General features: G+C 30.9%; 3 protein-coding genes and 3 long non-coding RNA genes across 14 annotated transcripts; 4 read left to right on the top strand and 2 right to left on the bottom strand.

Annotated features, from left to right (window-relative positions):
* Positions 1-3,910: 3,910 nt before the first annotated feature.
* On the bottom strand, positions 3,911-15,546 carry Sam-s (S-adenosylmethionine Synthetase). 5 transcript variants are annotated; one of them, XR_012992667.1, is made up of 11 exons: positions 15,355-15,546; positions 14,337-14,897; positions 13,363-13,440; positions 10,566-10,688; positions 9,933-10,045; positions 7,879-8,022; positions 7,426-7,644; positions 7,163-7,345; positions 6,874-7,007; positions 6,311-6,634; positions 3,911-6,216 (listed from the first exon to the last, which is right to left on the bottom strand). XR_012992667.1 is itself a non-coding variant. In XM_076316024.1 (11 exons), the coding sequence occupies exons 3-11, from the start codon at positions 14,449-14,451 to the stop codon at positions 6,529-6,531; spliced, it is 1,215 nt and encodes a 404-aa protein (XP_076172139.1). In that variant the 5' UTR covers positions 14,452-14,523; positions 14,613-14,897; positions 15,355-15,546; the 3' UTR covers positions 3,911-6,528. The 5 variants fall into 5 exon arrangements, 4 of the variants coding, with proteins under 4 accessions (XP_076172139.1, XP_076172138.1, XP_076172140.1 ...); XM_076316024.1 differs by having other exon boundaries at positions 3,911-6,634; positions 14,337-14,523; positions 14,613-14,897; XM_076316023.1 differs by having other exon boundaries at positions 3,911-6,634; positions 14,337-14,561; positions 14,645-14,897.
* A 10,594-nt stretch (positions 15,547-26,140) lies between these two features.
* Positions 26,141-29,111, top strand: LOC143149246 (uncharacterized). Its single transcript, XR_012992730.1, has 2 exons — positions 26,141-28,222; positions 28,684-29,111. It is a non-coding gene; the product is annotated as an uncharacterized LOC143149246 (long non-coding RNA).
* LOC143149245 (uncharacterized) lies at positions 28,454-32,948 on the bottom strand. Of its 2 annotated transcripts, XR_012992728.1 has the most exons (4): positions 32,531-32,948; positions 30,024-30,128; positions 29,764-29,941; positions 28,454-28,786 (listed from the first exon to the last, which is right to left on the bottom strand). It is a non-coding gene; the product is annotated as an uncharacterized LOC143149245 (long non-coding RNA). The 2 variants fall into 2 exon arrangements; XR_012992729.1 differs by lacking the exon at positions 29,764-29,941.
* Positions 32,949-43,411: 10,463 nt separating this feature from the next.
* Positions 43,412-61,885, top strand: LOC143149308 (phospholipase B1, membrane-associated). 3 transcript variants are annotated; one of them, XM_076316546.1, is made up of 8 exons: positions 43,412-43,651; positions 54,863-54,961; positions 57,713-57,924; positions 59,119-59,295; positions 60,035-60,333; positions 60,516-60,694; positions 60,783-60,899; positions 61,546-61,885. In XM_076316546.1, exons 1-8 carry the CDS (start codon positions 43,612-43,614, stop codon positions 61,590-61,592), a joined length of 1,170 nt encoding a protein of 389 aa, XP_076172661.1. In that variant the 5' UTR covers positions 43,412-43,611; the 3' UTR covers positions 61,593-61,885. The 3 variants fall into 3 exon arrangements, with proteins under 3 accessions (XP_076172661.1, XP_076172662.1, XP_076172660.1); XM_076316547.1 differs by lacking the exon at positions 43,412-43,651 and adding an exon at positions 44,957-45,787; XM_076316545.1 differs by lacking the exon at positions 43,412-43,651 and adding an exon at positions 47,636-48,114.
* Positions 61,886-68,760: 6,875 nt separating this feature from the next.
* On the top strand, positions 68,761-84,391 carry LOC143149244 (phospholipase B1, membrane-associated). Its single transcript, XM_076316448.1, has 8 exons — positions 68,761-68,945; positions 75,257-75,366; positions 76,678-76,882; positions 78,147-78,323; positions 78,421-78,580; positions 79,198-79,357; positions 79,728-79,879; positions 82,949-84,391. The coding sequence occupies exons 1-8, from the start codon at positions 68,844-68,846 to the stop codon at positions 83,125-83,127; spliced, it is 1,245 nt and encodes a 414-aa protein (XP_076172563.1). The 5' UTR covers positions 68,761-68,843; the 3' UTR covers positions 83,128-84,391.
* A 141-nt stretch (positions 84,392-84,532) lies between these two features.
* LOC143149423 (uncharacterized) lies at positions 84,533-91,053 on the top strand. Of its 2 annotated transcripts, none has more exons than XR_012992772.1 (3): positions 84,533-84,726; positions 86,176-86,314; positions 90,124-91,053. It is a non-coding gene; the product is annotated as an uncharacterized LOC143149423 (long non-coding RNA). The 2 variants fall into 2 exon arrangements; XR_012992773.1 differs by lacking the exon at positions 84,533-84,726 and adding an exon at positions 86,030-86,103.
* Positions 91,054-107,056: the final 16,003 nt, after the last annotated feature.

The following is a 107,056-nucleotide window of genomic DNA, read 5'->3' as shown; positions in this document are numbered from 1 at the left end:
AATTGGTGAAACTTTTAACGTTTAAAATTTTTCCTTCTAAGTATCATTCATTACAAAACAAAAGCCGAGAAGTAATAACGTGACATTTTATATTACATACATATGTATCCATGTAGGTGGTCGCTTAAACCTTGAAAGGATTAAGATAAATTTATTGGAAAAGTTTTTCCATCATTTGGCAATACTTTCATAAAAATATAATGAAAAATGAAAAAATTTTAATTTTTATTAGTGTATGAAATTCGGTCGCACGTGCAATAAGAATCGATCATCTTTAGTGGTAGGTTCATGAAAGCCTTTTGTTAAGTTCTGCTCGATTAAGGATGAGAAAGTACGGTGATTCGAATTAATATTCAGACACTACGATTTCCGAACATTATTGCTCTATATATTTCTTTATAATAAACTTATTAAACAGATTGTGTTTGAATATATTAAAACACTTTTGTAGTTAACAGAAACATACATTTTATTTATTGAATATAATTAGTTTTCTGCGTTAACAAGCGATAAGCTAAATAATGTCATAATTTAAGCACGAAAAAATATTTGGACATTCAGATAAATTATGTAAAATATATATATTTTTCACAATATTATAGTATGAATGTCTAGTTGGTTGTTCCTTCTGTCCCTTTTTTTTTTTTGACGTGGTGGAATCTTCCCGGAAATACCGGATGCGTGACCTACCAACTAAACCTACACATGGCTATCCTTAGACGTTCTTGAGGGGGCATCAGAACTCACATTAGTGCCCCCCCCCCCCCCACCGCCGGAAGCGCGATCGCCACGCCCTCTCACATTTTCGTTGGAAGAGGGGAGATAAGAGGCTACCTTCTCACTTTCCTCAGCGCCTGTATGTTCGGTCCTGACGGCGAAGCATAGCCTCACTGTTTCGACGCCACTTTCCGTAGGGGGTCACTACTGCCAAACGTCGGTTTGGCCAGCCGCTGCTGCCACCGCAGCAGCACAGTTTCTCGGACCTGGCGACTGAGGACTTTCATTTCCCGTCCCACGAGACCGCTTCTCTTCGCGAGCAAATTCAACGAGGGTAATCTCGACAGGACAATCGCCGTCTTATAGTACATGATCCTATACTCGCGAGCAACCCGTAAAAAATGAATACAATTTAATATCTGTGATAATCATTAATATTTTGAAAATTATTTATAGCGAAAAGAACTAAATTGTATTTACTAAAAATAATATAAATCCGCTTATACTTATTTCTATCAAGATAAACTCTATATAATTACAATTTACACAAAAACAAGTCATATCAGTATTAAAACCAACATAACTTTTATGATTTATAATATAAGAAAATGTAAATGTTATGCTTGTTTTAATTTTAGTATAACTTGTTTTTGTGTAACTTATAATTATATAGAATTTATCTAGATAGAAATGAGTCTAAGCGGATTTATATTATTTTTAATAAATACAAATTTGTTCTTTTCGCTGTAAATAATTTTCAAAATATTAGTGATTATTACGCATGTTAAATATTCATTTTTTTATTACGAGCAATTTATCGAATTAGTGATAGTATGTAAATAGGAACGAAATCATTCTATTTCTTAATAGCTAACATTTAATTAGAAGGCCACGCTAATGATGCAGTATTATCTCTCACTTGGTCTCACTACGATCGTCGTTGATCTTCGTCGTCGTCTTTGGCCAATGCTGATTTTTGCTTAGGATAGCAGGAGCGACAACGGACTACCGGAAGAGCGAACAAAATGCGTTATCTTCTTCTTGTGGATGGATAATACGTCTCTTCACAATATTTCCTTCTTATTTACGTGGGGGAAATGTTCGGAAGACTTCCCCAGGGGAAGTGTAGGATTCTCCACAAGTGGAACGACCGAATGAGAGACTTACCCACTAAAACCCACAACGGTGACCATCCTAAGGTTATCAGGGGGCCTACCGGGAATCGAATCGCATCAACGCTTCCGGTAATTCTCCGTGCATCGCGACCGCCATACCCAACCTTATTTTCGTTAAAGGGGGAGCGATAGGGCCCTCCTACTTTCCACAGTGGCCGCATGAAAGGCGGCTGTGAGCCCTAATCTCATGACCGCCCGCAGCCCCCGTAGTCGCACCCAACAGCACGGAACGCAAAACGCCACTGGGCCGTTGGTGCGGAATTTATCTTGTGTCCGCTCTCACTCATTTAAGAGCAATCCTCTTCCCGGGTGTTCACAATATCCGCTACCCTACTTTTACTTATTTTCAACAATTCAGCTATTTTCGATATGATTTTCCGAATTCGTAATGATAAATGACAAGTTGTCGAATTTCAAAAATCGTACTTTTGCCTTTTCGTTCCATTGTTACGTCTTCTATTAATGACAGTCAGTAGGCATATTGAATTTCAGATGTTCGAATATTTTTTCGAGCTCAAATTTCAACATTATTTAATTTATTGCTTGTTACGCAAAAAAAAACTTTTTATATTTAGTAAATAAAATATGTTTTTGTTAATTACAATACGTGTTTTAATGTATTCAGAAATAATTTATTCGATAAATTTATTATAAACAAATATATAGAGCAGTAATGTTCGAAAATCGTAGTGTTCGAATATTAATCCGAGTAACTAAATGTAGGTATGATAGGTACATAGGTTTAATTGACAATAAGAAGACGACGGACATTGGACCACACTCTTATAAAACAAAACGCATCGCTCATGTAAAAAGAAAGTCGTGTTCCACAAAACAATGTACCATTTGAAATTTTGCAACATAACGATTAATAAGAAAAAATATATAAAGATATAACAAAAATAATAAAAGAAAATATATGTATAAAAAAACATGAAATAACAATGTACAAATCAAATGTTTTTAAAAAAGTAACATAAATAATTAATCAAATAAATCTGATGAAAAATTTTTCATTTTCATTATTTAGTATTTGTGAAGTCAGGTATTTATTGAAGCCACTGCTTGTGTGACTAATGATTACCTATACATTGGATTCACAATATACACCTGCTGATCAGGAGTGCTGTGAACCAATAAAATTCTTTTACAGTCAGATGGTATTGTTTATGTGAAGTTCAGCCAACTAATATAATATAACATATTCTATATTTAGTGTATTATCGTTAAGAGTAGGAGATGAAGTTTGTACAATAACAGTGTATCATTTTATTTTCTATATTAAATTATTTTGTTAGAATAATTTTTTCTGCTCTTTATGCAGTATATTACAATGTTATATAGTAGCCAATAGTCAGCATTTTGCTCAAGACTAATCAGTATCTAAAGATTATTTTCATCAAAGTTTCAAATAGCATCATTTAATAAATTGTCAGAAGTAAATATAATACATATAGTAGAAAGATAGCATATTACTTCATCAAAATTATTATACGCACATAAAATTTTGTTACACCTATACCATACTACTTTATTTTGTACCAATTCAATTTGCTTAATAGTGTAAACCTGTAATACTGTAATAGTACTTATAATATGTAATAATGTACAAATTACATGTATAAGACTAGTAAAACTGCTACGTAAAATGTTTAACTCTGCAATCTAGAAAAAGAATAAATTGTTATAATAATGTGTATAAAGATTACATATATATATATTGTTTCATTACAATTCACAGTTTATTGTGCAACAGAGCTCTATTAATTTTAAGTTTTAACTAAATATAATATTTTTATATTATATGAAACACAAAAATTGATCAAACACCACACTAAGGAACATTAAGGATTTGTCAATTGAAAAATAGCTTGGAATAAAATGAATAAAATGAATAACAATTTATTAAAAAATCCTTTTTATTATGACTTGCATATGATGATCTTATTCGTTTTTACATTGCCAATACCATTACACAATAAATCATTATATTAATCTACAAAAAGGAAATTACTAAATTTCATTTACAATTTTATTGGATGTTTAAAACATGATAGTCACAAATTTTTATACTACACATTGAAAAAGTCATATAATTTTCGAGCTCCGCCACACGATCTTTACTAGACCTCTATAAAATAAAGGTCATATATTTTCGATGTTGCATTATTTACTATACATTGCAAGATCGACAATGTCTATTACAATTAATTACCTATTCAAATGGAGCAAAAAGGGAAGTGTTATGTGTGTGTGTGCGCGCGCGCGCGCGCGTATATATACAGGGTGTTTCATTTAAATTTACACAAACAAATATCTCGTAGACAACTAATTAAAAAAAAAAAAAGTGGAACATGCCTTTTTATGATTTTGAAATTGGATTTAAATGCCATTAATAATATTTTATTCCATGGAGGTTTTCAAGATTATTTTGAGGCCAATTTTTTTTTACTATAAATCTATATTTTTTATTTTGGAATGATATTCTACGTAAAAATATACATAACTTTTGTCCAAAATATATCTGTAAAACCTCTAATTTTTGAGATCTTTGGAGAAGTATCTACAAAATGATTAACAAAAAGCTGCAGATCAAAATAGAATTGGCAAAATGTTATATCGTTAGCCACATTTATACTGTTATTATTTTATTGCGAATTAAATATCAAATATTTAACAGTTGTAAAAATTTTTTTAATGATTTTTATTCATCGTGAATTAAGGTGAAATATTAATGAGGTTAATTTATATCCTTTACAGTATTTTAGATGTCTATCATGTTATTCATTTTATAGTATTGTTAAAGTTTTCTTAAAATTATAGTGTAAAAACAAAAAAATGCACACGACGAAAATAGTGAAATTCCTGTTAGTGCAGTTGTTTACAATTCGAGTAAATATTCGTCTAATGTCTCAGTTCTAAAACATCTCAAACGTGTGTTCAGCGAATTTTAGTGTCATAAGTTCCACTTATAGAAAGTGCCTTTACATCAAAAACTTAACAAAAATGATTCTCAAAGTTGAATAATATTTTGTGAATGGACTTGAAATTAAATACAAACAATAAGATTTTTTATCTTTAGTTTTCCAACCAGTGAAATCATCCGATCTAATATCGTCAGATTATTTCTTATGTGATTATCTTAAAGAAAAGGTATATTACTATCCACCTACCATTTTAGAAAATATAAAAGAATAAATTATAACTATCTGTTGAAGTATTAGGAGAGAAACTTTATTACCTGTGTACCAATCATTTATTAAACACATTAGTAAAGTAAGTGTTTGGAAGTTGCAGATCACCATTTTGAGTATTTACTAAATCAACCTTGTACCAAAAAGTTATACTGCATTGTTATTAGTTTAATAATGTATTGATGTAATAAATGTAAAAAACTAATATAATACTGTACCAATTTTGTAAAGGTTTTTCTAAATGTCTTAAAAAATAGAGGTTTTGTGATAAAAGAATGTTTCAGATAAAAGTTAAAAAAATTAATGTCATTTAAATTCCTTCCCAAAATCATGAAAGACATGTTCCACTTTCTTTTTTTAAATTATTTGTCTATGAAATATTTTGTTGTATCAACTTAAATGGGATATCCTGTATATAAAAATGTATGAGAATTAGTAGTATCGCTGTTACTTAAATTCAAATATAATTAAGAATTCTTATAGTAATTTTAATTAAGAACCAAATTTAAATAAATGCGATATTATTAACTCCTGGCCAATATTATATTGCATTGTCCATACAGATTTTAAACAATACGAAAAGTCTATTCGTAATTGGTCATTTTAATTGATTCGCTTTCCCATTTTGCTAAAATTAATGTACATAATCATTATTAGTTTACATTTGCACTCGAACGATTAATAATTCTAACGAGAAAACATACATGAAAGCTCGATTATTATTGACTGAAATTGCTGGTAAAAGTAAACACAGACTATTAAAATGTTACATTTATACTTTGAAAGCAAAATGGACGAATGTCGAAATTTCATGTACGTTCACAAAATACTAATACCGCTAAAAATCTGAGAGAACATTTTCATCTCAAAGTTTTGTTTAAAGGCACGGGCCGATATTACCAATTTATACATTTTTCAAATGCTGAACGCCTTTCATTCTATGTATTATTGTTCTTTTATTATATGTATTTCCAACACACATCACTCACAAGCCATAAAAATGAGTCATTGGTAAATAATTTACCATTGGTAAATAAAGTACCTTCCGCGATTATAACGAATGCACGAGTTGGCAATAGACTCATAATAGACTTAATTCATCTTTCCCTTTGTCGATACTTGCATGACACCTAATGATGGATAAACTTCGATTTATTTTTCGAAGAATAAAGGAAAAATGACTGTCCTCCCTTGCATGCTGGATCAAAAAAATTTGTACTATACCACATAATACCAAGTATCTCATGGTGTGGAAAAAACTAATGTGTCATTCTTCCTGCTAGTACTAAATTGGCAAAAGGAATTGATGGATTCTTGATGAATGTAGCGCAGAGGTCGAAAAATCTCGGAAAATGTTTACGAGATATACACACATATTTAGAGCGATTTGATAGACGTTCTAAGATAAGAAACGTCAAATTGATTTAAAATCTATGTTCTCATCAATCGAGAATTAATGTTTTTGGCTGCTCCCAAGTAAATCCTTCTCGTCCAAAGTGTCCATACGTACTGGTTTGTTGATAAATAGGACTGCGGAGATTCAACTCTCTGGAACAATGACATAATTTCTACTTTTAAAAACACTTCTTAGTATAAATTATATTATAGAATAATTGATACTATTATTCTCAGTGAATTTTTGTTTTACATCATGGCATTCAAGAGTAGCAAATACTACATAACATCATTGAATAATCCTGTATTAATATTGAATATTTTCCTTTAAACTATGAATTTTAATCATAGTTAGCATAATATTTGAGATATGACATAAACATTATACTTACTTAACAATTTTTCCAGGTCGTAAATCGAAGTTTTTATTAACTATATCTAAAAGTTCATTTTGAGACAATTTAGATGTACCATAGTCAAAAACTGTGATTGAGAGAGGTTCTGCTACTCCAATAGCATATGAAACCTAAATTGAGTAAAAAATATATTTTTTTTAAATAATTAGGTATGATATAATCTATTTATCTGTCATGGAATATATTTTACAGTAAACCAATTAGTAATTGAGTATTATTACTTTTTCTAATTAATAATATTTGTTGCAACATTAATGATCGGTACCTGTACAAGACAACGTCTGCATAAACCTGCTTTTACCAAAGATTTAGCAACCCATCTCGCTGCATAAGCAGCAGATCTATCAACTTTTGTGAAATCTTTGCCAGAAAATGCACCACCTCCATGAGCTCCCCAACCACCATAAGTATCTACTATTATTTTACGACCAGTAAGGCCAGCATCACTCTGTAGGGAAAACGAGATGTATTATTACATATTTTAAACCAAACTTCACTTAAATTTAATATAAAAAATTTTGATTTTACCTGTGGTCCACCAATAATGAACAATCCGCAAGGATTAACATGGAAGATTGTTCTGTCATCTAGGTACCTCGCTGGAATTACTTCTTTAATGACATTTTCCATAACTGCTTTGCGTAATTCCTCTAAACCAATTTTTTCACTGTGTTGCAATGATACTACTACTGTGTGAACTCTTATAGGTACACAAGCACCATGATCCATAAGATACTCGCAAGTAACCTATTTTAAAAATTTTCATTGCATTAAAGAGAGTTATTGTTATACTATAAAATACCTAATAGTGTTACAGTTAGATATTCTCAGTGAACTTTTTTACATCATAGCACTCAAGAGTAGCAAATACTTAAATTAACATCATTAAATAATTCCATATTAATTTAGATACAGAATATTTAAATGAGTACATTATAATTTTTTTTAGTTACTATTAAACATCATAAAGTTTTAATAAACCTGTGTTTTTGAATCTGGTCTTGCCCACCACAATTCACCGCTTCGCCTTAATTCTCCAATCTTCTGATTTAATTTATGTGCCAACACAACAGTTAATGGCATACATTCGTCAGTTTCATCTGTTGCATATCCAAACATCAGACCCTGATAGAAGAATTTGAGTTATTCCAGCTAAAATTTACGAGATATAAACTTGAAGCAAGAGACAGATTTAATCAATGTCTTTAATTAATTTGCAATATTATACAAGTTTATATATAGAAGACTAAGCAATAAAGAACATAAAACAATGCATACAACATACATAGCTTCATGGAAAGTGTTAAGTCATTTTTAAAATTTGTAGTAACTAACTATAATATATTGACTATTACCAAAAAATATTATGTAAATTTACTTTATAATGAACAAAAAAGGTGCCACACAGAGCAGAATTATAATAAGCAATATTGGGGTAATTACATTTAGTAACTTTGAAATTAATTATTTTCAACGCACACTCCAATGATTCTGTGAATTAAAAGAGAAAATATTTCCAGAGTTAGTTGATTGGAAACAAACCATTGATAACACATATATCAGTTTTTTGAATACTTTTACGTTTTTGAAATGTAATGAATTTCATGATGTTTATGTACTATACTTTCAGTACAAAAACAAATTTGATAAAAAATAATGTCATAAAGAAACAAATATGAATGAAAATGAATAATACCTACATCTGATAAAATCGTGCTATGAATAAGTTTGAGTTATTATACACAATTTGGCAAAATGTTTTGCTAACATTTTCGACACAGAAATGATTTTTAAAAACCAATTACTTTCATAAATAATATCACAAATATAAAATTCTGAAAATTCAAAATATGAGTTTGCTTTGAGCATAATCACTACGAGGATGAAATATGCAAAGATAGTATAAGGAATACAAATTTTAGAAATAAGAGAATAAAAATTAAACATGGAATAAGTTCTATTAGGATATGCATGCCTGTACCATAACCAAATTAAGGCAACAATGAGAAACTACCATTTTATATAGCAAAGCCCTTGACAATATAGAAAAAATAACAGAAAAGACTGCAGGACGATAGTGCTGTAACTAACATCTACAATAATCAGAATGCAAAAGCATTATACTTAAGATATTGAACATTCATTAAAAAGTAGGAAGAGTATAATTAAAGGTATATATGTTACTTAGAAAGCTAAGAAAGGATAATAACTAATAGCATTAGATATAACAAAAAGAAGAACAAAAAGTTCAAATGAACGATCAGAATGCTAATTGACCTGGTCTCCTGCGCCAACTTCTTCATCACTACGGTTTTCATGAACTCCTGCTGCAATATTTGGCGACTGAGCATCAAGCGCCAATAGAACACTGCAAAGCTTGTAGTCAAAACCTGTAGAAATTATATGAATAAAATAAAATATCCGCTATCATGAATACCAACACTGCTTTGTTGAACTGACACTTCAAACAGTGTATGTCCCAGCTTATTGTGCTTTCCTTAGTAAGACTAATTTTATGTATTAAAACTTACAATTTTGATAAAATAATAATTTATTGTTTGAAAAAATATTGAGATGGATTTTTACCTATTCAACATTGGTGATGACAACATTGAAAATGTATTTCCACAATTTATATAGTATAAAATATCAAGAGCCTACTTAAAAAATGCATTTGTATTAGATAACTTTTTTGTTATCTAAGTGATAAATAAATATGATTGTGATGAGTATTTAATGATTTTTCTGGAAATTGATAAAAATCCTGCATTATGGTTGAAACCATTTATCTATTAAATTTTTCTGATAAACCAAAGTTTCTTATATTATAATATATATAGTAGATATTTGTGCAACCACATTTAACATTCACTTACATACAAATTCACACATTCATACTTAACAGAAGGGAAGTATGTTATAAAAACTCTATAAAATATATTGTAAGAAGAAAGGGAGATGGTAAAGCAAAAAAGAAAGAATGTTATTGAAATATATGGCTGCTCTGCGGCACGGGCTGAGAATGGGTTATGTACCTGATCACCTGCACCCACGTCCTTCTCTTCCCTGTCCACATGAACACCATCAGCGATATTTGGAGATTGTTGTTCGATCGCCACCAAAAGGTTCAACGTACGCCAATCGAATCCTGCCACGATCACGATATGCTTACGTTACATATTCATACGTATTCTTTTGCTTATTGTTTCCAAAAGATAATGAACAGAATATTAGTTATCCAATCGATCGAGTCATGGAATTTTCTCAAGTCCAACATTTTACTAACGTGTATGTAGCGTAAAGCACATCCTTTCAATGCAAAAATAGTTTTCATCATTTAATAGACAAGTATATGGGCAGCATTGTAAAATTCATATATAGTGCTGGAAGCTTTCGTGCCATGATTCGACCGTGTATTTGTAAAATCTGATTCTGGAGAACCAAATGAGGCGAATTTTATGAGGGATGAGATAATAAAATTTTCATCCGGCCACAGGGCATGTGTATGTCATACAAAAGGTGGAAACTTTTTATGTTAGCAAGGAAAATTTTAAATGTTTTAGATGTATAAGATGAAATAAATTTAACAAAATTTTAAGGATGTCAAAGGATTTAACAAACATACATCACTGAAAAGAAGTACAAGATACAAATGAAAATATTTTTACCTTTTGAGGAATCATCATATCCAATGTGTTTAACAGTGTCCCGAACAATTTTTTGATAATCTACCACAGCTTTTGATGTAATTTCGCCACATAACAGTACCATTCCTGTTTTTGTCACAGTCTCTAAATGATTAAAAAGTAGAATATTTAAAAATTAAGTTTAAAAATTAACATAAACATTTCATACGAAATAATAGTTTACTATACACACTGGCGTTTGTATTTATGTTAACGTTATCACATTCTAGGAATTTCTGATTTTGTTGAGTTATAATCATGTTTGAATGCAACCTTTTTGACATTGATACCGTTTACAATACAATGATTATCATCGAATTTACAACAGTAATAAGTGGTACAGCGTTTTTTAATTGGAATGTTGATCTACTGCACGAGTGCCCTTTTTTCTTTGTTCAAGAAATCAAAATATAATATTGAAATAAAAATATCTCGAAAATGAAGGCCTATAGGGCCCCTTTGTGAGTATGCTTTTGTATAATTTGATTACTACAAGGTTGGTTTATTCACAATTAATTAATCACAAATACTTCTATTTTGACTATTATGTTCATTTTTCTGTTTGTAGTTTATATATTTTTGTGCCATACTTATTGGCTTTATTTTTATTATAATGTAAAAATGATAATCATGGATAAGATTCATTTCAAAATCACTTTTTCTTTTAAATACGCTTTTTACTTCACTTGTTTGTGACATATAATAAAATTTGTAAACTGAAACAGTCAATATACTACTAAAGAACACAAATATCATACATGATTTTTCTGAGAAATTTCTTAAAACTAAATAACATAACTGTATTGTAGAGTCAATGCGTTATAGTTAAAAAACAATATAGTATGTTTTTTGTTATGAGAATCTTATTATCACTCTGGATGTGCAAGTGGATCTATTGCTTAAAGGGTCAGACAGTGAATGTGTTAAACATGCTTCAATTTATCGTAAATTGTTGGGTTGATAATATCAAGTATATTGCCGTACCTTTGGTTTCTGAGCACTGTTGTGCACTTTTATCCATCGAAAAGTAAAGTGACGCATATAAATATTTATTCTATAATTTAGAATTTTTTGTTATAATTAGATATTAATGAATTTTAAAATATTTGAAAGTTAACAAAATGTTCAATTGTATATTGATAAGAGAAAGCACTTGTTAATCCTAGAATATCAAAAATAAGAGAATTGTGTGAAATGCAACAAGTACAAATATATAAAAGAAGAATGGAAAGCTAATTATTACAATAAATACCCTTTGACCTTAAAGAAGATTTCAGGAAAATGCACATGAGAAAAAGCTTCATAAAGAAGCTTGAGAAAGTAGTTCAAACTATGAAGAAGATGAAAATAATTATTTATCAAAACAGCAAAATAGTAATAGAAATTGAATAAAATTTGTTCTTCAATACAAAACATGTAAAAGAAAATTAGAGTTTTTGTTCTCAGTCATCCAGAGAAAATCGTACATTTGCAAAGTCAATTTATATGGTCATACTCTGTCAAAATAAATATTATATTGACAATATAACTATTTAAAAATATTTAGAATTTATAAAAATATATTATAAAATGCAAAGTCTTTTTTTGAACTCGATAGTTTGGAGTGTCTAGTTGAAAATTGAAATAAAATAAAATAAAAATAGAAAGTATGCAATTAATAAAGTTAAAGATTTTAAACACAATTTTGTAATACTTACTATTAAACATGGCACTGTGTTTATAATATAAAATTGTCTTTGTATTAAACAAGTTCAGAATCTTGCTATTATTGAAAGGAAATTAACAAGTGCAAAATAAATAGACCTATTAAGAGAAAATCTGTTTCTTTCTATCCAAAAGTATGGAGAAGAAAGGAGATACATGTTCTAAAAAGACAACAATACCAAATATAGTTTAAAGACAGCAAAAACATTTTGAAAGAAAACAATATTGTACACTAATAATACATTTGTTTTTTCAGGTGTCTTAAACTTTGGAGTTTAAATGTAATGAAGAATTTGTGAGAGGAATTAGATTAATAAATACTTTCAAAATGATAACATTTGAAGTTAACCTAAAGTTGCAATCAAACAATAGTGATAAAATTTTTACAAATACATTCAGAAGATAATCATATACTGCATTAGATTGTCTATTACAACAAATAAAAGCAACAAGTTATCAAACTTCTTATTAGTTTTATATTCATATTGTGGGATTTGTAGGTATTAATAAGCGTCAACTCAATTTCCAATATAAACAAATAAAAACATTTACTAAATCTTGAATGGCAAACTCTAAGTCTATTATGACTGAACCTGAATTTTATTTACATTTGAATATGTATGTTTTAATTAAAGTTTTACATGATTAGATTTATAAATTTTTTATTTGTTTATTTTGATGACTATAAAGCAGATAAAGGACTCTTATTGTTTCATGGCTGTGATAAACAATCCATGAGTCAAAATATACCCAGAGTCTGCCAATAGGGTCAATTTTGTTACTATCAAAAAGGATAATTTAATTATGTATATTACTATTATTGCAAAGGACTAGTGAAAGCATTTGACAAATATATCACAATAATTTTTATTAGAACCACACTCTTATTTAGAAAAATTTAAAGCATCAACTTAAATATAGACACGATTGTAGACATTGTATTAAGCAGTAGATCCCTTTATAGTTCTGTGTTTCAAAATTAACTCAAGGTCGAACTAACTAGTTTATAAATAGAGGTTATAACATGAACAGATTGGAATCATTGAAAAATTAAGATTATCCTAAGAAAACTTACCACAAGCCACTTTTGCATCAGGGTCTTGCTTTAAATGTGCATCTAAAATAGCATCACTTATTTGATCGCACATTTTATCTAAAAAAAAATTTGAATAAGTTATTATGATTGTATTAAAAGTATAAAACTTTTTAATTTTTAAATAACTAACTGCATTTTGCATTTTTATATATACACATATAAACATATTTGAAAATATACGTTATATTATTATAATTAATGTAAAGTAAGTTTATACGTTTAAATTTTTGTCAGTGTGAATGAATTGACAATAAATTTAAAAAACGAACATATGAAATTACTTTAATACAAAAGTTATAGTTTTTATTTTAGGTTATATCAATGAATGAATAGGTGTAGATGAATAACATAAATTAGGTGAAAAATTCGACTAAAGAAAAGTTCGACCAACTTTAAAATTTACCATCTACCTTGTAAGACGATCGTTAAATAATGTAAAAATCGTATCCAATTAGGTGTATGTACATGATATGTGAACACGTAAAAAATTATTTAGCTGACACGTATATCAAAAAGTAATTTGAAAAGCATGACATCAAAGAAAAATTAGAATTACAGAAAATCATAGACTGTAGGTTACAAGATCAAGGAAGAGCACATGGCGACGCCGGAGGTGTTCGGTTTCTTCGAAATTAGTTCGTAAGAACGTGTCTGTCACGATTAGATACGTTGATGTTCATCCTTTCGAATGTATCAAGAGAACGATTAGGCTATTAAACAGGTTGCAACGTAACACCATCCCCGCATTTCGGAGCTTTTAAGGAAAGTAAGGAAGCATGTAGGAAGGGTAGATTTGCGGCGTGCGCACGCGGTATATATGTGTGACCGTGTTCATCGAGTTTCATGGCGGCACACGCGACTCACCGCGCATGGAAACTTGGAACGGAGTCACACGAGATCAGCTGAAATACGAGCCAGTCATGAGGCGAACGCATACTTTTTGAGGTACCTACCTGGATGGCCTTCGCCAACGGACTCCGAAGTGAACAAAAAACTGGTGTCCTGTTGCAGCTCGGGTGGCGTGTGCCCGTTCGCGTATCCGTTCATGTGGTGAGCGGTCTCCGGCATTTTCCACCTTTTCGTGGTCGTCACTAAGGGCTTTGTTCTCTTCTACTTGTTCTCGAATGCTCTAGCCACGTGCTGCAATTTCGTTGACACGTTCAACTCGTCTGACGTTGCTAACAATTAGTGGAAACAGTCAAGATATGAGTCTGAGTTCTACACCCTACTTTGGTTTCGCATAAGCAAATCCAACACCAACACAGCACAGAACGCAATAGTCAAAAGAGCGCAGAGTACACTATGGTACAGTGTTGAAAGTAAAAGAGACTCCCCGCTCCCTGGTGGCCGCTATTTATAACCAGAACCTTCGTTGCTTCGTTCGGCTAATCTCGAGTCACGTGATGTTCAGTTACCTAGGAGTTGACGATCGGCGCGGAATTCGATTGGATTCACGTGGGTCTGAGTTGTTTTTTCCTTTTCGCTTCGATGGCTCGTCCACGTGCTTGATGTAACTGTACAAAAATTTCGTGTAAAAACGTTTCTGTTAGAATAGTTTATAAAAAATCAAATTAATAGAAATATCAGTTGTACGTTGCATTAAAAAATAACAGTAACGAACAAATCTCTATATCTTTTTACTGTTCATAATAGATCTATATATTATCATTATATCGATATTTGAAAATCAATTCTACGCATTCTGTTTAAAAATTGTTTGATGTAAATTATACATTATAAAATTTATTATATTATCATCATTGTATCGTGTTTTGTATTCTATCTCTTAGAAATATATTTTTGTTGCAAAGATAAGTAATTTGGAAACACTTATATAAAATGTGAGCATTATAACGCAACATTCAAAACTTTTCTAATCGCGCAGTATTTCCATTGATAATGCGGTATACGAATACTTAATCTTCCATACGAAGTATTATCTTAATTGAATTGAATCTATTTAGTTGTTACCTCTAATTCAATGTTTTAATTCCTCGCGAAATCGGCAGGTTTCGATCGGCCCGAATACAAAAATTTCGCAGTTTACAAATAGTTGTGTGATAAACTTTGAGCTCCGTTCGGACTGTCTTGAATTATTATCAAGTTGCAGTAAACAGGCTTTGTGCGTTACCCTCGAAAGAACAGAATTTACACTGAGCAGATGTTGCGTATCAGTCACACTTTTATATGTCGTGAGACCTCCCCCCATGATTGGAAAACACTCGGGTGGGGTTGTAAGAAATATTCGTGTGGCAATGCATATTACGGTATACATACAACTGTATAGGCAGTTGAAGAAAGCGGAGAGAACCGCGAGATAAAATATTGGACCGATAAAGAATTTTTCAATGCAAATTTCACTGCTATGCATTTCAATGAAAAGAGAACTTTGACGTTCGTATGGTTTGGGGGAGTAACAAAATTTGCGAATGAATGAAAAATAGCTGTTTGTGTAACATCACAAACCTCTCCCGGTAAATTCATCTCGTTAACAATGCATCAATGCGAGATAAAAACCAGTGCAGTTTGTGTGTTTCGCAGTTCTCTTTCCCGAAAATTTTTGGAAGTGAACTTCATGATATATTTTTGATAATGAATCAACAATTAATAAATATTATCGATAGTATAATATTTATGTAAAAACATTTTACACAATTAGATAATTAAACTGCAAACTTTACTATACTTTATTTGATAAAATCATAGGTATGCTAAACGAAGAATATATGTAAAATGAAATATTAATATTATTATATTAATCTATGAAATACATTTTGCATGCATTTGCGATTTTGCATATTTTTCATATTAGCATACACCATAATTGAATAAAATTCGCAGTATACAGATAATTATATTTCTTAGTATGCTTTAATACAAATTGCAGTATACAATAACACTTTTATATCTTCTTTTATGATATTGCTGCAGAGATTGTGTAATCGCAATTGAAACTAATAAACAAAGGTTTTTGCAGCTGTTTTTAACATACAACGATAACTTTTTCTTAAATCTAGTTTAGTGTCGCTATTATACATATTATAGCAAAATGTACAATTTATATAAGCGTAACGTATATGTTCCTTGTAGTGAAAATTTATAATAAGCTTTTTTATGAAAAGGATAACCGCACCGAGACGTCAAATTTTCTTATAGAATCAATTAGATGTATTTATACATATTTTATTTTTATTTTAAGCAGTGAGATGATATTTTTCATAAAATTTGCAACAACGGCATTAGAATTACAGAATAAAATAATGTCATGGGATTCGAAACCGGGATAAAATATTAGCATTAGTATAGGTGAATCTATAAACCTAAAAAATATTGTTAAAATCGGTGAGGATCAAGTCTGACATTCTCCTTGTTAGAGTGGGTGTAAATTTTTATTTATATATGGAAGCAGAATTTAGAGCATCCTTCGCTTTGTAGAGAAATGAAACTTTTTCTACATGGGCACTTATTTTATTGAAAACGTTACTCTTGCATATCAAAAGAATATTACTTAGGTACGATTGAAGATCAAAATTATAATCATATTGTAAATATTGTAACTGCATGACATGCGTTATTTCGGTTACGATGTGACATTATCTGATATATAAATTAGTGAACAAGGAACAAAGTATTATATCTTTTTGAAATCTCGAGAGCAACTGTCAAGCAGTCCGTTGTTTTGGCAACAACTAACAGCTACTCATCTCCATTTATTGACATACTCAGTGGAACAATATTCTTTAGAATAGCGTTTCCTAAGCTGCGTCTCGTGCGATGTAAACAAGCGTTTCATGAAAAATCATAATTAATGTTTAAAAATATAAAATAAAATAAATAAATTTTGCATAATTAATCATACATCACTTCGAATTATTATAATGTAATTTATTTTTTCTGCTTAAAAATCATAATTTGTTTTATTTTGGTACCTATGTATATAATTTGTTTTATTTATAGATGGAGTACAATGTATGGTATGTGTTGTCATATAATTGTATGTAGTATCTATTGTATATGAGCATACAACTCGATGGATCGGAGTTCTTGCACGCTCGTGTTCAGGTAGTTCCATGTACATAAATTCTTTCCTGCAAGTTGCAAACAACTTATAAACGAAAGACCCAATCTGTCTTCCTCTGATTTCAAAATGCTTTTGCAGAATAGTAGAGTATAGGCCTCTGTTGGAGGATGTAAAATATTGAATGTAAATACTCGGCAATTTTAGAGATATAAGTAATTCAAGTTCAACATACTTTGGGTTATATATTGTGTGTATTAACTATCATCGAGAATTTTTATCATACCAGGGGAAAAAATCCACGGAATCTTAAGTTAAAAGTAAAATATAACATACTCTTATACAATATTACATAATCGCATCTTGGAAGCTACCGATAAAAGTAGTCTTTTGTTTGCCAGAGAAAAATGGTACATTTGCGAATGAAAGAGACAAATTACATAACTGTGAGCTTTTATATCATTTGTGCCACGGTAACTTTGACGAAACAAACCGATATTTATGATATGCAGTGCAAGTTTCATTGTACATAACTTTAATTTTTCACAATTGTTCAGTATCACACTTACTATTTTGTACATTGCAATAGGGACCTTTTATCATCCCGAAAAAGTACGTTAAAATTGGAAGAGGACAAGTTAGATTTTTATCTTATGATATTGCAATTGCTCGTACGAACTGGTCTAAAAAAAGTGCGTATTGGCATTAGTTCGAAATAAAAAATGCTACTTACACCGGTATAGTTAGTATGATAAGTGTAGTATATTTACTGTAGTAAATGTATAGTATAGTGCCAGTACTCAAAATGACGTACTCAGTGCATCGTATATCTTTACCGGCTCAGTATGTTAGATCGTTCGGTCACTGCAACACTGTGTCATTTTACGTGCATTTAATTGTGGTTAAATAATTCAGTTGACATGCAATCGACTATTATATTATTATATGCATTTAGTTTGAAGTCTATCAGGCGAAGTAATTGGCGACACATTTCATTCTATGTTAGAAAAACTGAAACCATAAAGATGGTGTGATATGAGTTTGGAACATAAGGGATAAACATAAAACTAACTAGAAATGTAAAAAGTGTCTAATTGTTCTACAAATACCATATTGCTTCAAAATTTATCAAATTGTACAAGATTATTAAATTCTAACATTATGTGATTTTCCTAGTGAAATATATTCAATGGTTTAGTCGCAGAACGACGTTAAATAATTTACAATCCAAGTGGTTAAGTGGGAACGCCTAAACATTTTCGTTGTTTCTCTAAGGTAATGTTTCTTTTTTCAAGATTTTAAGGTCATTGATGTTTTTTTAATCGTAATTTTTTAATTTTCTTAGTAAAATACGTTTGGTATACTTTTTTATTGTATGAAATATAGTAGTATTTTCATATCACCATGAAAATTTTGACGGAAAAATTATTTTACACCAAACGTATTTTACTAAGAAAATAAAAAGTTCACATTGTATATTAATAACAAAGACGGAGTGCGTTATAAAATATTTTATAATATTTATTAAATATTTTGTATCTATTACACACGAATTTAATTATCGGAATAAAACATTAAATTTGTTATATCACTACTTGTGTCCTTGTCCTAAATATAATTTGATATATTAGAAAATAAAACATTAGTTACCTCGTTGTTCAGTTCTGCCACTTTTACTTGAGAAATGAATCAACTATTAATTAAAATTGCATCATTTTAGTTTAGATTTAAAATTCTGAGCTTTAGAAACATGTATGCGCAAAATATCGTACGAGATAATGTAATACTTTGAAATCATGACTCAGTATTTAATTCCACGTTTGTAGTTTATTATGAAACAGTATTAAGAAGCTACAGTGATGAATAGATAAGAAATGATGCAGATAAAAATATTGCAGAACTATAGAACAAATAAAAATAATTTTACATCATTTCAATTCTACAATTTCTTGTAATTATGAATCTGCAAGGAAAAATTATTTATTTACTCATAATACCTTATAAATATTTATTTTATCCTTGATTTCCTAATTAGTTCCTAATATTGAACATTTGTTCTATTTCTTTTGTTCGTTCAAAATAATTCTTGTAAACAAATTCGCGCATTGTTATCTGTGTTAAGTTTAGTACAACTATTATTTCAACTAAATGTAAGTAATTGTAAAAACAGATGCTTGAATCAATTTGTACTCCAAAGTATTAAATATAACTTTTGTATATCGTTTTATATATGTATCTACTCTTTGCTTTTTTTTTATATTCAAGCACTATATTTTTATAAAATGTTAAATAAATTATTCCGTTCACGCATCAGCTGGACCAAGTTAACGCAAATAAGGAAATAGAAACTACAACACACTGGTTTACCTTCGTTAACTGGGAGGATTACTGGTTTATCAATGTTAACTTAGTTAACTAAGCGCGGAACACGTGGCGTAAAGATTTCAAGGTCGTTTGCTCCCTATCACAATCGGCCATTCGTTTTTATTTCAATTTTCATTAGACAATGGCTATGAAAAGTGGACCTTATATTTTATGAATAATATCAACGAGACATTATCTTTGCTGTATATTTGTTTAGTATAATAGTATCGGTCATTTGCGTTACGCGGTAGATTGTACGGTTCACTGAGTATCTATTGAACATGTAGTTCTTCTCAGACGCAATTTTTTTATCACATGAAAGATCGTTTGCGTGGCTACTAATCATTACCATAATAAATAATTTAAGCAATTTTATCAGGTAATGAATTGTATTTACAAATTTCTATGTTAAAATATTTGTTGTGACTGACAATGGTATTAAATTAATATTGGATAGAGCATTTTTGAATTCATAAAATTGTTTAATAGGAGCGAAGATTGATTGAACAGATACCGTAACTTGTGTTGTACTGTTTATTTAACACAAGTACAAAAAGGAGGACAATGTCGATCTTTTTGTAGAACTTTCACTTGTGAGAGAAACAAGAACGTTTGTTTATCTAAGGAAATGATCTCTAGTCTCATCTAAGGAAATTGTAATAGAAATGATGCAAGGGGATGACTTGTAATCAACCAAATTGTCGATAATGAAATTATCGATAAAATTAGGCAAATAACATCTCTATTCATTCAGACGATATCAAATCGTGAATATATTAGCAATATGGAATATTTACAATGTAATTATGTATGCATATGTATAAATAAGAAAGCAAACAGTAGGTATAATTATCCTCGATCATTTTAATAATGACGCAAATCAAGTTACGTGTGTATATAGTATTACTCATTGTAAAATGCGCGTGTGTAATACAGTATATTGTACGCCGTGTTATACATTGACATTTTTATCTATATCTTCATAACATTGTAATATACACCTTTAAAAATAAATATGCAAATAAATTAATTTAATTAATGATCAAATTATACGAATTTTGAAGAGTAAAGCAAGTTTTAATGTTATCTGTACACGATGTGGTTAACAATTTATAATATAAACAATTGTTAAGAGTGTATGAATTATGAAATTTGTGTGTCGTTAAAGCAATGCTTGGAGTAAAAGAAAACTGAAATCAAAGTCACGGTCATTTTCGTAAGCACTGATTTGGCGTCCATTTACAGAAGAATATATATACGTATCTATGTATAATTTTTTAAACAATTCTATCTTGACCGGACATTTGTCTTCTAGTAAATATCAATAGCTTGCCATTAGTCGTGTGTGTGTGTACGTGTGTATAACATCACGTTTAAGCGCCACTTATATCAGCCAAACGCAGTCGATATTGTTTCGAAGTTTAACGAACTGACAGATTTTTGGAATAAATGTTAAAATAGTCTTTATCATGTGACTTCTCGTATATGTTTACATATTGCATACACGATGCACCAATAATAATTGCTATCTGAAATAACTTGTTATTTATTGATTTTAGCACGAACTGTTTTATATGAAGTACTATATAGTATGCTCATACTACTATATATGCAAGAAAAGCATTTCATTTCTATCATAGATTATATTTCTCACAATATCAAGTTGACTTTGAATTTTTTAATTGTTACTGCGTATGTTTCTTCGTATTGTGCTGTAGTCGATAAAAAGTAACTTTAATAAGTTATAAAAAATATACTACGAGCATTTTGAAGTTAAAAGAAGTAACATATAGTCTGAAGATTAAGGCCACTTTAAGATGACTTCGTTACAGGTCATTGAATTCTTTTTTTACTAGCTACAACATATTACTGAAAAGTATACGTAGTGTATTCTATTAAATATGCTCGTCGAAAGCAATTCGAGGTCACCTTGATACCTTGATATCTCAAAAAATACAAGAGATAAGAGAAATCGAATACTTTTATTTGGTAAGCCTCTTAGAATACAACATATTTCGTATAAAACAGCTTTTCCTAAAAACAATAAAGTAACAAGTTAATTTAGATGGAACTTATGATTGGCTCACTCTGTGTATAAGACGCGTATTCGATAAGGGAATTTTTTAAGTTCAATCGTCAGTGATTATTACAAAAAAAAATATTATTCAAAGTAATTATTAGGGGATTGCGTTCTTTAAGAAATTTTAAAGAACCAAGCCAAATATCAGTGATGAAAGACACGATGTATGTTTCATAATATTCATTATGTTTTAATGAATACTTAGTTTATATATGTACATTGCACGAACAATTTATAAAGTGCACTGAACAGAGTCGAATCTGGTATAAAACTAACGAAGCTTTAACTTTAGGCCTTTACGTAGAAATTTATATTTTGTTTGTAATAGCAAGCAAACTCTGTTTGTTTGTCGATTAGACCGAAAAAAGTGACTCTGTATGAAGATATAAAAATCAGAAATATGTTAACTCTTTGCTATCCATCATTACTCACGAGATGATATTGCGATTCCAAGTCATGTTTACGATGATAAACATATGTGTAGTGTCATTGATGTACGTTCTAGCAAGATATAATACACAGATATATTGCATCAGAAGTATAAATCCTCTTCAGTGCTTTCGCAAAAGTATTGGGTTGTTCGGAAAGTCATTTCGTTTTCCAAAATGGATTTCCAAATGGATAATTTTCACCAAAAAAATAGAGGAGCGAGTAATGTTGTAATTGAAGGTGAAGTTGACGATGAATTAATTTTAATGTAACATTGGAGTATATAACACTGATTTTAAATGATAGTGATGTATGTTCTGTAAGAGTGCATTGATAACGAAAAGTTACGATTATCTAGTACACGAAAACCGTCAATATTCGAATTGATAAGAAAATTTTCAGATAAAAGAACACTCAGAATTTATGTACATTATTTTACATTTCGAAAGCTTATGCCTCAAAGCTTACAATAGTGGTAGTTCGAAATGTTGACCCAACATCCAATTTTACCTTACGTTCTGCCTATACGTACATATATGCGATTGAATGTACACATACAACCAACGTAACGCAGTAGTTGGAGCTGCTTCGCTCTCTGCACGACGATCTATTTATGCCAACGTTACGCCTATTGATCACTGGATCAGTTTTCATTTCTAAGAAACACCGCACACATTTTGGCGACAAACATTGCGATAATAGATTTCCATTGAAAATATACCTACTTTTATTAATATACAAATAAATAAATAGTACTAAATTCATGTACTTTAGATGTGTTATATGAACTACGTGCTTAACATTCACCCATAGATCACCCAGTGATAATCATTCACACAACATTTAGGGGTAACTAAGTACTCAACATTGACCCACAAACTACTCAGTGGTAACTACGCCCTCAATATCCCATACGTACAGACAGAACGGAAGGTAGTATGTATTGCTAATATATTTTGATTAATATCCTAGTTACACTCGTTTTTGTCTTTCAGTCACTCTTATGATAAACTGAGCTCATTTTCGAGTTTTCTCTACGTTGAGGTATTTCATGTGCATATTCAAGAGAATTGCAATTAAATCGTACAATAACTAGTATTTCTGAATGGATGAGGAGGTTTACGATAAGATTTGAATCGAAGGTGTCTATTTCGAATAATTTCAACGAAGATAGTCGAACCACAAATATAATACAAAAACCGTTATATTTCGGAAACAAGGTCATATCAAACATATGTTTACGTAAACTTTTTGCTTACTTCAATGTGCTGAATTTGTCTCTAAAGTTACGTCTATATACTTTGAAACGCCATGAATGTAATAGGTTGTTCAATAAGTTTTCTCTTTCGATAAAATCCTCTTCAAGTGCCTCGTTTATGTTTCATTAATACCAATCAAAATTTTTCTACCCATGCTTCGCTTATTTTGAATATTAAGCGAGGTAATATTGTAATAAGAAAATAAAACAGCGTTCATCCGCTGTCACAGTATTGTTAACAAGTTATGATAGAGACAAAAATGGGAAAAAAAATTCTATTTCAATATGCAAAGTATTTGAAAAATACTGTTCATATTACCCCGAATACCGTTGAAAGGAGGTATTCGTCGAATGTTTTGCTTGTTTATTTGCTTTTTATGGCAAAGAAAATGTAATATAGTGGAAAAAACGTATACTATCTGGATAAAAGAGATTCTAAGGTATCATGATAATCTGTCATACGAAAAGCGAAGATGTAGATATGCATATGCGTTACTTATATTTGCTGAGTGAAGAAAGAATTCATACTTTATAGCAGATTTATATGCTGCGTTTGCGTAGTCTTCACGAAGATATCGTATGTACATAGAAAAAAATGTTTGATAAAAGTCACGAATTATGATATTGTTGTCATGTTACTACAAACTCATTTATTGATTTATTTATTTACTTAATGACTTTATTGTACAGGCAACTTAATACAAATATTTGAAAATACAATTGAAAAGGCAGAAAATGTTATTGAACTTAATATTGATTACTATTATGCAATTTTAGAAAAATTGTATTCATATATTCGGTGAATTTTAAGTCCTAGTTATTTCAAAAGCAATTTAATTCCACAAATCGTGTAACCTAAGATACAAGTTACATGAGTTTCGAAAATATTATAAATTACTTAATTCTTAATAAACCCCCAACTCTTTATTCCTATTGGACTCAATAAATGGTTGATTTTCGATTTTTAAATAGTCTAAACTCGTGTTTACTTTAAATTTCTTCGAATATTACACATGTAATAAGTTTATAATACTTTTTAAAAACTCGTGTTCAGATAATTAGAATGCTTTCTGTGATATAGCATTCTGCAACATCTTTCTAAAAATATCCAGTTGAATAGCCAAGAATGCAATTCATGTGTAAATATTCGGGTGTCCGAGAATTTCTACTGAATTTCCATTACGTTACTCTCAAAATATCATGAATTTTTCGAAGTTCCGAATATAATTGTTAGTCAAATATCTTCCCAATATATTATACATTCCCTTCTGAATTTAGTGGAAACGATATGAAAAAGACCATTTTTTTCATTCATCGACAAAATACGTCCGCGTGTGTTGACAGAAGATAGGCGTATCTTACTTTAAAATTTAAACGGCACGGCGCCAAACGCTTTGTTAAAGACTTACTGACTTCTCAATTTGAATGACAGGTATACAACATTGTGAAAGGTTTTCTATTATTGTTCGTGCATATAGAAACGAGATAACGTTTTATTGTTGAATATACAATAGCGTTCAAAAGTCTGGGAGTTAATCCATATTTCTTGACTTCCATAACACAATATTAAATGGATCATTTGGTCTGTTGTTTATTTGAATGCATTTAGCGGAATATTTTACAGACTGCAATTTTATGCTTTACAAAATAAAATAGTAATTATTGAACGTTCGATGAAAATATTATTACATTAAATGGATAATATTTCTTTTATTCTTAATAATTGGTGCATGTTCTTAAATTATTCAGAAACGTGATCTCTATCAACTAGTAGATACTTGGCAATATGTAATACAGTTTTTTGGGGTTTTCTTGTACGAAGAAATTTCTTCATTTGTTCTATAATATTTGTGTTATAGTTTAAGTTTTATAGTTAATGCTAGAAAAGTTTTATTGAAATCCATTCAATCGTTAAAACCTAAGGTCTTAAAATATGTTTTTTTGTCAAAATAATTTTTCAATATTTTTCCTGACTACAATACTTTTCTTATTTACTCTTTTTAATATATATATGTGTAGTCAGGAAAAATATTGAAAAATTATTTAATTTTTTATTATATATTAAAATTGTAACAAAAAGTTAAAAAAAAATTAAAACAATATATAGAGAATCTGATGTTATCATTTCAAAGGACCTTCTGATCCATGTCAATCATGATAAATTAAGTTTGATCGTTCTACTAACAACAAAAATAATAGAGATGGACAAGTTATGTGATTCACCTGGTATATAAATAGGAAATTATACATATCGTGTGTTAAGATCTTAATCCAATATTTGCATTTCGCACGGTACACGGTGAAGTATTTATTCATAATATTTGAACATTTCAATGAGTGTAGTGGAGCAACTAAAGTACAACAAATTTACGGACAATTAAACGGATTAAAAACACAAACATTGATATCGTACAGTATTTGAAAATTTAGACGACTTTAGCACTAAATAGCCGTTTGTGATATACAATATATATGAGGACTGTATGATGAGTACTCATTTTTAAAGGCTGAAGGCTGCACTGGCTCGAAATTCGTATGTCATCGTTTAACCCTATCTGCCGAACGAAGTCTGTTAAAATTTCAGATAGATTTATCGAGTAGTTTTGTTGTGGCACCTGTTTAAACTAGACAAGTTTGTGTTTGTTTCCAACCATGGAAAAAGAGTAATATCGGTCAGTGATTCGATTCCTCTTTTTGGTTGCGAAGACGTGCAAGGAAATCAAAGTGAAGTTACATACTGTTTACAAGAATATTACATATTGGTTCAATGAATTCAAACGACCGAATATCCGTTCTTGTTAAAGAGTGTCCAGGTCGTCCGATTGAGGTGACTGCAGAGGTTATAGCCAAGAAAATCCATAATGTCGTGTTAGCAGATCGCCAGGTGAAGATCAGAAAGGTTGTTACGAATGTAAACATATCAATTGAACGCGTACAAAATATTTTACGTGAAAAATTGGGCATGGGAGAGCTATCAACTATCACATGTTTGTAATCGTCACAGTAAAACTCTATTCTTCAGATTTAACTGCCTGCGATTTCTGTTTGTTTCCACACCTGAGAAAATGGTTTGGCGGAAAGAGATTCGTGTCAAACGAAGAGGTCATCGTCGAAACGGAGACCTATTTTGCAGAATTTGACAAAATCTACTTTTAAGATGGCTTTAAAAAGTTGGGATTACAATGGCCCACGTACACTATATATGTATTATACATATGTACGTACAACTTAACCTACTATTTACAGTCTTACAACTTCCAATGGTTTGTCACCCCTGCCGATCTCATTCGCTTTGGATCATTTTTCGCGTTACTAATATTGTTTGCAAACTCGTGGGGAGGTGTCTCAACCACAGTGCCTTCAAACAATCATCCGACACCATATCACTCGCAAGACGCTGCACTTGGCGTAGAAAAGTTGATGGTTCTCAGTCGTTAGTTTCCTCATTTTCCAAGAGTTTCCGTATCTTCTGCTTCTTGATGTCCGAAAGGTGACGGATCAACTCTGTCATCAACATCTCGTAATATCTCTTGCGTTGCTGGGTTGTTCATAATATCGCTCACCGAGCGTCGGTGTATTGACTTTTTAAGTGCGCGCTCGTATAGTGATACTTGATGGAATCCTGCGTGATTTCAGCTATCACGAATTGGGATTCCAATCGTGGAAACTACGTGTCGGGTTCTTCTTCCAGAACTAGGGGACGCGAACAGACAAGCGAGCTATCTCCGCAGAGGGAAGTGTGACGTTCGCGTTGATGAAGAACTCGTCATTCCTGGTGATTCGATGTTCCTCACTCTACAACATGCACTAGCGAAAACTTTTTTACGTGGTCGTTAATAAAAAAATATATTTGACATTGTGTGACGGATCACATCGGGGTCATCAGTTTTGTGGGTAACGGGAGGAATAAACAACTCCATGGTTACGATTAAAAAACGTTCTTTATTCTCGGTGTCTCGATTCCCCTAGTTCGTTGGATGGTTCGATTCTTCTCAGAACGAATCTTTAAGTGTTTCGTTTTTTAAGAACTGCCATCGATATCGACACGCAACGATGTTGGTATCGATGAGTGACACGTCCGCTGTAAGTTTTTTGAAATGCCTCGATACTCGAGGATTTGTATACAATATGGTGTCATGCGTGTTGCAGGGGTCGCCACACATATACATATATGTAAGTATTTTTCTTTCGGTTTGGTTCAAGGGACGAGAAAAATTTGCATTTAAAACATCATATTGATTTCAAGTCGATTTTATACCGATACTAATATTCTAATTCTCTCTGTAGGACATTTCTGAAGTATTGGGTATGTAGACGAGGGACAGAAGATGCAGGGCTCGTGCAAGCAAAAACGTTTGCAAACGAGTATTTTGTTTAGAAGGAATGTATCGTGTTTCGTAAATCTAAATTAATTAAAATAAATGCGAGATTTGAAGAGTGTATAATTTATAAACACAATAAAGGTGCAGAATTTACAAAATATGAGGAAAGATCATAGAGAAAACTTAGAACGGTCGCATGTGGCCTTCAGACAACAGATTACCCATCCCTACCTACATAACTAATTTACTGTGCACATATTGTCTCATTGCCAGTGTTCTCTGCATCAGCGTACTGTACGTATCAAAAAGTAAAGAGATAGTAGGATCCACTTGATCTTAGCGGAGTTTTGTGACTTATTTCGATTAAAGCAAGTATAGTTACTGCAATTTATATAAGTAGTTACATTCTACCTCATCATTCAAATACAATTCATATTTATTAGTTACATTTTTTAAAATTTGTTATAAAATATTCTTACATGTTTACGGTTATCAGTAAATAGTATATAGCTTATATAAACTAAATCTGCAAAATATTGTTGTATAAATGCTGGGATCTCAAAAAACAAATATATTTTCTTCTTTTATTTTTACTTTCGGTTTCTAAAAGCATTTTAAACGTTTAATTTTAAATTTAAAAATATTTATTGTTAAAACATAAATCCTTGGAATAGTATAGATGTAAAACAAATGGTCTTTAAAATTAATTAAAAACTCTCTCTTCGTAGACACTATCCAATAGTAATTCATAATATAAGATAATAGTAATTTATCTAGTGTTTCAACAAGAGGCGTGGAAGACTCCTTAACTCTTTTGATTCTTTGACAGCGGACATGTGACGAAAATTCTGTTATGCTGGCAAGAAACCCGAGTGACTAAACTGTTATACAAGGTGTTTCCAAATTAAACGATCAAATTGTGACCGTGTTTTCTGCAAATAAAATTAGATGGAAGTGTTGTGTAAACATAAATCTGAAACAGTTTCATTTAGTTGTTGTTACAGAATGTCGAAAATGAAGAAACCAAGAAGAAGTTTATTATTCATTTGCATTACGATACGAGAACAGGTAGGCAATGTTAATCCAATTTTCATTCGAATCATGTTTACTACTTGAACTCTTGGAGAGTCATCAACGTAACATATCTTAGTATCAAGAACTGTCGCTATATTGTACAATCTTAAATTAAAGTGTCACCATACTCGATTGACTGTAATAGGACATCAGCAATGATGCCCTAATAAATGTATACCACATTATCTCGTGTTTATTAAACTCCATTCTTATTTACGTATGATATATTTATTTCACCGTTTCTCCAAAAGGTAGCAAGAGCATGACGTTCTATTTCAACAATGTGATTTATTTAATAATGCTTCTTCAAGAAGTTTTCGAAAAGCTTTGTGTCAATTATAAATATCTCAATCTATTGGCTCGAGAACGTTAAGAGCTGATAACCGATGTCAAAATCATTATAGGTACCTCGGTGTAGAAACGTTTCTCAGTTGACTCTGCTAAACGATTTAAATTTTATGAATAGTATGTACACGCGATGATTTTCTTTTATAAAGGGATGAGAAATTATGTACATAAAATGATTTTCTTCTATAAAGAATTGATGACTTGAATATAGATTAGATAAAAATAACCGGCGCGTTTTCGAATTGTAATGCAAATAGCAAGTTAATTACTGATTTCTTTATTTTTTAAATTTTGTCGTAATTTTTAGATAAAAGTGTTTTGAATTAATGCTTATACAATATTTTCATGTTATTTCAATTCGTAGAATGTACAGTCTGTATAGCACTATATTCAAAAAATTTAATTTTCAGTTTAATTATCATATGCTATACAAATATTACGTGACCTTATTTAATATTTACAATTATTTACATTTACATACTCTTACCTCAGAAATTAACGCTTCTATTTTTTGTTAGTCATAGATGGTTACATTTTCAATGTAATGAAATACGCAGTTCGTGTTATTATGTTACTCTTTATATTGCCGCAAGGACAGTATAACAAGCTAGTTGTACGAGTTCGTATCTTTTACTGATGCTGACGACATATGAAAAATCCAAGGCCTGTACGAGATGTGAAGTTTAGCGTTATGGAATTAACGGTGTTACATAAAAGCAACAGCTGCTAATTTATCATTGGCCTTACCCTTCGATCACTTGGAATAGCACTTGGTATAAAACCCTTACCAATGCAACCCGGCATGCGTCCTCAGTCGGTTACCGCATCGCTATTGTCAAGATTTATAGTTTTCTAAGAGAAACAAAAATAGTCGGTGCAACACCAACAAATTGTACACGTGAGATCACAGATTTGAAACATCTGCATTAATATTTAGAATATACATATTTCCGATTAGCACGAATAACTACGTACTCCCTTAACGTAAATCATGCTTCTTTCTTAAAAAGGAGGACAGTCCTTTAAAATAAATGGAAAGCCTTTCAGACGCAGGAAGTCTTTTATACTTCAATTCTTGTCAGCGAGATTTACCTTGACTATGCATCATTTTATTTCTAAAACAATACTAAGGCTCCAAAAGCGTAAAAGATATAGCGCGTTATGGATCGTATAGTTGGATGCGAAAGACAAGTGTTTGAGACTAAGAAGAAGGGATCGAGTGGGTGCTTGAACTGACCCTTCGAGTCTGGATTTCACAGCCCTATACCGGAGTTATTGCTAATTCACACCGATATTTCCTAATGCAGATATATTTGCTCTTGCTCGAAAGTCGAACTCCTTAAGAATATTACACCAATACGTACTGAGGTCGAAACATTCATCGTTGTATAGTTCATCCAACGAGACGAGGACTCAATGATTACGTAGAACATTTTTTCTAAACTTCATTTGTATTTTTTTATAATTTAAATTATTTGATTTACAATTAATATTACTTGTATAATCAACGGCACATATGATAAAGCAACTATTTTTTCGAACAATCACTTTTTAAAAAAATATAATAAATATAGGATAATAATGGGATTAATGAAATAAGTTAGAAAAAGTAATTTTTTTTATTGAAGTTTATTCTGAATGGCTGTTTAACTACTATTACTATTATTACTACTACTGTTACAACCACCACCATCATCAACTGAATAATGTTGGGTTTCTTTAAAAAAGATCGAACCGTTCGAATGAATCGAATCATTTGAGGGAAATTAAACGGTTCAAATTGAATCAAGTACGCAAAAGAAGTCATGTAGTGTAAATTTCAAACGTTCTTTCAAACCGTTCAAAGATCCCATTATAATTGATAAATAAAAGTCGTTCCTGGAGTCGAAGAAAATAGACCAATAGCTGCTGACCATATAACAGATCACGCAGACATTAATGTAAACATTGGTATCTCGTTTCTTTGGATGAACTATAGGTACGCAGACAATTATTGTCGTTGCAATAGCAAGATTTAGTGGTGTGTGTGAGTCTCAAGGAAAGTAACGAATCAAAAGTGACTCTGGTATAGTACTCGAGGATTAAAAAAATTGGTTGTAAGCCAGCAATCTTCAGGATTTGCGCGGGATTTATGTGTGAAAATCATAGAGTTTAAAGATGAGCGAGTTAGACCTAGTTGCATGTATATTAATTTAATTTACTTAAAAACATTGATATGTATTATTATTAAAGAATTCTTTACTCATTCCGTATACCAACCTAATATTTACTCACAGTATAAATAACTATAAATATATCGTATAATTAAGAGGGAAGAAACTCATTTTTTAATATAATTCCATGATTTAGGTGACTGGGACAATATGAGTAGGGGTTCTCGCTTGTGGAACTTTCCCTATCTCACATATGGATTCTTTTTTCGGTCCGAGTGTAGACCTGTTGCAGTTTTAGGGTATTGGTCGCATCAGCGAACTAAAAATATTTAAAAGCTACGTACGAAAAATATCGAAATCAGCATTTTATTGTAAAACTAAAAATAAAATGTATGTAAATAAACAAGCGTTTATCATTTTCAAAAATAAAATAACTGTTTGTTAAAATATTTCGTTAAATTCTTTAATCTCTTTAAAGATACCAGTACATACTTACACATTGTTAGATTATTTTAAATACTGAAATAATCACTAAACTTATGGACACACATTCACAATTAAATTGTTTAATGACATAACACGGCAATAACGTCAAGAGATTGATATATGACGTTAGTAAACATCGGTTTTAAGTCTTTATTTAAAATATAGAAATAATTTGTTCCCGAGGAAGTTAATTTTCAAGTTCGTTCGTCCGTTTAAATGAAACATTTCCTTTCGATAACAAAGTTAATGCTGCTCACTATCTGACGTTTAGATGATCAAAATAAAAAATAATTTAAAACGACAGACATTGTTTAGTAGTACTTGGCATTTACGAACGGGCAATAATTCACAGAACGTCGCAGTTCTCACAGCGGAATTTCCCATAAGCATTCAAGGAAAATGGATACAATATCGTCATAGATATTGTTCGTCATTGGTAGGAAAATTTAAATATTCGCGCGGAAAGGCACGTGAGGTGGTCCGAATCAGAAGTTTACTGACCCTTGACACTGACTCGCGTACATGACACTGAGAACGGAGCATGGATCCAACGAGATAAAGAATGACAGAGAAAGGGAAGAGTGGCTTGCCTTAACCTTGACTTCTACAACTTACCAGCCCCGTCACTCCTCACCACCCTCGCGGAAGATACGTATTCACCGTCTCTTTCGTTTCTCTGGTTCGCTGGCTCGATGTCGTTTTCTCTTTTGGTCCTTTTCTCTTCTCGCTGTTCCACCAGTAGCACCAAACCGTTACTCTCCATGTAGATATACATTTCTGTGTCTTTCGTACAGAATAAACCGACTGCGCGATCGATGCCCGACGAGAGGCCAGCGGCTTGAAATAGACGAGAAGAACCTCCTAGATATTAAAGGAGCTTTCGTTTCAGGTAAGAGGCAACTGACTGTCACAGCATCGGACGTATACGTTCAATCTACGCATTAGATGCTTGTACATTGATGCAATCCGACGATGTCCTCTGTTTTTCTATAAACGTTTTTTAATGTACGCGATTGCGTCAAAGAGAAGCAGGTCGTAGAGATGCCTGTCAATAAACCCAAACGCACTTCGATCTGTCGCATCGACGATTCATGGCACACGATTCATGATATACATGTACAGATAATACACGTGACTGTGAAGATCCTCACTGAAAACACAACTGTTATTCACACGTGTATTTGGTATCTTAAAATTTGCAGAGTAAAAAAATTTGACCTTTACTACGTCGACTTTAATGAGTTCCTCCATTCTATCGTACACTCAAGGTCAAAAATGTGCCGAATGTATGAAACTCGTACTTTAACTGTATAATAGGGGCATTCAGTTGCATTTATTATAATAGTTTCAATTAGAGAAAAATAATATATTACGATTGCGATTAATCAAAAAAGATCCGTGAAACGTACTAGGAACAAATATCATAAAGGTTGTATTCTTTTTTGTTTTAATTAAAACAATGGGCAATGATAGACAACATCGTAAAATTAGAAATAAACATGAGAGTATAAATCAGAACGTATTTACGAAAAAAAACAATTAACTAGAATTCTAAATGTAAGAATCAATATACAAAATTGTATGAAAATTGCGTCACTTTTTAATGAAGTGAAATACACTAGAAATTAAGTTGCTGATTATGAAGAGAATAAAGAAAGATTGATCATCAAACAGAGAAATTAAAGTTATAGTGATAAATTTTAAAAATAAACAGTATTGTACATTGTGTTAGGAAAACATAATATTGTTCCAGGACAATAACAATGACAAATGAACTAATTGTAGCACGAAACTCTTCCACATCTATACTATTCACTGAATCTATCACTAACTGATTACCATTTGTTCAAACCTTTAAGAGGAAAATATTTAAAAATGAAACTAGAATAAAAAATAGCTTCAAGGAATTCATAGTGACCAGAAAGCTTCATTTTTATAATATCTAATACTTGCAGTTGCATCTTGTTGATAAAAGGGCGTCGAATCTGTTGATGCTTAGTTCCACTAAAAAAGTAGTTTTCATTCGTGACAAAATTATAAGTGTTTAAAATTTGTATATAAAACACTCGTTTCATATGCAACAAACTAATATGTTTAAGGGGACGACTACTTTTTGTTTAGTTTCAAATCTTTGAAGATTAACTAATGGGTCTGACTCTATATGATTTGCAATTGTTTCTAGAGATCAACTTGTTCAGTAGGAATATATCGGAGATGAAAACACAACTACTGGCGACATCAGCCTAATTGTTTTTGGGCAGAAAGGTAAAAATTATACACACAATTTATACAATGAGAGTAGTATTAAAGTTTATTTTATTTCATTTTATCGTATATAATGTTTTACATGATTTCTTATATAATTAAAATTATAACACATATTTATTTTATTTTGTATGCATACTTTTATTATTGTCACCGATAGAAGACTACCATTATATTTAAAAGATGGAAAAATTCAAGTAGTTTATTTGAATAGTATTTTTCGAAAAAGTATTCAAGCAATCTTTATACCATGTACAACATACAAACAGTGATTTGTCGCAAACGTTGCAATATGTAATTTCTTTTTGCTCCTTAAAAAAGCAATATTCGTCCTGGATTGTTTTTATCAGACCGTAACGATACTGTGCACGCATTATTTCAATGCCTCGATAACATCAAATGGCTCAGTTACGTGGCAACAATAAAGTTTACTCCTATAAATCAACGTGAAATGGAACTACACGATACGATTAAAGAATTGATAAAAAAACGAAGCAGAGTATGAATTTATACTAAAATATGATTGGAAATTTGTTTATTTTACCAAGTAAAATATATAAGAATTATAGATTTATCGCAAACATAATATTTATAAATTACAAATATAAGATTCAATTATTTTTACAAATGAATAATGATTTTGATTCAATTAAGTATTATAACATTGGATGTTACAAACCATATACACTTTGATAATGAAAACAATGCTAATAATGCAATATATACAGCGAATGTACATCAGCAATTGTAAATTTGGATTATAAAAAGAATTTAACTTGCTGCAATTCTTATAACTGAGACCGTATTGCGAACTATAGTTAAAAGAATATTCGTGGTTTTATCTGCCTGTTTCTGTTCATAAAGTATTTGTTCATGGGCCTGCCGGTATATAGCAGACTCATATCAGTCAGAAAAAAGAACTAAAAAATTTTCGTTGAAATTTCATTCGGAAAACTTCGAAAGCAGTTACTAAGGAAAATTTGTTACACATGCTTCTTTTCTGTCAGACCCTATCGTAAGTAGTTCACGTCAACCTCCGTATAGTACGAAACATAACTTTTCCTCGGAGGTCACGTTGTTCCCGAGAGCCAAAGGTCTCTTTTAACCAGTCTGAAGAAATCACTGTCGAAGGAAAATAAATCAATTCTATTACTGCAGAAGTAAACACAGTGGAAATGGAACTAACGATGATAGTGTGATTATTTAGATGTAAGTGGTACGGACACTCCTTTTACGTTATTTGATACGCGTAATGGAAGTACGATTTCTTAGTAATTAATTATGTTCGTGTTCAGAACATTGATAGATTAATTACTTGAATTTTGTTCACGTTGATGAACAGAGTATTCTAATCATCCAACGTGCGATATAATTCGGTCAAAGTTATTCGTTCGCATTGTTCTATATTTACGTATGTATATATACGATAACTGTCACGTGTACGTCCAGCACACGCGTTTGACGTTCATAGAAAATTTCGCCTCAACCAAAGGCCGAAGGACCGACTATTCTGACCGCTATCGATTTTAGCTTTGTCCCTTCGTTGCCCTCTCTCTTGTTTTCGTCCACCGCGTTAGTTGACGTAAACGTAAACATTTGGAAGAACGTTGCCAAGTGTCCCCCCTTTGTCCAGTTTTTCCTTACACCCGGAATTGCGTGAGATCAAATTCAAAACAATAAGGATTTTTTCCTCCAGTTTTCTGACTAACGAGGTCACCTGATTCAACATTAACAGATTATTTCTTACGGGGTTACATTAAAGAAAAATATATCACGATCCATCTACCGCTCCAGAAAATATAAAAAAGTGAATCACAAATGTTTGAAAGTTACAGTTTTGAACATTTGTGAAGCCGTTCTTGTACCAAAAAAAATTACACTGGATTGGTAATAAACGTAAGAAATTAATGTAATATTATAATAATTTTGTAAATATTTCTCTGAATATTTTAGATAATGGTGATTTTACAAATAAATATTTCAGATAAAAGTTATGCATATTTTTACGTAGAATAGAATTTAGAAATAAGAGATATCAATTTATAATAAAAAAAGTTAACTTCTAAATGACCATAAAAATACCCTTAAATTAAAAAATTAATATCATTCGAAGTTTCTTTCACAATCACGAAGGATGTGTTTTATCTTCTTTTTTTAATTAATTGTTTACAAGGTATTTTGTTATGTAAACTTAAATAGGATACTCTGTATATGTAAGATAGTCCAGTAAAAATGTCCACTCTTTAAATATCTCTGAAACTATGTGAGAAAGGTATTAACAAATCTTTATCTAGGCGTGGAGTTGCTTACAAGATATGAAAATTATCATTGTTTCTTTTTTTTTTTTTTTGGTGAATTATACACTTTTTTACTTATCTGCTCGTAGCAACTCTTTAGGTGAATAGAACGATGGAGGCGATAACATTACGGTCATTCAAGGTCGATAAAGGTTACCGATGATAAAAATTGGTACTCAGAGACAGTTTTTCGTAGTGTCCACTACCCGCAGCGATATAATGCTGTTGTTTGCTACAAAACACAGTGATGTTTATTTGCTTTTAAATACCTTAGTGCAAATATTCTGATGAGTAATAAATACTCCACAAAAAATACCCACCTTGGATTCCTTAGTGAAAAAAATGATTTTCACTTCAAAAAATGAAGTACGTGTCAGGTTTGGGAACCACTCGGTTAGAAGCGGTGAACCAATACTGTAGCTGGTTTGTTCGCTATACCTAACGCCATTGTCCAAAAACATTCTCCATTTTAACATGAGCGGATATTGTGTACAAGGGAGTACCAACTAAGTCACCACAAGATACTATATGTGACATTCGATCACTGCAGCTCGCACCTCAGTTAATTCTGATATTATCAGATGTGCGATCGAGTTAACAGTTATAAGGTTATACAGCACACAATCGACATTACAAACACCATTTTTGAATAATACTATTATCGTCACTAGCTTTTATCGACCTTGAATAACCTTAATGTTATACCTCATTGTATTCGTCTTTAGTTGAAGTTACAAGAATATATTACTTCCTCGTTTTGTCTTGTAATATTTGTCCCAAAGGCACACTTTCGATTTAATTCCGTAATTAATTTAATCGGTGGAAGTTGTATCTCATGATTCCGTTAAATGAAAATTTCGTTTACAATTCTAAGGCGCTTAAAAACTAGATGTTTTTGTTTTAGATAAATTCGAAACGGACATCAACGACAAAAGAAATGTATTAATATTTTACTTTTGAACAGTTGATTACTTGGCAGGGAAATTGTAGTTCTTTGAGCAGTCAGTTTGTAATTATTCCGAGTAGTGTATTTTCTAACATTGTTAGGGTTAGAAAAGAAAAGCTTTTAAGATATAACACAACCCATATTTTGCTTAGTAAATACGTATGTATATTATCGGCGTAGCAGTATAAAATATTACGTAAGAAATAAGAATACATGGGATATCTATGTTTTACATATGTATTCGTCATTCTTTGAACGAAGATTAATGTTTCACTTTTCTTTTGAATTCGCTGAATATATGTACGTATAATGTGATTTTATTTGTTGCAACATACACCGACAGAATATCAATGAATCTTTATTATATGTTATCGCATTTATTTACATCAAATTTCAAATATCGAGCGTGTTACGAAATGCATGTGACAAATTCTTCGCAAATTACGTTTTCTAGAATCGTTGCTTATCGTACGATAAACAGCACGCTAAGCAGTTCAATATTTTCCAATAGCATACGATTTTACGACTGCGTCAAATTGTGTACATAAAATTGCTTTTCGTTGTGTAATAAATCCGCCATGCTGTGTTTTATGGATTTGCAATATTCGAACGTACCTATAGTTCTCAACTTCTATACTTCTCCATAAGCGTTGAAGAAACGCTTTTGATGTAACATCTAGTAGTTTAGGTCTTCTAATGGGCGAACGAATTCACGGATATATCGATACTTCCTTTCTCTGAGAACTACGAGCAGTAGTCGAATTCTTGCAAGCTTTCCAATAGTATGAGAATTATTTCATACAACGGAATCTTCCCGCCCTCAAAATAATCCTGTAAATTTAAAGCAGGCTCTGTCAGATAAGATTTGTTATTGAATTTAATTAACAGACGAGTCGTCAACATCTCTATCTTCCTCTCTTAATATTAAACTGACTTGGAACTATCGCTATCTTACGGCTGAATTGATCAACCGCTTAAACAATTTGTAACACCGATGGTAAGTAGAAAACTGTTGGAACTAACCCAGACGAGATTCCATCTGTGTAGAATAGACGTTACAGGCAATGTAATTTTGTGCTATATGAATCGGGGTTCACGAACACACAAGATATCGAATAAATATGTTCATTTTACGGTAGTTAAATTCATGGACGAGATACAAGATAGACATTACGAGTAATGCTTTATTGTGTCACATAGATCGGGGGTCTTCGAATCCCGATACCATTTTAATGTTATAACCACCGATATTGATTCAAAATAAAGTAAGATTATATATCAATGCTATACGGTACAAATCAAAATTGGATGGCAACAGGTACTTATTCGAAAAATGATTGAAATTTGGATCGGTCTAATCTGCTAGGTGTGCTAGATTTGTATTAGATTTTGTGCAGGACCCAAGTATTTATTTACAAAGTAGAATATTTTCTTCGGTTACGACGAACACAATACTTTTTAAGGCCACTGTGTTCATACTTCTGGATAAATTAATAAAGATCGAATTATTATTAAAACAAAAATACAAAAATAATAATATTTTCGCAATACGACATTTGTAGGTTATTCATTCATTGTGAACGGCGAGTGAACGATTTTTATCTTTGTACGATGAGTATTCGGGGAAGAATCTTTTTTATCTTATAATTCCGGTTATTTAAGAGTGTTCTTGTTCTAATCATAAGAAATATCGCGTAGGGGAGAGATAAGGCGTTGGAAAAAACTACGATTCCCATGTTTTCCTTTCGAAGGAAAATCCCGTTATCTACGTAGCTGCCACATTTCTAAAGTTGATAGGATGAATAAAACATAGTCTACCCTATATACCCAACAATCAAGTTACACTTATGGTAAACTATACGAGGAAAATCGCTGTCAATTTGCTGATATTATTTGTAATGTAATTAATGATTGACACAATTCGTAATTACATACTAAATAATATCGATATATATATAATTCGTCTTAATCGCATCCCAGCCACCTTCCTTCTATACAGAATTTTTAATTATCTACATTTTTCAAACATACGATAGCTTAGATTGCTGTTTGAAGAACCAACTAAGAAGGTGGTTATGTTTTCAATATGAAGTAGTTTAATTCAATATAGAGTACCACGCTTCCTAGAAATAAAACATAAATTTAAATACTAATTATTCCTACTTAAATGAGTGCTTGTATCTGATACATAGTAGTAGCCTTTTTACATAAAGTCTAATATACATTATCAACACATTCATTATAAAAAAGCTTATCCAGCTACAAATTTTATTTTATTTGCAATTTTACTTATAGATATCTGGAAAATACAGAAAAATAACGTATATATTACCTTTTTGTTTTAATTATTAATGCCATGGAAATTGCTACATAAGATTATGAGAATGTATTTAACTTATTGGTACAATATTTTCTAAAAGTGATAGACCCTATAGAACAATAAACGTTGTACAGAGGCGAGTGTTCTACGATTAATTCCTTTACCGACTTCGGTGGTTCGGTTGAATATAGTTCCCAGAATCACCGTTTTTATATGAAGAGGTCGCTGCAGAACTATTAATATTTTACAAAGACGGTATTATTTACACTCTGTGTGACACCAATTCTCGTAAGATGAAATGTTTACTGTAAATTTTCGTTGCACAATCACACAGGTGTAATTCGTTGTATGGTCATTGCTATCCCTTACAACGACCGGGGGGGGGGGGGGGGGGGGACCATCAGAACCAACGAAGCGTGAAATATAACGCACAATGAAATTTGTGACATGAGTTAACCCTTATTCTGTAAGAAGTCACCGATTGGCATTTAAAGACCATGAACTTCATAAACAATGAAATTGAAAGATTTTTAGTTTTATTCTTATAAAAATATTTGTAAGTTAAAGCTTCAAAATGGTATCTAAGGCCCAAGGCATACGCACCTACGCATTCATGTGATAATCGGTAAATAGTATACTCTATTTTATATCTCATCTGTGATATGAATATGCAATGGAGTAGAATATTTCTTATACTTTACAACTTCAAATCAAAAGCTATTTTATTCCATGTTGTAATTTCGTTTTCCTTCTTGCATGATAAACAACAGCAATATTTAATCGTTATAATCGTTTACAACATTATTCGTAAGTAAAAAACTAAAAGGGTGTAGTTATTTAATAAATCTCTTCGGAAGTGGAACAGTTTCGTAAACGTTCTAAAATTAAATCTTCTTTTACTGTTTGTAAAAACTTGATCTTTAGCATGCTATCGTGTAACACGGTTGACTACTATCTATACATTAAATCGTGCAAGTTGTTTTCCTGCTGATTTGGAATTTATTGATGTAACTTAGTTGCAACATATGTAACGTTAGACACATTGATTAAACATAAAAACTTGGCCCATACTTTTAAACCTCTTTAGAAGTCCACATTGTAAAGTATATTGAAATTAATACACATTACTTAATTATATATAATGGAATAAAATATAGAAGATAAAGTATCACACGGATTATTACAAGAATGTATACTGACAATACTTAATGTATAATAAAATCACACAATTGTAGCAATAAGACGGTAACCATTATTTAAAAGCGAAATTCTTTGCTCAATTTCTGGAGTTAATAGTAACAATTTACGTTATGACGAAGATGGAATTTGCGTCGTTTCATTCTTATTATAATAACAGGTTTTCTGTTATTTTCGTTATTTCGCATTTGCATTTTGAGTGACTGCAACTTGAGAATAAATTTGTTTTTTGTGTATTACAAAAGCATCTAAAATTGGTCGGTGCCTGGTAATGGTATCCTTTACATAAAAATTCGTACGAGTAAGTGGATTATAAAGTATTATGTAATGAAGTCATGGACGAATATTTTTATAAGCGATAAAAAAAAGGAGTTCAACGTACTTTGTATTGTAAGTCGTTGAACTTTCCATACACAATATCTTAAACATCGTCTTTATTTCGTATTTGTCTTGTATTTTTTTTTGGAACTCTTCTTATATAATTTTGTAAATGTATTTATTTGTCAAAATGTAATTTTGTAAATACATTTATTTGTCGAAATTGTGCAGTCCTTAGACCCATTTGTAAAAATCGGATAGTTTCTCCATTTGTTTGTAAAAATTATGCAGTTTTTCGTCTATACATTTCGAGTATATTTACTATTCGCATTAAAATTAATTTCTTATACAAATGCTCTGTCTATAACTGCCACGTGCATAGAGAGTGCGGATAGTAGTCACATCATTTAACTTGCATTGAAAATGAGAAGGTAGTTTCTGTAATATACATATTTTACTCTATCGGTAAACTTACGCATAAAAGTAGAGTTGGTCGCAGAGTCGTTCCAGAAATCGATGCTTTTCTATTTCGAGCTGATAATAAAATACAGCCACGTGCGAACTATTCGATGAAGGGAATGAATCAGATATATCAAGAGTGAACGTAACATCGATGCTGCACACGTATCTCTAGGACAACACTAATACAAACTAACTATTTGTATATTTTTCATTGTATCTTCATGAGAGAACTATCAATGGATTTATGTAAGTACAACTCTATTCGGATTATTTTTATTTATACGTTTTGTAAATCATTTTTTTAAATCATTTATATCATTAAAAATAGTTTGAATAGAGTCATGTTCGGCTTTATTTTCGACGAGAAAATCTCAGCAATTCATTCAGAACTTTATATACAAATTTTTATTTTGATCAGTGAATGATATTGGATCCTAACCGCATATCTTATCGTTCTTTTTTTAACCCTCAGCTGCTCAAATTAAAGAGTCGTTCAAACTGAAGAAACATAGACAGTGATTGCGATGATTCTCTTGCACATGTATATATGTATATTCAAGCAAAGTCTTTGTATATAATTGAGCAATGCTGTATGAAAAAAGAATCATTAAAAGATAGTATACATATTACTATACATATTCGTAAAGGCTTGGAAATTTTTTCTTTCTTTATATTTTCCAGTAGAATTTTTTCATCTGTACCATTTTTACTACTTTTACACCACACTTAACGTAGGTATAATCGTATTCTAAAAAATTAATATTCTACCGTTTCTGTTTTTGTAGTGTTCACACATGTATCCAAAACTTATGCAAGTTTTTGCAATAGACACGGAACCTATGTTCCGTTTTCTATATTTATTTTATACTTTGAGAAAAATCTATTTACATCACTTTTTCACCGAGCCCTTCGATAAAACGTCAATAAGATTTTATTCCAACATCGACGTTCTTTGAAATTAGCCATCACGGGAAACAAGAAACTTTATACCAATACACAACAACGGAACCAGGTAAAACCAACCGAACCTGGGTTTATGATACGGTCGCTATGGTAGTATGAAAAACAGTTGCCGGAATTATTGTCGTTCCGATCGCCTAATTGCGCGAAATATTAAGACTCTAAAAAGTTGCTTTATTGCCAGGATATTTTTGTGCTTCTGAAGATAGGAACTTGCAACGTCTTACTACTTTATTTACAATAGTGATCGACATGTCGTAAATCCACAATAGTGATTGACATGTTGTAAATCTACGATACTCGTAGGTAATGACTTTACCAAATGTCGTCTTTACAACCCAGGGTTGTAGGTACAACCCAGGGTCCAATTTCTTGCGCCCTTTCAAACAGCGGTTCGACCACGACCACACGAAAAATTTTGGCACCGATTTGTCAATTATGGCACTACCCATTTCAGACGATTTTATATTTAAAAATCGCCTAGACAGAACCTTTTCACAATACACAGACTTTAAATATAAGCACGCAGAGTACACAAATGTTGAATATACCAAACTTTGAATTATATCGAAACTTCGAAGGATATTGAACCCTGTATTATTCTCTTTTACATTTGTTTTTTTTTCACTGTCTAATAAATATTCGTGCGTTCACGGATAAGAATATTATTATGTTAAATAATCGGCTTCATGAATTCTACGGAAGTTTAACAAAGATAGTGGCTCAGTCCCGATAAGCAGACAACGTCACGAGCGATGCACGTCTTGCATTCTCGAAAGACAATGCTGTCGGAATTGTGGGACTGTGAAGGTCCGAGTTAGATCATCCACGTCGAGATGCATCCAAGAAATCAAATCATGGTGGCTCAGCTTTATTTGGAGCAACTGCGACGTCTGGCTGATTCGATTCAACAAAAACGACCAAACCATCGATGTTATATCATTTTGCAATACAATCTCGTCCGGAGACACATGGAATTATCTTTAACAACGACAAAGAAATCCAAGATAACTTAAACCCATTTCGTTGCTACCAAATCAGCTTGTTTCTACTGCAGTGGAATTGAAAACCTACTGGAATGTTGGAAAGAAGTTGTAAATAGTAAAGAACATATTATGTACAGATTGATGGGTTTAAGTTTTCCTTGCAAAGAAGTCATTTTAAAAAGTTTAAATAATTTTATAAGTTGCAACTGCATCTTCTTTTAGATGAAGAAAAAAAATATATTTTATTACGCTCATTGGCTCCATCTTAATTCTTGCTAAAAGATAGACGAACGAAAACTATGAGATAAAAAATTTTTAAATGATTTTGAATACTCCCTAAAAGAGACATCATAAACGATGTACTGTGATAACAGTTATTATAAGGTGATATCAAGTATTATAAGGCAATATTTTAATGGACATTTCTTCGAAGAATGTTGATCTTGATAACGATATTTTGATCGGTTTGTTAACAATGAAAGTAATAAGGGTAGACGATTCACATGATTCACTATGTATAAATGGTTGCTATGAAAGATAATGACGTTTCAAAATAAAAGGTGACATTCAAGATATTACATTTAAAAAAATACTTTCTTCTTTACCACTGAGAAGAAATTTTCAAGTCATGTAAATACTATTATTATATTTTGTCGACCCTACAAAATAAATTCCATTTGGTTTTTCCACAAGAAACAATAGTAAATTTTGATGTTTTTTTAAATCATTAATGATATTCATATAATTTATCGTACGTAAATGATGTTAAAAGTAAAATTAATTTGAAAATATGGTAACTGTAAAATTTTGCTCCTCAACGATTATGTTCAAGAGTTTCTTTTACTTTAACTTTAAAAAAGAATCTCTGCTCTTTAAAATGCTACAAGTCACCAGTTCTTCTTTGTTTGACCGCTTAGACTGATATATGCGCGGTGCGTACTTAATTATTCAGTAATATTTGCATTTGTCAGGTAGTATCCAGCATCATCAATTTGAGGAATTACGCGCGAGAGTCGTGCGGGCCATTTTAATTTCGAACACAAAAGATACAATTTCTGCTTTATTGTCTAAGCAAACGATGACTCGCGATATTAGCAAAAATACCAGTGAAAATTTTAAATATTTATTTTCTTAATTATCACTGTGCTAAAAGAAGTTGTTCAATATTAAACGAATTATTTATGGATTAGCTGGGCTTCTTTCAAAGTTACTTGTGCAAATGTGCAAAACTTATTATACAGTGCAAAAAGGGAATTTGTTGATCTTAAAGATAATATAGTACATACTAAATTGAATGAAAAGGTTGGTAACATAAGTCGAAAAATCAATGTTATCAGAATTAAAAGCAACTTTTAATCTAGATTACTTCAGTGATTTATTTTCTGTACTAAGAATAATATTATAACATTATAAAATATAGTTATAATAAATGTAATTTTTAGCTGTATTTAGTTATTATTGTAATTGTAATTTTATAATATAATAAAATGCGATACTTTCTTGCATTGACAAATAAAATGTGCGTATATAATGATTCGCAGAAAATCCATTCCATGCATTAAAAAAAGGTTAGAGTAAGATAATCTTTTGTTTAGAAATCGCATATGACAATCGGAAGTAACAGAACCATCTTAATTACCAATTATGTTATGAAAATAATTTTGGCAGCATTGATTTTTTAACCTGTGTCAACCTGTGACAATTTTATTATTGTCTGACCTCAAAGTCTGTTGACTTTTTTCCAACACATTGTACAGGTTGCATATGTAGATCTCATGTTTAATATGACCGAGAGGTGAATGGATTAATAAAATATGCATGTACTCTTGTTCCAGGAAGAATGTAAATGTTGGTAAAGGAATGCGTCAATTCGGTGAGATGTATAAATAAAAGCAAAGCAATTTCAAAACCGTGAGTTTCCTTATGGTGTGTTCTACCGTTTGAGAATCATCAGCCTCTTTATCACGTACAACGGTTTTGTCGACCACACGTTGAATAAAAAGAACCGATCAACGAGAGACATCAGTTACAAATGTTTTGCGATACCATTTTGAGACGATACTAACTAGGATACGTTACGGCACATGGGATACACACCATGTGAAATATCCGAGCTCAAACGTAAAGAACTTTAATTGTTGAACTATTTCAATCACTTATGAAAATTCTGGTAAAAAGTTCTACCGGTGTAGAACAATGAGTTTTATCTCTACATATATATTTATGGAAAATTTTTATTAAAAATTGTTATTTTCATTCGAAAATTGTTTACGATAAAATATTAATAACACAAGCATACGTATGTCTACATAAGAATGAGAATATACAACACAATAATTAATTACCGAGAACATAGAATAAACTGGAATTCAACATTTCGATCCTGTTTACGAGTTTTTATCAAAATAACTAAGATTCTAAAATGAAAGTCGGTTCGGCAATTAATGAATAAAACGAACAATGTAAAATAGTCATTTTGGACAGTATATGATCAGAAAAAGTACACGTGTAATAGAAATGGCTTGTTTATTAAAACATGTAGGTATGTTAAAATGTGACTTGGTAGAAGGAATATATTATCATAAGTTTAATGTATTCTTTTTATACTTTAGTTCAGATAAACTTACAAGTTGAGTACAACCTTTGTGAGTCAATTGAATGGCTCATTTTTTATGGATAGAATTCTAATAGAGTAATTAATTCTGATTATAAAAGTATTAAGTTATACCTATCCTGAAGATAATACATTCAGAGATATGCAGCTACTAGGTTGCTCAATAAATTTTGTCACTTTTTCCATTGTAAAAAAATACTATGACAACTTTGAACTACTGCAAATATACGAATGAGTCGACAGATCTACATGAAACTTCACACATGTTCATCAAACAGTAGTACCATCTTTAGAAAAATAAAATTACGAATCTGATAGCTCCGTTTCTTATCGAACGACAAAACTTATCGAGCAACCTATTATTAAGGCATTACAATTTAATTTTTATCCGACATTAAAAAACCTTGAATTATAGGACATTAAACTTCTGCAACGATGTCAAAGCACTGTCTACGGTTTTTTAACCTCTTAACCGTGAAAAATGTGTTAATTCATCATTTGTATTTGTCTACATCCTCGTATTTCTTCGATACTTGAATCATTCATTTGCAGCGGATGCTTATCTTTAAATATATCACGATATTCATGTTAGGTTAATCATGTTATATTTGTTCGTGGTGTGGAGTAATATTTATCAAATGGTTCTTATTCATTCTTAACAATGCATACGTGGATGATTATAATCAAAGAAAGTAGTCGGACTATAAATTAACAATCGCGGCGATGTCACATGCACAGGATATAGCAGTTCAATGATTAGAATTTCAGTAGTTCGGTAATTGAATATCTCGAAGACTTTTAAGATAAATACATCTCGATACTATTCATTACTCAATCGAATTATGACATAAAAGCAGTTAACTTTGAAAATTTCGAAAGAAGTTGACCTACAAAACAAAAGTGTACCATATTCAGCTTAGAGGACCCTCTGAATCAAAGCATAAAAACAGAAAATAATTAATTAATAAATAAGTAACTAACTAAATAATTGTAACTCGTTATAGAAATTATTTACGTCTCATAAGGTGTTCTTCAAAGTCCGATTTTCTCTGACTTTTTCGAACTTTTAAGCTTGTGCGCGTACTCTAAAAATATGTTACTAAGTTTTCGCAAGAATCTCGGAAGAAGAAAACAAACACACGAACATTATTACTTTCGAACCACTCTTTTGCATACTCATAAATTTGTGACTTTTTTCTTAGTCCGAAAACACTCGGAACAGTTATTAGAAAATCAAGAAAATCCAGAGGTATCCTTTTTCGTCGAGTATGCGTGCGCGCGCACGTGGACACGCGTGATCACGTCCATTAGATGTAATTTATCTTTCAGAGATTTTTAGTCGTCCGTCGCTTCTGCGAGCAACTGTTTTCCATACGTAACAGCTTCTACAAATACCGATTTTTTTAGCAAGTCGTTGCTTTTTCTCAATTACAGCAATGCTAACGAGTGTCCTTCGTAGCGATCATTGAAACTCAGAACCGGCTACGGTACAATCAAGGTCGTAGATGATACGTGCACGCAGCAGCCAGCGCGGCAGTTTTGTATTGTCCCGCGTGTAGTTCGATCTCAGAGCACGGCAAACCGCTGAAAGGCAACGCGACCATTTGGGACTTGTTCAGTGTCGTCGGTAGAGTGATCAGAGAACTCGTGTTACTGCAAATCATCTGACTCACGACGGAGCAATTCTACGTTATGAGGACCACAATGAAGAAACTGCACCTTTGCCTTGTCTTGTCAGTTTGTGTGTCGGTCGCGTCCCAAAAATCGGCTTTAGATACACCGGAGATTCTGCGTGTCTATCACGCAGTTCGTGATTTAATTTTCCATGTTTTTGGTATGTGCCCCATCCACATAATTGTCTTGCATATCGTATCCTGTCAAACGGAATAGTCGCGAGTTTAAAGTGTCGGTCCATTTTTTACAAACACATCAATCTTGAAAGATGATTTGTTCTTTTGGGGTGATGTTTCATAGTACCTCCAAGTGTCCAATTGCGAGTTTATCATACGCAAATGGCGCCACCGAATTATACTTTACAGAAACATTATTAAGATTTGAAATTGTAAAATTGTTACATTTTAGATGCACTTCATAGTTCGAGGAAAAACTTGGTGAAATCTATTGAAAAATTGAAGTGGTGTGATTCAATGTGAATGTGTAATTATCTGATACTAGTCACTATTCTTATTTCATTGGAAATGATAGTTCGTACACGTTGAAAGGAAAATATAATTGCTTGTATACAAGGTGGAGTGTCATTTATGGTACAATAAGAAGGAAGCCGATGGTTGTAAAAATAAATCGGAAAAAACAACTGAATTTAAAGATTCATCAAGCAAGCATGAACTAACAAACAGCATCCACATAGTGTCATAATATCACAAGTATTCATAGATTAATTTTATTACGGTTAATAACGAACCAAGTTGTGACATTTGAAATAATATTATGATTATGGATTGATCCGTGACAGAAAATTCTGGAGATCAAAACACATTTTCTTTCGTATACTTTACGAATATATGTAAATTGTATTTGCCTGGGATTTTTAATACATAATCACACAACAAGCTGGATAAAAACAATTTAGAGATTCAATAGTACACGATAAACAGTTACAACCAAATGGTTAATACATAATAACTGTACATATTCCTTCGTTAATATCATATACCGAATGAGATATTTATTCTATATATTTTATTTATTTAACGTATTTATTGCACAAACTCGTAAGTAGAGAAAACATCTATTGCAAGAGTTGAGACATATTACTTAAAACATTTGAAACAGGCTTTCTGAATTATTATATTTTGCTACGCTTAGAAACAGAAAATCATGTTTGGTTTCAAGATGGGCGTAATCTGATGGTATTAGTTATTTGTAAATGGAAGTGTACGAAGGAGATACAAAGATCAAGTTCGATTTTTCAACTGGAACGATATGTTTTTTAATCGACCTTTTAATAGAGTATTCGAAGTCGTATATATTAACCTATGTTTAACAATTTTTTAAAATTATTGAAGGTCTTTGAGGAATTGATAGAATGTTTCGGTAATTTCTTTATTTATAAGGGTGATCGCAGGAATACTACAGCTTTTTTCCCGGAAACAGTAAGTGTATTGAAATAATGAAAGAGAAAAAAGTTTTATTGCTTTTTATTGTCAATACATTAGTGTGTACCAATTTTTGTCTATTTATAATAAGTTTCAAGAAGCAGAGGTGACCATTAATTTTTTAAATAGAATACTACATATATTTTTTTCCATCATTTGCAAGCTTATATCAACACGAGTTCGACCATGACTCGCACTATGTCCTTCAGGGTCACACAAGGTGAGAAATGAAAGAAATATTCGAAATATTTTCCATCATTTTATGTACCGGTATTTCTGCCTAACGAGACCGTATTACATGTTCAATATGACTTCCTTGCGCTTTAATACACTTTTCAGCTCAATAAGCTACATTTTTGGTGACTTTTACTAATATTTACTGGGATATGGATCATCTCATAAAAAAAATCTGTCTAATGGAGATAAATCGGGCAAGCTTGACGGTCATTTTACGGGTTCGTATGTTTCAATTAATTTATTTTCAAGCTTGTTATTTAACAAATTTTTAATTGCTTTGCAAGTATGAAACGGAGCCTTATCCCGCTCAAAATGCATGTCCTCGATAATAAAAAGGGCAATTCTTTCCAATAATTTTCGAATTGGGTATTCAAAAATTCTAAATATTTATCTCAGTTTGATGTTCCGTTGTAAAAATATGGTACCAACAAAAATATGGTACATTGTCTACTATTGCACACCACACATTCCTCCAGAATTGTACTTAAAAGTTTGTTTCTTCTTAATTTTGAATTTTCAATGTTCTATGCGTCATATTGTTATTAAAGCTAGGCTCGTTGCTCCCAGAAAATATTTTTTTATAAAAATTGCAATCGTTACTATTATTAGTATCCAGTTGCAAAACTCAGTACGTAGAGGTAAATCACTTTCTTGCAGTCCTTGTACTGTGTGATATTGGTAAGGTTTGTAACCTGATCATTTTTTAATTTGATCAGTCGGTACAATTGGAATGTTACACGTAGAAACTACTTTTCGTATTTGTACAAGGATACAAGCTACTTTTCGTGTTTGTTTTCAGAAATAGAGTTACGACGATTATGTTTCCGTTTATTGTACAAGGATCTCGCTTCTTTCAAACGTTTTGTTAGTAGAATAAACAGATTTTCATTTGGTTCCACTCTTTTTGGATATTTATTTTGATACATTACTTTACTTTGTCCTTTATTTTAATTGCACTCATAATAAATGCATAAGACATTAGTTGTTTCTTCTATCGAGTAATGATACATTGCTATCACCCAACGGTTTACAAGATAAGATTGAATTCGTCTAGTGTCATTAGTACTAACAGAAGTGAATAATCTGGTACTCAATAACAATACAAATATCAATCACATTGAACTTGTAACGTATTCTTTCGGTTGGAAATATCAGCAAATAAAATGATGGGAAATATTCCGAGTATTTCTTTCATTTCTCACCTTGAGTGACCCTGAGGGCCATAGTATGAGTCATGGTCGAATTCGTGTTGATACAAGCTTGCAAATGATGTAAAAAAATATATGTAGTATTCTATTTAAAAAATTCATGGTCACCTCTGTTTCTTGAAAATTATTGTAAATATAAAAAATTGATACAAACTAATGTATTAGCTATAAAAATTAATAAAGTTTTTTCTTTCTTTTTTTTTGATACGCTTATCATTTTTAAGAAAAAAGCTTGCTAGTATTTCCACGAACACACTACATATCTACATCGATATTGTAAAACCACACTTTGGTTTATAACATGCTATAAACTAATAAAAATATTTATATATACAGATAAAAATGAAATATGAAACATAATTAAATATTTATTGACATTCTCTGATCAGTGTAGTGATTACAGAAACGATATATCAACAACCGAAGTTTATTATTTTCCATCGTGGTTGATCTTCAACGACTTTGAACGATCTTTAATCATATTATTGTACGCACTTTAAAATATTCTACTGGAAGGTAAGTAAATATATATATAATTCCGTTAAAAAAAAACAAAGCTAATCTTTACATCTCCTCTATATCTCCATCTACAAAAGGAAAAAAAAATTGACATCAGGTAAAACAGAAAAGAGGTCGTGATCTGTTTCATTGTGTTATGTCTTCCTTGAAACCAAGCAAGTTGATCATCAAAAGTAGGTAAGCTTATCAGATGATCTATTTTAAATGTTCACACGGTATACTAATATACATAAAATTACATTAGCATTGCGAATAAGATGGAAAGCGATCATTGAATCTCATTAATGGTTACTCATTGCTTTAATGCATGTATATTCCAGCCATCTTAAATAGTTTTTTTGTCTTGTATAATTTGTTCGACATGTGTCATGTTAGTAATAAAATTATCAATTTACACACGAATGAATATAGGAAAATCTTGAAAAATAATTGTCACGAAAGTAATTTTTTCGAATTGCATTCCAAATTTTTTATTTAAAGTTAGTACCGAAAAATTAAATTTTTAGATGATAGTTTTAAAGCTGAATCTATTTATTGAACTTGAATCTGTACACCTAACCAAATATTTATCATTTAGTCTTTAATATATTGTTTATTTTATAAATCTCCAAATTTTAATTAAATACCACCTTCACGATTGTTTCTTTTAAGTTTTATTTAACATGTTTTTTTATATCCTGTTATTCTACTCTATTTTATAATGAATTTATAACTGAAAATCTCGAATTTAAGACACCAATATTTGACGGATAACAAAAAATTAACAAATTCGAATCCAACGCGCAAGCTATGCATAACATTTCGAAGTAAGGGAAAGTAGAATAAAGTAGAATGGATGGGTCAAGTGGAACACTAATATTTTAGATAAATAAGAGCTAGAAATCGAATCTGTATTATATAACAGATTAAACGACATTTTGGACATTTTTTCGCGAGTATTAACGTGCGAAATATTTGTACCATAAAAGTTTTGATATAGTGTTAGTGTGATAATTATTTTGTCCAATATGTTTATTAAGGAACCATTACGGTAAGTAAAGTATTGCATTCCCTAGTTATTACACTGTGATTTCGCAATGAGTTATTCACTGATTTCACATCACACGAGGACTGGATACAATGTATTAATTGCAAGAGGTGCCCACGAAGGTTGCACTAATGCAAAAGAAAAAAATGGTGAATTGCATATTTGCGACTATAATTAAAAAGTCGTCTACTTAGCTCCAGATTTCATTTGAATTTAATATTTTTCTTAGTAAACTTTTTATTATACGTATTATTTACATTACCACTATTTCCTTCAAATTGTCATTATTTTTTTATTTTTCCGTATTATTATTATTATATATCAATTTGAGTTTCCACTGAAAAAAAATAAAGATTTTACATTATTTTTATAATATAAATATACGTGTTCCACTTTAGCCTACCATTTTTTCAATGAGTATTTCTAGAAAATCTTAGTTTTTTCATGTATTAAATATATTTTTTAACGTTAAATCTTATTTTCTTACGATTAAAGGTCCATTTAAAAGTTCTGCTAAGGAAAGTTATTAGTTTTCTCTTCCGTTTCATTGTCAACATAATTTCAAAGAAAAGCTTTCCACTATATTCCACTTTCCCCTATATTAAATGGCATATGCAACTTGTCCACCTCTTTTATTTTTCTTGTTACTGCATCGATCTAAATTTATTTCAATGTAGTTGAGAAGGTCATGCAGAGTAATAATATTAAATTTTATACGCGTTTTTTTTTTAAGTTTTCAAGGTTAGTTTAAACTATTTTCTGTACAACTCTATAATTTGTTTTGCCAATCATTTAGCAACCATTTAGAGGTTTTCAACAAGTTGTAACACTTCTTTCGAATGACTAACTCGTCGTCTATGCATATGTTATCCATTGTCTATTGAAGTTGATGGGTGGCATTTTAAACACATATTGCGAAATAAATAATTTTCTAAATATCTTTTGCTTACAAGGGACATCACTTAAGTATAAATCACCGATTTCAATGAAACTGACACGTGATATAGTTCTTTGAAAAATATTTGACACGTATTTTCTTTTATCTGCTATTATCCATTTCTAGGGATGAAATCTTCCTCAATATTTCGAAAATGATGAGGCTTAGAAGAAAGTTGTTTAAACAAAAATTGCGTACTTTTGAATAATGAATTTAAGCTCTCAAACCGTTTTGCAAAATATTAATTTATTTAAACAATATATTAAAAAATGTTCATTTTTTATACTTTTTTTACACAATTTATTATTTCGCATTTTTATAAATTTGCCAATATAAACTATAGACCAATATGGAAAATGAGTATATTTGAAAATTTTTGGTTGATCCTTTCAATAAAAGTTAGCGTTGGTAAAATAAAATCAGCTTCAGTATGAAACGTGAATGTTGGAGCGTATGTAAACAGTTGTAAAAATATAGCTGTCTATTAGTCCTTTAATTAGTCCTTGGCTTAATTAGTCCTTAGCTGTCAAACCTTGTTGTTGCAGGTAGAAACGTCCGCGGTATTGCTTCTGATTGAAAAGGTAGGGAAGACTTTTAGAATCGCGTGACCGAAACTAGACTTGCAAATACTACTACCTGAAAACTTTCTGTACCTAATGTTAAATATTTCTTGTATTTGTTTTATTTCTACAAATGTGTTAATTTAGAAAAATGCTAACTTTATTGGGTGCGGTATTAGGTCTGAACAATATCATTTATAATGAAAAAATTTTCATCTTTTTGCTAATAACAAAAATAATAGGGCTGGTCATATTTCATGGTTCACTATACATACAGTCATATATCTACTTCTGTAAAGTAAGATTGAAAATGTTAGAAATAGTTCATTTTTAGATCTAGGTCCATTAATATTATTTAAACGAGTTCTATCAGTCTTTATAATTTCTATCAGTAATTCTGTATTGTCTTGTAAATAAACCATACAAATTTTCATTATTTGAAACTATGAATGTGTAAGTATATGTTTACAAATACAGACACAACCAGAAATAATGAGTTGTACAGAAACACGTTAGGATTTACTTTGTTAGTGTGATTGAACTTGAGTGAATGTGGATATTTAAATTCAATTTTCTGCTTACCTTTGTAAGAGGTAACCAACTTAACTTTCTGATAGTAAAACGAGGAGATATTAACAAGAAATAATAAATCAATACATTGAAACATTTAATACAATTATTATGAATTGCAATACCTCGTGCAATGATTTTATTGTTGCACCAATTCATGATAAGTCACACGTATCGTTCAAGAAGATGTTTATGATATGTTGCAAGTAACTCATGAAAATTCTAGATTTGCAAAATAAGCAAAATAGTTATATTTTAAGTACTTACTAATGCATTACATTTGACAATATCGTACTACTGTTCGTTTTTAATACTTATTATTCATAATGCACGATTACTCCGATTACGTAAATATTTTACCAAAGATAATACAAGTGACTAAAATTCAATTAATAATTTATTTTACAGGTGACGTAAAAGGCGAACAGCGAAGTCTGATAGCAAAACGTGGACGTATACTTCAGGATGAAGTTTCTTCAAATGTTCCTTTTCCTTGCAATGTGACAGGTAATACCAGATCTAAAACTTTATTAGATTTCGTGCATTAGAACTTTAAACTATGAAATTTATATGCACCATCTCATCATACGATATATGTACAAAATGTTACTTAGTATATATTTATTTCAAGATATAACTTTTACATGGAAATTCAATTTCTTTCACCATTTACTTTTGAGTAACACGTTGAATACAAAATTTGAATAACCTGGAAATTTGGGAATGTAGACAGAAGAAAACTGTTCCAAACTGCATACAGTCAAACTCCTTATTTAAATTAAGGGAAACTTAAGCTTAACATAAACAAATTTTCAGGTAATAAAACAACTTTTTTCGAATTGAACTTTCTAAATAAAAGTGAATAAAATCAATACTTATGTTAAAGTTGGTGTTTCTATGTGACTGCTGTCGATAAAATACATTCATATAAAGACGATCTAATCGCTCGCATTGCGTCACCTATATGTTAGTCTCTACCCGTTTCCAAGTGGCGATCATACAATAAACATTTACTGTATTGCCTGTATTTTTTAACTGTTCTTTATATAGAGTGACTTTCTCGCCAATAGATCCAAAAGCAGTGCCACCGTTTAAATTTGCGATGATAATCTCATGTTTGTATACATTGATTTATCTTTAAAGAGATTGATATCGCTGTTGCGTAATCGGTTAATCGACAACAACATCAGTGTAGGGTACTAAATCTGAGTTCATAAATATACATACACAGCCGTTTCCGTTTATATAAACATACATATAATAGATTGTTCGATAATCGAACGATAAAACTTATTGAGCAACCAAATACTATACTGTTCAATAAGTTTTATCGAACGACAAACTTATTGAACAACCTAGTGTATATATAATACAGGATTTCTCAAAATTTAACAACTAATCTGTGTAAGTATGTTTCATGAGTAGAAGTAAGAAAAAAATCCTATAAACATAGTTGAATAAACGCTTTTCTCTTAGTACTGTACACCATACATTAGAATATGCATATCATATTTGTGCAACGTGTTTATGTATTGTACGTACATTGTACTTACTACTTCACTTCACTAAAGATGATACTTGTTGATCAAGACTGACATCGTTGAAAAACAGAATTTATTATTGTACAAATTTCGTGTCGATTTTATTTCATATTAGATAATTCAACATTAATTCTTTGTGTTAATTGATAACGTGAAATAATATTGCTTCGATAAACTAAATCTTTCGAAGTTCCGTATAGATAAAAGTTCTTTGAAAATAATATTCATCCAGACAATGTTAATTGTACAATTAACTGATAATTACCGATACTAATAGAAGCAATACGAATTATCTTCCGCGATTTCAAACAATAAACGCAAGTCATACAAACACATTATAGAAACATTATCGATTCAATCACAGGCTATAGTGTATTAATTATAAGAGGAAGCGAATAAAACGTTAATACGATTATGTTTATAAGATTCTTTCTTTTATTTTTACTTATGGAACGTACATTGTTTGGCGCAAAAATAACCGAAGAATAAGGTATAAGAATAAAAAAAACTGGTAGCGACAGTTATACGAAAATTATGTAATCGAGAAATGCATTCTTCGTTGTTATTGTGTTAAAGTTTTATGACAGTTGAATCGTTAGATGCCACGTTATAACATGTAGAGCGAGAGTCGTTTTCGTATACTGATCGAAAAATCAGTTTCGAGCAAACCGCCAATATCAAATTTTGTTTTAAACTCGAAAAAATGATTCACCGAAACTTATCGATTGTTACAGAAAGTGCATAGTGATAATTGTTTATCGCATATTTAAGTTTATCAGTGGTATAAACGATTTGAAGCCGATCGGAGAAACGTTAACAACAATAATCGCTCAGGCCGTTCAAAAATAGAAATCACCGAAGAAAATATCCAAAAAGTGCACGAAGCAATAAGAAATCAGCCAAAAGTGAGCCAGGCTTATCAAAAGACTCAATTCGTCGCATTTGAAGTGTTTAACAGCTTTTTTAGCACAAAAATAAATTACTATATTGCACAATTCGCTATGTTTGCCGGATTTAGTACTGTGCGATTATTTTTTGTTTCCACGACTTGAAATAACCATGTAAAGAAAGCATTACTATGACATATCAGACATTCAAAACGAGACATAGAACGATCATTTAATACATTACTTGACCGTGCAAATCGTTATAGCGTTACAAAAGAAGTACATTTTGAATAAAATAAAACATTTTTTTCTCAAAATCGTCCGTGTTGTAATCGACACTTTTTTAAACTTTGACGTTAATTTGTAACTATTTAGAACCAAAAACAGTTGATGAATTTTATGCCAATACATTCGAGAAACTCTTTTCTATTTTTTAAGACCAATTAGAACTTTCTAGCGTTTTCACTTTTCGTGTGATACTTCGTTTTTGTCGAAAAGCCTGGGTTTTTACGAAAACTCGTGTTTTTCGAGAACTGAGAGCGATATAGCAATTCGGTATGCGAATTCTTGTTTGAGGAATGTGGCTGTGCAAGGATCACCTACCGGTTATTGGAAGGCAGAAAAAAGATTCAATTTGTCGGACAGCGTAATCTTTCATTAATGGCAATTATAACCTTACAACATTACTTGAAGTCCATAAGTAGAATATGCTGCTAATGTTTCATCAAATAATTTAGAAATTCCCTGTATCGTTGCATTAATTTCTATCTGCGTTTATCGAGAGAATAAACAGTCTATTGAATTTTTTTCGTTGAATACAATGCTTTCAGGTGGTAGGTCGTCAAAAGTCCCCGAGTCGGTTAATCGTTTGAGGCCAGGTGACATAGATGTGATTGCAGCGATGGGCGATTCCTTGACGGCTGGTAATGGAATATTTTCAACTAATTTATTCCAGATCGGTATCGAAAACAGAGGTGTCTCAGCGAGTATCGGCGGTGAGGGAACTTGGCGAACATATCTGACACTCCCCAATATACTCAAAGTACGTTTATTATCTATCGATTGAATGTATCTGTTGTCTGTCTAAAAAGTTCTCGGTTAGACATCACGAAATTCAGAAATGTAGCACGAATTATTACAGAATATATTTCGTATACTTGTAGTCTTGTGGTTTTACATTTGTATTTTCGACTTTACACATAATTAAAAATAAACCAAATAAGATCACGTTCGAATTTTCATTTGGATTTCGACATCACCAACCGATTAAAAACTGTAACGAAGGTATAATAAAACAAGTAAAAATAATAGATCTAAAGGTTTATTATTTTATAAAAAGAGATAAGCTGCCTGTTGGTCTAGATTAGGTCTGGGTTAGGAATGGACAGGCTTCGGGTCCATTCTGATCTAAACCTGAACTTTATTAGTTATCATTTGAATATCTGGTTTTTGATCGAAGTTTTATGTCATTAAATTTATAAATTTTGTATTTATTTATTTCATTAAATGAAAGCAGGTCAGTGATCACGGTCGTTGTTTCGCAACTCTGATATAAACATCGTATGAATCAAAATTGACCCGAAGACTGCTAGATGAAGATTAAGGAAACAGACAAACATAGGGATCTAGGAATGAATGCTGAATGAGGGGACTGGCAGAGAAGGTTATTCCCCAAAATACTTAACCGGTTAATCTACTTGGCTGTAACTGTAGTAAAATCGCTTTTTACAACGCATTCGGCCTGTGATACCTGAGTTGTAAAACGTTATTAAAACGTTACTTCTTTCTTATACACGACAATGCGCTAGCTAATACCGAGATGACTGTTTCATTATTCTTAACGAACAAACAAATGTCAGTATATTTCATTTTTTGCATTTTTTTTGGTCTAACTCGAGCAGATCATTTTTATCCCTCAAGTTGAACTTGCCACCGAAGGGATAGTGTCATGATTAGGTGGAGGAGATCTAATCGGTTATAATAAATTCAACACATTTTCGAAAACAGTCTATAAAAAGAATTTTCAACAATGTTTTGGATGCTCTCAACGATGTATGAATGGAGAAGGGACCAGACTAAAAAATTTCGTTACAAAAATTATTTAATTTTGATTTCTTGATTTTGCACTACATTAAACCGGAAACTTTTTCGATAGATGATCTACATTAATGATAAGATTACATTACATATTGAGTTATAGATATTGATTAATTATTACGTTTCTTTGCATATACAGGAATACAACCCGAATTTGATGGGTTACTCTCTCGGAGATTCTCTACTTCCTCATCAAGCGTCGCAATTGAATGTAGCCGAGGCTGGTGCAATGTCCCGTGATATGCCTTTCATGGCTCGATATTTAATTAATAAAATAAAACGAAGTCCAAAGATAAATATTAAGAAACATTGGAAGGTTCGTATTTTGGGTAAGAGTAATTAATTTCGTCGAAAATATTTAAAGAGATTAAAATTTTAAATAGACTTTCCTCCCGTGCTACAGTAGTCGAGCAGGAGAGAATTAAATTTATATTTAATTAGGTTAAATAATTTACCTGAGTATCTACTTATGTCAAGATAGAAAATTCTCTCTCCATTCTGTTCGTTAATGATTAGATTACAGATACTTATGCAAATGCATATTTTGATTTAAAAAACAAATACAAATGTGGAATTAAAGTCAAAATACGCTTCGTTATACGTGACTTGGAAAATGCAACTATTATGTTTGCATATTTTAGTAATTTTATTTTAACCTCTGTACATATAAAAATTTAATTAAAGGTTTAGCATTTATTCAAGTTAACTTTTGGAATTCTAGAACAGTAGGAGCATGAAAGAGAGTGATGATGCTTCTCTATGGAACATCTTTCATAAATGACATATAATACATACATTATATATATATATATAATGCAGCTTGATTCTTTCATTAACAAAACTGTAGTTTTCATATTTGCTTAATATTGTAGATCAGTATTACCGTTATTGATATTACATTAAATTTAGAATTTATAATAGACATGAAGCTGTGGAGATGTTTTAGACCTTTTCATAATGTATTATACTATAGCACAAAACATATTTTGCACTGCATAAATTTAATATACTATGAAATTTCTGAATCTGAAATAATAAATGTTCATACCTTGCAGTTGATTTCTTTGATGATCGGAAGTAATGATTTCTGTAGTGATATCTGTCATATTTCTTCACCGTGGTCTGTTTTGGAAGCCCACAGAACCGATCTTGTTAAAACACTGAGAATACTGAGAGATAATTTGCCAAGGACTATCATTGCTCTTCATTTGACACCTAATTTAAAAGCGTTAGTTGACAGTCGCAAAAGGAATAATTCGTTAAAGTGTTACATAACAACAATATTTGAATGTCCCTGCTTACTAGCGTTGCAATTTCAAGATCGGCAATCGGAATATTATGAAATAATGAGAAGGTCTGTATAGTTTGGTAAATATTTGCGAAGTCGTGCAAATATTTCATTTTTAAATAATATATTAACAAAACGTAATCTTCTTCCATTAAAGCGTACTGATTTGAATTTATTAAATTTCTTCTACATAGAAACATCTGATCATAAAATTATATTTTTGTGAAAAAAATAATTCACTTTTCCAGATGGCAAAAACTAGAAGAGGAGATCGCTGATTATTCAGAATTCCATAAGAATGATTTCACGGTAGTAGCTTTACCTATTCTTAAAAATGTGACCATACCACTTGCTGATAATGGAGTAACTGATTTATCATATCTTGCCTTTGATTGTTTTCATGTAACCCAAAAGACTAATGCGCTATGTAAGTTAAATACATTAATTAATTCAACTATTGAGATTAATATACTTTTTGCTCTTATTCAAAGTATAATTATTTTATTTCTCACAAGATGCCAATGGTCAGTGGAACAATTTGCTAGAACCGTATGGTAATAAGTCTGACTCTTGGTCTCCGTTGTATGAAAAGTTTCTGTGCCCTACTACGGCCAGGCCGTTCCTGATAACACGTGAGAATTCAAGGAATAATAATAAGCTGTGATAATAACAATGGTTCCTTTAGATCTAAGAAATGTTTCGTTAGAAAAAATATTCATACCTGCTAAACGTTACGGTTAATCCTAATATTTTGTGCAGGGCTATAGTACAATATCGTTTCTTGCATTGTATTCATAAATGAAAAGGATAGTCACTTATGAACGAATGAAGTGGGTGTTGAAAGTTATAGGTAGTGCTGTAATTTCTTGTTAGAAGTTTGAATTATTACCTCGATAAAAGTTTCGAAATTATTCTCGCCACTTATACTCATCGAATCTTGCTGTCGGCAATTTTACAAATAAAAATCAATTGACGGCTCAGAGCAATCCTTATACCGTGTGGAATCGAATTTCATTCGATATTAAGAATAAAATTTATTATATTTATCATTGCATCTTCATGAAAGTATCATCGTTAAGTTGATGAGACTTTTCCGGCGAAAATAAGTCGATACACACGTTTAATTATACGTAACTTTTTTCCCTATATATTTATTACATAATGTGAAATTCACCTAACTTAGACCACTGAATCTAATTCATGCACTGATAATTGTTAAAAGATTATGTTAATTGTTTAAAGATATGTATTTATATTTAAAACACATTTTGCTTAAAGATTACAGTAACTCGTCGATAAAAGGCGTACATTGCGCAGCTTTTTAAAGAGAGAAGGTAGCGAATTTGTTCCTGGAATCGACCTTTCGTATTTCGGGTTGAGATCTAGCGACTTGCAAACTATTTAACGAGGAAAGTGTAAAGATACATCAAGAATGAGAACGCAGCTCTTATTACAAGTTCTCGGTCGCTAAGCGTCAAAGTGATACATGCCTGTATCAGTATAACAACATTAATACAAACTTAACAACTTTTATATTTCTTAATATGTCTTCTTGAGAGTATGTATTATGAATGGATTAATAAGGTTGTCTCAATAAAAATGAGACCAAATTAGGTCACATTTGGTCTATTTTCATTTACAAGTTAATCGTTTCTGAAGAATTTTAACTGCGTATAATTAAAAATAATTCGAATACTGTTGTGTTAGTTCTCATTTCTCAATAGTATTCTCATGAAGGTACAGTGAGTATATATATGTAATAGGTTGTTTAATAAGTTTTGTCGTTCGATAAAACTTATTGAACAACCCAGTGTATATATGAAAGTTTTTAGTTTGCATACACTTGCAGTATCGCTTTAACATTGGTTTTTAAATCCAAAGGTTATTATTGAAGTTTTTCTGCATTTGAAGTAATTTTCACTTCCTTATAGATACAACACTTACAAAGTATCTATTCTAATATCTTTTTAAACTGTTTAATTTCGGTTTCAAAGAATCTCACTAAATATTGTACATATATATGTTATGTTATTGTAACTGTAAGTAAAGCAAAATCATTTAAAATAACATTCTAAAATGTATCATATTAGTGTCAAAGTGCCATCTTAGTGAACGTTTTTATTTATGTGTATTTATAACATTTGTTTGTGTTTAATAGAAATAAAATTTTTCTTTAAATATTTACCACTGTTTTGTGTGTGCTTTTTAAATGAAGTTGAAAAGATTAAAATTACAACAGTGATTTAAGTTATACAAAAATATGTGACTGGACTATCATGAATTCCAAGACAGTATGGAGCTATTTTAGCTATAAATCATAAAGTTAAATTATCTGCTTTATTACTTTAGTTTAAATGTAGAATAATAATAAAACTATGTAAAGTTTAAACTCAGTTTTAGTAAAAGATCAATTTCAAGATTTCAATTACTTTCCAAGTAATTAATTAAGATGTAGGAAAACGCAAAATTTGCTTCGTCTAAAAAAAAAGAGATTTTTTGTTATGTTTTTCATAGTATCATCAATATTAGGTTGATATCTAGATTTATTTTATTAATCTACATTTGCTATAATCAAATTTGTGAATTAGCAGTAATTGAAAGAGATACTTTCCTTTCCATAATTTGGGAATACCTATTATTTACAAACTCTAAAGCATGTATTACACACAAATAGCGGAACACATAGGTTTCTGAAAGAGGTTAACGATTTCATAAGTAGATCTGCCTCAACAAGTTTGTTGCGTAAAAAAAAATTCACTTCAACTTTAAAATAAAGTAAAAATGTCATCATCAAGTAATATTATGTTTGCATAATATTATGCGTTTCGCAAAGCATTTCAACACTACCTTCATACAAGTTTAGTGGATTTAATGTGTCTATTTTATTGATGAATGAACAGTTAACGGAAAATGTTAAAGAATTCAACGTTTTAAGAAAAATATACTCAATAAATATGTTACAAAATTTATATGAATATGAACGATACATACAAAAATTAATAAAATTAAAAAATCTTGGTGTAAAAATAAAGGAAAATACAGTTGTCCCTTGAACAACCCCTTCGTTATTAATCGCATAGTTGAAAACCCACGAAAAACCCCTTTCCTAAGAATTAATTACAATGTATAATCTATATCAATGATAGTCATTACCTTTAACACGGTCTTTGTAAACTTACGTAAAGAGGCACGTATTATTTGTATAGTGTATATATTATATGTATATTGATTACATATTAATTAAATGCATAGATTAATCGAAGGCACGCTGTTGTTCTTTTGAATCTTTGCCTTATACTTACTACAGACTATAAAATAAATAAAATAAAAGAATTGAGTGTGCATCTTGTATTTGAAGCGAATTTGTTATTTAATATTTTCAGAATCAATTTGAGTGTTACTTCGGGTGAATTTTTCTGTTGTCTCCGCACACTTCTTGGGTGTGATATTATTATTGGATATTATTGATGGATATTATTTATAAATACTGTCGACAACGTAAATCAGTGCCATCAGTTAAAAACAGCCATCACGTATGCGCAAACTAGGTGCGCAGGACCACACACGTGGCAGTCAGTGGCAAATGCGCGGGAAACTATTCAGAGGCAATCTCGAAATATTTAAAATAGAGACTAACTGAATAACTTGTCTACTTTAAGAGATAAAAAAATGCACTAGACCGATTTTATTTATAGTATGGTGGTGTACTACTCCTGTATATCCTTAATTCTTGATGTATTTTCCACAAAGCAGTGCAATGGCCACTTCAGTCTCCAGACCTGCTACTATTGGACTTTTTTTGAAGATAATATTGTTCGTTGACTTAAAAAATGAATATACTCTATATAGCTACTCACAAATATCCAGTTCGTCTTTTAATGTTCATGCCGAATTATGCAGTCATAGTTTAGAGATGTACCTCAAAATCCATTGTATACCTTCGATGTGCGAGGTTAGTCATACAAATATTTGAAATGGTCATGTGTGTTGTTTTAAGAATTCCATGTTCTACGGTCTTGGATATTGATGTAAATTAAATGGAAATAAATTAATTTACTTACTGTAGCAACTACAAATTCCCAGTTAAAAACTTCACTGTACTAAATTATTGTATTATTAACTTATTAACTCAAATATCATACACCTTAAATGACGATTAGAGTTACAAGTGCAGACAAAACGTGAAATTACTATTTTTGAAAAAATTGTTTTTTATTATTATATGAAAACGAATAAGTTAGTCAACTGAGTTCACACTATATTTAGGCTGAACAAACGCTTTTATAACAAATTTATTATTTGTAATACTTTCAAAAGTTATTAGCGTCACTATAGGAGCACTACCAAACGTCACCGGACAAACTTTGGTTTCGCCACTCTTACTCACGTACGGTGTCCTTACTACAGTACAAGAATACAAAAGAACGTACATACATGTTTCGTTGAACAGAAAAGTAGAGGGGCCATCGATGGATACGCATACCTCTTTTCTTAGCTGCCTTCATTCATGTCCTGTTCCATCTCCTGCTGATACTAGAGAATAATCAATGAAAGACAAATAGTGCTATACATGTGATTAGTTTTGTGCCGGGCGAGAAAACAGATCGGTGAAAAAGTGTATGTACGAAAAATATTCTGCTGAAAAAGTATAAAGATTGACGAAACAATGATTAATCATTCTACAACAATGAAGTGCGGTTTCGTTAAAAATGATACAAAATTGTGAAAAGAAAATTACGAATGAAGAGGAATGATCAGTAGTTACAACATTTTGTTAGAAATCAGAGTGTAAATTACAATGTGGTGTTATAGATCGAAATAGAACGAGAGAACAATAATAATTCGATGAGAAATTAACGCACATTTCTACTCATCAATTTGCAGATTTCGGTTTATAATGAAAATTGTTTATAATTTTGTTGGTAGGAGATATTGGTAAAATTCAGGTATCACAAATGTTAAAAAGTTATTTTAATTTTTAATTAACATTTGTAAAAATTATCGTGTGTTTCATTAACACAAAAATATTACTACCTTATTTCTATTAGTTTACTTCTCAGTTTACTAAGCATTTTATTAATTTTATTAATAATGTTATAATCGCATATATTGTAAATCTTAAAGAGTAGTGAGTATAATAATTTTTAAAAATATAATTTTCTAACCGAAAGTTTGAATTTCGGTTAGAAAAAACGAAATGCTTGACGTTGCTCTTTTTATATATAAATGGGACTTTTTATTCAATATTTTTACTACTTCTGCTTTATCATTAAAGCAAAGAAGTTTCTAATTTTTGCTATTGTAGAGTAAAATTTACAAAAAAAGTGATATAGATTTCTTTAAATCGATTTCAAAATATTCTTTTCATTAGAATCCACTTTTCTGTCTCTTTACTTCTTGTCATAGTCTTCAGCACAATTTTCCTCATATTTTCTTTGTAGAAACCATAATTAAGGAGTGAAGAAATTAGATTTTGAGGTTATGTTTTAATAACATCATTTGTGTACGTCTAGTTTTAATTGTTTTGTATTCAAGTAAAATGTAGACAGTACCAGTGAATGAAAACGTTTGATTGATAATGTGTGTGTATTAATCTCATATGTTTTTAAAATAACGCAAAGCAAATATTAACATTTAATCAACGGAACGCATAGAAATACTTGTACATTTTATTTTGCCTAGAGGGCCATACAGTTTTCCGTTCAAGCTATCAACCGTATATTGAAAAAATTTTCAATTTTTCAATTGATGAATTTTCATATTTCCTTTTAAGAGATAAAACATCATTAATACTGGAAATATATTTTATATTAATAAAACCTGATTTTGAATGAAAGTGTTATCATGATAAAATATTATAGATCTTAAGCATTATTGTTTCTTTCGTGATAAAGTGAAGAGTAGATCACTTAGAAATATTCATGTTTTCAAATAAACTCCCAATTATCTTATTTGTACTTGTTAAAATGTGTAGGCTGTTTTCTTTTTAAAATTCTTAAAATTGCTAAAAAACTATATAAACGAATAAGAATCATAAACAAGTGCTCATTTAATAACAGTTATAATGGTGTTAGTAAAAACTCGTTTACTGAATATTTCTTTATATATTAAAGAGAACAGGTGGTTCTCAAGATATTTTGTAATATTTTTTTTGGAAAGATATCAAATAAATAAATAAAATAAATTTAATCTTCCAGTTTGTTCCAAAATTCGTGTTACCGTAGGGACGAAGTTAAACATTAGCGAAAGTTCTTGTTAATCTTTCATGCATCAAGAGACTGCATTGTGTTCAATAAATTGTACTTTCTGAACTTCTACTGTTCGAATTGACTGTTCGAAGGTCGTTAGTTCTTCGAATTTCACGTTCACTCGTAGAAGAAAATAGGTCGGCAATAATGGAAAGTTTCACGCGGTATGCATCCTAATTTGTTATTAATGTCGTTTAATGAGCCATTGGGAACAATTTTTTCCTGAACTAGCAAATGCGGATACGAAGGACGCGCGAAGAAACCAATCCGATTTGTGTGACTACCTGTGTCAAACCTCAATTTTAAATTACCATAGAAAAAGAAGCGAGAAGTACATAAGATTTAAATAATTCAATTTAATCTTTGCATATGCGTGAAGTAGTATCTTTCACCGTAAATATTTGTCATGCGGTAACAAGAAGACACATAAGTGGCACATATTTGCAAACAATGTTGAGCCGAAAATGTAAAAGTGATGAAATTGCGGCAGCTATGTCATAATCATAATTTACACCGTATTTTATTAACTCTGTAATGCTTTTTTTTTAAATGTACTATATACAAGATTCTTTCGTCCTGCAAAATAAATGGTGAATATATATATAAGATAGTTTATTAACTACAAAGATAGAATAATCAATAGGAGCATTTGAGACGTTTTAACCATATCTTTGAGCTCTGCTCGATTCATTTATATAATCCATAATATAATGAAACTTGAAACAAATTTTTAATTATTTTAAGAACAAGACACGTTTTAACGAAAAGCTACTAAAAACGAAAAAACAGAGTGTAAATAATAAATGCAAATAATTGCACATACTTTGTTACATATTTTTGTACATTGTTTGGTTTATTACACTTCGTACAAGTACCAGTCAATTTAAACTTATATAGTTGATCTCCATGTATACTTCCTGCATCAGTCGAAACGTTTAATTTACTGAAGTCTTTTATTCGTTGAAGTTTAAGAAAAAGTTTATTTCGACATCTGCGATAGATCCTTTGACAATCGTGAATTAGATGAATTATATTACGTTAGATTTAAAAACGCTTTATAGAAACGATGTTCATATTAATATAAACTTGAAAGAAACTTTTAATTAATTACATAATTAAAATTTTTCAGCTATACTCTCTTACCAATCATTTAATGCGTTTAATATTTTTTTTTTCGCTACAGATTACAAAATAGTCTCTTTTGGGGTTTATTTAATAAAATTCCGTACGAATATTTTTAATAGTTTTTCAGAAAATATATTTCTTGGATATTAATGTTCAAGAGCAAAATAATTAAAAGAAAAAAGAATACTCTTTGGTGTTATTGTTAATAGTTTTCTAGAAAACAATTTGAAACTGAATGAACGAATCACCCAGTGTACCTGAATGGTGTATCTACAGGTCTTCAAGGAATTTGCGTGACTTTCGTTTCAACCGATACGTGACCTAGACAAATTTAAATTATAGTTTACATTCTGCAAAATCTCATTAATCTTTTATTTCGACTAACAAGCGAGTCATTGTCTTACAATTTGTATGCAGTTAATATATTTCCGTTAAAACTAACCCAATGTTGAACTGTTACTTAATCTTTGGATGGCTTTATCTACTTACTTCATAAGTTTCTATTTAGGTCAAGCAAGATTCTTGAATACGTTTATAAATGCTTGATAATATTAAAACAATAAACATAGCAAATAGTTACTACAACAATTTGGTTCACATAATAAAAGCAGCACAGTTAACGACAGCAGTTGATAACTTGAGCAGAATAAGCAGCCCCATTGTATTTTACAATTGAAATTTAACACTGTAAGAACAAATAGTTGGAGTTAAATATTTAACCTGCCTGGAAACGTTTCGACGGCTTTTTGTTTGTGATAAATGCGACAATTATTCGCGAGCTAAGGGTTAAACGTTTCGTAGCCTTCCACGGAACAACGAGTACGTTTTGTTGAACAAATAGAAGACGTCGTTGTCATTGACAGACAGGAAGGTCAGAGTAACTACTCCCAACAAATGATTGCATTGACAAATAAATCTATTTGCATGCCAGAGTTTGCAGTTCTCTTCAACAATCGTATGTCACGTGAAAGATCTGGGACACTCGTGAAAATAGCTCAGGTACAAGGTTCTCGGTAAATGCAACGACATCGACCCGACAGAAGAAGAGAAAGTCTTATTTGTTGAAATATATATCGGTGACAAATCTTAAAAAAGCATGAAAAAAAAACTGATAATAGACGATCGAAAAGAGGGCTTCAAAATACTAGAATTATTTCCAAGAGATTCTCGAATCTACCTGCTGCTGAAAGATATAAAAACGTCATGAAGATGGAAATAGTACACTTGTTACTGATACTGTTTGTATTGCCAGCTGTCACAAGTTCTCTCATGGATTTGCTACGAAACGTCTTTCAAATGGGAACGGTGAGTCTTCTGGATAAGGATCATTAAAATATTTGATTGATCGTGCGAGTATACGAGGAATGTTTGAATAGTGCGTGATTTCAGATATGAAAAATATCACTTTTTATTTTTGTTTCTTCTAATTTCTCAATATAATTTCCTTTAGGGTTAATGAGATTAACCCAATAATAAGCAATGTCGTTATGTTCTATTTAGCATTTCTTCGTTCGGTGACAATTTACAACCAAGCAAAAACCTTTTTAGTGTAGGATATCGTCAGATATCTAACGAAGCCGTATCAGGCGAATATGGAGCATGTGGTTTCAATCGAAAATCAATTTCATGACTTCTGACGCAACCACTGACGTGTAGATGACGTGTATTTCACGATAATATAACACTTTCTTCCTTGCCAATATGGGTCTCATTTTAGAAATTAACTTATTTTCACAATGCAGTTGAATGTTTGTAATGGCATTAAATTTGAAAACTATTCACAATTTAACAGCTATTTGTATAACAAACTTCCCTCGAAGTAACGAATTGTATAAATATGATGTATTGAAAGGAGAAAAAACAATTAGTCGCGGGTTAAGAAGAATGTAGTGCCACGGTTAAAGTGAATAGACAATATCGATTAATTGTTGTTTAGTCGCAAGTCTCACGAAGTTTCTTTCTTTCTAGAATATATTTAATAACGATCTAAGTTTTAAGAGTGAATCAAAGTGAAAGAGATCCACATAATAGGTTGCTCGATAAGTTTTGTCGTTCGATCAGAAATGGAGTCGTTTTATTTTTCTAAAGATCGTACTACTGTTTGATGAACATGTGTGATGTTTCATGTAGATCCGTCGACTCATCCATATATTTACAGTTGTACAAAGTTGAAGTGTCATAGTATTTTTTCATAGTGGAAAAAAAGACAAAACTTATTGAACAACCTAGTACTATGCATGTATTCCTTTATAAAAAGAAAAATGGTAAAAGTGACAGTGTTATTTAATATCAAAGTACATATACGCATACAAAATATGTACTAGTATAAGGATATATGTAGGGATAAAACTGTGAATCTACTAAATTCGTATAATTTGAGAGAACACTGTATTATACTAATTACGTCGATTAAATAATGTCATGCAAATTCTCGTAATTGAGAAATGAATCGTAACAGAGAGATTTCAAGATTTGAATAAATTATCAAACATGTAAACATTATTTGCCATTCATTTGTGCATCACAGTAGAATATAAACAATCATAATTATTTAACGGTCACAGAACGTTACTATCGATTAAGCTTGTCCACTGGTTCGTGCAGCAAACTTCGAATACATCCTCTGATGTGCAATTTTAAAAGACCTTAACTCGTAAAGAGTTCTTGTGCATTAAATAATGTGATCACTAATTTATAAATAAATATTTATACTTAAATTTTCAGTCGCTAGATTAAAATATGTGTATGGTGGGTGAATATTAGAAATTTTGCTCATTTGAAAAACAATAATTTTTAGCCTTGAAAAGTTTAATAAAGAACGTTTAGTATTATATATCGAAATAATAGTGTTAGTTAATTGGTATATGTATGAGCTTTAAAATATTCATAATTGAATATTTAGAATTTATCATCGAAATCAATAACGATAAAGTGACTGTATTTAAAAATTTTTACTGAAAATAATTTGTATTTGCATCTAATATTACAAAGGCAATAAGAAACTTAGTCAAATGCATTTTTATTATTAGAAATACTGCATTTCATTAAAATAATTTATAATAATTTGTTACATTATAATGAAAACGACCAATAGAATCTAAATGTTTATTTTTTCCTCTTTATAGACTAGAATTGGCATCTACTAGGTTATTCAATAAGTTTTATCGTTTTTTCCATTGTAAAAGAATACACTATGACACTTGAATTTTGAACAACTGTAAATATACGAACGAGTCGACAGATCTACATAAAACTTCACATATGTTCACCAAACATCTAAAGTACCATCATTAGAAAAATAAAACGACGAATCTAATAGCTCCATTTCTTATCTAACGATAAAACTTATTGAGCAACCTATTACATGTATCTACTTCGATCTTCATTTCTTTTCATCAATCTTCGTTTTTCACTTTATTATTTCGTTTTTACTGATTCGTGTTTTCTACAAAATAACGAATGATCGAAGAATACGAAAAGAAATTGCAACTTCTAAATGCAAAATTAATATTTATGACACGATAAAGTTTTATATTCGTTTCTGTCCAACAGTTTTCTGTTTCGTGTTTTTATTACTTGTTCTTGTTTTATTATTTAATTATTTCGTTACAAAACTTATTATATTTTTATAATTTTAAGTGTTCGTCAACTATGATGGTTTACTTGTTAAAAAATAATTTTGTCAAATATGGAAATCGATTAAATGTATGTCTATCGAAAATTTAATACGCGGTGCATTTCATGTTAAATTTGTTACACACAGAAAAAAATGGTTAAAAAAGAATGTAAATGACAAACGTATAAATTTAATGCGTTCCAATTTCCGGGAAAATTTTAACCATGCATATCCTGATGCAAGTGAAAGTTCACTATTCTGATGAATCAAATTCGTAACTGTTGGCTAATTCGGTAATCCGTCTGACTAATAGAAAAGTTACCGGATCATTGGAAAAAACATAGTTTAACATGCAAACTATAATACTATTCGAAGAGTTAACGTGATTCGAGAGTTAATTTCGGTGCCGTTATCCAATTGGTTTATTATCTTTTGTATCTTGAAATTTCCGATTATTATCAATTCTTTGAATGCACCAGGACTGAAATACAACGTTAAATATAAACATGATAATTATTGAGATAACAACTATTGCATTAATACGAATAAAATTGGTAATAAAATAAATTGAATTAATTAACCGATTCCTACTTTAAATATGTAAAAGTAGAAGCTTATGATATGATTTTTTATTTTTACCCCCAAAAAGCAAAGTGGATTTGAAATAAATTATATTTTTCAGTGAGGGGTTAAAATTGATCAGTAAAATACTATTAGGAAATAATTGGAAAGATATATTTACTTTAAAGACAAAATGTCTTCGTCATTTTTGGGGATGTACGGTCTTTGAAAATCTAATGGTGGAATAGAATACTGTTTGGGTTGAATACATATAAAATGTTTCATAATATGTTGGACCCACTTCAAGGACGGCTTTAAAACTTCGAAAAAATGATAAAACTTCACTTATTTTCTCATTTGATTTTGATTTCAGGAACAAACTAAGCTTCTGTAATTAATCCCATTAGACCTTCTAAAGAATGCTCGTACAAACTGGTTGACTACTCTGTAAACAGTATCTTATAGCATTTTATGAGTTTTTTTAGTATGTCCTTTTGATAAGGTAATTACTTTTCAGTGTTTGGTAGCACTATCGATTAGGCAAATTTATCCAACGTGTATTTTGATAGTAATCTATTGAAAATGTTTTTTATATGCAAAAATTTTGTTTTAATTGCATTATATTTAGTATTGCATATTTTTCTTGGAACACGAATATCATCAAGTGTTCCTCATTGTTTATTCTTCAATTATCTATAAATTTAGGAATTTGTATTCTACACGTGTTCAAGATAGCATCTCTTTGTAATTCCAGGTGTATGTTCTTTTTCAGCTTAAGTTGCTTCATGGTTTTACGTAATTTCAATGATGGAAGTTCTGTCATGGGGACTACCAAGAATACGTTGATCACTTCTTTTGTTTTCCATCATTGGGATTTTCCGAGATGCACTATTATTATTACTATTGTTCGGGGTTACACATAGTGTAGTCTATCTGTTTTATTAAGTATTCAAAGATCGATGTGAACTATTTATCAGTTCTAGAAAATTTCCAGTTGTATGTATTCTTTACGATTTCGGTAAATTCTTCGAGCGTAATATTATGATTATCTTGTTCGATTATGTGGACCTATCCATCGAGCATTGTTATTGTGTTCTTACGATTCCGACCATATATTTATCTAAAAATCTGTTAGCCTAAGATGTTGATACAACTCGTTTTCAGGACGTTTCACTTTGTAAACTGAATGCGACATTTAAAGAGCTTAACTTAGATCTTTTCGAGATGTCGTCTTAACGTACAAAATGTGTAAAACGGATGTTCCTTGAATACACATAGGCTGACTTTGTGCTATTTGGGTGGAGATTTGTTAAAAAAAAATTTCCGTAAAAATGACCTTGTTGTTTTTTTTTTTTTTTCAAAAAAAGTACTTATTTTCTAAACTTTTCTGTATTCCTATGGGTATCAGGATAGTGTTACATAGTCGATATTTTAAAGGAAAGATTCACCCCTCGTAAATAAATGTATGTAACATTTATACGAAGTTAATACTTAACTTCAAGTGTGTTTATCTTAATAATTATAGGTAATTTTATCCAAGCTGCATACTTTTTAATGTCTACTGTAAGAATTAAACGAATTTCTATTATTTTCGAAGATTCAACATTTCAATTTTATCGAAGGAATGGTTTTAGAAAATCTTTTCATTGGTAACATTTAAAACCATTTCTCTTTTCAACTAACACCTTTGGTCCTTTTTAAAATGGACATTATAATGTATACGATAGTCCATAATATTAGAAGAAGTTTTTGGCGCATCAGCGATAATCATCTTATATAAATGAATTGTCCCTACTTAATTGTAATCGGTTGTGCATTCAATATTGTTCTTATTCGTGGATTAATGTGATATACTTTTCATATGCTTCGAAATTGCTGATTGATCCTGATCAATTTTTTTTCACTCATTAAAAAGAGCAATTGATTTTCTTGTCGAATAAATAAATTATCGTATCGTTCTATTTTCGGGTTATTTGTCGAAGTGAATTGATCAAATTCGTCATTGTACAACGGGAAGAAACTAATTTACCAATTACCTTCCAATGTCCAATTGCATGGCGACGATGCTAACTCGATCGATCTAATTGACGATGAGCCGGAACGTGATGCATTAGCATAACACGACCGGGCTGTGTTATGTCAAACCGGAAGAACGACTAGACGTCTGAAAAGAAGAATGTTTTGCATGCTGAGCAATTGGAGAAAGGCCAGAACTTTTCTTTTCGTTAGTCCCGCGTCTCGAAAGAATGGTCAGCTCGGTCTCTGTTTAAACAACGGTCGCCCCACTTCGACGGACACGCGTTGTCGGGTCTGCAAATAATTTATATACAACGGTATTTAAACCACGACGTGATAGAATGCAAATGAAAGAAAGCCATCCGTAGCGACGTGCACGGTGTGCTAAACTTGTATTCGCCGCCGACCGGTAGGGGCTTAAATTCTGATGAAACAACGCGCACGGTGTACCGGACATGGATCGCGGACACCGGAAAAAGCCATGCTTTGAAACTTTCATGCTCCCCGAGGAATGCATTGCGTTACTGCATAAATTCTAACCGATGGCTTCTCCTTGGATACAAAATAAAAATCTTTCAAGTTTTTCGGTCACTACGAGGACTCCCTTCGGAATGTTACAAGATGAACAATTATACGAAACGTAATATAATATGATAAAAAGAAAGACTGATGGTTTTGAAAGAAAGTGTGAACTTAGAGTTGATTAGAAAATTCTCAGGTGAAAAAGAACAACTCACATAATGTGATAGAAACAACAACATTGTTCTTTCTTCCTATCGTATTATACTGTATTTCATGTAATTTTCTATCTTGTAGAATCTTCGAAATTCTAATCAATGATTAGAGGCTATTAAGATATATGATTTGCTTCGGTAAATTTTTAAAGTTTATTCAAACTTGTAATTTCCCTCAGTTACGATCCATGTTTATACTACTTCCGGTTACACCGAATCACTGGGTAAAATTTGGAAAATATAATAGAATGTAATAAACCTTTCTCTTTAAATTAAAAACACAATTTTTATTTAGATAATGCAAAATGTACAGTTTCGTCCGATTGTTTTTATGATTTTCTAAATATCTTTATAAAAAACAAAATTACGTAACAAGTACAATATAATATTTAACGAACTAATATAAAAACGTACATAATGTAATGTGCGTAACATGACTCTTCTGTCTCAAACATATTAAACTTTATAAATGCATATGATTTCTTTTAGTAAACACATAAGTTTATCTGTACGATTTATAATTTACTGTAAAAAATTAAATTAATTTAAATTTTAAGATAATTACCAAACCATAGAGATAGTATAATAAAATTAATTTTATCCATACAAATAATTGAAATGAATAAAAATATAATATAGAAACTAAGATTAAGTAAATAAATACAATGAAACAATGATTATGATTGCAGGATGATGTCGATAAAAGTGGAATAACGTATCCTGTGACGTACAGTGGAATAAGAAGTCAACCTCGAGTTCCAAATTATTTTCCATTTCCCTGTAACCTTCAATTTGGAAGGTACATACGTTAAAATTTGAATTAAATATCTTCACTTTCTATTGTACTATTGCAATCGTCGTTTACAAGTGAGATTTACTTTATTGAAAGTTTATCAGTTTAAAGTTGTTCAGAAATGATTCGAATGACGTAAAATTATTATAAAACTGTTGCGTTTGCATGTATTTTCATCAAGAAAATATAGTCTATCCACTGATAATATTTCCGTAAAAATAAGATGGAAACTAATCAAATTTTTATTTCGCACTCAGGTTTATCACTCTTGTTTGTCTTGTATATCGATACATGTTTGATATCGCTTTGAAGGTTCAATTACCGAGCGCATGTAGTGCGAATTTACTTGTTGTTGCTCTATTTTACTCATACTCGATGTATTCCATTCACATTTTTCATCATACGACGGACACAAGATTGGAACTCAATTCGAAATAAAAATTGCTACCTACTTTTATTTCAAATCAATTAGCGGTCCCAATTTTATCATTTAAAATCGGGAAATACTATACTGCATATTTTGCACATGCTTCTGCATCAGTCGCACGTATTAATATTATATTACGTATAATATTACGTATTAATATATAAATATTAAATTCATTCTCAAGATACAATAACACGTATTTAATAAAGAATACTTTGTTCAATCGATTAATAATTTGTTAGAAACTCAGAATGTTTCGAACTGTAACTTTGTACATTGACGTGACAATATTGCAGTAACGCCTTCAATTGTACCTATTTACTAATAGTTTAGCTATTACATATTCATGTTCGCCTCTGTATTCAAATATTTCGCTACTCATGTAATGGAATAAATAATAAGTTCAATCAGCTATTTAAGATGTACAGTGAGAAATACATCGCATTTTATAGTTTCAGATTTTAGTTTCACTTATTCAAACAATACAAATCTTTAATATCATTGAAGAATTATAAAATATTAAAACGTTTTTTACCAATACTTGGTTATTTTCAAAAAACAAGAAACTTATCGTTTTAAACCTAAAAGTATATGGAAAATTAAACAATTTAAAGTACAAAGAAATGTTAAATAAAGAACAAACAAATTGGAGCTACCTTATTAACAAATATCAATTATACCTAATATTATTGCCAGACACGTTGATCGTTCAAAATAAAATTAAATCTTTTAAAATAAAAAGCATCTTATTAACCCAGAAAGAAAAATATTTTTATTTTTCAGTTGAAATTCTATTTCAATTGTACGATACACTATTTGGTTAAATACTGGGGCATAAGCAATATGTGATATACAAATTTAAGTAAAAAATTGATTTTCTTTTGTTTTAGATCGCCATCGGCACCAGATAGCGTCCATCGCTTAAGACCAGGCGATATAGATATCGTTGGTGGTCTCGGCGATTCCTTAATAGCAGGAAGTGGAGCTATGGAAGAATTTGCAATAGGAACATTTATAGAAGCACGCGGAGTTAGTTGGTGCGTAGGTGGTCAAGGTGATTGGAGACGATTCTTAACCGTTCCTAATCTTCTAAAGGTATTAATCGTATTAAATGTGTGCTCTTCTTAAAATTAACTGAATGAAATCGTAAACCGAAATAAGTATAACGCGGCTCATTCAGTTTCATGAAACACTTGTGAAAACAGTTCAAAAACGTTTATCAAATTTTAAAATATTATAAACATAAATATTAAAACAAATTTTTTGCAAATATAGAAATATTTATAATAGTTTTTATGTACATATATGAGTAAATTCCTGAGGTTATCCCTGACGTGATATTTTCTTCTCTCTCGAGTCTATTTCGTACATTCGATGATTATTTGATTATCGATAATATAAGTTGCAGATGTTGCACATGGTAAAAGGCATTTATACAGTTAGGTATTGTATAAATTTGTATCCTTTCTTAAGGTAGGGGTGCTTTTAGTGTGTTCCATTGACGTCAAACACCATGATTAATAATTTTCTGTATTCATAGAGTGGATGATTGATCGTTATTTTATTGTTGCACTAATTGCAGCAAGGTTGATCTGTTTTTTTTTTTTTATAAGAAGCGCACGAACAACCGATCAATTTCGGAGTCCCCGGTTCGTAGATTTATTATTGTTTGTTCTTCTTCACATACATTACAGCGAAGTACTGGTTAACAGAAATCTTATATTATATTCTGAGTGTTTGGTCTTTGGCATTCTTTTTTTGAGTTGTGTTGTACCTAGATTGTACAATTTTAGTATTGAACTGATTTTTCTTCATTGCGTTGTCAGTGTGTCGTCTTCTTTCGTTGTCCCTTACGCCTCGGTGGCAAAACACCAGACGATGATTGTATTTTCGTTTATATTCCATTCTTTTCATTATACATTTCTGTTACTTCTTTTTATACATGTTAATGTTGTCTGTAGTACTCATACTGTTGTAACATTTTCCAAATTGCCCGATGGATTATTTATCAGTAGAAGTCACAAAGTTCCTAAATTTCTCGAGTCGTCCCATTTCGAACATTATATTTTACCTAACATTGAAAAAGCCCACTATAACGAAACAGTATTGATTGGGGCAGCATTAAGCGTGGTCTTACTGTATTTTGGTAATCAGTGTTTACAAGACACGCGTTTTATGAATAAATGGCTACTCAGAAATTATTGAAAACTTATTTCGCTCTTTGATACACCTAGTCACAACCTGTACGATTTTTATGATTTTCTTGTTTATTCGGATAGGTGTTACGTTCTAAAAGATCCTGTTCCTTTCACGAATTCGTAAAATAACTGTAAGTAATCATTTTCATTTATCATAATAGGTGTTCAATCCGAATTTAACCGGATACTCCACGGGTACAGGTGAATTTATTTCGTCGAAAGCAAAACTAAACATCGCCTTTCCTGTCGCTGCCACGGAAGATGCTTTACAACAGGCACGAATTTTTGTTCAAAGAATTAAAAGCGACCGTAAAGTAAATACGAGAAAACAATGGAAGGTATCGTACATTTTTCTTGCAACGTGTTACAGTTCGTCGGCGATAACAATCATCGTATAGAAATATCACGATTCTGAAATATTCATGTATGTCGTAGCTCATCACGATATTTTTTGGTGCGAACGATATCTGCTCCGCGCAATGTTACAATCCGATGGATTTTTCACCAGTTCGCTACGCTCTTCATTTGCAAAGAGCACTGGACTTTTTGAAAATAGCTCTACCTCGTACGTTAGTCAACGTTGTGCCAGTTATAGGTAACGTATTAACAATATTTTCACCAGTAATATTTTTACGAGCACCAAACTTGCTGCTACGGACTCTAGTGTCAATGATGATGTTGTTTCAAACTTTCAGACTGCTCTTTTAATACATAATTTAATTGTCTTGTCATCCAAATACCGCAGTACAGACATGCTACCTACCAAAAAACAACTCCACTTATTCCTAAGCAATCATTCATATTCATAATTTTTAACACATTGTACGATTAACGAATCAAAATAGAATACAAAGTGTTTAGAAACAATAAACGAGAGATATTATTTTAAGGATAACTTAAACTGCTAATATCAGTAACATGACAACTTCGAGAACTCGTATCTTGGGAACGGTTTATGCTAAAGGCATATTAAATAATATCACATCTAGTTCAAATTTCGTGTCAAATATTCGAAACAATTCGAAACTTTATGATTCCCGTAACATATGTTTCGTTAGAAGTGCAAATAATAGATTTTAACTGTATTTTAAAGACGTCAAAAGATTGCTTGAAATATTAAATATCACAAAATGTACTGTATCTATATACAGTTGTATTGAAAAATATTTTATTATCCAAATTGTTCACTAAGTTGTTTTAATTATCATATAGATGTTACAGTCTCCATTAGAGTACCACGAAGTACCATGTGCAATATTTTGCATCCACTTTACTGCGCTTGCATGCACAAGGGCAGCCGACCGGATATTACAGTCTCAAAAATGGCACATCTTTATCAACAAGCGGTAGAAACATTAATCTACTCAGGAAGGTATGATCATTAAAGTATTACAAAGTAATTAAAACAATAATTACTGTAGTATCACTCCACGTCGAATGGATCACTTATGTAGTCAGGAGAACTGTACTTGAAGTGCACAAATGAACTTTTTTCTCCGCAATTATTAATCGTATTTAATCCTTTTGCTTTTATGATATTTCTTCAAAAATAATCGGCTTTTCGGAATAAAAAAAGTTTTTTTAAAAATCATAAATAAATTTTTATTTTCCAATTTCCGAATCGAAATATATGAATTAATTTTATATAGACTGCAATATATTTCAATTTCTTCAAACTGAAATAAGATTCAAAAGATGTAAATAAAAATTGAAATTAAAGTAAAGTATTTTTTATATTTCAGATATGACAGATCACCAGATTTTACAGTAGTACTACAACCGTTTATGAAATTATTTAATGCTCCAAATGCAGATCCACGTAAAGCATTGCCAATTGATCCTAGTTTGGTCACATATGATTGCTTTCACTTCAGTCAAAAGGGTCACGCATTGGGTAAGAAATTAAATGATAAATAATACAATTAATAGCAATGACAATGCAAAATTTGTAACATTGGATTGTGTATTAAATCATTATTTATATATGCATACATAAACATCTATGTACTTGTAGACATAGTTACATGAAAGGTTGCATATCAACAGGCGTTGAAATTATTCGATAAACCCGTCGGTATTGCAGTATACTGACAAAATATAATATATTCCATAAATGTAAATATGTATAATGTATGCACATATGCATGTATGAATGTAATACGAATGTATGAATGTATGCACGTATGCATGTATGCATGTATGCACGTATGCACGTATGTACATATGCACGTATTCATTTATGAAAAAAATATACTTGTTTGTATAATTTAAAATACACATATTATTTTTGTAGTACCATGCTAAGTAATACGAAATATATTTGTACGTTACAATCTAAATGGATTTGTAAATTTTTAAAAATTCGCATGATAAGAACCAAATCACATTAAAAAAACGTTCACCTATATATATGCAACCGACTACCACAGAGGAAATTCACCAGGAATATTGCATAATGTCAAGAAATTTAAAAGCAGAATAATAACTTTGCATAATAACGTATTCTATAGTAAATGTTAATTATTTCTTCTATCTTCGACTTGGTTATGGAAGAAGGTTACTCTACATTCATTTACTCAATAAGGTTCTTAACAAAAATGGTCACCGAATCATCATTCGAATGACTTTATCGTTCAATAAAATATCTAATACTGTAAAACATGCATGTCCAAGTCATGGTCCGATACATTAGATTTTACAGCCTCCTTGATACTTCATATAATAATAAATAACAATATCGCTTCTTTTATTTTTTTTTTTATTGCGTGACATTTTATTACTCGTGCTGTTTCAATAACGAAAAATAACAAAACCCTTGAAAGATCAAGATTAATTGATTAGTACCTTTCTTTAATTTTGAAACTAACATCGATTTAAGACTTTATAGGAAACTTTCGCGATGTTATCTGCAGTCGATGCTAGGTATAGTCAAAAAAATAAAATAATGATATCTGAAATAGATTGTCTGCTTAATGTATATTTTTTATAAATAGCTGTATTCTTTTGCTTATTTCTACAAAAATTATTTCCTTTCTTAATTTAAAAGCTCTGTATACTATGTACATTAGATAATCGATTAAAATATTACTATATCAAATAGACATTTACTTATTATTTCATCATAGGTATTTGATTCTAAGTTAAACAGAAGCACGATCCTTCAATTATTTTATTCAGTGAATTAAATTTATGCAGTGTAAGAAATTTTCTAAATAGTGATTTGCAAATTTGAGTACGTAATCTTCTAATCGTTTTATACAATGAAATCAATAGAAAATGACATTCTGTACTTTTTCAACCAATATCATTTTGCTTTTATTTCATTTTTCACACACACACACATTCGTATGCTTTTTTTCATCTATTTAATTTCTTTAAACATTTATCTCAAATTTTCTATAAACCTTACAGGACTGTAAATAAAATATTATGATATGAGAAAAGATAATACAATATTCCGACTTTAGAATAATTTATAAAAAAATATTTTAAACAACAAGAACTATTAATTGAAGACGGCACTCCTTTGCTCTTTCTAATTCAAGACAGAGTGCTTCATATGTTTTATTTCATTCATTTGTTCTAAATTTCATCAGCGTCTGTATAACAGTAGTAATAATGATGATAATAATTACGTAACATTCCGAAACCGCGTGTAACGACTGCAATTTTCCCATGTCATTCGATCTAAACGAAAGAGCAAATTGATTAACGTATATTACAGAGTCAAGTAGTCAGACTTTTTGTTAGAGAAGTTAATCAGAAGTCACGGATAGTCTGACCATGAGTCAATATGTCTGATATCCGTTCGTCACGTACCACTTGGAGCGAACAAGATACGAACAAGTGGCTCTACGATGATCGTAGTAGGTTGAACAACATAACACCTACGTTGTTCTTTCAATCAGAATAAAAATGTATATTGTTTTTTCGGTATTTATATACCTATATATAATGAATAATTTTTGTGAAATATTTCAAAATTAACAATATTTCAAAAAGATTCATACATATAAAGTAGTTAATAAGAGGTTTGCGGAAATTCTACCAACTGTATCATACAGGAAGTACAATTAATTGTAAACGTATAAACGGAAATATATAAATGGAAAGAAGAATTGTGAGACAAAGAAACTCGTAAAAGTCTGCAATTATCTTTCATTAAATTTCACTTAATTATCTTTCATTAATACTAATGATACAACGACGTATGATGCATATGATATAAGTGGAAAGATGATTTGATTGCATAACCATCTCACATATGTTTCCAAATACAGGATGTTAATGTATATTGACCAAAAACGTAAGATCACTCTTCACCCTTGACATAAAATTTTTTCTACAGCTCTTATACTAGAGTTTTTAAAAAACGCTTTTTCTTTTTAATGAATGATGTAATTGCTATTATTATCTATAACCACCTATAGCCACCTGTTTGAAAAAATGCTGTATAATACGTAATATTAAACAATAAATTAGTTCTTTTATTTCTTCCCATTTTCCATAACCCTACATTCTCATTTTATTCTTGCATATAACAGCATCCTATTGTTCATCTTATGTTTGATTATGTTATAAAAATAGGATTAAGTTGCGTTAGGTTTTTTAAATTTGCTGGTTTTCGTTAACGCACCGAATAAAATTGTTAAATAAATGAAAATAAAATAAATAAATATTGTAAAATTTAGTTTTGATATTACAAAAATATTTGAACTCTTTACCAAACAGTTTTGCGGTACATTGATCACATTAACAAAATTATAACAATTTTAGTACTGTTAATTTCATCCTTTCAATAAGATGTTGGACCATAAAACTTCAAAATATTACATCAATATTATTCTAAAATATTAACTAAAGTACAATAATGTTTATATTAACTAAAGTACAACAATACCGTTTAACAGTTACAGAAACTGATAATAATTGTAATTACCTGTTTTCTCTTGTCTCTTTCCAGCTGCGAACCTTCTCTGGAACAACATGCTGGAACCAGTCGGAAATAAGACAGATCAAGGGCTGCCAGAAATATTTGAAAGGGTTTTATGTCCAACCAAAGAAGCACCATACATTTTCACAAATGTGAATTCAAGGCAATTTTACACGACAGGAAGGCAGGAGAAAATTGTGCCCAGATAACGAGCAGAGTAGTACCAATCCCGATGCTTTAGGTTGTGATAATTAATGATACGTGCGACGGTATGATGAGAATGAAAATTTCCCTACGCCAATGAAAATTTTGACGTTTATTCGTGCACAGGTCTCCGTAAATAGACCAGCGATAATGTGATATACTGGGTGATATTCCTTGACTGTTTCCGTATTTGATCGTGTAAAAATGAATTATGAATCAGTGGACAGTGTAGACAATGTGTTCTTGTGAGAAAAATTGGCTGCTTGTTACTATTTGTCTTAGGATGAGATTACAATGAATAGGCAGTTTATGAAAATTAAACCAAGCAAATGGTATGAACAATATGTGCTTGAGAATATTCTACGAAGAGAAATGAATTTGTTTACGTTAGATAGTTAACTTGTGTCACTCTTGTGCAACGAAGAAGTTTATTACTTCATAACTGTGTAACGCAGCTGCATAGAGTCGTGTGCACTGAAGATTGTTCGCCACTCTCATTTATGTATTGAACTTCATAAAATACACTTTCGTTTCTAAGTCAGTAGACACTAGTAAATGTAGAATAAGGAAGAATTGACATTATGAAATGAAATTAACACTTACCTATTGATTCTTTAAATTATAAAATTATAAATCATTTTTGGCGTACTCCATTTAAACGTATCGATCAAACAATATCTATTTAAAACCGTTTAACAATTTCTATTAAATTACCTGATCCCCAAATCAAGAACAAAAGAGTACATGTATCGCATTCAATATGCACTTTTAAAATATCAATAATTTTTATATGAAACAATTTTCATTCAAACATATAACCAAATAGTTTCCATTCTTTCGTTGTGGTTCGTTTCTTCATCCATTACTTTACCATAAACGTATAAAATATACGATGCGCTAAAATGATGCAACAAAAATGAACTATCGATATGTATCAAACGAACAAATAATTGACAAATAAATATTTAAGTTCAGCAAGTTGAACTAAAGATGAACGACATCTTGCAAGACAAGTGCAAGACACTTTTCCTACATATCGTTACGTGTAATATATTAACTCGGGAGCACATACGATAGAACAAAAATAACACAATTTTTTATAACACTATCATCTAAAAGTGCATACTTGCAGGCTGTTTCTCTTTCTAAGAAACCGCTTATGGTGTTGAAATCTTATATTCTTTTCTTTAAATATAAGTTTCACTTATATTTAATTTTTCCTAGATTTGTTTTGTCTGTGAAATTTACTTATCAGTGACTTTATAACCTTTCTCGTAATTTGCAGTTCATCATGACCATTCAAACGATACATTCGTAACTTTTCGTTTCTTCTTAGAGTATTATTTAAATAATTGCAGTTTTGTTGGTGTGAAGTGGTGTTGTAAAAAACAGACATGTTGGTGTGTTTTTTACAAAAAATTGTGACACTCCACCTCTGTGAATATTACTAACATAAAATGATGACGGTTAAAGCTGTAATTTATTCTAACAATTAATTAAATAAAGCTGTTTCGGTAAGATATTGCGACGCATTGTAACTTTCGTCGGCAACATTTGCTGTTAACAATTATCTGTGAAAGCCAAATAACGACGGATGTAAGTAAGTAAGTGTGCACATAAAAAACAAGATAATTCAACCACATAATACCATATGTCTCATGAAGGAAACATTACTCGAGGACACTTTCGAAAACAGTTGTAATCATTTATGGATCTTGACCTTAAACAACTGTAAATGAAGGTTGAATAATAACCTTCGATTATTCATACTTTCTTTCGCGATACATTCCGATAAACTGCTTTCAAGCAATTCAGTTAAGACGCTATAAATTACTCCCAAAATTTTTCAAAACTATTATTTTAAACATTGTGTGGTACACAGTTTGCGTGAATGTATTATGTACGATCACGAATATAATTGATACCTAGGCATGCAACAGATTTTACAGAATACTGATTGTACAGATCAAGATAATAAGAAATGTAACATACAGATAAGAATTCATTCTTTACTAACAACTGTTCCTTGAACTATGGTTGGAGGCACCTAGATAACAATTATCATGATTGTTTTTGATGTTTTGAAAGATTACAATTTCCAGAATCTAGAAACGCTTTCGATATATTAACGCTACATTATATAACGATAAGTATTAATGCTTGTGGAATAAACACGAATGGAGGTATTATTAGTTGATACAAATGTTTACAAGCCAATTAATTTGTTTTAGTTATTTTCGATACATAATGCAAAAAACAAAACTAAAATAAATATACTTATTTAAGAATTATACAACAGGATACTAAATTCGGTTAAAATCGTCGTTATCGTTTGGATACTTTCAGATGTTAATGAATACCTCGAACTAATAAGTAAACATATAAAGAAAACTCTTAGAAATTCAATTCGTAAGTAAAAATTCAAAATAATTGAATTTATATAAGTATTTTGAATAACAGTCTGCATCTCGAGCAATGGATCGTATACAATAACTATCAAATGCCAGAAATACCCTCAAAAGAGAAAGAAATACCACATCAAGGATAACCTGACTGATTTACTCGCGTGGAAAACATAATAGGAAACTGTAACCAAATTTTGTGAAAATATTAAAATTCTCAATGATGTACAGAAAGTATGTCAAACTACTAGTAATATTTGTGTAGTCGCTAGTGACCTCGTGCGATTTCAAGCTTCATTTAAAAATGGAACCTAGAACAATACATGATACAAGAATAGAAGAAATATACAGACAGAGAAAACTGCAAGTTAACTTATATTTTATAAAGATAAACGAAAGCGGAGCACTAAAAGTTATACCGTGTATAATATAACTACTACATTAAGTATATTTATTTCAGTTTTGTTTTTTGTATTATGTATCGAAAATAATTAAAACAAATTAATTGGCTTGTAAACATTTGTATCAACTAATAATACCACAATTTTAAGGAAAATAGTAGAAATGTATCGGCGTGAGGTAATTAATAATAATTATGTATTAGATGGTTACACTCACGAAAGATTTCTTTTGCCTTCATTTTTCGTTAAGCTCTTGGCGGAACGTGTGCATTCTACGGAAAATGAGTGTTCTTCTTCATGAGCATGTACGTGATGAAGTACCGTGGCCTCGGCGACATATCTGTGTCTACCTAGCACGGTAATTGTGTTTTCGGAAGGAGTGCAAGTAGGTAAATATAGCTCAACATATTAAATAAAATTCCTGGACTTATTCTCAGTTCAACGTCGATTCTGGGAATCCTTTTACAATCTTACTACATTGAAACACTATCGGATAATACCCGCTAACTTAGCTATAGGCTTAAGCGATAGTCTAGCCACCTGATCTCATCACTCGCTGATTCGCACTCAGATCTTGCTAAACTTGCTGAGGTACATATATACATGTATATACATATGTATATATATATTCTCGAAATCATGTGACTAGACAGAGCATCGGTCAATACCTGACTAGGTTTAGTACAGTGTACGCAAAAGATTATTCCATTCAAGGAAGGCATTTCATTTTCCGCAGATTAGGTACACTACTTTAGTTCCTAAGTTACCATTAAATCCATCATATTTTTACTCGTAATATTTACAATCACGACTGTTTGTCTTGAACAATAATGAATATCATCTTTGTATTAGTTGTTGATCTATGATTTATACTTTTATATCTTAAAGTCTTATTATAATCTCAGTTATTCTATACCATTATTCGCAGAAAGAGGAACGGTGCCACTTATTGCACACGAGAAACTTTACATCGAAACGTTTCATTTGTTTATTTTTATGAAAATTATTTAACGTGTGCTTTGTTTATTTTAGATTCTTAAACGAATACACTTTTGTTAACTAAAGACGAACGAAACAGTTGAACGGTCGAAACACTCGAAAACATTTTAATTAATTTTAGTGCGTAGAAATTATGCAAAGTGTATTGTATATGAACGTAACAGTTTAGAGTGATATATTTGGCTCGTACTTGTCCCACATCTCCTATCGCGTTAAACTTATCAAAAGCTTCACAAATAGTACAGTAATTGATGCGAGGACATTCATCTTCAATAAAATGTCAGAATTTCATCAACTATTGAACTCAATCTAATCGATTGCAAATGTTCATTTGCTTTTGAAATATTCCAATCAATTAACTGTCAATTAGAATTAGCCAAGTATAAATCCGTAAAGATTAGACTTGAAGATATACATATGTATGCAAATAATATCCACTTTATCTTAGTGAGCTTGATCTTCTCATTCCTAAATGGTATGTTTTGTTAAAAGTACTTCACAATATTTTGATTCTTTTTCAAATCTATTCCTTTCTATCTGTGTACACTATATCAATTGAACGTAATAAATCGCCAGATAGGTATCTACTGAAAGGATTAATAAACTAGTGACTTGCGATAAATCATTCAACATTTCCTTCTAGCCTTCTTATTTGCATATGGAAATGTCAATTCGCTTGCAACAAAGTATCTGAGGGTCTTTACGCGACAGAAGACATTTTATCGAGTCATTTCTATAACAATGATTAAATGACTAAATATTGACAATTGTAGCGCCCATTTATTCTAGCGTCTAAAACATAGGAGCAGTGCGATCTAGTTTCTTAAAATAGATGCATTGTGTGTAACGTGAGGTATACCATTCTGACCAAATGCGTCAATCGTGAAGCAAGATATAGCTATCCCAAAATACATAGCACAATCCGAAAAGAGACTTCTTCTGAATAAATAGATCAAAAATGTTGACTGTTCATTTTGTAGATAATGGATTTCGAATATGCGTAGAAACCACGAGCATACTTGATTTAAGATTAAATACAATTTATCAGAACGTGATAGACAGATCTCTAGATAGCAGTTTCCGAACTTTTTGGAAGCCGTCTTTTTAAAATGTTCAAAGTTACATTCACTTTTTTTGTATAAAATGCTAGATATTTTTTTGTTTATATTTTAGCAAATACGAGACACAAATTTAATAAGAACTATAGAATAATGTTTTCATTATTAAAGAGTATAGCAAAGGTAGAGTGGAAATGAATATTTCGTTATTATTAATATCTCTCACACGATCTCTTGTTCTCAGCCATAGCCATTTCAATGAGTCTAGCGTTTATCAGTTCCGAATGAACATACAGACAATCGTTTGTCGAAAGATAGAAAAACGTTATAAATAAAACCGACAAATATAATCCAGAACAAAGGTTCGAAAAATTTATGCGCTTGTAATACTCACGAATAGTTAGAAATTGTCGAGATAACATATATAAATTGCTGAATCAAACTTACCAGAGTAATATACGATTTTCTGTTTCAATTACTCTTAGTTAATTTACTTAATTTAGCTATATAACTTTCGTATTCATTATATAACAAAAAATTAAGAAAATATTAAACTACGTTTTAGGAAGTAGTTAAAACAAATACTTCCTTCATAAATATGTCAACACTGTATCCTTCATAAATTAGTTAACATATCATTGCGTCAAAACATATAAACTTTCCGTACAACTGTTAATTAGTAGAGATTAGATAGAATGAACAGATTTGTTTACGTTGTTCTGTAATTTCCGCATATCTGTACCTGTATTCATATGCATGAATATCATTTGTTAAAAAACTTTCGTGAATTAATCTTGTGGTTAATGATTTATTAAGTAACATCTTTTTCTACTATGATTTCTACTGTGATTACTATGGTAAAATGACATTACAAATTATTGTTTGATAATTTTGCTACGTCATATTAAGGAACGGTAATATTTGTTCACTGTTGTATATGATAACGAGGCCGTGATATTTTGAACGTGACATTCTCATTTGACGTTTTAACGTATTTAATATTAAGGTAACGTTTTTCATTTATAAAAACGTGTGAACACTACAAGAGAAATGACTATAATTTTAGCTAATAAAAGTTATTATTATAAAGTAGTACTTGTTTAAAATATACATTAAAATATAAAAATTTGTTCTGTTGCATTTTACTTTCAGCCTAATTTAAATTTAATTGTTTCACGATCTTAATATCTACATTGATCTTAATTTTCTTAGCAAAAAGCGCCAGAAACCTAATAGTGTCAACACATGAGCCCCGATTTCTAAATGCGCATTTAGCTTTCAATTGGAGCTCATCCATCAATAATATTGCGACGCGATTAGGGTTACAATAGAAGTTCCTCTCTTTGTTCTGGCATGACAGTTTCATTGTTTTATTAGTAGAACTCCGTTCTTGTTAGGTGTACATTACTTCTCGTTGCAAACAAACGATGAACAACTATACATTGAATTCCAAGTTCTTCAAACCATAATAAGAATAGTATAATATAAAACAAATATAGATAATTGTAGTCATCTAAGTACTTTTGTATTTTTTGTTCATTGACATATTAGCAAAGAACATTAATATTACGAAGATTACGAACGTTTTCAACTTTAAAAGATCATCCCTTATCAACAAAAACTTATAAGATCCATCGAGAAATATATATAATTAACAAAAATATTAAATTAACAGAATAAAATTTTAATAAATTTGGATTTACTTATTGCTTTTTTCGCACCAATTGATAATGTAAATAAAAGATTTTTTATTATATAATTCAAATGAATTGGGTTCCCTTTCGGAAACAAATTCTAAATAAATAACATTCCATAAATGTATATCGTAGATATTACCTGTGTATTTTTCGTACATGTGGGTACACTTTATGTGCATAAATGTCATTAAATTCTTTGCATATATTACGTACATTGCGTGCATATTTACGAACATTCGCTGTCTAAAATAATAACAATCTTCTTCATGTTGTAAATAAGGGTAGATCATATGACAGTTATAGTCCCAAGTCTCTTTTTAAAGTCAACCATATTGTATTATAAGTTATTTCAGTAATTGCAATACTAATCTCCTTTTCAGCGTATCTTAAGACTACAAACAAGGCTCGATAAGTAAATAACTAAAGACGATGACTTATTTACAGCGTAGTTCTTGGATAACAAGTGGGGGATAAGCCACTTACCTTTAACCTTCAGACAACGGACCGCGCACAAAGAAGACTAAATCGCTCGTATATCATAACTTCTGACCCCTATGAAAGTTTCTGTTTAGCTCTTTGCAGTCCGAACCATTTTTGGCTTTTTGTTCCACTTAGTATCAATTAGTATTTAGCTACTGTTACCGATATTATACAATAGCTTGCGAAAGTATTCAAACACTTTTAAATGAAATGCTTGAAAAGGTCAAATCAAATTACGATTTTGAACATACATTTAGTACAACAATAATACAAAAATACTAGATTATACATATAGAATGTAGAAAATGTTCATCAACGTGAACAATACTTACGAATAATTTTATAGAAACATAAACATAAACGTAAACAGTAAATTCAAAGAATTTTTTGGAAATATCGATTACACGTTTACCACAAATAAATTTGTCAATTTTTCACTAAAACTTTGCACTATGCGACTCGAAACTTCTATCATTTCTTCTTTTATCATTTTCTGATAATTAATAGTAAAATTATTTAATTTTCTGTCAAAAACCGTCAATAAATTATGTCACAAGCATTTTTTTCTGAGTCAGCGTGAAACTCTCCACATGCAGACCAAATTTAATTTTTAACGAAAAAATGCTGTACTTACATCATATTAGAAATATCTCTTAATTAATCTTCGAAACAGCTACTACCTAAGCGAATTATGTGAACAAATATTGATTAATTAAGGAGAGCTGCTAACGCTAATGTTACATAAAACAACATCCACGAAACCAGAGCTCTTATTGAACTTATAACGTAGAAATTTGAAAAATTTTATTTATCATGCTTAATCGTATTAATTTTGGTACTCACATAATTGATTAATTAAATCAATTGTAAAAACGTTTATTTTATGTCTCTATCCTTTGTTTTAGGACCACTTTTTTTTTATACAATTCTTATACAAAATTTTGTTTCGTTTTGTTATTAATAAAAAATAATAATTTAATACTAATCCAATATCAACAGATGTAAATAATTTTGAATAATATTTCTTATATAACTTTTGACTAACATTAACCCCATTATAATTTTAAATTATAAGAGGTTCATATGATATAGGTTTATATTTATATTTTAGTTTTGATTTATCTTAAGTTTGTATCCTCTTTGATATTATTACTTTTTGCTTAAATTCAATTTAAATGGTTGTTCTATCATTTTTATTCTGGTTCCAAAACAGGCGACCAAATTGATTAATTATTTATATGCCGGATACCTTAACGATTTACATTTGACCTTATGCACAAATTTCTGGCTTATTTAGTTCAGTGCCAACAGAAAAGGTTTATATTGTTTTTTTTTCATATCAAGGCAAACTAGTCTTATATTTTGGTAAAAAATATTAAAGGTACAAATTACATTGATTAAGAGAAGGTGATGAAGCACGGTCAACCGAAAATATTCTTCATCACCAGGTGTTTTCACTTCACTTATAACATCCCATAATGTTTAGCTTTAAACAGCAACGACACCTTGATAGAAGGTAAGTGCATGTTGCCTGATTAAATGAGAAATCAATAAAGAAAATATGTATGGCACGATCGGAAGGAAGCTATTAAAATAGACCACTCAATGTTATTAGACGATCGTACTTCTAAATCATTTTGAAAATGAATCGCAGATAAGAGGAATACTGTATATCTAATGCAATACAATTTTTATCGAATGTTTAACTAATCTAGGAGAGTTTAACTAATACGAGTGTCTTTAATTATTTCATATCTTACTCGTAGCGAATGATAAAGTCGTTTGAGCAACACACGTGCAATACTAATTATTTTTAGTAGGGTACCAATGCTTGAAGTTTTCAATCTAGATAATTCAAAAATAGTATATTTTCAATTTACGTAACACCGAGGAAGTAAAGTAGGGAAGAGCAACCTCATAAGTTGTTAAAAAAATCAAAACCTACAGAATTTTATATGAAACATGAATATATTTTATTATCGACCTTAATTGTTTAACTTACATAAATATTTCAATTTCTATGTAACTAGTAAACAATCTCGCGTATATTATATATTCACCATTAATATTTTTATAAGTTTTGTTGTCCCTCATCATATATGTTACAATTGTTCCTAGAAATTTGTTACAATTTCCAGAAGAATATTTCATTATTAGAGACATTCAAAAATACCGTATAAAAATTGCTTAAAACTGCAAAATTACGTGTGGTTTTTCTTCGAATATAAAGCTTAATTTATTCCGCGTTAAAGCTTTAAAAATATTAAATTTCTTAATCAATGATAACATCATTTAAGTAATTGACCTAGTTGATTCAAGTATTATAAAGAAGTTCAAGCAAGGTTACTGAGTTTATCAATATAAAGAAATGACATTCTATGTACTAATTTATCGTCATTCCATTAAATTATTGAACGTGTGTACAACATCCCTATCTCAATTGATCGTGGTAATTATATAATCGATACGTTATACATTATCAACTCTGTGTTCCTCCACAAGGACAGTGAGAGCGTTTATACGCAGTACAATGGATCGAATTACCTTTACACCGCTTGGCATCTGGAAATATGAATATTCGTTTAAAAGACGAATGATAAAGTGTGTTCCAAACTGTAGAAACACTTTATACTTAATTAACATCCAACTGTTTCATGTGACTTAATCGCTACAAGTGTTACGACGGTAAATTTAAAAAATACCCATTAAACGTTTTTAATGTTAATTACATAATTTACTTCTATTTTGTATTTTTGTCTTTCTTCCCTGTATCTAAATTTGTGTATACGTTTAATCGAAAGAGCGTGTGTTTCTATAGCAAAGAATTTAAGCACTCCAATATCTTTTTTAACGTTGACGATTTCTATTAATAAGTATTATTCGATAAATGGAGGTTTGGAATTTTCAGAACAAAATAAGAGACTTTACTTTGTAATTATGTTTCTCAGTTTTCTCCTAAATAATTTTTAACTTTTGTATAGAGAATTACTTTATGTTTCTGATAAAAGTTGAAACATCGTAGAAATGTCCTATACTTCATTCTGGAAATTCCAAATTTCTGTTCAAAACATTATAACCATAATAGAACAAAACTACGAGCATTTTCGCAAGTATTTTTATTCAATAAATATAATTATTTATATACATATATAGTTAATAAGTAATATTTCATTTTAAAATCGTGCAATGCTATGAGAGACCGATTCTATTAACAGATTAATGCAGCGATAGAATTGTCGCGAATAAATAATGACACAACGATTATCTAATTACAATTGCAGTAAAAAATCGTCTGGTATTACGAAAGTATGCGTATCTATTACCGAGGCAGACAATGTCATACTCAATGTCGCCTAGAAAATGCCTCGACTTTAATGCTTGAAAAACGTTCATAATTATTAAATTACCATATAAGTTCTACGATTTACGAGTTATCAACATTATGTGTCGTATGAAAGGATAATACTCAATGTTATCTAAAAAATTCCTCGACTTTTAATGTTTGAAAAGCATTCATATTTATTAGATTACCATATAGGTTTTTCGATTTACGAGTTATCAACGTTATAGTGTTATCAATGATGGGGCGATTCTGACGTTGAATCGTTGCTTTCTCAGATAACTGTCCAACAGTTTTAAACGAAACATCAGCCGTTTATAGAAAGTCTACAAAGACCATGTTTTTGTCAACACGCTTCCTACTTCATTGACAGATTTGAAATATCTGCCTCTTGTGCGCAGGGATAAAAAAAAAAAAAAAAAAAACACGTGGATATGCATATGCAACACGCTTAAGAATTTTATATTTTGTAAATGCAAATATATAACTATGGTTATACTTTGAAATATCAAAAGGATGTTCAGATTTTTATTCCTATGCTATTCTTAGCGATAACCGTATATATTGACGCGCGATGAATAGGCACTTTTATCTATATTAGTCGTGGTATTCCCATAACGCGTGTTCCATCGGCATAAATTTCGAACAACACGCGTACATACAGAAGTCGCTAAATAAGCAATGAAAATCGAAAGCAAACCTGTACGAATTTAACTAAAGCGATAAAATTTCACTTTTATTCGATTCTAAGAGTTTAACTTTAATTTTTCTCGATTTTGTTATACGCGTACAATTAAATTTCAGATAAAATGTAAAAACTAAAAACAGATGGAAAGTTTAAGGAAGATGATAAAGGAGATAAAGGAAACATAAAGACAGATCGTGTTATTTCTAAATAAATACATTTAATTTTCTGCAAATTTCATACAAAACAAATAAGTTAAAAACTACACGGGTCGTGCGATAATCTCGCGAGTACATGATCTCAGGATAACAAATTTGATGGCTAATACTGTATTTTGACTAGTAACATAAAATTTACAGTGGCTCGGTAACATACATTAGAGAAAAGCCAGATACATTCTCGGAAACTTCCGACACAAAGTAGGACAACTTTGTATAATTCAAGCTTCAACAATTATGGCACACTGCGACGATGAATGTAAGAAAATTTCATCTACGATGTAAATAGTGCGATACATTAAAAAGGTAGTGTACATAGGTATACGGTGAAGTTAAAATTTATGGTTTCATTCTCAAGGTGTCCCTAACGAAACCCTGACGAGAATAGCGACTTCCTTTATGGAGAAGCGATGTTTGCATCAAAGCCCCGTACGCCATGTGAAAGCACTTATCCGTGGTTCCTACGACGTCCTTTGATTATCAATCCGAGTAAACAGGAACGATCGATTTTCTCGGCGGACAATGTTTGCCTGGCAGACACGGCTTCCTCGGTTGTTCTTCGTAGTTCCCATGTCTCGCATAAAATCGAAATACGTCCCGCCTGATAGTACTTTCCGTCGACAATGCTCTATCAGCGAACTGGATCGAAAGCCTGTTTTACCAGTTTACACGCCATCACGGAAGGACTTAGAAACTTCATTTCCGTTCGTTTATCGGCTCGCTTCTCACGACAGAGGATGGAAGGAAAAACAGAGGAAGAGGAAGAGAGCTGAGACAGTTTTCCCTTCCGCAGTTCACTTTCTGCCCCACTGTAGAACGCCTCTGTGACCGTGCGAACATCTGTTCAAGGAGCCGTTGCTACCCTTCGAGTTGTTGCTGCTGCTGCTACCGGAACTCGACACGCTTTCGGACCTCCTGATGGACTTCTTCGTTGGATCCAGGAGTCGGTCGAGCATCTGACGGATCGTACTGTGTTTGCGGTTGAACGGATTGGTGTACATCTCGATCTGTCGTCTCGTTCTACTTTCGAAGACGATTCCTTTTCAATTTCACAACGGGAGAAAAATACTTCCCGAACAGCGTAACCGGCACTTTTTGTCACTTCGTTCGTACTGCGAGTACGTTTCACGGAGAACTACGTTTATCGTTCGTTGCGTTTCACCGCTAGAACGAACCGCCTTAGAACGACTTGCACCAATTGCGTCACTTGCACCATACGCCTTGCTTGTTCTTCGAATGATTGCAAAGCGTCACTCGGGCAAGGCTTATATACGCGCGACGTTCGGTGACCTTCGTTCGGGCTCGGACAACATCGACTCGCGCCTCGAAGCACGCAAACGGTCCCACAGGTGCATCGGCAGTCCTGTAAGTGCAGTCGCCTCTCGTTTCGCACGAGAACGCACACTGGCGAAAGTCAAGGGTGAAGGGTTTTTATCCACGTGCCGCGACACGCATATTTGCCGCCGTCGCGCCACTTACGTCCGATATAGGAAAGAAAAAGGAAAAAAATAAGGAGGGGAATGAAAAATAACGCGGACTCGAGGTCAGCCGCCTAAGTGGTCCCACATCACTTCTCGTTCGAAAAGCCAATGGACTCCGACGGAGTCGAGCGTGAAGGAAACGAAACGAGAAGGAACGCGATTTAAAAAAAAAAAAATGATCATTTTTAGCTCATTTCGCAGAGGACTTAGTGGCGAAATTTTCGGATTATTTTGAAAGACGACAGGAAATAGATGCCTATCTAAGAAGAAATCTGCGACTATCGTATAAAAGGACCTCGCGTTACGAGTCGACTATTGATACTTGTATATTTTAGTGACCCTGGTGACTGTGTACAAATGCAATGGTAAACAAGCACCATTGGTGTGCGTACACGTAGTCGCTTAAACCGGGTAATCAGGGAAACCCCTTCCGATACAGCCTTCGTCTCGTGATATACGGTTTCTTCCCGTGAATAACCTTACGGACATGGCTCTTAGCATTAACCAATGTTTAAAAAAGCTATTATGATTGCGTGGGAGCAGCCTTGTTCACCTATGAAGACCTTGCATTAAATTATGTAAATAGGAAGTAAGCGTCTTTAGACGATGTTCCCTTGCAATGATTATCGAAATTGTATTTACTCGATTTCTACAATAATTTAACAAGAATCTGTTTAGAATTTTATTGACTCTTCGAACCGTTCTAAATATAGATTATCTCCATCGGTCACATTAGCATGCTTTCCTCACTTTATTTTTCTCACTTTTATGAATACGCGGATTTCTACGTTTCAAAGTAATCGCATATAGCTAGTGTGCAATTTTAAACAAAAACCGTCAAATTTTACGTGTACCCAAAATGCAAATGTGATCTGTTCAAGTTCAATATTTCTGCTGCGTAGACTATGTATTATGCATGCATTTTTTATATTGTTGAAAAGATAAATAGAGAGAGAAACGAAAAAGAATAAATGTATTGTAAATTGCGTTATTGAAATTCAATTGAATGGTAATGTAATCTCGAATTCAAGGAATACGTGAACATTCTTTATTTGGGAAAATGAAACGAACGTAAGAAAGACGAACAGTATGTTTAAAATAATTCTCCTAATAAAGCACATTACATTCTATAATTTCCTTAAAGTATTACTCATAAAATACGATCCTTCTCAAATAATGTAAAGTAATAATTTGTTGTTTCGCTTTCTTCTATTATTTTCAGCATTAATTTTGAACAATTGGTTTCAAACACATGTGCACACTTCGCACTGTTTCTTTGCATTGTATTTTATCGACTACGATACTTATTGGATGAACATATAATATTGTGATATATGCGACAATATCGAAACATTAAATATGTATTAAATATTGTACACATATATCCAAGAATGTTTACACTATTATATGAAAATTATGTTACCGTGTAAAGTATTAAAATTCCATCTTATTAATGAACTTCTGGTGTTCGCTAAACAGTGCCTGTTGGCCTTAACATCTCCAAGTATTTGACGTCATTCGTAACACGCATTTCTCACAATGGCTCTAGTAAACACAAGATTAATTCCGCTTTGCTTTACATCATTTACTGAAAACTCCTCGAAGCGTAACAGCCGTTTGCCCGTAAATAAGGTTCATAATTACAGTTTATAGAACACGTGTGAATGACGCTGAAAATAAATGTCGTAGCTTTCCTTTGACGTATGTCCCTGCATAAATAAGAAAAAAACAAAAATTCCAAGCTGAATGTTTTATAAGACTTTTCATCGTTCGAGACGGTAGAAGAAAGACAATGATCAATACCAATAACGAATAGATATCAATATTCTAAATGTATCGAGGATAAGTCTAATCGGTTTGAAACAAGTAATAGCGAACAATTACAAACAACTTAAAGTAATTATTATTATCGATTAAATTTTTGTTATACATCTACGATAATATTAATGTCCACTTGGTATTATACGACATTGATATCGATCAGTGTTATCGTTAGAAAAGTATGGATATGAAATAGTAATACCAAGAGTATGAGATTTCGATAACTTCAATATTTCCTATTAAGTATATTGATTTCAGTATTTTAACGATAAAAAAGATGTCGGAAGATTTCGGATCATTACATTTTCACAACGCAACAGTTATTTCCAAAAGAATTATTATTTTCAAAGTTATTCGATCAAATAAAATAACGTACAGTTCAAGAATGAAATAAACGTGAAGTTAAGTAACATATTATTTGAAATAATTTTAAATAACGGTGTCTCAAAAGTACGTAGGCCTGATTGATACTATTGTAGACTGTAGAGGTATCAAAGAAGGAAAATGAATATTTAATCGATGTAAAGAAAGCAGTTGCAGAAACAATTCCAACTAATTACTAAATTGTCTTTAACTTATACTAAATCTAATATTTGCATACTATTAGAAAGTAAGTATTATTTTGTCTGGTGTAAAACTTAAATTCTTTGCGTTTTAAAAAGTTAGATATATGTACACGTATTGAGCAATAAATTGAATAACAAATCTGGAGACAAAATTATTTCTTACAAAACCAAAAGAATTGACATTCATATTTAATTAAACTAGGCTTCGTATCAAACACATTGCACTGACATATCGTACAAACAAAAACAACTAGCATTCTAATTTTAACGGAACGCATAATTGTTCGATCGACGTCATCTTATACATACATACATTATGGAACGTCGATTAATCTACTAATTAAACTGGTTAGATAACAAATGTTCTCCGTAAAAGATACCCAGGAAAAATTTTAATAGATACGTGATAATTAGAATTTCCACTTTCTGAATGGAATATTTCATATTGCGCGAGTATCTTCCATATTTCTTTTAAAAAAAATCTAACAAGAAATATTTGCATTCTTTCAATAACACGGCTTTACCATAGAAATTTTACTATAAAAATAGTATTTATAAAGTTATATTTTTCACTATTCGTTGTAAAATGAATTCACTCGATGGATTATCTTGTCTCAGAATGCTCCATTTCTAACTCTCTAGTGTAAAAATGTAATCTTTACAGTTATAAACTTCATTACAGAAATACCTCTCGTTATATACATTCTTTTCCATTCTACATAAATTAGATTTGTGTTCAATTGTTCTTGTACAAGTATTCGTATAATCAGATGATTAGCTCCATACTTGTATCATACACATTTATGCATTGTATACAAGTAGACAGTGTACATGTATAAATTCTTGTCTGGAAAATTGATGATGAGCGTGTCCTTATTAGAATGGCCTCCTTATTCATAAAGGAACCGAAGTTGTGGCTTACATTACGATCAATGGACCAAATTTACAAACTTTCTTCCTGCTTAGAGCACTTAAAATCCTATTTAGTGAAAGTTGAACAGACGAAACTTTTGGAAGAAAGTTCTACGAAACAACATACATACGTATGTACATATATCACATCATCATTTTTGAATACAATTAAAGAGACTAGTTATGTAGTTGATCATTTAGTAACAAATCATACAACTTTCAGAAACTAACTTATTACTGTTTTGTTAACCTCAATAAAAATTCTAAAGGGAAATAGAATAAATGTAAAAGAAGTGTCTCTTTCTATTTAGAAAATAGTGCTATATATTGTAACTTTAATGTGTCGTGAAAATTATTTGGCTTTAAAAATACAGTCTCATAAACATTTGTATGGATTTGAAATATTCTCAAGGATATTTTACTTATCTAAAAAGTATAAAAAAACGTTTCAACCAGTGAATGTTCCAGTTAGTATCTCTTCATATACAAAATTTGTAATTAAATATTACATCAATTTGTTATTTTGAAAAAATGGTGCAAATAAGATTTTAATCGCTCACATTCATTCAATGGAATATGTTAAATAAATTTAGTTTATCGCCAAAAATGAATTTTGTTCAAGTTAGCGTATAATAGAAGCGTTACAATAGAAAAAATAAAAAAATAAAATTAATCGAGAATAAATTATTGCCTTCGTTTAAATTAAGTTATTGAATGTTCCTAATCAATTTGCATATTGTAATATACTACTTAATACTTTTGGATATATTAATACATGTGTTAATATTCATACTTATATTTCGTTACATTTTATGATCATAAGTAGAAATGCAGTTATTAGAAATGATTTCTTAAATTGACTTACATCTGAACACATAAATTAATTTCCAGTTATCTTCAAATACTTTGAAGCAGACAGCATTTAATTAATCAATTTTATAGAATTTCTAACCAAAATCGATGATTTAGTGCTTCATCTAATCTTCTAATATAATTCTATGTTATTTACATGTAAGTCAAACATTAACGTACACCATGATTCATTTGATGTCTATGTCGACAATTTTGCCAAAGGAGTTTCATACTAATCTAAAAACAAACATTTATTGACTCAAAAAGAACAATGCTAAAGGTTCCAATCAATATTTGGAAATTGTTTTAAAATGTTAATGAATATCTTCGCACCTTGAGAGAATATGTCTACAATTGTTAATAGAAACGTGTAATCACAGAACATAAAACATGTCATGTTTTTTCTCATTCATATGAAATCATAGAAACGACTAGAAGTTATATTATATTAATTTGTTGTTTCTTTCTTTACGCAAAAGGAAGATTTCCTTTATTTAGTACTATCTTAAAAAAATACTAAAATGCAATTTAAGATAAAAATATATTTTATTGTAATCACAAACAGTTTTATTGTTACTCTGTATTATCATCTAGCATTTCTGTATATATTATTACATTTGTATCGTTATGAATGAATAGATGATATTGTAATATTTATAATTTTTACTTTTTTTGGTGTACAAACCCATCTGAAGATCATGACTTAGATACTGCTAAATGTATTTTTTTAAGAAGTGCGAAAAAAGAAATTCATATTTTTCTAGCAAAAATAAATTTGAAAAAATACAAAAAAAAATTTCTTTCACGTCATTCTACCTTCAAAACTGCTCACGTATGCAGTTGTGTGTCTCGTCAAGATGTGACGTTAAAACTGAGGCAAAAATTTACCAGATATTCTAGGAAGAGTAATAAAACCCCTAAGTAGAACTCTCTTCCGCTGACAAAGGAGGGTTTTTCAATAAGACTTCATCTTGACTTACGAAGCAACATCAAAGGAAGTAATAATTATTAAATAATAACCCAGGTTTCATTTCAGCTGAAGCTCTTCAAGATTTAATTTGACTTGATTATAATTGTGATTGGAGCTAAAGAACATGGCCTGCAAGACATGTACGAGAATTTGAATAGTCTGGAAAACACCTTGACAAAAGTACCTTCTGAAATAATCTTGAAGACGTGAAATTGTAAAGATTGCCATTTTGAATTATATTATACTTTTTCTCCTATTATTAATTGTGTAAATAAATTCGCACAGTAAAGAATGATAATATTTCTTATTTCTTTTACAGTAGGCCCAATGTATCTACTTATAATAGAGGTGTAGTAGAACAAATTAAAAGTAAAAATAATATCCTTTGTTATGCACAATCTACTGAAAATAAATAATTATACTACAAAGAGATCTATCGAATATATCAACGTTAGAAACGATCAAAATTTATCTTTATGTATGAAACAATTTCACTGACGTATTATGAACAAGCATACAAAAACGGTTAGATACTTTAAAAATTTTTTAAAAATTTGTTATTGCATTGCATCGCAGTCTTGTAAAGTTTTTATTAAATCTACAAGTCACTAAAAAACGGCTTCCCTAGAAAATAGCTAACAATAAGTTGTCAGATTTCCAATGAAGGAATGGTTTGCACTTGCAGTAAAACTGTATGCACTTCAGGATTAAGAAAGGTAGTTTTATAAAAAATAAACGAGAATATCCGGTTTGAACCTGAAGACCGTAGGATACTATACACGCCCGAATATAAAACTACCACGTATAAAAATATATACCCCTCCTCAACCGGTCTCCTGATTTTCCTTGTACAGTGAAGAGATGTCATGAAGCTTGCAAAATCGAATGGCACTCTTAAAGCTGTGTTTTAGAATCCACTAGTGTGGTTTACAGATAGTCGATGTACATAACGAATGCGATGAAAAATTACCAACCAATTTTTTGATAAAAAGAAATGATGAAAATATCAATGCTAAATACGTTGAAACAATTACCAATTTATTTCACCCTTAATCGACAATTTTAATCGTATGAAAATTACATATATTGTTCGCTAGAAAGATAACTCGTTAAAATTAGAAGAGACAAACAATAAAGACAAATATTTATACTATAGTTAGTTAATCATAATTTCCCGTCAAACCCATTTTATAAAATAATATAAAGATTCTATAATAGAAAATATTTAATAATTACAGAAAGTAAATACAACGAAAAGGAAATTTGCTATTTGTTGTTTACCAAAACAATTAACAGAAATTTAGTTGGCCGTATTTCTTTCTTCATAAATTATATCTTAGATACAAGCCTGGTTTACTTTTCTGACATCCAACAGGAAAGACCGTATAAAGTAACTGTATTATTATACAGAGTGAAGCATAAATAATTATTTCTTTGTATAGAAACAAATAAAAAAATGTGGACAACAATTTTTTAGTACGATGTTCCATTTAGGGATAATCGATTTTGAAAATTCATCGGGTATGCAATGGAGTGCAATTTGGTCAATACATCTGTCTGTTGTTATTTCTAATTATGTTTATGGCAACACATTGACTGCTAAGACAATTTGATAAAACTTTTTCCTGAAATACTACTGTCGATATTTTATCATTATCAATGTTACCAGTTTCTACGGAAGCTATATGTTTCAACGTCTATTGAATTTCTAAGCAGCATCATTCTCATTTTAATGACATGTTATAAAAAATGGCTTAGCGGTAACTGAGACCTTAGTCTCATACATATGTATAAGTATGACATGGCAGTTTACATGTTAAATTATGAACGTAGATAGTGCTATGTTTTTTTCTTTTTGTCAATTTTATTATCTTGCTTAACTTCATTTCTATCGAGTTATTGCATAGTGTGACGGGACGAATTCTCTTGTGTCACTAGTTAACGAAAGATTCCAGCCGCATTCGAATCTTGAGCAGTTAAATTTAAAGGTAGATGCTGATTGGTGAGAGTCGTGACGATCACCAATCCAAACTAAGAACTTTACTTTATAAAATACTTGGAGCCGCAACGTAATAGAAGGTTTAATGAATTTGGACCGTAAAATGAGCAAAGTTACGACGTGACGAAAGGTTGACTTCAAAATGCAGACTGCTTTATTCGAGCATATATACAGGTTGTTATCTTATTGGAATGTTCTGAAAATGCTTTGGGACTTTCAGGCCGAGGAGTTTCACACAGTTGACAGTTCCATACCAAAGAGTTTCACACGGTTGAATTCGGGGTAGTTCTTATCAGGAGGCGTTACACTAGCAATGGAAACTTATTGTTAAACTCCCTTGGCCCTACTTGTACTGCAAGTAGAGAACGTTTTTTCTGATCATCATCGTTGCGATAGACGTGTCTTAAAAAGAGTAGAGCAGGCGAAAGCTGAAATTGATACTTTGCTGTCATGTCACGAATAAGATGGTTATCGTCGACAATTATACAGCAATGTTGGGAAAAAATGGGGACGACATGTTGAGCAATTTTGATCATAATAGACGATTAAAGTCTGTATTATCTGAACTGTATCACTGTCGAGCTTTATGAACACCAAAACGTATAGATATAATGAGGAATTGATCAATTATAAACAAACATTTGTTTGATTTTAAAAATAACTTTACTGTGATTACGTAGTAGTACTACATTTCAGTCAATCGATCTTCTTCGAGAACAAAGTATAACAACTTTCCGAAGTGGGCCCTTTTTTTCGGAATGATTTACAAAAGGCAAATGTTATTGTAATGAAAATATACGTATCCTTCTATTATTTTTAGTCAGAATACGATAACGGGAGGAAGGAGAGAGGGAGAGGGGATGTTGGTGGTGGAGTGTATTGGACCAATTGAGAATTCGATTCTAAGAATTTTGAAACAAGTGAAATTGAAAAATTTGTCCACTTAAACTTAGATCAAGTACTTTACAAAATTCTTAAAGTATTCGTTTACATTTAAGTTTTAGTAAAGTTAATCAGATCAAGTCTTACGAATCCTTTTACCGAAACTATTACGATTCTTCGTGCACACGTCCTTCCAAGGACTAGTTCGGTCGTTAAACTCGCTTTAATAAACCAGTTGTGGCGCTTGGCAAACGAACGAGAAATTAATAGACACTTGAAATTCGTAAGGAATTTTTTCATAGCTCTATAATTGCTGTTTTGTTCTTTTATACAATACAGTAAAACCTCTTAATTTAACGGTCCCCGAATTAATAGATTTTAGATTCGAAGAACGAATTCGACGGTCCTATGCCTGTTTCATATATAAGTTATGTGTCATTCAGTATTTCCCCGTATAATATGCCATTCAAATTTGCTCTGTCTGCTATATCGATTATTTTTATTGTAAAGACAAATCGAAAATATGAATTGATATTGTAATTAAAATTACATGTCTTTTTGAAGATTGTGTCACCTCAATTTAGCACTTCCTTAGCAAGTGGTGTCAATGTCTTCTAACTTGGATATTAAAATAAATATGAAAAATGATGAAATCAGTTACTTCTTTTCTGAATAGAATAAATAACTACTAACAACAACAAAAATTGCGAACGATTTATTTTGATGTATTTTTTAAAGCCTGATGTATACTTATTTGCATGTAGCTAAATTTTAAATGTAAAAATTGATCGTATTGTGCTTGTAACTGTATAATTTGTTATTTAATGGACTTTTTGTTTCGTATAAATGCTACTTCATGGACATTTAGATTTAACGGATGCCCTGTTATCCCAATTAGTCCGCTAAATTGATGTTTCACCGTACTATAATTAATTACACATAAAATTTCCATTTTACACCATGGTTTAGGTTACGTGTAAAGTTATGATTTTTCCAGAAAATTAGCATCGTGAAAAGCACAAGTGGGTCACGAAAGTAATCAAAACATTTTTTTACGACACTGCCTGTACAAACATCGCAAAATTATTCGAGTTTTGTTAAAACATTCGTTTATAGCAACAACGTCTTTCAAAAATGTACAATTTCCTAATGATGGATGTAAGCAAATTTGAAAGAGTGAATACAGACATAGATTCTAAAAATATATGTTTGACAGTGAAACACAGAGATGGTTCGATAATGGTGTGGAGATACAGGGAGCCAATGGTGCTGAGAATCTCGTGATTGTCGATGGATTTAAAATAAATAGAAATATTTATATAGACAACGTACTTAGAACATTACTTTGCAAATATTGTACGTATATTCTTGGATATTCTTAAAACTTCACATCCACATTCCTCACACTTATACATTACTATCGTAATAAAAGTATTTCGAAGATCACAATGTAACACCATGCCTCTAAACATTGAACGTTTGATACCAAAGTGTTCAAATATTTTCGTAGACCGGCTGTATGTAGGTTAAATTAGACACACGATTCGTAGCAAAAAAACTGTCACTGTACAAACATTTTATTAGTACGAGACACGTGGCTAACTATTCGTGGAAAGATATGAAAGAACTGCCTACGAAAAAGTGTAAATTCATGAGAAGTAAGCCAGCGTGCGTGTCCCAGAAATGTACAGCCTTCAGCTTCACGGACAGAAATCGTGTTGATCCTGCGTTTCATTCAACTATCCTACATACGTTGACGAGATACAATTCTCTTCGAAGTGAAAGTGCCTCCCACCTGTCTCATCATTTGTGATCTTTGCGTCGGTGGCAAGGTACGATACGTGCCCTTGGATACAAGGACTCCCTAGGTCACTATCATCGTAACATATATACGAATGTATCCCAGAGTCGATGACTAGACAGGTTTTAGTTCCGCGTCAAATTAGAATACACATGAATCAAGAAATGTTCATTGAAATGATTTCTACTGTTAATCAACCTTGCGCGAAGCCAAGGCACAACGAATAAATGTATGCCTACTAGGATGAAATAAGAAGTAACAGTCTTATTAAGTGAAACGAATCGTTACAAATAGAGTACGTTAATAAAACACACTTATGCCTCTTGACGCAGTATGGTAGAACAGGTAAAGTGATTGCGAAAAAACTTAAAATGCATTTATAGGATAGATCTACTTAAAATGAAAATTCTTATCATTAATGTGATTTTTTCTTCTTCCAAGGACTCACGAGTCACGGTTTAAGAAACGCTGAGCTAAGTAAATGCGTACGCTTACAGTAAAGTAACCGTCTTTATGTAACGGTACCCTTAGGTTTATATAGGATCGCTCCTTCCGGTAACGTGCGTAGAAATTTCGCATATTTTTTACAGTTGTCTTGTAAGTTCTAAAGTCACAAATCGTCTGAATCTGAAAGACATCTCGATAAAGCGAAAAATACTATTTAATTAATAGTTTTCGTGAATGTAAATTATTAACAACTATTCAAGTGTATAAAACATAAATATTATGAATCTATTATTGCAACAGAGATTCATCATTCAAACCAATAGCATCTAGAAAACCAACACAATAAATAAAATAACACAATATTGTCGATATTTACAAATGCGAGATGAAGGAAGGATATTTATAGAAAAAAAAATACAGAACTAAGTGTTAGTTAACTTGTTAAGGGGTGAATTAGTTTGTAGAAAGTATTATAAATTAAACCTTTAATTAATGTTGATCCATGATATCTACTACCCTTGTGACGTTGTTGTTGCTGAGTCATATAATTCTTTTTTCTATCCCCACCTTGCAATTTATAATTATACATGAAATAAATTAGAGATAATAAAGATAACAGAACAAAATCATTTACTTACATAAGAAACAAGAAATTAGCTTTAAAAGATAACATTTAACGCACTCAATATCAACGTATACATCTAATGCTTCATAATATCAATAACAGAAGAATAAACATTATGGCCCTAAGGTATAGAAATAGCGAAATTTCTTAATACTAGTTTCCTCTATTTTCACCTAGGAATGTGCTATAGCGCACTTCATTTTCTAAAATCACCCTTCTGACAACTAATTTACGTTCACTAACATAAAAACAAACTCTTTATTTTATATTTAATTCTAACAATTCCGTGTTAAAAACT

The sequence above is a fragment of the Ptiloglossa arizonensis genome, chromosome 7, assembly GCF_051014685.1.
Source record: "Ptiloglossa arizonensis isolate GNS036 chromosome 7, iyPtiAriz1_principal, whole genome shotgun sequence".
NCBI classification, from domain to species: domain Eukaryota; kingdom Metazoa; phylum Arthropoda; class Insecta; order Hymenoptera; family Colletidae; genus Ptiloglossa; species Ptiloglossa arizonensis.
The sequence above is the reverse complement of the archived record's forward strand: the minus strand, read 5'-3'. Positions and strand labels throughout refer to the sequence as shown.

Bases quoted from the DNA above. Each gene is read 5' to 3' on its own strand.
- LOC143149244 (XM_076316448.1), top strand. From the start codon at position 68,844: ATGAAGATGGAAATAGTACACTTGTTACTGATACTGTTTGTATTGCCA. The intron at 76,883-78,146 runs GTATTAATCGTA...TTATCATAATAG, and splicing joins CCGTTCCTAATCTTCTAAAG to GTGTTCAATCCGAATTTAAC. The intron at 79,880-82,948 runs GTAAGAAATTAA...GTCTCTTTCCAG, and splicing joins TCAAAAGGGTCACGCATTGG to CTGCGAACCTTCTCTGGAAC.
- LOC143149308 (XM_076316545.1), top strand. From the start codon at position 47,973: ATGAGGACCACAATGAAGAAACTGCACCTTTGCCTTGTCTTGTCAGTT. The intron at 59,296-60,034 runs GTTCGTATTTTG...CATACCTTGCAG, and splicing joins ATATTAAGAAACATTGGAAG to TTGATTTCTTTGATGATCGG. The intron at 60,900-61,545 runs GTGAGAATTCAA...TTTTGCTTAAAG, and splicing joins CAGGCCGTTCCTGATAACAC to ATTACAGTAACTCGTCGATA.
- Sam-s (XM_076316022.1), bottom strand. From the start codon at position 14,451: ATGCCGGAGACCGCTCACCACATGAACGGATACGCGAACGGGCACACG. The intron at 7,008-7,162 runs GTACCGATCATT...TACTCAATTTAG, and splicing joins GCAGACGTTGTCTTGTACAG to GTTTCATATGCTATTGGAGT. The intron at 6,635-6,873 runs GTAAGTATAATG...TCATTGTTCCAG, and splicing joins CGACCTGGAAAAATTGTTAA to AGAGTTGAATCTCCGCAGTC.